The sequence below is a fragment of the Herpailurus yagouaroundi genome, unplaced genomic scaffold (genome assembly GCF_014898765.1).
Source record: "Herpailurus yagouaroundi ecotype Mexico unplaced genomic scaffold, PumYag 217, whole genome shotgun sequence".
In the NCBI taxonomy this organism is placed as follows: Eukaryota; Metazoa; Chordata; class Mammalia; order Carnivora; family Felidae; genus Herpailurus; species Herpailurus yagouaroundi.
The window spans coordinates 1,273,415-1,376,008 of record NW_024412448.1 but is presented as its reverse complement, the minus strand read 5'-3'; the positions used below and the strand labels follow the sequence as shown (position 1 = coordinate 1,376,008).

Here is a 102,594-nt window from a genome sequence, read left to right as displayed (position 1 = left end):
GGTAGCCGCGGTGGCCGGCCGGCCCGCCGCCCGAGGACGCGAGCGGCCTGCAGGCCGTCTGCCCGGTGACAGAGACGCGAGCGGCGGGGACTGCGGCTCCGGAGGGGCGGGGTGCCCGCGGGGCTCTTCTTGGCGCCCGGTGCGCCTTTTCCGCCGGGGGGGTGCTGAGGGCTAGGAGAGGCGGGCCTGGCGTCCGAAACGGGGGCCGAGGGCCGGGGGCCGCGCATCCAGGCCTCTGGAGAGGGAGGCGCGGACGCCAAGGTTTGAAGTAGGTTTCTCGGGGAGGGGTGGAGTGGCCGAGGGGGCGGGGGGGGGGGGGGGGGGGGGCGGAAAGCTTCCAGTGCCTGCGGGAGGATGGAGGCCCAGAATGCGTTTGCAGGCTGGCGCTTTTCAGGAAGCTGTCAGAAGCAGAAAGAAGTGTTTCACAGAAACGTTTGGGCATCTGAGTATCAGAGTCACCCGGGTTGTCCCTTTGCCAGAGTGGCGGCAGGCCTGGCTTTTGGAATGGGGAGAGCTAGGGGACGGGGCACAGGCATTTAGAATGTCTAGAAGTTACTATGTGTGTGGTCAGAATCATTGAAAAGAGCGATGTCTGCAGCCCCTGGGTTGTGGCCTAAGCGTTGGAGGTGGAGGAGGGTTTTGCCAGGGAGGGGGAGAGGATCCCAAGTGGATTGAGCACCGGCCAGTTCTGAACTGCTTGCTGCATGACCTCTTTGCTCGCGATTTTTCATTGCTTTTTCCCAAGACTTCTGGGGGACGGATGGCTACCATCTTCTCTTTGGCCTGGGACCTAATGAGGATTTGGGCGATCTTGGAGAGGTGTCAGGATGGGAGCCTCAGGGTAAAGACATGCTAATGAGATGAGCTGGTTTCTCAGCAGTGTGTCCAGTGTGTGCCAGGTGGAAGCAGGGACCAGACAATGAACCTGCGCCCTGCAGACTGTCTGCCAGCGCTGTTTCTTGCTGCTGCTGTGCCAAAGAATGAGTCCTTGCTGAATATGATTAAGAGCTGTTTTAGAACAGTCTAAGATAAAGCTGCGGGATCTCTAGCGTTTTAATAAAACCCTAGCTAATTAGGACTGTATGAAAAAATGCTCATAGAAGCGTGCACTTTGCTTTTTAATGGACAGAAATATGCACAAGTATTTGTGGGGGATTTTTTCCCCCCTGAAATCACTTAGCTTTTATTGATCAGAGTATGGAACATGTTTTGCTGAGCTTGGAGTTTTCAGTAGAGTTTGCAGTCTCAGAAGAGGATTCACCCTCCCTTCACGTGTGGGAATTAGCATGGGTAAATCTCTAGAAGGCGGTTCCCCAAAGGATATTAATACAAGTATGAGCCTTGGGTGATGATCATAAAAGGAAAATGGACCAAACTAAAACTTTTTAAAAAGATTTGTTTATTAAGTCTATTTATTTATTTAGAGAGAGAGGCTGGGGGAGGAGCAGAGAGAGAATCCCAAGCAGGCTCCACATTGTCAGTGAAGAGCCCGTCTCGGGACTCGATCTCATGAACTGGGAGATCATGGCCTGAGCCGAAGTCAGGCCCTCAGCCAGTTGAGCCACCTAGGTATCCCCAAACTAAAACTTTCCTTATGCAACACACTTTGTGCTGACAGTCTGACGTAATCCTCTCCACTCCACCAGTCTTTTAAAAGTGCTAAGTAGTCGTAGCTCATTTCTAATTGGAAGTTCTATATGTGAGAAATCTTTACAGCAAAAGGGCCAAATTATTTGTGTTGAAGATAAAACACAGAAGATAAGAACCAGAACATTCATGTCCCAGCCAGCACATCTTTGTGTACTTGAGAATTTCCATGAACTTGCATATATGCTCTAGTCTGGAGACCTTTCCCACCCTTCATCTGATCTTTATTTTATTTTTTTATTTTTTAACGTTTATTTATTCTTGAGACAGAGAGAGACAGAGCATGAAAGGGGGAGGGTCAGAGAGAGGGAGACACAGAATCCGAAACAGGCTCCAGGCTCCGAGCTGTCAGCACAGAGCCCGACCCAGGGCTCGAACCCACGAACCGTGAGATCATGACCTGAGCCGAAGTCGGCCGCTTAACCGACTGAGCCACCCAGGCGCCCCTTCCTTCATCTGATCTTTAAACCGACTTGGCTTTTTATGGGGATGATAGTATTGTAGACCTGAAAGGGACCTTTGAGAGAATTTGGCCCAAGACCCACTCATGTGGGTGGTAAGAAAGTGGAAGTCCAGAGATGTAAATTAGTCTGGCCAGGTCACCCATCAAGTTAGGGCACTTCTTTCTAAGCCATCAGCCTCTGCCTTTTGCAAAGGAATTGACTTGTGGAAAGGAGGCTGCTCTGCATCAGGACTGAAACAGAACTCAAAGGCCTGTCCTTGTTGAGGAATCAGACTGGGTTGATTTTAAGCCTTCTTATCTTCAGTACTGATAGTAGGACAAAGCAGATAACAGAGTCAGCTTTCTCCAGGTGACCAGCTAAACTGAGACCGTGCCCTGACTCCCTGGAAAGTCTCAGACTCTGCTGCCCGTGGAAGAGTTTCAGAAAGCAACTCTGTCATCTGGCCCTGTGATGATAGTTACAGTGCCTGGCAGAAATTGCTTTCTTTTGTTTGTGTCTTTAGAGGAACCCCTTAGTTTTGTATGCTCATTGAAATGGAAACCTTTAGAAATTACTGGGAACAGGGGCGCTTGGGCGGCTCAGTCGGTTAAGCATCCGACTTCAACGCAGGTCATGATTGTGGGTTCGAGCCCCGTGTTGGGCTCTGTGCTGACAGCTGAGACCCTGGAGCTGCTTCTGATTCTGTGTCTCCCTCTCTCTGCACGCCCCCCCTCCCCTTGTGCTCTGTGTCTCTCGCTCTCTGTCTCAAAAGTAAATATTAAAATAATTAAAAAAAATTTTTTTTAGCGTTTATTATTGAGAGACAGAGAGACACAGAGCATGAGCAGGGGAAGGAAGGGTAGAGAGAGGGGGAAACACAGAATCTGAAGTAGGCTCCAGGCTCTGAGCTGTCAGCACAGAGCCCGACGCGGGGCTGGAACTCACAAATTGCGAGATCATGACCTGAGCCGAAGTCGACTGAGGCACCCAGGCGCCCCTAAAAAATTTTTTTAGAAATTACTGAAAACAGCTGATTTCATGTTGAAACTGAAGTTTCTTTAAAAAATTAGGTTTCTTTTTTTAGAGAGAGATAGCCTAAATTGTTTTATAATTATTTATTTTTTGAATAAGTAATCTAAGTTACATGATTCAAAGTTTAAAAGAATGAAAAGCCATAAAGTGAAAGTCTTGTCCTCACTGCTCTGTTCATCACCCAGTTTCTCCCCATACACCTCCTCCCATCCCTGTGTAACCACTTTTGGTTTCTTTGGAATTCTTCCAGTTTCTTGTGCGAATACAAGCATAACATGCTATTTAGGTTGTTCTGCACCTTTTTTTGAAACCTTTTTTTGTAGAGATTTTATTTATCATTTATTTTGTATACACTTTTTTTTTTAATTTTTTTTTTCAACGTTTATTTATTTTTGGAACAGAGAGACAGAGCATGAACGGGGGAGGGGCAGAGAGAGAGGGAGACACAGAATCGGAAACAGGCTCCAGTCTCCGAGCCATCAGCCCAGAGCCTGACGCGGGGCTCGAACTCACGGACCGCAAGATCGTGACCTGGCTGAAGTCGGACGCTTAACTGACTGCGCCACCCAGGCGCCCCTGTATACACTTTTAATATTTGTTTATTTATTTATTTTGGAAAGAAAGAGCACAAGAGGGGGAGGAGCAGAGAGAGAGAGGAAGACACAGAATCTGAAGCAGGCTCCAGACTGCTTGCTGTCAGTGCAGGGCTGGATGTGGGGCTTGAACCCATAAACCGTGAAATCATGACCCGAGCCAAAGTCAGATGCTTAACCAACCGAGCCACCCAGACACCCCAAAGGTTTTATTTTTTAAATGTTTATTTATTTTGAGCTAGAGAGAGAGCATGCAAGTGTGGGCAGGGGAGAGGCAGAGAGAGAGAGAGAGAGAGAGAGAGAGAGAGAGAGAGAATCCCAAGCAGGCTCCACACTGAGTGTGGAACCAGAAGCAACGCTCTGTCCCACAACCCTGTGATCCCGACCTCAGCCAAAATCAAGTCAGATGCTCAACCGACTGAGCCACGCAGGTGCCCCAAGAGCAGTTTTTTAAGCAGGGATAACGTCTCTTGTCTGTGAAATAGTTATAACAATTTCTCTTAGTTTTTAGGAACATCAATTTAATATTAGTTTCGAAGCCAAGGAGTTTAAAATCTGTAACTCACTACAAAATAAAGAATTGTTCAGTTCTGGGACACTTTGATAACTTTAAAATTAAGTAAGTTCCTTGGGGTGCCTGGTGGCTCAGTCGGTTAAGCAACTGACTTCAGCTCAGGTCATGAACTCTGTCAGCATAGAGGCCACTTCTGATAGGCTCTCTCTCTCTTTGCCCCTCCCCCGCAATAAACATTAAAAAAAGAAAGTAATCTGAAATTCATAGTAAATACACTGAATACCATAAAAAACCTAAACGTTCCTCCATTTAATGATGGTCATCAAGGTCAAGAGTTCAAATGCCAGCATTATTTTTCAAACACTTAAAATGTAGTGATTTTCCTCTTGAAACCTCCAGTATTTATTGTTAATTTTTTTAATTTTCTATTTTTTATTTGAGAGATAGAAAGAGTATGAGAGAGGGGCAGAGGGAAAGATGGAGAGAATCCCCCGACTGTAGGATCATGACCCGAGCTGAAATCAAGAGTCAGACAGACACTCAACTGAGCCACCCAGGTGCCCCTGAAACCTCCAGTGTTTTTGTTTTATTTATACTTCATTAGGGGCGCCTGGGTGGCGCAGTCGGTTAAGCGTCCGACTTCAGCCAGGTCACGATCTCGCGGTCCGGGAGTTCGAGCCCCGCTTCGGGCTCTGGGCTGATGGCTCAGAGCCTGGAGCCTGTTTCCGATTCTGTGTCTCCCTCTCTCTCTGCCCCTCCCCCGTTCATGCTCTGTCTCTCTCTGTCCCAAAAATAAATAAACGTTGAAAAAAAAAATTTATACTTCATTAAAAGCAGACCGATTTCTTTTACTACTTGATTTTGTTCTAAGATTTAGGGCCTTTGATTTCCTTATATGATGGTTGTTGTGTCCTTTTATTCTTTAGCATGTTTTCTCTTTCTGTTTATTACCATTTATGTACCTTTACTGAGCACCTGCTATGTATCATGCATTGTACTGTGCACCAGTATATAGATTCTGATCCTTGTGCTCAGTGATTTTGATTCCTTTGGCAAGCAGCAGGATAGCTCTCAAATCAACTTTGTAATTCATGATATGGGTCACAGAAGGGAATATTAACAACACAAGCTATTTGGTGGCAGTATCAGTCAGGATTCTCCAAAGAAACGGAACCAATAGGAGATATATGTATATTTAAAAAATATATGTATGTTCCTTAAAATAAAAAGATTTACTTTTATGTTTACTTTTTATTTTAAGGAATTGTCTTCTGTGATTGTGGGAGCTGGCAAGTCTAAAATTTATAAGGCCCGCCAGGGAGCTGGAAACAGACAGGAATTGATGTAGTCATGAGTCTGAAATCTGTAGAGCAAGTTAGCAGACTGGAAACTCAGGCAGGATTTCTCTTTCAGTCTTTTTTTTTTTTTTTTTTCAACGTTTATTTATTTTTGGGACAGAGAGAGACAGCATGAACGGGGGAGGGTCAGAGAGAGGGAGACACAGAATTGGAAACAGGCTCCAGGCTCTGAGCCATCAGCCCAGAGCCCGACGCGGGGCTCGAACTCACGGACTGTGAGATCGTGACCTGGCTGAAGTCGGACGCTTAACCGACTGCGCCACCCAGGCGCCCCTCTCTTTCAGTCTTAGACAGAATTCCTTCTTCTCTGGGGAACCTCGGTTTTTGCTCTTACAGTCCTCCACTGATTGGATGAGGCGCATCCACATTATCAAGGTAATTTCTTTTCTTTAAAGTCAACTAATTGTAAATGTTAATTACATCTACAAAATACCATCACAGCAACATCTAGATTAACGTTTGGATAAACAGCTGGGCATGACAGCCCAGCCAAGACACATAAAATTTACAACTATAGTGTCTTCCTATTTTAACTAATCTTGTGAAGTAGGTGCTAAGCTCGAGGTTTTAATTGATGAAAGAGTACTTGTGCTGTGAAAACCTCTTTTTTTTAAAAAAATTTTTCTTTAAGTTTATTTATTTATTTTGAGAGAGAGAGCGAGAGTGAGCATGAGCAGGGAAGGGTCAGAGAGAAGGAGAGAGAGAGAATCCCAAGCAGGCTCTGTGCTGACAGTGCAGATGTGGCTCGAACTCACAGACTGCAAGATCATGACCTGACCCGAAACCAAGCCTCTGAAAACTAAGAGTTGGAGGCTTAACTGACTGAGCCACCCAGGTGCCCCAAAACCTATTAAAAAAAAAAAAAATCTAAAAGTTATAACCTTTAGAAATCATTATTTAAAAATTACACTTCTTCCAGAATTTCAGTGCTTATAATCTAGTGTCAGAAGTGGAATGCAGGCATACAGAGGTAAGTAAGAATACAGACTACCGTCACCAAGTGGGGTATATCCCAGGAATGCAGGGTTAGTTTAATATCTGAAAATCAGTTAATGTTAATATATCATATTAGTAGAATAAAAAATAAAAACTACATGATTATTTCAATAAATGGAGATAAAACGTGACAAATCCAACCTTTTCAAGATGAGGAACGCTCAGCCAACTGGGAATAGAAGGGAACTTCCTCAATTTGATAAAGGGCATCTCTGAAAAGCCCGCAGCTCATATCATACTTAATGATGAAATACAGAATGCTTTCCTGCTAAGATCAGGAATAAGGCAAGGATGTCTGCTTTTGTCATTTAGGGTTGGTTGGAAATTCGGACTAGTACGGCAAAATAAACACAGGTACATAGTAAAAAAAAAAAATTTTTTAAGGCACCCAGAATGTAAAGGAAGAAGTAAAACTCTGTTCACAGGTGACATGATCCTGTATGAGAAAGTACCAAGGAATCCACACACACACACACACACAAAACTACTACAATCAATAAATGAGTTAGGGAGATTGCACATACAAGATCAATATATAAAAATCAATTGCATTTTTATACACAAAGAATAATCTGAAAATGAAATTAAGAAAGCTGGGGCACCTGGCTGGCTCAGTTGGTTGAGTGTCGGATTTTGGCTCAGGTCATGATCTTGTGGTTCGTGGGTTTGAGCCCAGCATCAGGCTCTGTGCTGACAGCTTAGAGCCTGGAGCCTGCTTTAGATTCTGTGCCTCTCTCTCTGCCTCTGCCCATCTTGCACTCTGTCTCTCTCTCAAAAATAAATAAACATTAAAAATAATTTTTTTTTTTTTTTTTAAAGAAAGAAAGAAAGCAATTCATCCTCGAGTTTCTGAGTGGCTCATTCAGTTAAGTGTCTGACTCTTGGTTTTGGTTCAGGTTATAATCTCAGGGTTTCGTGAGTTTGAGCCCTGGTTCAGGCTCTGTGCTGGCAGCGCAGAGCTTACTTGGAATTCTCTCTCCCTCTCTGCCCCTCCCCTGCTCACTCTTGCATGCTTTTGCACACACTGTGGCTCAAAATAAATAAATAAACTTAAAAAGTATAAAAGTTGTACACTGAAAATTCTACAATGTTACCGAGATTGATGCTTTAACTAAAGAAGTTTTAAAAGATCTAGATAATTAAACACTTCATGTTGGAAAACTCAGTAATGTCAAGATGCCAATATTCTCCAAATTGATCTAAAAATTTAGTCAAAATCCCAACAAACTTTTTCTAAAGAAATTGACCAACTGATTCTTTTTCTCTTTTTAATTTTTTTTTGTTTAACATTTCTTTTTGAGAGAGAGAGAGAGAGGGAGGCCGAGCACGAGTGGAGTAGGGGCAGAGACAGAGGGAGACATAGAGTCTTAAGTAGACTCTACACTCAGCACAGAGCCTGATGCAGGGCTCGATCCCATGACTCTGGGATCATGACCTGAGCCAAAATCAAGAGTTGGATGCTCAACCAACTGAGCCACCCAGGTGCCCTGAAAAATCTTAAAAAAAGGAAGGGAGGAAGAGAGGATGGAAGGGAGGGAGGGAGAGAGAGAGAGAAAGAGAAAGAGACTAACAAAGTTAAAGGACTTGCACTACCCAATTTAAAAAATTACTATAAAACCACAGTGTGGTATTGGCACAACAAAAGTCATATAGATCAATGGAACAGAATTTTAAGGCAGAAATAAAATCTTATGTTCATGGTCAGTTGATTTTGACAAAACTACCAAGACCTATCAACAGGAAAAGAATAGTTTTTTTCAACAAATGGTGCTGGGACATTTGGATAATGACAAGCAAAAAATAATAGTAACAATAAACTTAAACTCTTTCTTACCTCACCAAAAATTAACTCAGAATGGATCATAGAATGAAGACACAAGTCACAGAATGGGAGAAAATATTTGCAATTCATATATATGTTAAGGGATTTGTATCAAGAATATATAAAGAACTTGTACAATTCAATAAGAAAAAGAACCTGGGGCGCCTGGGTGGCTCAGTTGGTTAAGCATTCTGACTTTGGCTCAGGTCATGATCTCGCGGTTTGTGAGTTCAAGCCCCATGTCAGGCTCTGTGCTGACAGCTCAGAGCCTGGAGCCTGCTTTGTGGATTCTGTCTCCCTCTCCCCTGCCCCTCCCCTGCTCATGCTCTGTCTCTCTCTCAAAAATAAATAAAACATTTTAAAAAATTAAGAAAAAAAGAAAAAGACAAACCTTAAAAAAGGAACAAAGGTCTTGATAGACATTCCTCCAAAAAAAAGATACATAAATGGAAAATAAGCACATGAAAACAGCATCATTAGCCATTAGGGAAATGCAAATCAAAGCTACAGTTAGATACCACTTCACAACCACTAGGGTGGCCATAATCAATATAAGAAATAATAAGTGTTGGTGAGGATGTAGAGAAATTAAAATTCTGGTACCCTCCTGGTAGAAAAGTAAAAGAGCACAGTTGCTTTGGAAAACGGTTTGACAGTTCCTTAAATGACTCAGCAATTCCATTCATAGGGTATATATATGCCCAAGAAAAATGGGGAAAATCCACACCAAAATATGTACATGAATGTTCGTGACAGCATTTTTCGTAATAGCTAAAAGGTGGAAATAACCCAAATGTCCGTCAACTGGCAAATGGAACAACTGATAACGTGTGACAAGTCCACACAATGGGACTTTATGTGGCAATAACAGGGTATTTGCTACACCATGATGAACCTTGAAAACATTAATGTTAAGTGAAAAGCCAGATGCAAAATGGTATACATCGAATAATCCCATTTATTCGTAATGTCTTTGAGACAGAAAGTAGATTAGTGAGTGTCAGTGACGGGGGGAGGGGAAAATGGGGAGTGACTGCTAATGGGTTTCTTTTTGGGATCATGAAAATGTCCACTAATACGATTATGGTGAATAGTTGCATGACTCTGTGAATATACTAAAAAGCCACTGGACAGTGTACTTTAAATAGGTGAATTGTAAGGTGTATGAATTATATGTCAATAAAGCTGTTTAAAAAAATGGACCTAAATGTAAGAACTAAAGCTCTAAAACCCCTGAAAGAAGATATAGATACAGGAGAAATTATTTATTTGACTCAGATTAGGGAAAGAGTTCTTTGATACAGCACCAAAAACACTATCCAGAAGAGAAAAAACTGATAAATTGGATTTCTCCAAAATTTAACATGTTTCTGTTTCAGAAAACATTAACATGGATGAAAAGACAAGCCATCTTCTGAATGAAAATATTTGCAAAACACATGGATAAAGGGTTTGCATCTAGAATATACCAAGAACTTTAACAACTCAGTATTTATTTATTTATTTATTTATTTATTTATTTATTTATTTATAATGTTTATTTTTGAGAGAGACAGAGACAGAGCGTGGGTGAGGGAGGGATGGAGAGAGAGGGAGACACAGAACCTGAAGCAGGCTCCAGGCTCCAAGCCGTCAGCACAGAGACCGATGCGGGTCTCCAACTCACAAACGGTGAGATCATGACCTGAGCTGGAGTCATACACTGAACCAACCGAGCCACCCAGGCATCCCTAACAACAGTGTTAAGACAACCCAATTTAAAAATGGACAAATGAGTTGAATAGGTATGTCCCCAAAGAAGATATAGGAATGGCTAATAAACCCATAGAATGATGCTCACTACCAGTAGTCGTTAGGAAAATACAGTCAAAACCACAATGAGGGGCACCTGGGTGGCTCAACCGATTAAGCCTCTGACTCTTGCTTTCCGCTTAAGTCATGATCTCAAGGTTTGTGAGTTCAAGCCTCACATTGGGCTCTGTGCTGACAGTGCGGAGCCTGCTTGGGATTCTCTCTTTCCCTCTCTCTCTGCCCCTCCTCCACTCATTTTCTCTGTCTCTTTCTCAAAAATAAATAAATAAACAAAAAATTTAAAAAAAAACACCACAAGGAGATAGCAGTTCACAACCACTAGGAGAGCTACAATAAGAAAGACGATGTCAAAAAAAAGAAAAAGATCTCAAGTGCTAGTGGGAATGCATGGAAATGGAATCCTAGTATGTCTCTGAAAGGAATGTAAAATGGTAGCAGCCACTTTGGAAGAGTTTTGGAGTGTCTTAAAAAATTAAACATAAAGTTACCTTATGATCTAGAATTCCGCTCTCAACGAATGTGTCCAGAAGATTCACACACAGACATGTATGTGCATGTCCATAGCAGCATTGTATCTATGAATAGGCAAGAAATGGGAAGTAATCCAAATGTTCATCAGCTGGTGAATGGATTAATAAAATGAGATAAATTCATACAATGAAATGCTATTCAGCAATTTAAAGGAATGAACTAGTGATATATGCTGCACTACACGGATTAACCTCGAAAACATTGTGCTAAGTGCTAGAAACCAGATTTAAGACTGTATATTGTGTGAGTACATTTATACGAAATGGCTAGAAAAGGCAAATTTATAGAGCTAGAAAACAGCAGTGTTTGCCTAAGCCTGGGGAAGGGAGTGGGAATTCGTTGTAAACGGGCACGAGGGAACACTTTGGGGGTGGTGGAAATGTTTTCAAGTGGATGGTGGTGATAGTTACCAAAGTCATTAAAATGTACGATGGGTGAATTAAAAAAAAAATTATTTTTTACATTTATTTAATTTTGATAGAGACAGGGCACAAGTTGGGGAGGGGCAGAGAGAGAAGGAGACACAGAATCCGAAGGAGGCTCCAGGCTCCGAGCCGTCAGCACAGAGCCCGACCCGGGGCTCGAACCCACGAACCGTGAGATCATGACCTGAGCCGAAGTCGGACGCTTAACCGACTGAGCCACCCGGGTGCCCCATGATGGGTGAATTTTATGTGATGTATAGTATACCTCAGTAAAGCTGTTAAAAGTAACTACACAGGGGCGCCTGGGTGGCGCAGTCGGTTAAGCGTCCGACTTCAGCCAGGTCACGATCTCGCGGTCCGTGAGTTCGAGCCCCGCGTCAGGCTCTGGGCTGATGGCTCGGAGACTGGAGCCTGTTTCCGATTCTGTGTCTCCCTCTCTCTCTGCTCCTCCCCCATTCATGCTCTGTCTCTCTCTGTCCCAAAAATAAATAAACGTTGAAAAAAAATTTTTTTTTCAAAAAAAAAAAAAAAAAGTAACTACACAGGGGTTTCTGCCAAGTGAGTAAAATACAGAAAAGAGCTTGATCAGTAAGGGTAGAGTTCTAGAAAGCAATGGTTCTGAACACATCGAAGGCAGGGTAGAATGCTCAAATAGCCCAAGAGGGAGAATAGTATTAGTAATGGCCTGGAAGTTTGCTGGTGTGCTTTGTTTTTGTTTTGTTTTGTTTTGTTTTGGCCTTTATGCGTTTTTGTTTTAATGTCAGTTAACATCTAGTGTTGTATTAGTTTCAGGTGTACTTGCCAGTATTCTTGATGGATTTAGAGAATACCGAATAGATTAGTTGGTTGAGGCAGGGAATTCTAGTAGAAAGATAGCGTGAAATAAAATTTGGGAGGTGGGTAGGAGCCAAAAGAGAGAGGAACCAGGTGGTGTTCTTAGGAAGATTTATCTCTTAGAGGTATAGGTTGTAGGGAGAAAAAGACCTAGAAGCATGGAGATTTGCTAGGGAAGTATAACCTGATAATCCACTGTAACCGAACTTGGAAAGGGCTGAGGTCTTGACAAGGATGCTTGGCACAAAGCACACGTTGAGTGTTTTTGTGGTTTTGATGACTATGACATTTTTAGGCTGGGTGACCAGAGAAGTGAGCACCATTGACAGAAATTGAGAATCTGGGGAAGAAACTGCTTTTCAAGTGAGTCCCAAACGGGCCGCCTGGGTGGCTCAGTCGGTTAGATGTCCAACTTCAGCTCACGTCATGATATGAGTTTGAGCCCCTGGCGCCTGCTTTGGATTCTGTGTCTCCCTTTCTCTCTGCCTCTCTCTCAAAAATAAAAAATAAAAAAAGAATTTTAAAGTGAGTTCCAAATGTCATCCAGGGCTTTACTGCTCCTTAGAATCTAGAAGAATTAGACAGAACCCCCCCAACCCCCCCAAATCATAGAGTGTAGACTTCTAATGCCACTTCCAAGATTTCTGCGAATTCCTGCATGTCCCGTGGTACAGTCATGTTGGCTCCGGAGCTCCAGCTTGCTGTCTTTGCCCCACAGTAAATGTGACTTCGGTCCATTCTTCAGTTTCTCCAAAAAATTCCATTCACAGAAAGCCCTGAAAGCGTAGATTCTGGGGCGCCTGGGTGGCTCGGTCGGTTAAGCATCGGACTCTTTGTCTCTGCTCAGGTCATGATCTCCCGGGTCTTGGGGGATCGATCCCTCCCGAGTCCGGCTCTGCGCTGGCAACTTGGAGCTGCTTGGGATTTTCCCTCCTCTCTGCCCCTCCCCTGCTCACATGCATGTTTGTGCTCACGAGCACTCGCTCTCTCTCTCCCTCAAAGATAAATTAATAAACATAAAAAACCCCCAACAAAGTATAGATTCTGCTAAAGATCTGTGGAGGGCAATGAAGTTGGGGTTTACGTCGCAGAAATACAAAGGAGTAGCAAGCAGCATCGCCCTAAACTGAACTTCAGCTACCGAGTTTTACTGGCCCTTAGGTTCCCCAGCCCCAGCCTTTCTCATCCTGTCATTTCTCTGCCTTTTTGACTCTTCTTCTCACCCTTTCTCCTGAGAAGAAAAGTTACAAAACAGTTTGAGTTGCAACCAGTAACAAAAGGACACGGACCCTTGGTGTGTTGTTCTTCATTCTCAGAAGCTCATTAAGGTATATTCCAAAAAAAAGATTGTGCCTTCACCCAGAGGAGTTGTGCTGACAGCTCTTGAGATAAAATGCTTTTTATTCCCCCTCCTCCCGGCAATAAAGGTGATTCATTGAACTTGAAGCAAAGAGGGGTTACCCAGATGAAAAGATACAGCAGCTGGTTAAAGATTTGGTCTGAAACTCCAAAGAAGGATCAGAGGAAAATGTTTGGGAGTTGCGTTATGGGAAAGGAGGAGCCCGTGTGTATTGATTGCTCCCTGGGCCTGACAACAGTCCTTTGAAAGAGGTGTTACTATCCGTTTTACAAATAAAGAAACCAAAGCTCAAAAAAGTTAAATAAGTTGTCCTAGGTCATACAGTGGTAGAAGGTGGCACCAGGAGCAAATTCATGTGTGCCTTAAGTCAGAGCCTCTGCTTTGATTCTATGAGGAAGAGAGAGGGAGAAAGAATGAAAGGAAAGGAGAGACCTGAGCTCTTAGAGACACTTCCGCGTTTGTGGGCTGCACAAAAGCGTGGAACAAGTGGTAGGTAAGAAGAGATTCAGGACCGGGAGGGTTTGGGGAGCCAAGGGACAAGGAGCCTCAGGAATGAGTGTGGAAGTCTTCTGAGCGTTCATAAGGGTGAAGGAAGTGTGAGAACAGACTTGGCCCGCTGGTGTTGCAGGGAAGAATTTAGAGCGGCGGAAACCACTGGAAGAGCTGCGGAGTTACTGGACGTGGGTGGGAGCAGGCAGGAATGACGGATGCGGGCCCAGGGGGCGGATTTTAAGGCATGGCAGATGAAACTCTTTTTGTATTTGCTTTTTAAGTTGGGGAGACCAGAATATGCTTTCAGCGCAAGGCAAGTAAAAAGATGGTGGACAGAGGAACAGCAATATTGAGAAAGAGGGAGGTTGCTGCTGAGGTCTCCAGGAGGGAGAGGCAGTTGGGAATGGGAACTCAAGCGGAAAAGTTAACCTTGGAATGGGGAAAGCACTACCTTCTTGAGATCAGAAGAATGTATGGATGGAAATATAGGGAAGTTGGAAGGTGTTGAAACTTTGGTTTTTTGTTTTTGTTTTTTTCTTTAAGGATTTTTTTATTGATTGAATTTGAGAGAGAGGGAGAGAGAGAGAGAGAATCCCAAGTAGGCTCTGCACTGTCAGCACAGAGCCAGACGTGGGGCTCAGACTCAAGAACTGTGAGATCATGATCTGACTCAAAGTTAAGAGTTACATGATTAACCCACTGAGCCACCCCGGCACCCCGAGGTGGTGAAGCTTTTGTGACGTTGAAGGATTTTGAGGGGATGTCGCAAAGTGGAAGAGGCAGGTTTGGTACCTTGAAAATGGGGGGAAGGCTTGGCTCTGTCGATGTGCGCCTTGCTCTAAATATTGGAAAGCTACAGTTGTTAAAACTATATTGTACTCAGGGGCACCTGGCCTGTTCCGTCAGTAGAGTACGCGACTCTGAATCTCAGGGTTGTGAGTTTGGGCCCCACGTTGGGCATGGAGCCTACTAAAAAACAAAACAAAACTATATTGTACTCAAACAAAAACACTTCATTGTGCTCATTCAGAATAGAATAGAGTCTGGAGCTAGGTATGTATATATAGCATGATAAAAATAGATTTTCAGTTTAGTGGGGGTAATGGAATATTCAATAAATGGTGTTAGTAAAGTTTCCCGTTTGGAAAAAAAAAAGACTAACCCCTTATCCCACACAGTCTATAAGGACAAATTTCAGATCAACTAGCAACAACAATACCCAGGAGGGGGGAAAAAAGCATGCAAGCAATGTAAACTAGAAAGTAGGGAATGTTTATCAGTAGGGAACCAGTTCATTAAATCTGGGCATTCAATGGGAATATAGTACAATGGTTAAGAGTACACATAGGAACTCTGTAACAAAAATAGCTGGGTTTGGGACCTGACACTGCCTCTTACTAGCTGTGTGATCCTGGACAAATTACTTACCCTTTCTGTGCATTTACCGTCTCTTCTGCAAAATAAAAAAAATTGTACCGCCTACCTTATATGGTTGTTGTGAGGAATAACCTATGTGGTACTTGTTAGTACAGTGCTGGTATAGAGTGAGTCCTCGATATGGGGTTATTACATTGAGGTTATTATTATGAGGTATTATAATGTGGTCATAATAATAATGAGTTTGATTAAAAAAATTTTTTTTAACGTTTATTTATTATTGAGAGACACAGAGAGACAGAGCATGATCATGGGAGGGGCAGAGAGAGAGAGAGACAGAATCCGAAGCAGGCTCCAGGCTCCGAGCCATCAGCACAGAGCCCGATGTGGGGCTCGAACTCACAAACCGCAAGATCATGGCCTAAGCTGAAGTCGGACACTTAACCGACTGAGCCACCCAGGTGCCCCATGAGTTTGATTTATAAGGGCAGACATGGAAAGATGCATAGAGTGCGATAGGCAAAAAAACCCCAAAAACAAAAAAAACCTTGCAGATCGATATGTGTATATTCCAATTAAATTAAAAGACAAAGTAAAACAGAAAATCCGAGTGTGTTTACATCTGTGTAGGAAAATCTGGAAGGCCACAAACCAATTCTTAATAGCAGAGTTACATCTCACAGAACGGATAACCGGGTTGGATTATCACTTTTTAAATTACGCGCTTCTGTGTATTTTTGTTTTTTATTTTTTGCAAAGGATATGTTTTACTTGTGTAATTTTTAAAAAGGCTTTATTTTAAGTAATCTCCACACCAAACATGGAGCTCGAACTCCTAACCCCAAGATCCAGAGTCGCTGCGTTCCACCTACTAAGCCAGCCAGGTGCCCTTTGTAATTTTTTAAGTGAATAAAAGCATAAATAACAAAAGTAGTGCTGTGGCATTAGAATTGAGTGAACAGCATTAGTCGGCTCAGGTCATGATCTCACGGCTCGCAGTGCATCAGGCTCTGTGCTGACAGTTCCGACCCCTGAGCATGCTTCGGGTTCCGTGTCTCCCTCTCTCTCTGCCCCTCCCCTGCTCACAATCTGTCTCTCTCTCTCTCTCAAAAATAAACATTAAAAAAAAAATTTTTTTTAAAGAATTGAGTCGAATAGTTAGAGATGTTTGAAAAAATTTTGTTACTATTTTTTCATTTTTGTGACCAAAAGCTTAAAGTATATTATTTAAATATTGTGTAGATGAAGCTTTTTCAAATACATGGAAACCTAATAGGATTCCTATAGCCAATTTTCTCATATTTAAATTTTGTATAACGTTATTATTTTATTTTTAAAGTTATTTTAATTTATTTTATTTACTTTTTTATTTTTATTTTTATTTTATTTATTTTTTTAAATGTTTATTTATTTTTGAGAGAGAGAGACAGACAGGGAGCGAGCAGGGGAGGGGCAGAGAGAGACACAGAATCCGAAGCAGGCTCCAGGCTCTGAGCTGTCAGCACAGAGCCAGATGTGGGGCTCGAACTCACAAACCTGAGATCATGACCTGAGCCGAAGTCAGGCACTTAACTGACTGAGCCACCCAGGCGCCCCTTTATTTACTTTTTTAAATGTTTATTCATTTTTGAAAGAGAGAGAGAGAGAGAGAGAGAGAGAGAGAGAGAGAGAATGGGGGAGGGGCAGAGAGAGGAGGACAGAGGCTCTGAAGCCAGCTTTGCACTGACAGTAGAGAGCCGGATGAGGAGTTTGTACTCATGAACTGGGAGATCCTGACCTGAGTCGAAATCTGATGCTTAACCTTGAGCCACCCAGGCACCCGTAAAGTTATTTTTAAATATAATTCCATTTTTTTGCAATAATCAAGCATACACCTCCATTAAGTTGAAGATTAATATTTTTCACTTATAGGCAGAATAGTTGTTTTATGTGACATCATTCAAAATGCAAAAGGAAGGGAAGATTGTTTATAAATCTTGCAATAAAAACTCCCACTTAGCCTAAGATAGGGGCTAAAATCCCAAATACGTTTTACTTTATCATTTACTCCACATAAATTATCAAAATTTTTTGCTTGCTCATTTTTGAGTTTTGTTTGTTTTGTAAAATATAAAGTTTCCATGACTTGAGTTTAAAATCTTTGATTTGCAATGTGCCATTACTTAGAGGCCTAAACAGTTGGGGTTTTTTTCCTACGCCTGGTTTCTGTAGGCAGACATTTCAGTAATTTCATGGATTTGGAAAGAAAAGTTCTTATTTATTTTTTGAAGTCTTTTTTATTAATGTTTATTTTTTTATTTTTGAGAGAGAGACAGAGACAGAGACATTGTGCACAAGTGGGGGAGGAGCAGAGAGAAAGGGAGAATCCTAAACAGGCTCCAGGCTCTGAGCTGTCAGCACAGAGCCTGATGCGGGGCTCGAATTGCCAAACTGTGAGATCATGACCTGAGCCGAAGTCCGACGCTTAACAGACTGAGCCACCCGGGCTCAGTTTTTATTTTTTTACATTTTAGTTTTCATTAATCTCTACCCCCAACGTGGGCTCAAATTTACAACCCTGACTCAAGAGTCACATACTCTAGGGACTGAGCCAGCCAGCTCCCCCCTTTTTTTTTAAATTAGAGTTTTTGTTAATATATAGGGTACCCATAATGATTAAGGTGAACAATGTGATGATTTGATATATGTATATCTTATAAAAGGCATACAGAGTTGCAGGAAAATGGGAAGTGGGTCTAATTGTTCTTTATTGTGTGATGTTATAGTTCATAGCAGTTTGGGGGCATATATCAGAATGTCTCATTGGATCAGATGTAAATTATGGCATCAATTGAGCAATATTTAGTTTCACTGTGATGTTCGGAATATGGCCCAATAGCTTAAATTCATTGGGCAAATTGTTTAAGGTAGTGAATTGTAACTGAGGTTTTTCTCTTTGGTTTTTCTGAAAACCAGAAAACCAGTTTTCTCAGAAAAACTGAGGTTTTTCTCTTCTTCACATAAGGAACAAATAGTTGTATTTTTCTTTGTGGACAGTTGAAGTCAAATTACTCATTTGAGCTCTTGGTTCAAAAGTTGTCTTTGATAGGGTAGGATTCCTTCGGTACTATACAAGTTCCTTTGGAATTACTCTGAAGTTTTTGTAGAGCCAGAAAGTGTTGATAGTGACAAAGATTAAATCAGAGGATGAGGAATAGTGTCTGGAGCTGTGCTCTCTACTGTGGCGGCCACTGGCTTCATGTAGCCGTAGAACACTTGAAATGTGGCAAGTTCAAGGGCGCCTGAGTGACTCGGTTGGTTGAGCGTCTGACTCTTGGTTTCAGCTCCGGTCATGATCTCACGACCCCATGTCAGCTCTGTGCTGATGGTGTGGAGCCTGCTTGGAATTCTCTCTCTCTCTCTCTCTCTGCACCTCCCCTGCTTGTTCGTTCACTCTCTCAAAATGCATAAATAAACATTAAAAAAACCCAAACCTGGCCAGTCCAAAATGAGATGCACTGTAAACAGTAGGAAATATGTGCCAGATTTTGAAGACTCCATACTTAAAAAAAAAAAGAATGTAAATAGCTTGTTAATAATTTTTACACTGATTTGCATGTTGATAACACATTTTGGATCTATTGGGATATTGGGCTATCCAATATTGGGATAGATAAAATATATTAAAATTAATTTTGCTTTTTAAAAAATGCGGCTATTAGATAATTTAAAAATTACGTAGGGGGCTTGCACTTTTGGCTTGTGTTATATTTTTATTGGACAGCCCTGATCTGGAGGAACAGTGCTAGTGTAATTTTCTTCCCTTAGAAATAGTTTTACTTTTTTGCCTGGATGCCTTTTTTTCTTTAATATTTTTTTCCTTTAATCCTGAACTTGAATTAGTGTTGGCCATTCTGGACCAAACCTTATTATTATTTTTGTCTTTACTGTAGTGAAAATTATGTAGCATTAAATTTATTATCTCCACCACTTTCAAGTGTACAATTCAGTAGTGTTAAGATCTCTAGAACTTTTTCTTCTTACAAAACAGAAGCTCTATACCCATTAAACACCATTTCCCCCTTCTCCCTCCCACTCGTGCTGTGTTTTAAATATAATGTTGGAGATCCGTGTATGATGTGTCTTCTTTTTCCCCCTTTACTGAGATATAATTGACGTTGTATAAGTTTAAGGTGTACAAAGCGATGAGATGACACACGTCTGTCTCGTAAAATGATTACCACAAGATATACCTTCTTCAAGCCCACAAAGAATTTGAATACGAATTCTGATTAAGAAATTCTAGCTAACTCATAATGAAAAGGTTGCAGTTTATCCATTAGTCACATGTGTTCCTGTTAGCAAACAGGCAAAGTATTTGAGTACAGTTCTTTCCCCCCTACCATTTCTGATTTTAGAGTGTAGTTCATGCTGAAAAGTGAAACTGTGCACAAATATGCCAAAAGGCATCGTTTTCAGAGACCGTTAGTGTGTTCGGCGTTACCGTCTGCTGATGTGGTAGCGGCACATGACTGTGCGCTGATCTGTCCCTTTAGACAGCTGGGCAGACAGACAGAAAGCTTTATCCAGGCCGCAGACGGCAGATTTGCTCTTTCTTGCCAGTCTAATTAGGGCAAGTTATTACAGGGGTCCGTTTCAAAGAAAGGAACGAGCAAATTTTTGGTTGCTTTAAGCTTATTATTTTTTAACAGAGAAGGTATTTGTATTTTAAGTGCACCAAGGGAGATCATCTTTTTTTTTTTTTAAGTTTATTTATTTTTGAGAGAGAGAGAGAAAGCGCGCGTGCGTGTGTATGCACACGGGTTGGGGGGAGGAGCAGAGAGAGAGAGGGAGAGAGTACTGTCAGCACAGAGTCCAGTGCGGGGCTCAGTCCCACAAACTGTGAGATCGTGACCTGAGCCAAAACCGAGAGTCGGACACTCAATTCACTGAGCCACCCAGGCACCCCCGGAGATCATCTTTTTAAAGGAATTTTACATCGACTCTTCTACTGAAATGCAGAAGTCCTTTTTTCACCTGTGATATATTGACCCTAATTTTAAATCTGTGTATATTTGTGCTCTTGATTTTTAATGTAAGGCAAAGGTACAGCTAGCTGTACCCTACTTTCTTGGTAATTTCTTCTCTTTTAATATTATGGCAAAAAAAAAAAAAAAAAGGCATTTCCAAAAGAACCCTGTCACCATCTTTAGCCCTTTACCCCTCAAGACATCAGTGCTCTTCTCTTGCTAGGATAATCACTACCATCGGTAAGTTGATTATCTGGATTTCTTTGTCCCTACATCCCTCACCTGACTGTTCACAGGTACTGGAAACTCAGCGTGTCCCATACTGAACTCAACAGTACAGTTCAGACACCAAACCTTCCTCTCTCCATTCTTTATTCATGACTTGGGCAAGCCATCCCTCAGCGTGAAACCTTTAACTTTTTATTTATCTTATGGTATTTATTTATTTAAGTCATTTCTTTCCCCAACGTGGGGTTCGAACTCCTGACCAGAGATCAAGACTCGCACACTCCACCGATCGAGCCAGCCAGGCGCCCCAAAATCTTTAACTTTTAAAATTTCAGCGAATGGATGCTAAATATATAGTCTCTAACGTATAAAAAATATATTTTGCTAAGGTTCAACAGCAAATGACTTCCACTGTTTGAGATGGCAGCTTCTACTTAGGGCAACTCGGCACCTCCCCCCTCTATAAATTATGCACTTGGAAAATAGGGCTTGCAAGTGCGAGACATAAATAATTGATAATTAAGCTTTCCCAAATGATGAATTGCACTGTCACCGCAGATACATACACTTTGTATTTTTCGGTTTTGGTGGGTCACTCTCGCGAGTTCCTCAGTGATGCTTTGATTTTGGCCACTTTTTTTCTCAAATAATGTTTTCCTACTTGTTGTTCAATTAAAGAATCGCCTCACTTTGTGGTGAGTGATTTTTATCCACATTGCCTCGTGTAATAAGTGTTTGTAAAGCTGCATGGGAAGAACACCCGCGAATGAACATGTGGTTCAGTTTTTCCGTTGGAATTTGCTTCTCTGTCTTCCTTCCTATGGCTTTTTCACAGCTGAAAGCACTGAATCTCACTGTGTTTAGTTTGCTATAAACCTTCGACAAAAATTGAAACTGGTTTAGAAAGTGTATCTATACTCTTGCTGTGTGACAGATAACGACGAAGCCTCTCACCATTTCATACGTTTTTTGAATTCATCCAGGAATTGGGGTATGTGAGGAGAGCTGTGAGAAGGCGTGTTGGGGGATAAATCCTTTCCTTCGGATGGCTTATCTTCATGCGATAATTCGATTATGGAAATTTGGTTTGGGGTGCCTGCCTGGCTCAATCGGTTAAGCGTCCAACTCTTGATTTTAGCTCAGGGTGTGATCTCACGGTTTGTGAGTTCAAGCCCCACATCGGGCTCCTCGCTGACAGTGCGCGGAGCCTGCTTAGGATTCTCCCGCCCTGCTCCTCCCTCCCACTTTCCCTCTCTCTCAAAATAAATAAACTTAAAAAAAAAAAAAAAGAGGGGCGCCTGGGTGGCGCAGTCGGTTAAGCGTCCGACTTCAGCCAGGCCATGATCTCTCGGTCCGTGAGTTCGAGCCCCGCGTCGGGCGCTGGGCTGATGGCTCAGAGCCTGGAGCCTGTTTCCGATTCTGTGCCTCCCTCTCTCTCTCCCCCTCCCCCGTTCATGCTCTGTCTCTCTCTGTCCCAAAAATAAATAAACGTTGAAAAAAAAAAATTAAAAAAAAAAAAAAAAAAGAAATTTATGTTAAGAGGCATTCATTTAAGTCTAGGTTGGAAAGTATTCCCAGGTGGAATTTGCAGTGTTACCTAAGCCTCCCTTGGTGACTTACAGTGCCCTCACGTCCTGGTACAGTTCCTCAGTTTGTCTGGATGAGGCAGATGGGGATTCTGACCCCTGAGTACCGATTGCCTCTAGTTACTGTAGTGTTAAAAATATCCCTGCTTCCTCGTGAGTCAAGGTGGGGCCAAGACCTGACTGATGTCTCTGAAACCCTGGCCATTCACACTGTTAGTGAATTTGGGACTGAGGGTGTGTGTTTTGTGTGTGTGTGTGTGTGTGCACATGTGTCTTTTCATAGTTCTAAACTATTGTCCTGTCGAACTCCATAATCTGTGTGGTAATTGGTAGGTAAAGTCAATGATAGCTATATATATATCTTGTTTTTCATTTTTTTTGTAATGTTTTTATTTATTTTTGAGACAGAGAGACAGAGCATGAGAAGGGGAGGGGCAGAGAGAGGGGGAGACACAGAATCTGAAGTGGGCTCCAGGCTCTTGAGCTGTCAGCACAGAGCCCTGTGTGGGGCTCGAACTCATGGAGTGTGAGATCATGACCTGAGCTGAAGTCGGACGCTCAACCCACTGAGCCACCCAGGAGCCCCAAGGACAGCTATGTTTTAAAAAAACATTTATTTATTTATTTTGAGATATTTATTTTGAGAGAGAGTAAGAGTGTGAGTGCAAGAGCAGGGGAGGGGCAGGGAGGGTGGGTGAGAGAGAATCCCCAGCAGGCTCTGTGTTGTCAGCTTAGAGCCTGACGCAATCCCATGAACTGCAAGATCGTGTTCCGAACCGAAATCGAGAGTCGGACACTTACCCGCCTGAGCCACGCAGGTGCCCCCAAGGACAGTTGTATTATATAAATTCATTTTAATAATCATCTTGGGGCACTTGGGTGGCTCAGTCGGTTACGCATGTGACTTTGGCTCAGGTCATGATCTCACAGTGAGTGAGTTCGAATCCCACATGGGATGAGCACGAGCCCTGCTTTGGGTGAGCCCTGCTTCTCCCTCTCTCTCTCTCTCTTCCTCTCTGTCTCCGCCTTTATGTGTCCTCTCTCTCTCAATAAAAACAACAACAATCATTTTGAAGCAAATGTGAAAAGGAAAGAGCCTTCATTGTAAAGGGTTATGGAATTATGTATGTAGTAGTAGGCAGGTACTGAGACGTGTGTTTAGGTATGAACTGGCTTAGGAAGATCCAGGCAGAGAAATGTATGTGTGTGTGTACATGCTGGTGCCTATAGTTAAGATCCCTGAATATACAGGGGATAGAAAATAACCACTTCAAGTTTAAGGGAAAAAAACAGGGACAAAATACGCACATGTGTTCATTAATGTGCATTGTGGGGCCTTCTGGTCTTTTGCTGATGGTATTACAGACAGGTCATAATAAGGATTCGATTAACAACGTTAAAAGGGAAATTCATCTATTTATGGTTGGTAGCTTGGGTTTTCGCTGCTATGGTTTGGCGTACTTTGTGCCATTGTCCCAAATCAAGAGAAAATCCCTAACAGTTATTAACTGTTGCACTGATTATTTGTTGGAAGGATTAACGTTTTTTCGAGTCAGTTTTTTTTACCTGGTTTAGTTTGACTGGTTTCTGTTTGATGTCTCTGTGTCTCCCTATCTAGGAAGCTATTTTGCCAGCCACTTCATTATGGGAGGAGAGAAGTTTGACTCCACGCACCCCGAAGGTTACCTATTTGGAGAGAACAGTGATCTGAATTTTCTGGGGAACAGACCAGTAGCGGTATGGTTATGACCTGTTTATTTCCACGTGGGACTTCAGTGGCCAATACAAACAGTCTTATAAAAATAAGTTTGTAATCATTGGTTCAGAGGTGTCTGTAGCTCGGTGTGAGTTGAGAGGGTCCCTGGGAGCCAGGCCACAGCCCCTTGGCTGGCGTCGGGTCTCTAGTCACTAGAGGCTGACCCCTGGAAAGACTGCGGGAGTCTGCCTAAGGGGGAGGACATCTCACAGGTTCCCGATGTCTGCATGTCCGAGAGATTCCCGTCTCTGCTAAATGCCACCTCTTTTTCTCTTCTTCATAGCACTTAATGCCATAGAAGCTTGTATTTCTCTGTCTCGCCCTCTGTTTTCTATCTGCCCTTCCTTGTAGGACGTAAATTTCACCGTGTCTCCCTCTCTCTGCCCCTAACCCACTCGCACCCTGTCTCTGTCTCTCTCAAAAATAAATAAACATTAAAAAAAAAAAATTAAAATAAAAGGGGGGGTGGCACCTGGGTGGCTCAGTCGGTTGAGCGTCCGACTTGGGCTCAGGTCATGATCTCACAGCTTGTGAGTTCAAGCCCCGCGTCGGGCTCTGGGCTGACGGCTCGGAGCCTGGAGCCGCTTCGGACTCTGTCTCCCTCTTTCTCTCTGCCCCTAACCCACTTGCGTTCTGTCTCTGTCTCTCTCAAAAATAAATAAACATTAAAAAAAAAAAATTTAGAATGTATATTTCACAGGTCAGGACTATTTTTACTGTTGCGTCCTAGCACCTAGAACAAAGCCTGATACATACTGACAAGCCCTTAAAGAGCTGTTGAATGAATGACTGAAAAGGTTTCCCTTCATATCTGAATTGATACTAGGCTATGTCTCTGTTCATTCAGCTCATTCCATAAACGTATGTAGCATCCTCTCCACACCCAGCCCGAGGCTTTGGAAGAATAGCCTGCCATATGGCTAGTGAGTGGCTAAGGAAGGTCCTAGAGACTTTTCAGACATTATTCCTAATCTTCGTAAGACCCGCCTGACAGAAGAGTTATTGTTATTAATTTTTAAGTAAGCTCTATACCTAGTATGTGAGGCTTGAACTCATGATCTCAAGATCAAGAGTTGATGCTCTGCGACTGATCCAGCCAGGTGCACCAGAAGATTTATTATTAATCCTATTAAAAAAATTTTTTTAATGTTTATTTATTTTTGAGAGAGACCAAGAGAGACAGCGTGAGTTGGGGAGGGCAGAGAGAGAGGGAGACACAGACTTCGAAGCAGGCTCCAGGCTCAGAGCTGTCGGCACAGAGCCCGAAGCGGGGGCTCAAGCTCCTGGACCATGAGATCGTGACCTGAGAAGTCGGACGCTTTACCGACTGAGCCACCCAGGTGCCCCAATTATTAATCCCGTTTCATAAGCAAGAGAACTGAGGTTCTAAGAAATGACCAATGATAAGTGCATGCTCTGTTCCAGGCACTGTTCTAAGTGTTTATTTACATAAAGTTTTCCCAAACTCCAATAGCTAGGTCTGCCTGGCCACAGGTCGATGACCTTTCCACTGCTTCTCATTGCTTCAAAAAGCCCTGCCTTCCTCCAGAAACTCCTGGGTCAGTGGGGCAGATGAAACACAGGAACAGGAGATGCGTAAATAGCTGGAGAGGCCCGAAGTGATTGGATGCTGTGGGGCTTGCGAGCAGGAGAGGAGAACGGCAGGCCTGACCCCCTCATGCTCGTGTTGAGAAGAGGCGGACGGTGTTGAGCGAGCCTTTGGAGAGGCCTAGGCTTTTTTTTTACCAGACGGGTGGGGAAGGGGCTTTCCAGGAGCGGGTGCAGAGCACAGGCCCGAATGTTTTCCCGTTGTTGTCAAATCAGCAAACCTTTACCCAGCGACTGCTGTGTGCCAGGTACTGTGATGGGCGCTGGGGACACCAAGCTGAAATGAGCATGGTCTGTTTCTCCTGGGAACAAATAAGGAAGCCAGGCTGGCAGGAGTAGACATTTCCTGATGGTGAGACACGATTGGAAAGGTAGGTGGGGGCTGCATTACCCCTAAGGCTTTTGACTCTTACCTGTGGGCTGTGGGGAATATTGAAGACTTTTAGGTGGATAAGTGACCTGGAGAATTTTTTTTTTCCCCTTTAGGGAGATTCATCCAGTGACTGTCTCCCATCTTGAGCTTTAATTAAAAAACATATTTTAATGATGGGTTTTCACTGGTTTCTCCCTTTCTATCTGGAGTGACCCCCTCCCCTAATTCACAGACCAGGAGTGCTTTCAAAATACCACATCCCTTCTTGCTTCGTATTCGGTCATGCCAGCTCATGCTCACCAAATGTCCGCTCTCTGATTTTGTTACTGGTGCCTTAGCAATTAGAGTAGAAGAATCTTTGGTGTTTTGTTTTATTTTGTTTTGTTTTGTTTTGTTTTGTTTTGACAGAGACAGGTAAGAATTGTGCCTCCCTCCCTGGGGGTCAATTCGTGCTTGAAAAATGGCCCTTTCTTTTTACGTCAATTACTTCCTTTCTTTTCCTCTTTCTTCTTGTGTGAGAATAGTGTATTGTTTTTTTTTAATTTTGACCTTTTCAGACCATAAAGATTTTTTTTTTTAATTTTTTTTTTTCAACGTTTATTTATTTTTGGGACAGAGAGAGACAGAGCATGAACGGGGGAGGGGCAGAGAGAGGGAGACACAGAATCGGAAACAGGTTCCAGGCTCTGAGCCATCAGCCCAGAGCCCGACGCGGGGCTCGAACTCCCGGACCGCGAGATCGTGACCTGGCTGAAGTCGGACGCTTAACCGACTGCGCCACCCAGGCGCCCCTTAAATTTTTTTAAATGTTTATTTATTTTTGAGACAGACTATGGGTGGGGGAGGGGCAGAGACAGAGGGAGACAGAATCTGAAACAAGATCCAGGCTCTGAGCTGTCAGCACAGAGCCCGACATGGGGCTCAAACCCATGAACCGTGAGATCATGACCTGAGCCAAAGTTGGAGGCTCAACTGACTGAGCCACCCAGGAGCCCCTGCAGTTTTACTCTTTTAAAAAAATATTTCGGGGCGCCTGGGTGGCTCAGTCGGTTGAGCGTCCGACTTCAGCTCAGGTCACGATCTCGCGGTCCGTGAGTTCGAGCCCCGCGTCAGGCTCTGGGCTGATGGCTCAGGGCCTGGAGCCTGCTTCCGATTCTGTGTCTCCCTCTCTCTCTGCCCCTCCCCCGTTCATGCTCTGTCTCTCTCTGTCCCAAAAATAAATAAACATTAAAAAAATTTCTTTATTTTGTTGGGGCGGTGGGGGGAGCCCACGTAAGTGGGAGAAGGGCAGAGAGAGAGTCCCAAGCAGGTTCATGCTCAGTGCAGAGCCCCACTTGGGGCTTGATCTTAAAACTGCAAGATCGTGACCTGAGCCGGAATCAAGAGTCAGACTGACTGAGCCACCCAGGCGCCCCCTATCTGCCGTTTCGTTTGTGCCCTGGCCCCAGTGTAATCAGACAGGTGGGTCACAATACAGGTACCCTGGCATGCGTTGCCTTAGAGCCTGGATTGGTCAACCCAGGCTACTAAAACAAAATACCATAAATTAGGGGGCTAAACAACAGGTATCCATCACTCAAGGTTCTGGAGGCAAGAAGGCCGAGATCAAGGTGCTGGCAGATTTCATTCTGGTGAGGGTTTCTTGCAAGTGACTGTCTTCTTGCTCTGTCCCCACATGGCAGAAAGAAAGTGCTCTCTCTCTTCCCTCCTTATAAGGGCACTAATCCCATCTTGAGAGGCCCACCGTTATGACCTCACCTAACCCTAATCACCTCCCAAAAGCCTCCCCTCCAAATATAGTCACATTGAGGGTTAGGGCTTTAACATAAGAATTTTGATATGAGAGTCCATGACAGGAATGTGCCTCTTTTCTGTGTGTATGTGGGTGTGTGTTGTAGATTGAGTTACTTGCCTTTTGCATGCTCTTGTCTTTCCTTCCTCCTTCCCTTATAAATTGTACTACAGCTGTCTTTGGCATTTAGTTTGGCCATATTTATTACATTTCTAGTTATGCATACCCTTTAGCCAACCTGTTTCATTTCTCTGAATCTCTGAGTAAAGGAGAAACTTACTCCTCTTCTCTCAATATTCTGCCACAATGCTAACTCGTTTTTGACACCAGACATATGGGCTTTGCACACATCAGGCAGGAGTTGTTAAAGAAATTATAGTGTGTCTACACTAAGAACTGGTATTCAACCAAAAATAAAGTAGATTTGTACCCCACTGAGATAAAAATACATCTGTGACCACATGGTGTGCTGAAAAAAGCAAGTTGTTATGTATCCTATAGAATCCAGTTTCATTTCTGATAAAAATTACAGTGCATAACAATATATGTGTATTTGTATGCTTTTTTGTGTATTTATATTTGTAGGTGCATAAAATACATAAGAGAATAATGCATTTTACCCGTTAACAGTGGTAACTCTCGGGCTACATCAGTGAGGGGAGGTACATACTCCTGACTTTGTATTTTTCTATGTGAATATATATTTGAATTTGAAATTTTTTTTAAAATAGAAGCATTTAAATTTTTTTTTGTAAAAATAGCAAAAGGGCTCCCTCTCTCTCTGCTTCTCCCCTGCTCACTCTCTCTCAAAAATAAATAAACATTAAAAAAAAACGGGGGGTGGCTCCTGGGTGGCTTAGTCGGTTAAGCATCCGACTTAGGCTCAGGTCGTGATCCCACGGTTTGTGGGGTTCGAGCCCCGCGTCAGGCTCTGTGCTGACAGCTCAGAGCCTAGAGCCTGCTTCGGAGTCTGTGTCTCCCTCTCTGCTTCTCCCTTGCTCACTCTCTGTCTCTCAAAAATAAATAAACATTTAAAAAAAAAATAGGAAAAGGGCCCACTGCTGAGCAGGAAAGGAGACAGTTCTAGGAAAATACATAGAGTGGGAAAATTAAGGAAATTAATAAAATAATGGTTTAATTGTTTAGTGAACTACAGAAAGGGTGTGGCTTGCCGAGTGGGGTTGGGGGCTTGTGGAGAACAGTAACAAGATCAGAATAAGCATGAAGAGGAATATGGAATCAGGTGGCTTCATCCTCTTGGTGCCAGTGTGCAATGATTCACTGTTAGAACCATTTGATTCATGATGGATACAGCCTAGTTTTTAATAATCTGAGAGTAAAAGAAAATCCAGACTATGAAACGCCTAAACTGGAGAATGAATAATCCCGTTTTTTAAATACGGTTTAGGGCTTTATAGACAGTATTACTTAAGCATTTTATTTATTTATTTATTTATTTATTTATTTATTTACTTATTTGCTTATTTATTTGTTTATTTTTATTTATTTTTAAAAAAAAATTTTTTTTTCAACGTTTTTATTTATTTTTGGGACAGAGAGAGACAGAGCATGAACAGGGGAGGGGCAGAGAGAGAGGGAGACACAGAATCGGAAACAGGCTCCAGGCTCTGAGCCGTCAGCCCAGAGCCTGACGCGGGGCTCGAACTCACGGACCGCGAGATCGTGACCTGGCTGAAGTCGGACGCTTAACCGACTGCGCCACCCAGGCGCCCCTATTTGTTTATTTTTAATGTTTATTTATTTCTGCAACAGAGAGAGACAAAGCATGAGTGGGGGTGGGACAGAGAGAGGGAGACACAGAATCCGAAGCAGGCTCCAGGCTCTGAGCTGTCAGCACAGAGCCCGACGTGGGGCTCGAACCCACAGACCGCAAGATCATGACCTGAGCCGAAGTCGGTCTCTCAACTGACTGAGCCACCCAGGCACCCCTTACTTAAGTATTTAAAAAAATAGCTTCCTTATTAATATTCCTGCTTCCTTATTATTCCCTGTTCCTAGTTTCCTCCCAGAGGTGACCATACTGCTCAGTTCAATAAGTGAGCTTTAATAGTTTTTTAAAAAATTGTGACAAAATACACATAACATAAAGCATACCATGTTAATTATTTGAAGCCTACGGTTCAGCGGTAAACTTGTTGTGCAAGATCTCCAGAACACTTTCCATCTTGTAAAACTGAAACTTTGTACCCACTGAACGCTAACACCCCATTCTCCCCAACCCCCAGCCTCTGGCGTCCACTCTTCACTTTCTGTCTCTGAATCTGACTAGCTACCTCATATAAGTAGAATCTTACAGTATTTGTCCTTTTGTGTCTGGCTTTAGCATGATGTCTGCAAGGTTCATCCATGTTGTAGCAGGTGTCAGAATTTCCTTCTTTTTAAAAATTTTTTAATGTTTATTTTTTGAGAGAGAGAGGAGAGAGAGAGAGAGAAAGAGAGAGATTGTGAGCAGGGGAGGGGCAGAGAGGGAGGGAGACACAGAATCTGAAGCCCCCAGCAAGCTCCATGCTGACAGCAACGAGCCCGATGCAGGGCTCATACTCATGAACTGCGAGACCACGAACTGAGCTGAAGTCAGACACTCAACCCACTGAGCCACCCAGGTACCCCTTACTTTCTTTTTCTTTTTTTAAAAAAACAACTCCTTTTAATTTATTTCCTATGAGTTTTCTTCTCGCTTTTTTATTATGACTTGTGAAATATTCATAACTATGTAAACCATATGCCTACAGTTTAAAGAAACCGTAAACAGACGCCCTTTTACCCACCACCCAGATCAAAAAGTGGAATGTTGCCAGCACCACCTCCCCATGCCTAACCCTGATTGCATCTGTATTACTTTGTTAAATAACAGCTTTGTGCAGATAAATGATAAGTATCTTGGGGAAGATAGTTTGCAACTACTGCCTGGATTTTTTTTTTTTTTTAATGCAAAAAAACATCAACTATGTTTGCTCCTTCCTTTAGCTACATTTTCTGCATTGGCCAAGGTTAGTGAAACAGGATGTTCCATGTTAGACGTACTGCCTTGCTTTGAGATGGAAGACAGGGATCGTGGTTTTATCTGTCTGGTGTGCGGACTTCAGGGTATAGTAATATGAAGAGAAGCTATAGAAGGCAGTTGTAGCGTAACCTGAGATTATGAGAGAAAGGAGAGAAATTCTCTGGAGAAGAAACTTTGCTGGAGATGAATGAGGAACAGTAGTTTTTAGTAGCTGTTGACTGCTAGTGGGTTGCCTTCTCTATATTCAAGGGACTCCTGGGTGGCTCAGTCAGTTAAACATCCTACTCTTGATTTTGGCTCAGATGAATGATCTCATGGTTCGTGAGTTCGAGCTCCAAGAGAACTGTTAGGAGTTCTCTCTCTCTGCCCCTTCCCTGCTGTCTCTCACGTGCTTTCTCTCTCTCTCTTTCTCAAAATAAATAAATAAAGCTTAAAAAAAAAAGGTATTTCAAAATCAGGTTGGATTATAAATGGAAGAGAATTATAAAAGGGAGAAGTAGAGAAGGAAGAGGAAGAAAGAGTTTCTTTTCTGTTCTTGCCTTAATTTGGTGTCTGTACTGGTTGAGAATACAGTTTTCTTTACTAATCATTACACCATGCCGTCGATCTTTTTCTCCCCTCCCCGTGACACAAATCGTTGATTGACTGACTCAATCATTCCTTCCTTCGTGTAACATTTTATTGAACACTTGTGACATTCCAGACTAATGTTGAACACGAGAGACACAAAGGCAGAGCAAATGCAGTCCCTGCCCTAAGGAACTTATCCACGAGCCAGGAAACCTGAACGTGTTGGAGGAGGGGCTGATGAGCAAAGGCAGAAAGGCATCTAAAGAAGGGAAGGTGGTTTGTGTGTTCCAGACGATTCCATCTAACTGAAGTGTAGCATCCAGAGGGCTGTGGAGCCAGGCCTAGACGGAGGGACCTTGTATGCTTTTCTGCAGGCTTCGGACTTTTCTCCGGTAGCCATGGGGAACCTCTAATGGGTTTTATGGGTTTAAAAAAAATTTTTTTTTTTTTTTGAGAGAGAGTATGAGTGGGAGAAAGGGGCAGAAGGAGAGAGAGAGAAACCTTCAGCAGCCTCCACATTCAGCATGAGCCCAATTTGGGGCTCAATCCCACAACCCCTGGGGTCATGACCTGAACCGAACTCAAGAGTGGGGATGCTCAACCAACTGACCACCCAGGTGTCCCAACTAGTGGGTTTTAAACTGGGTGTCATATAATACACATTTTGAAAGATCACTCAGATGACAGTGTAGAAGATGATTTAGGGGGTTGTGGGGACAGGTGAAGGAGAGCCAGTTGTCCAAATGAGATTTGATGGAGGTCTCGTCTCGGGTTGCAGGGCCAAGGAAGAGGAAGGCCCTGATACGTGAGGCAGGATTCACGTTGGCAACCAGTGTGAGCGGCAGCGTCTAGGCTTTGGTAACTGGACTCTTCTAGGCTCCCCCACAGGACATGGCCAGCTGGTGGGTTTTCCTGTGTGGCCGACCCATCCCAGTGTACCTGCTCCTGCAAGCCTTTGATCTTTTCTTCCGGCGACTGCTGCACCAGTTCTGCTATCATTTAGTATGGTCCGTTGCTTTTCTAAGCTCCCAAGAGGCCACCTTCCCCAGCACGTTAGACCCAGGGAGCTTGCCAAGGTGCCAATTCTGTGTCACGAGAGAATGTCCCCGTAACCAGTGGGCTGTCCCTCATCCAGCTTTATATTCCACACTCCTTGCCCCAGTGCCCTCGGACCACTCCCACGTATGCTTCTAGTCCTATCTGTGTCCGTGTTAGCCTGGGCCTGCACATCTTTGGCATAAAAATCCGCGTGCCCCCCCCCCCCCCCCCCCCCCCCCCCCTTAGCAGGCCTAGCGGGCCCCAAGCAAATAATGCTGAGATTTGACCCTAATTATGGTCTATGGCCATGGGGGAAAACGGAAGATGGGCAGGTCCTTTGCAGGGCAAGCATTGTCTTGTAAGGAGCTTGTCTTGTGTGAGAGCACCGTGCCGCCTGTCTTCCAAGGAGAGGGAGTCGAGGGACTCTGGGGTTCATGGTTCTCCAGTGAGTGTACATAGATAGCCCCTTCTCAAGCCTCAGAGGCCACTGTTGCCCCATCAGAGCCCCGACTTTGCCTTCATAGACTTACCTGGGCTAAGAGCACAGCCTTCTTTTTGTCCTCCACTCCTTAAAGTTAGGTCCCTGTGGCTGCAGGAAATGGCGGTCTTTAAAATTTGCCAAAGGAGGCTGACTGCCTGTCCTACTTGGCTTTAAATTGTTGACTGCTGTGTCCGAGACTTTCTCCCGTTTTGGTGAATGGATGGGTCTTAATAATAGCCACCCACTTCTACAGTTTTAAGGAAACAATTTCACTTGCATTTCCCGTAAGCCAGCCGGTGGTACACTTACCATAACACGCCAGGGACCGTGTCGGGGGATGGGTCCTCCTTGCCATCTGGCTGGTAGGTAACCTACCCCCAACTTGCACCCGCAGAGTCCGCTTCCTTAGGCAGCTGCTGATACCAGGTTCTCTGGAAACAAACGTGAGATGGAGACCTTTGTGAAATCTGTTTATTGAAGGAAGGCTGTCCTGACAACGGGGACAGCAGAAGCCAGATGGGGCAGGGGAGCAAAACTGAACAACGGTGGGGTCTTGGTAGACACTCGCTCCGGCCTGGTTCCTTGGGAAGCTTTGGAAGACAACTTGGGCCACAGCGTCGCCCGACCTTCAGGCAAGGGGCCTGGCCTTTCGTATGCCCTGCCCAGGTCTCGCTGGTTGCTGACTGCCCTGTGGCGCTCTGATGAAGGGGAAGTCCAGGGCACTTTCTTGGACCAGGAGGCTCTGGTTCCTGATTCCTGGCGAAGGAGCCGCAGTGGGCTGTCAGTGGCCAACATTCTCAGCAGCTGGAGAGTGGAATGCCGGGAGGGAGTGGAGGCGGGTGTTAGAGCGTCACTGCACACCCCATTCCCACTTCAGCCCTTGGTTGTTGTTTTTTTTTCTTGCTTCTTAATCGAATAGCACATCTTGGAGATCATTCCGGATCTATTTACATGGGGCCGGCTTGTCCTTTTAAAATTATGCTTCTGGGGGGCGTCTGGGTGGCTCAGTCGGTTGAGCGTCCGACTTCCGCTCAGGTCATCATCTCACGGTTTGTGAGTTCGAGCCCCGCGTCGGGCTCTGTGCTGACAGCTCGGGGCCTGGAGCCTGTTTCAGTTTCTGTGTCTCCCTCTCTCTCTGCTCCTCCCCTGCTCACACACTGTCTCTCTCTCAAAAATAAAGATTAAAAAAAATTTTTTTAATAAAAGTAAAAATTACGCTTCCTGAAGTATAACGGATACACTGAAAGGTAACATCGTATGTACACCTGATTTTCACAAGCCCACACACCTCTATGACCAGCATCCAGATCAAGAACTAGAACAGGGCCAGCCTCCCAGAAGCTGCCCTGATACCCCTTCCTATCACTACCTGTAACTCAGCCTGTCCTCTATCCTCTCTTCTTTCCTGATTTGATCTTTATGTCAGTGGAACCGTGAATATGGCCCTTTTTATGTCTGCTTCCTTACACTCAGTGTTTGTGAGATTTGCTCACCTCATCGCATGTAGCGATTATGCTTGTTGCATGTGTGTTTCCTGTGGGAGTACACCACAGTTTATCCACCCTACGGTTTACAGCATTCGGCCGTCTGTTCCGGGCTGTCGCGAATAGTGCCATTGTGACCATCCCATTGTGTGTATTTTGTTGCACACGTGGACCCACGTCTGTTCCGAGTATACCTGGGATGGGCATTGCCAGGGCACGGGAGGACGCTGTTGTGGATAACTGCTGAACCGTTCCCCAAAGCTGTTTTGACACCAATTTTACTCCAACCAGCATGGTTTAGAAATCTCCAGCACCTCGTATTTTCTCTTTCTCATTCTGGTGGGTGTGTAGAATTAATTTTGTTTTTCTTTTTTCTTTTAAATGTTTATTTATTTATTTTGAGAGAGAGAGAGAAAGCACAAAGCGGTAGACAGTGGGGGGGGGGAGGGGCTCAGAGAGAGAGAGAGGGAGAGAGAGGGAGAGAGAGAGAGAGGGAGAGAATCCCAAGCAGCCTCCACGCTGTCAGCACGGAGCCCAGAGTGGGGCTTCATCTCATGAACTGAGAGATCATGTCTTGAGCTGAAATCAAGAGTTGGACACTTAACCAACTGAGCCACCCACGTGCCCCAAGAATTAATTTTCATTTTCCTGATGACTCATGAGGACGGGCACCTTTATGTTTGTTTATTGGCCATTTGGATTCCTCCTTTGTGAAGTGTCCGTTCAAATCTTTTCCATTAGCTTATCTGATTTTTCTACGAGGTCATCTGCTTTTTCTTTCTTGGTAAGGAAATACTAAGAAAATAGGAGTCCTTTCTCAGATAGGTATATGTAAATATATGTTTATATTTACAAAGTCTCTGCTTGCCTTTCATTCTCCCTTTCTTTTAATTTATGTATTTTAACTGAGATATAATTGACGTATGACATTGTGTAAGTTTAAGGTATGCAGTGTGTTGATCTGATATATTTTTATATTGCAGTATGATTGTAGCTTTAGCTAATATCTCTATCAGGTCACATAATTATTTCCTTTGTGTGCATAGAACCCTAACCTCAACCCTAACCCAAGACCAGCCTAGGTCTTGAGCGCTTCCTGCAGAATTCAGTAAAACTTCAGTCTTTTGCAAGGCCCAAATAACTCAGTGTGAGGTCAAGCCAGATCTGACAGGAAGACTATTCTACTGAAACTCAAGCTTCTTAGCCTAGCAGAATTTTCTTACTCATCTATATCCAGTTCCAGCCACAGTAATTCACGTTTTCCTTTAACCCAGAAATTCATCTAAACCGGAAGGAAACCTAGTTGTGTCTAATGCTGTGCAGTCAGGGAAGAGGAAGCTGGGAGGTTTACACGGGGACAGTTTAAAATGAGGCCTTTGTTTTTGGACTTTAAAGAGCGGCTCCCCCTCCCACCAGGATGTGTCCTGCTCTCAGGAGACCATGCGTAGGCTTCTCAGGCTGCAGTGAATTTTCTTGCCCTTTGTAAGCCTCAGACTCTGGGTTCTCCCTCCTAGCATACGCAAGAGGGTCATAAGGCAACTGAACACACAGCGTTGTGTGCGAGTTGGAAGAGGCCTTTGGCTATTTTATGTAAGTGTTGTAAAGAATATGTCTTGTCATTCTGGAAAGGGCAAAACTATAGGGATAGAAAACAGATCAGTGGTTGCCAGGGCCTGGGGGTGCAGGGAGGGGGGTGCCCACAGAAGGGCATGAAGAAACCTTTAGGGGTGGTGGAAACGTTCTGTATCTTGATTATGATGGTGGTTACACAACTGTATGTGTTTGTCAAAATTCATAGAACTGCATACTGAAAAGGGTGAATTTTACTTTTGATGTAAATCATATCTCAATAAGCCTGACTTTTTTTTTTTTTTAACATTTATTTATTATTGAGAGACAGAGACAGAGCATGAGCGTGGGAGGGGTAGAGAGAGGGGGAGACACAGAATCCGAAGCAGGCTCCAGGCTCCCAGTTGTCAGCACGGAGCCCGATGAGGGGCTTGAACTCACAGACCGCGAGATCATGACCTGAGCTTAACTGACTCAGCCACCCTGGCGCCCCAATAAGCCTGACTTTAAAAAAGAATATATCTTGGAAGGGAGCGGGGGTTCATAGATATGCCAGCGTTCTCTCTCAGGCCTGGTCTCCACGTAGCTCAGGGAGCCCCTGTTTGTGGACAGGCGCAGATCCCAGTGTGGTGGTAGGAGGGGTGGGAGGTCAGCCTGGCTTTTGCACGGGCAGCCCTCAGTCACGGGCGGCCCTCGGTCACAGCCATTAATCCCAGCTCCCCAGCAACGGGTGCATGTGTCTCGCTGCAGGACAGAAGCTGTTCGTCCCAGACCTGTGCTTTGTTTTCTTCATTGGTTCATGACTGTTTGGGGTCATGCTGCAGAAGTCCTGTGTGTTCGGCCGCCAGGGCCACAGCAAGAGGAGAGCTTGCCTAACTCTCCTTTTACTTTAGCCAGTGTCTTCTTCCATTTCCGTCTAATCACAAGCTGAGAACCTCAAAGAGCCTACCAGTCACTGTGGTAGGAACTTCCGTACCTCCCTGGGAGTTTGCTCTTCCCAGGAGTTAGAATTCCAATAGAGTAAGTGGCACATTTAGAATAATTCTCCTGGGTCACAACAAGGTGAGATGCATCCTAACTGTATTTACTCCGAGTGCTTCGGGATTCACAGTTAAGAGAGGGAGATCGAGTTGCCGACGTTTCATTTGTACGTTCTTTTTTCTAAGCACAAGCGTACCTCGTTTTATTGTGCTTCTTTATTGCACTTGGCACATGTTGAGTTTTTTATAAATAAATTGAAGGTTTGTGGCAACCCTGCGTCGAGCACATTCCAACAGCATTTGTTCACTTCATGTCTCTGTCACATTTTGGTAATTCTTACAATATTCCAAACTTTTCCATTATTATATTTGCTGTGGTGATCTGGAATAAGTGATTATGACTTACCGAAAGCTCAGAAGATGGTTAGCATTCTTTAGCAATAAAATGCTTTTAAATTAAGGTATGTACATCATTTGTTTTTGTTTTTTTTACACAGAATGCTATTCCATGTTTAAGAGACTACAGCATAGTGTGAACATCTTTTTTATATGCACTGGGAAACCAAAATATTCGTTTGACTTGCTTTATTGCAGTATTCTGGACCCGAACCCACAATCTCTCCAAAGTATGCCTGTGTCCACGATTGCATTACAGGTAGAATTCTTTAAAGAAGAGACAGTATTATCACTAACAGTGATCGCTAATGATCACCAGTATTTTCATAGCACTGTATGATTTTTTTTTTAATTTTTTTTTTCAACGTTTATTTATTTTTGGGACAGAGAGAGACAGAGCATGAACGGGGGAGGGGAAGGGAGAGAGGGAGACACAGAATCGGAAACAGGCTCCAGGCTCTGAGCCATCAGCCCAGAGCCTGACGCGGGGCTCGAACTCACGGACCGCGAGATCGTGACCTGGCTGAAGTCGGACGCTTAACCGACTGCACCACCCAGGCGCCCCAGCACTGTATGATTTTTAAAACATTTCTTACTTGTTTTAATCGCCCTAGGAGATGGACAGGGCTGTAAATCCCATTTTACAAGACGAGGAAACTGAGGCTGAGATGATAAATTACTCACCCGAGGTCTCACTTATCAGTAAGTGCGAGAACCGAGGCACAAAACCGGGTCTTCCAGCTCCTGGTGTTGCCATCAGTTCGTTAAATAATTTCATTTTCCTTCTCCAGTCTTGCACACAGTTCACTGGCAGGACCGGAGGGTCTTAACGCCTCATTAAACTTAATAAATGTTGCCCCACAAACCTTTATTAAAAAACACGTGGCAGTGCGCGTTGTCCAGTTATTTTGTGAACAGTTTGTGCCAGCCTGCCATGTAGCCTGAGGGGCAAATGTTCAGAATCCTGAGAGCCACTGTGGACACATGCTTTTCTGAAGATCTTACTCTTGTATTCGTTCTACAGATCCCTCCTCCTGTCTTGTCCGTGTTCTGGTCTAATCACTCTGGGCCATACAAAGACAACTCTAACATGGATTTCTCCCTGCAGTTTATAATCTCGCAGGAAGAGCAGACACAGACCACACAGAGAGGACGTGATCGTGAATTGTACAGTTTCACAGAAGCCCTGAGAAAGGCGCTTTATGACATCAGTGTTGCGGACTTGGAAAGTGCCACTAAAGCGCTTGAACTTGTGGTTTGTTGTTTAATGCTGTTTCTTGACAAACCAGAGTGCTAAGAACTGCTGTGGTATTTGGCAGTGAAACTAAAGCCTCTGTGTTGGAGGAATTTCCTCGAAATTTCTTTGAAACCTACTGAAGCCAAGCGTACACACTCTCACCTCTGTTTCCTGTTGTCATCGTCCACCCCACCTTACGGGAAACTATGCTTCTTGTTGTTGCATTTCAAAGAAAATTTTGGTTAATTTTTTCAGCTTTTAAAGGGATGCATAGTGGCCTTATTTTGTCATGAAGCTGTTCCACAAATTCTATAAAAGTCAAAGGCTTCTGAGTCGAACAACAGTTGGTTACACGTACATACCAGCATCCCTAAGGAGCACGCTCTCTGCATTCTCTCAAGTGGCCTTACCAGGTCAATCACATAAAATAGCCCTGATTATTACAGAAGTCAATCAGACATAGGCTTTATCTATAGAAGGAACAGTGATAAGCAAGCTTTGCAGTAAAGGTTGCTCTAAGAATAGAATAGAATGTAGTTCCTAGCCATATATTCTACTCACTAAAATGTTAAATGCAAAAAAAAAAAAAAAGGGGGGGGGCGCCTAGGTGGCTCAGTCGGTTAAGCGTCCGACTTCAGCTCAGGTCACGATCTCATGATCCGTGAGTTCGAGCCCCGCGTCGGGCTCTGGGCTGATGGCTCAGAGCCTGGAGCCTGCTTCCGATTCTGTGTCTCTCTCTCTCTCTCTCTCTGCCCCTCCCCCGTTCATGCTCTGTCTCTCTCTGTCCCAAAAATAAATAAACGTTGAAAAAATAAATAAATAAAAATAAAAAAAATAAAATGTTAAATGCTATAAACACTAGAAGTGTATATTGTCAGCCTTAAAAATAAAAAATAATATTTATTTAATGTTTATTAATGTTTTTTTAGTGTTTATTTATTTTGGAGAGAGAAAAAGAGAGCACCAGCAGGGGAGGGGCAGAGAGAGAGGGAGACACAGAATCCGAAGCAGGCTCCAGGCTCCGAGCCGTCAGCACAGAACCTGGTGCGGGGCTTGAACTCATGAACCACAAGACCATGACCTGAGCCGAAGTCGGACACTCAACCAACTGAGCCACCCAGGCGCCCCCCAAAATAAATAATATTTTTTAAAAGAAAGAGAACACTCAGTGAGCCTAAGCACTTCATAGAAGTAATGATAATAATAAATACCTGTGGGCAGAGTTTACTGTCTACAAAACTATCTCACAGTTAATAACTAAGCTATTGTCTCCTGGCCCCTAACCACCCCAGAGGCTGGAACTGGCGTCCAGGGGTCATGTTTCTCCGTTACCCGCTGCTCCCTGCCAGGCTCTACCAACAGGGAGCGCTGGAAGGGCTGGAGGAAGAGAAGGGCCCACCTCAAAAGTCTAGTAGGGATTGCGTTGAATCTGCAGATTGCTTTGGGTAACGTGGACTTTTTGACGATAATTAATTCTTCCAATCCATGAGCATGGAATATTTGCCTTTCGGTCTGTGTCATCTTCAATTTCTTTCTGTCAGCTATATCCAAAAAGAAGAAGCAGTCTGAGCCCAGCTTCACAGGGCCTCTGGGATCTGATAACCCCCACTCTCTCCTCTGTTCTCCCAGCCCTTAGGGGAGGTAGCTGCTTCCTGAGATCACCCTCTGTCAGCTCAGGGTCCCCTTCTCGTGTTTTAGTTCTCCAGTGCCTGTTTAACCCGTGCCTTAGAATAGATTCTCTCTGTTAAAGTAACCAGTGTGGTTTCTGTTTTCCTAATCTGCCCTTGATGAATACAGCCTTTAATGTCACAAATTGTGAGGCATATTTTACTGGTGAGGGATGGAGACTTACTTAAGTGAAGTACAGTGATTTATCTGAAAGTACACAACCAGTAGTACACGAGCCAGGACCTGCACCTTCCACTTTGAGATCCTCTACTTTCCATTTGTGTGTTTGTTTGTTTGTTTGTTTGTTTATTTATTTATTTTTGAGAGAGAGAGAGAGCGCGCACATGCACACATGAGCGGAGGAGGGACTGAGAAAGAAGGGGACAGAGGATCCAAAGCAGGCTCTACACTGACAGTAGAGACCCTGATGTGGGGCTCAAACTCAAACCGTGAGATCATGACCTGAGCTGAAGGCAGATGCTTAACTGACTGAGCCACCCAGGTGCCACCCGAACTTATTAAAAAAAAATAATTTTATCCTGGGGCGTCTGGGTGGCTTAGTCGGTTACGTGTCCGACTTTGGCTCAGGTCATAATCATACGGTTCGTGAGTTCAAGCCCCGCACTGGGCTTGGTGCCATCAGTGTGGAGCCTGCTTGGGATCCTCTGTCTCTTCCTCTCTCTGCCTGTCTCTCCCCCACTCGCTCTCTCAAAAATAAACATTTGTTTAAGAAATAATTTTATGTTTACAGAAGAATTGTAAAGATAGTGGAGAATTCCCATAATACCCTTCCTCCAGCTTCTGCTACTGTTAACCTCTTACACACCACGGTACATTTATCCCAACTAAAAATTAGCATAGGTACATTACTATTTTAAACTACAGACTTTACCCAGCTTTCTTTTCACACACATAAAAAAAAACACAAAACAAAAAACCCTACAGACTTTATTAGGACCACCCCAGTTTTTCCATGTCTCTTTTCCGTTCCCAAATCTAATCCGGGATCCCACATCACCTTTGGTTGTCACCTCTCATCTGTGACAGCATCTTAGTGTTTCCTTATTTCTCATGGCCGTGACAATTTTGAGATGTACCGTTAGATATTCTCTAGAACTTTCCTTGGTTTGGGTTTTCTGGTAATTAGACCAAGGCTGCAGATTTGGGGGAAGAGTACCACAGAGGGAAGTGCTCCTCTGATCGCATCACCTCAGAGGTACCTGATAGCTCATGACTTACTACTGGCGATGGTGGCCTTGATCACTTGGTCCAAGTGGGATCTGTCAGGTTTACCCACTATACGCCTTTCCTTTTGCATAATTTATTTGTTAGAAGCCAGCCACCAAATCCTCGTGCTGTACGTTTGACTGCCCACTTAATTATGGGGCTGTGCTTTCCGAACAGATTATTATCCGGCACTTAAAGGATCTCTGTGTTCATGGCCACGAATTACAAACCTAGGAGTCAGATTCGTGGTGTTGGGAGATGCGATGGCGTAGTGCTTCTTGGGGAATTATTATCCGTTGTGTCCATCGTTCTGTCCCACCATGGTTCAACTTGGAACTTGGCCGTCTTTAGTCTCAGGAAGCTTTTGGTTAACACTGGGACACCTATTTGTTCTTGATGAACTGGAATCACCTCTGACAAGCCCTGAAATACAATCGGAAGCTCAGGGTCTTCACAGCATGCAGGAAATCGGTGAAAAGAGGAAGAGCCATAGAGACACGGTTGCTGGGAATAGGAAAATTGGAGATGTTAAAGCGTGTGGCTGACGAAGTGGAGATTTGCAATAACAGGCTGAGAGATGACAGACACGGACAGGTGCAGAGATCTCAGGTAGGAGGCCAAGGAAGGGATGGGGACGGATCCCACGAAAAGAGGGAAGCCAGTGACAAAAATCGAACTTTAGGCCGGACTCTGAACATGGTTTATTGTAATACGTGCATTTTGTCTCTGAGACTCACCATCCAGGACAATAGTTAACGGTTCTAGCTGCTGGATTTCACTATACACAGTACTTGAATGAGCTTAGACTTTCATATGAGCCAAATAAAGTAGTTCAGTTGGGTTATGGAACCTTGGATATTCACTGCTACTAAGGAGTGACTGGAGAATAATCAGAGCTCTCACAACTTTTGGAACTTTAGCAGGGCAACATGGAGCTCATCACCTTGTTAAATTAGCTGCAGACTACAGATCGTAATGTTAATAACTCACAAATTAAAACCATCAGACATGAGCTACAGATTTTTATTGTATGCTATTTAGTTCGAATTATATGGGGTTTCCATATCTTGTGGTTAGCTAAAGAAAATAAAATCTCATTAGGGTCACCGATTCAGAGTAATGGCCTTCTTCCTAGGGCTATATCTGTGAATAGATAGCCTCGCCAAAGTCTCCAGACCGCACCAGGGATGAGAATCCTGTAACTGATTGGCTTATAAACTTAACTATTTCCGTATTTCATACTGTTGTTTTTTCAAGCAAGAGCATATTTTCTTTCCAGGAATGTGAGAAGAGACTTGACAACTCTTGTGATTAACCTTGGACCTCATTTATATAGTTTTAGAGTCCGTATATTTCAGTGGGGGCACAGAAAGACAGCAGAGCAGTTTACAGTTTTTTGGTTTTGCTTTTTTTTATGTTTATATTTTATTCATTCATTCATTCATTTGTTTATTTGAGAGAGAGCACGGGGGAGGGGCAGAGAGAGAGGGGGACAGAGGATCCGAAGCAGGCTCCACACTGACAGCAGAGAGTCTGATGCAGGGCTCGAACTCAAGAAACCTGAGATCATGACCTGAGCCCGAAGTCAGACACTTAACTAACTGAGCCACCCAGGCGCCCCAGTTTTTTGTTTTTTGAAATATGGAATGAAGAAGGCTTTGTTCCTCTTGCCCTTCTTAGGGATTGGCCTCTTGAAAATGCCTGTTTCAAAATGACTGGAAAACGAAGAGCCTGGGTGGCTCAGTCCGTTAAGCGTCCCAAGTTCGGCTCAGGTCATGATCTCACAATTGGGGAGTTTAAGCCCCGCATCAGGCTCTGTGCTGACAGTGAGGAGCCTGCTTGGGATTCTGTCTCCCTCTCTCTCTGCCTCTTACCCACGTGCACATGCTGTCTCTAAAAATACGGAAGTAAACATTTTTTAAAAATGACCAGAAAACTAGCATTTGGTGGCACTAGAACATTCATATGCTTCATTGGGGGAGAAATAGGTGTTGTATATTAAAATACCTATTTCAGCTAATACTGCTGCTTGTCTCTTTGGACACATTCTTCCCATACAGTGTCAGGCATCTCAAAATCTCTTGCTTAAAAGTGGACTCTTATTTGTGAGCTGGGTTATGAGTCTTCTGACCAGATGCAGTCCGGAAGTCAGGCGTCTGGAATGGAGTGCTTGTCTGAAAGTAGTTTCTCTGGCCATTAGTCATTATTTACCAACTTGCCTGGAGGGAAAAGATGACTGTGTCTGCTTTAATAAAAGCACTACTACTTCCCTTTTAACCCCCCTTAAAATGAGCTGGTGTTAGGCAAAACCCTGTATATCTAAAAACAGCTCATCCTCAGGAAGGTACTTTTATTTTAGGAGCACAGTAGGATTGGGTTGTGCTTTATCCTGATCCTTCCCGGGAGGGGCCCGGTTTTGGCGAGGGCTTTCTGTCAGTGGGGAACTGAAAGTCGAGTAGGTTTCATTTGTCACCAAAGCAGTACATAGCAATGGTCACTGACCTGGATCCGTGTGGTTTCATGGTGGATGCTTTACTCTGCAGTGGATTTTCCATGTTTTTCTTATCACCGGTTAGAGGGATTGGAGAGACTCGGTTAATTGGGCACACTCATACTAGGGTTTAAATATTTTGGGAAAGGTCAACATAAGATGTGATGTCACATGGCCATGCCATTGGTCCTGTGTGCTTCCTGCCAGGGGACCTTGCAAAAGAGTTAACGGACTATAAATAGGCTGCCTTCTTGGACTGATTCCTTTGGTAACCAACCCTGAACACAGAGCATCTTTGTGTTAAGGTCATCGTGTGACACCCTCTTGGTGTGTCGCTCACATTTCTGATATAAGCGAAAAGAGTGTCTTGTATGTTGTCAGCTTTGTGATCGCCAGTCTTTCTACACTGGTGATTGACTCCCCACAAGGATTGGATGGGAGATTCGTGAAAAGGGGTTTTTAACAGCTGTGAATATAGCTTATTTGATGCTCTGGTCTATAGCAGGGACAATACAGTCTGTCTCAGCGCTGCAGCTGGTAAATAGGCAAATTCATTTCAGAGCACTCAAGCCGAGACTAAACTGTTCTCCCCTGACACCGATCTAAGAAAATGTTCTAAAGCATCGCAATTCTAAAAATACCCACTGGTGAGTCTAGGACACATTACACATCTGAGAAGAGGGGAAATAGCGAAAGCTGAGAACATAAGCAGACATCAGATAAAAAGGAGGTGACATTTACATATAAAAATCCAAAAAAATCTATAAAAGACAGGGTTTCTGTAGTGCTGTAAATGAGTTATCGTCTGACCCCAGATGTCGGTTTCCATAGTAACTATTACTTGATCCTTTAGTACAAATATTACAAGACTGCTAATATATTAAATGAGTTCTTTTCTATTTTAATCATAGAAGATTGGCTAAAATAATATCCTCTCTCTTTGGAAGCAGGTTTTTGGCATTTGGGGCCTTTGCTTTCCTAAATAAAAACTGCATTAGTGCATTTTAATTTGCTTTTCTCCCCCACTTTTTTTCTTCCCTATTTTTTTCTTTTTTCTATTAAGATTCCTTCCAAGGAATGTTCATGGCATCACTGTTTGTAATAGTGAAAACTAGAAACAGACCAAGTGTTCATTAGTGAACGATTAGTGACTAAGTCATGGCATGAGGTAGACTTCTCTCAAAGAACCCCAGGGCCCCTTGGAACAATTCCGGGGATCAGAGAAAAACACAAGATTAACCTGGAATATCTTGTGGTACCAGAAAGTAAGGAAATGCTCAGAAAACAATGGGGGCATGTCAAAGCACACAGTGACCACCTTGAAGGAGCCCCCCACAGCCAAATCTGGGAGGCTGTATGCATCTGATCAGGCCTAAATCTAATAGTAAACGTTAGCAAATTATGTACTTAAAAACTTTTTTATTGAAGTTAATTACTTATTTTTATGAATGGCTATTGCCCTTTTTATAGACTACTGGGAATTGCCTAATAATTTACAACTAAAATAAGATATGCTATTACCTTATATGCCTTGTGACCATATTTTCTACGACAAAATGTGTGCATCCGTTGGGGTGGTTTAACAAAATACTTGAAAATTAGAATGGTTTAGAAGTCTAGGATATATGGTTGATACACACACACATATATACGTGTGTATACTTTGTACGTGTATACACACACACACACACACACACACACACACACACACCCAGCAACGCATGCTTCTGTTGAGTCTAAACTGGCAGTTCCACATTTGGTCACTAGGTGGCACTTGGCCAGCGTAAGGCTAACGTAAAAGGAAACTGATGAACACCAGGATAAAAGGCCAAAGAGGAACTTGCTCAGTAGTCACAGGGAACCCTGATTGGCAGTCCCCTGGGGCTCATTGAAAGGTTCATTTGGCTGAGACTGTACCATACTCCTATCCTGGACATGAGGTGTTTGGGATTTAAATTATTCTGAGATTTGGTCTTATTTCAGTGCAGAAGCAGCAGGCCAGTGAGCGCAGTGGCCCAACAAAAGCTGTCACAGCTCTGGGCCCCTTACAAGCAGGACCAGGAAAGGTGTGCCGGGTCCCTCATTGAATCCCAGGCCTAGCACGGAGTACTCGGGATGAAGCGAGAGTGTTGAATGGATGGGTACCCATCTTTGTGCCTTGAAAATGGTTTAGAGGAACCCACTGTGCTCTAGAAATATCTCTCAGTGCCATGCGTCTGAGCACCTTGGGCAGGAGAGGAGCAGTGACTGCCTCTGCTGTGGCCGCCATACCCTGAATGTACATTTGTGTCTCCTGCAAGTGCTGTTAGATCTTACAAACAAAAGGAGTTTGTCTTGCTGTGCTCCAAGAAAGCTTTTCTCTGAGAAGACCTTAGATACTCCTGTTAGAATTTAAAAGGAGTGTGGCATTAGGTATGCTTTTTTTTTTTTTTTTTTAATTTTTTTTTTCAACGTTTTTATTTTATTTTTGGGACAGAGAGAGACAGAGCATGAACGGGGGAGGGGCAGAGAGAGAGGGAGACACAGAATCGGAAACAGGCTCCAGGCTCCGAGCCACCAGCCCAGAGCCTGACGCGGGGCTCGAACTCACGGACCGCGAGATCGTGACCTGGCTGAAGTCGGACGCTTAACCGACTGCGCCACCCAGGCGCCCCGGTATGCTTTTGTATGTACTGCTGGCTAAGTAAGCGTAAGGATGTGATCCAGGGTTTCGACTCTAACTTGCAGAACCTGAACAGGATGCGGTACCTTCTGCAATGAGTGTTTAACTGTCAGGCTCTCTACACTCTGCTCAGGTTCCTAGAATACTCCTGGGATCAGAACAACCCATAGACTTGCCCTGCACTAGCTGAGACAGCTACAAGAGAAAGAACCAGAACTCTTGGTTCTGGGTTCAAATCCTGATTCTGCTATTAGGCCTGGATCTTCAGTGATCAGACAATCTTTTGAATCTCAGTTTCTTTATCTGCAAAGTGAGGATGTTAATACTGACTTTCTTCATTTATCCCATCAACCAGCATAATTTTTGAGTTCCTCCGGGACTTTACAATCTGGTGTGCGTGGCAAACACGTCTCCCAGTGTTGAGCCTATTGAATAAAAATGTATTTAAACTGGGGACGGATGGTGGCGATGGAAGCACGGCATGTGAATGTACTGGAGGCCACCAAACCGTGTACTTAGAAAGGTGAAGGTGAAAATTTTCATGTTATGTGTATTTTACCACAATTAAGTAAAGTAAAATGAAAAACAAAATATCCAAAGAACCCAGCATGATCCTGGCACATAGTAGACTCAGGATCCACTCGGTGACCATCCATTGAGTTCGGGAGTGAGTGGCGACAAGGAAGACCACTAGATACAAGTACCCTGGCACAATTAGCCCAGTCAGTGGGAAGAAGTGGCCTTTTCTGTCTTGGACAAAGCATGCCACCAGGCCCACTGATGGAGGAAGACTGTCGAGCCTCTGCAGGGCATATCCTGACTTCTCGCCTCAAGCTCCAGCTGGGCGCATGGAATGCCTTCCTGTCCCTCAGGCATCATCCTGGAGTACATCAACTGAACAGCCTCACGAGGGACGCCTAAGTGCAGTTTCTGGGATTCTGCTTCACTTTTCATAACGAAGACAGGGTTTAGGTAAAGACTAGTGGACAAAGAATTAAGTTTGGTCTGGTCAGGGACTGACGGACAAAAAAATCTCTGAGGTCAGTACCTTTATGACCGAGAATTGAGGCTCAGGGATTATTCGAGGTGGAGGACGAAGAGCACTAGTTTTTCTTTTTCACTTTCCTTTTGTTTTTCTTTTGGGGGGGGTATAGAGGGTAAAAGGTGAAGAAAGAAGGAAGAATCGCCTTTTTTTTTTCTTTTTTTTAAACTCAGGAGTTATGGATAACTCCCAAGTACCTGTGCAAATGAATATGATTAACTTTGCTACTCCAGAAAAAAATTTTAATCCCAAAGTCATTTATTTTGGCTTTAGAATAGACTAGCACTTGTGTCGGATTTTCTCGCCTAATTACTTTTTGCTTAAGCTTGTTTTAAAATTGTTTTAAATTCCTTTAGTGTGACAGCCTAGGGAAGTTGAGGGGGGAGGGGAACAGGCCACAGAGAGGATCTGAACCAGAATTGAAGCTTTCCTATAGAAAAGCCCCCTCGTACGCTGCCAGTGGGAGAGCAAAATTGGAATCAGCTTTCTGGAAAACAATTTGGCAAAATATTTTTTAAAGTCTTCAAAATATGCTTACTCTTTGATCCAGTAATTCCACTTCTAGGAATTTGTCCTAAAGAAGTAATCAAACAAGCACGCAGCAATGTAGGGACAAGGCACTCACCACAACATTTGTATCGGCAAAAACAAAAAATAAAAGAAAAAGAAGAAAAAGTAAAGCCAATGGAAAGCACTGAATAATATGGAATTGGTCAAAGAAAGTGCGGTGCTGTCTCTGATGTGTGTAGCCACATTGGTAGATTGATTATAGACTTTAAAAGTCTATAGGGTTAGGGTTAGGGTTAGGGTTACCACATCTTTCTAAATGAAAAACGGAAAAAATTAGTGGGCACGGCTGCATAGATATCTCTGCACAGAAACAGTGCAGAGATACAGAGATGGGTGGGTAAGTAGACAGAGAGCTGGACCGATGGATGAGTGAGGGGATAGATGCCTGTCTGGAGACACATATTCTGCGGTGTTAACTTTGGTGTTGCTGAGTGCTGAAATTATGGCTGGTTTTGTAGTTTTTGCGTGTTTTTCAGATTTTCTGCTTGAACGCGTATTGCTTTATAATTAGAAAAGCCAACCACCCTGTATTTTGAAAGAATACATGTTTAATGTATCCATGAAAAAGTAAAATGTTGCTATCTAACACCCACAAGGTGGGTAATCTGAAGGCGCGTGATTGTAGACTGAATGTGTTTTCTTAAGGGGTCCATTTCATACAAGTGAATTATCAGCAGTCATACTGAATACATAAAATCACACGTACCGCGGGTTAAATTATGTTTCCCAAGAAAAAGAGCACCTTCAGCAAAAATCTGTGAAGGCACGATTAGAGTATAATGTGGGTATCCTGTTTTCTGATCCCAGCACTAGGAGGTAGTAGACTCTTAGAGCCTAGGAGTACCACAGTTTGGCCAAGCTACAGAGACTGGTAGGTTTTCTGTGAATTATATGTAAAAAACGTAGATTGTCCAGGTAACACTAGAACAGTCATTCTTAACTGTCTGAAAGCAAGTCTCGCGTAACGTTTCTACTGTTTTCCCTTTCTTATCACGTTATCATCATACAGAACTCCAAATCCAGCCCTCTAAATGGGGCAAGAGTGAAAGCATAAGGTAAATGACGGGCAAGCACAGACCTCTTAGGACCCCAAAATAGCTCTTGGCTCACATTTTAAAGGAGTCTGCTTTATATAACCAGCTGCAGGGAAAATTTGTTCTTCACTGTTTGCAGCCTCAGCTCTGTACACAGGATGGGCTTCTCTTTTATTTACGGTCCCTAAATCCCGAAGACACCATGTGGCTTCACTGAAGGAAAAAGCTTGCAGGTCTGGCTCCCTGTCGTCTCAGGTCAGATGGAAAAGCCTTTTGTGATTAACTCGGCCACAGTATGTCCTTTGGTATTTGGAACTTCAGTGAGAGTTGTTATTAGTTACTCACATTTTGAATCCTGACTCAAATGAACTGCATCTAATGGAAAAAGCAGAGAAATCTCGCCCTTTTGACGCCAAATCGAATCCCCGTTCTACCACTAGCTGTGACCTTGGGCAAGTTCGCTTAACATGTCAGGTCTGGGTGTCCTCACTTAGTTGGGAGAGTGGCGCCTTCCCATCTCACCTCCCAAAGCTGTTGTTTGACAGCCTTGAAGCTGTGTACCAGGCGGGGACAGTGACTGGTCTCTATAAACATGCTGCCTTCTCACTTTGCTTCCGACAGTTTCCTTATGCCGCCCCACCTCCCCAAGAACCTGTGAAGACTCTGAGAAGCCTGATCAACATCCGAAAGGACACACTAAGACTTGTAAAGTAAGTTCCCCTGGGGTTGGGGCTCAGGCCCGGTTCTAGGTGCGGAGCAGCTCCCCTCCCCCACCCCTCAAGAGCCTAGCAGAGCAGTTTGCGGCCAGACCCAGAGTCTCATTCCCCTGGCCTCAAGGATGTGAACTGCCCTGGCGGTGATCGAGCAGCCCCTGTCCACGTAGATTAGGTCTTCCCGCATCCAGATTGTCCAGAACTTTATGTGAGAGTCTGTGTTTATGAAAGACTTTCCCTTTTCCCAGAAGCAGTCTTTATTCTTGTTTTATGATAAAAAAATATATATATATATATTGGAGCGCCTGGGTGGCTCAGTCGGTGAAGTGTCGGAGCCTCTTATCTCGGCCCAGATCATGATCTCGTGGTTCATGAGTTTGAGCTCCTGACAGCAAAGAGCCTGTCTGGAATTCTCTCTCCCTCTCTCTCTTCCTCTACCCCACTCGTGCTCGCTGTCTCTTAGTTTTTTTTTTTTTTTTTTTTAATGCGTATTTATTTTTGAGAGAGAGGAAGAGACAGAGCACAAGCGGGGTAGGGGCAGAGAGAGAGGGAAACCCAGAATCTGAAGCAGGCTCCAGGCTCTGAACTGCGAGCACAGAAGCCGACGTGGGGCTCGAACCCATGAACCGTGAGATCATGACCTGAGCCGGTCGGACGCTTAACCGACTGAGCCACCCAGGCGCCCCTATCTCTCTCAAAATAAATAAATAAATAAAATTATTGAGGGGAAAAAGTGAATCTTGCAGCTACCTCAGCAAGCTTGCGGAAAAATGGGATATTTGCAGTTGGAATATAAAAGCATTATTTTATTGCTTATATTTACTTTTCAATTTATTCTTCATCTCATGTGTCCTTCCTCAGAGGAACTCCTTGTGTCCTTGTCTGGTTGGTTAATCATCATCATCATTATTAAGTATCTTCAACATTTACCTTCTCTGTACAGTCCGTAAGATAGTGTAATTTTTACACTGATGCTGCCCTCCAGGTAGCATGCTAATCTGATGCCCACTGGTCCCCTGGGAAGACAGCTTTGGCTAGGGCAAATCGCAGATCTCAGGTTTTTCTGAACGGACAAGGAAGATGACTCATGAGTCCGTTTTATGCCCATATAGGTCAGTCCTGTTAGCAGTAGGAAGTTTTATTTCTGATCATTGTTTTTAAGATGTAACTCATATGCTGTACAATTTGCCCATTTAAAGTGTGCAATTCAGTGGTTTTTAGTATATTCAGGGTTGTGCAGTCATCACCACCATCTAATTTTAGCACATTTTCATCATCTCCAAAAGAGACCCTGAACTCACTGGTGGTAACTCCACATTTCTCCTGAAACCCCTCTTTCAGGCCTAAGCAACCACTAATTTACTTCTGTGTTTCTCTCCTGATTTATATACAGTATTTCATTTGTCCCTGAAGTTCTGACTGCTTCCCCAACGATTTCCCCAGCCCTGGAGTCAACTCTGGGGACCAGGCAGCCAAGGAGGTGCTTGCTCTGTGCACGGAGCAGCCTGCAGGCGGGTGCTCCCCCTCCGTGGGGCAGCTCCCGCCGCAGCAGAGTGGATTGCGGCCCGTGAGCCCTCGGGAGCCAGCGGCTGTCGGCCGCTCTCTCTTTCTCTCACTCTACAAGTCCTTTCCCGTCCGTCCGTAACGTAGAGAGTGACACCACACTTTACCTTTAATGGCTCTTGTCAGAATTCAGCAAGATAACAGGAAGAAAACACCTGCTGTTCAATAAATATTAAGGTGAAGGGTGTTTTGGGTCTGTTTTTCTGAGATTATGAGAATAGGGTAAATACTGATTCACAGATTTCCAGGTAAAAATGGAGGATTGAACATCTTTCGCTTGCTGCCAAAACCCACTAATAAGAGTATTTTCAAAAGCATAAATCCAGTGGTGCCTGGGTGGCTCAGTCCATTAAGCTTCCGACTCTTGGTTTCAGCTCAAGTCATGATCTCACAGTTTGTGGGATGGAGCCCCGCATGGGCTCTGTGCTGACAGTGAAGAGCCTGCTTGGGATTCCTTCTCTTTGACTCTCTCTCTGCCCCACCCCTGCTCATGCTCTCTCTTTCCCTCTCAGAATAAATAAATAAACAAACTTTTTTTTCAAAAGCATAAATCCTGGGGTGCCTGGGTGGTTCAGTCGGTCAAGCGTCAGACTTCTGCTCAGGTCATGATCTTGCGGTGTGTGAGTTCGAGCCCCGCATCGGGCTCTGTGCTGACAGCTCGGAGCCTGGAGCCTGCTTCAGATTCTGTGTCTCCCTCTCCCCCTGCCCCTCCCCCGCTTGCACTCAGTCTCTCAAAAATAAACGTTAAATTTTTTTAAATAAAAAAAGCAATTTTAAAAAGCATAAATCCAGAAGAAGTGGGGGAATGGGAGAGGAGTAACTGCAAAAACTAAACCTCTGAGTTTAGAGGCTGGGACAAATGGTAAGAGTTAAATAATGCAGCAGGCCTGTGAAATCAGGATCCCAAGTGAGCCGAAGGAAAAGCTGAGAATCACCCAGTGGAACTGTGAGCCCCCCCCCCCCAAAGGCTCAGGAAATGGCAGTAGCAGGACCTCTGGATATCGAGGTGCAAGGCCAACATGAAGAGCATTGGTGGGAAGCCTGCTCGAGAGGCGGTCGGATCCTCTCTTTGCCACACGGCCAGAGCTGCCCTCTGCACACCCTGGCAGAAGGCCGGCAGGCGATTCTCAGTGCAAAGTTAAAACAGAGACTCTGTGGACTTGGGAGACCCAGGGACGGCTAAAGTTAGACTCAGTACTAAAGATGGGGGATAAGGGAGTTTGGGCACACTGGATACTGAGCCCTCCAGCCTGCCCACCACCCAACACTGTCTGCCCCCAGAATGCTGGCAGCCAGGCCCTTGTCCAAAGAGAGGAACACTGTCTCTGAGGAGCAGGACCCTCCCAGATGGGAAGACCAAAGAGACTGGCCTTGGAGATTCCTCCAAAGACCCGGATTGGTCCCTGGGGAAGCCCAGGGTCCCCAAACCCCACCATGCATTCAGACTTCCAACTGGAGATTTAATTTCTTAAATATGAGCAGACAACCAAAGATTCCTAGATGCATAGGGAGTGCCTATAATATGAAAGACGGTGGCAAGGGGCGCCTGGGGGGCTCAGTCGGTTAAGTGTGCGACTCTCGAACTCAGCTCCAATCTTGATCTCAGGGTCCTAAGTTCAAGCCCCAAGTTAGGCTCCACACCCAGCGTGGAGCCTACTTAAAGACAAAAGAGGGGTGCCTGGGTGGCTCAGTCAGTTAGGCATCCGACTTCGGCTCAGGTCATGATCTCACTGTTGGTGGGTTCAAGCCCCGCCTCGGGCTCTGTGCTGACAGCTTGGAGCCTGGAACCTGCCTCAGATTCTGTGTCTCTCTCTCGCTCTGCTCCTACCCCACTCATGCTCTGTTTCTGTTTCAAAAATAAATAAACATTAAAAAAATACAAAATATAGGGGCCAAACAAACCAACAGGAAAAAATATAACTAAGTGGAAATAAAAACTGCAGGAAGAGAAAAAGCTCATTTGTAGCCTCAGAGACAGTAGATGCTGTCTTATTTCATGGACACAATGACACAGGCCATTTAGGAAATAAACAAGACTCAAAAACAGCAGAAATGAAAATGTCAATAGAATGGAGGAAGAAAAGTTGAAATTTTCTAGAAGGTGGGCCAAAAAGGTTGAGATACAGCAAATAGAAGAAGAAAGATCCAAAGCATAGAGTGCCAGTTTACAAGGTGTCATATCCAATAATGGTTCTAAGAAGAGAACAGAGACTATAGAAGGAAGGAAATCATCATTAATGGTATAACTAATTTAAGAAAATTTCCCAGAACCAGAGGGCATGAGTTTCTAAATTGAACGGACCACTGGAGGGGCGCCTGGGTGGCTCAATCGATTAAGGGTCTGACTTCAGCTCAGGTCTTGATCTCACCATTCACAGGTTCAAGCCCCGTGTCAGGCTCTGTGTTGACAGCTCAGAACCTGGATCCGGCTTCCGATTTTGTGTTTCCCCATCTCTGCCCTTCCCCCACTCATGTTCTGTCTCTCTCTCTCTCTCAAAAATAAACATTTGAAAAAATTAAAAAAAAAAAAAAAAAGGACTACTGGAGTGTTGAGTTCAATGGATGATAAGGCAGAGATTATATATCAGAGGGAAAAGGGCCAGCAGTTGGAATGGCTTCTGGAGGCGGTGCTAGATGCCGGAGGATGATGCAGCAATGTTTTCAAATGGCTTTTTAGAAGTATTTATGACCCAGCACTCTTTATTCAACCAAATAATCTTTTCATTTTTAAGTGTATTTATTTATTTTGAGAGAGAGAGAGCGAAAGAGAGAGAAGAGAGCACACAAGCAGGGAAGGGGCAGAGAGAAGGAGAGGCAGAATCCCAAGCCGCAGGCTCCGCGCCATCAGTGCAGAGCCTGATGCGGGTCTCAAATTCACAAACTGTGTGATCATGACCTGAGCCGAGATCAAGAGTCGGACGCTTAACCGACTGCCCCACCCAGGCGCCCCTCAACCAAGCTTTTAGTGTGGTGTGACTAGACTAAAATCTCTCAAAAAGTTGATCCCTCCAACACGTCCTTTTTCAGGAGGCTAGTGGAAGAGGTGCTCTGCCACAGTGAAAGCGTGCCCCAAGGAAGAAGAAGCCAGGAGATGCAGGAAAGAGGTGGAGGGGACTTCCCAGGGTAACGGGGGGAGGGTGGCTCCGGGTGGTTGCACCCAGGCACAGAGGGCCTGGGGTCCAGGTAGGACCCCCCTCAAGAAGACAAAATGCATGGAACACCCGGCACTTCTGGGCATGGAGAGATTTAGACGGATGGCCAGCAGAGGGCTAGGGTCTGAATTAGTGAGAAAGTACCTAGGAAACCGAGCGACTGAAAGAGAAATGAGCACAAACTCTTAAGAGAAAGGGAAAGAAAAATACTCAGAGATTACTCTGTGGCTAAGCCGGGAACCACGTCCGTATAACCACAGTAAGACAGACGCGGATGTGCTGAACTAGCAGAATCGAGATAGAGCGTACTGGGGGGTGGGGGGTGGGTACTGCATATGGGGCAGCGCGAGGAAAGAGAAAGAAATCCTGGTTCCCATAGTACGAAGTCAGCGGCTAGCACCTGGAACTGAAGAGTCTGGAATGATCCACGTGGGGTGCCTGGGTGGCTCAGTCGGTTAAGTGTCCGACTTCGGCTCGAGTCACCATCTCACCGTTCATGGGTTCGAGCCCCTCGTCAGGCTCTGTGCTGACAGCTTAAGCCTAGAGTCTGCTTTGGATTCTGTGTCTCCCTCTCTGTCCCTCCCCTGTTTGTGCTCTGTGTCTGTGTCTGTCTCTGTCTCAAAAGTAAAAATAAAAACGTTTAAAAAAATAAAAAGGATAATCTAAGCATGTTGTATAGAAAATAGGTAAATGTGACAATGATCAGCTAAACGAGGTAAAGATTGTCTCTGAAGAGGGGGAAAGGAGGGGGGAGGGCCTGCTATGATAGTAACAAGCCCCGCGGAAACGAAGCTATGTGATTAGTAACTTCGATTACGACAAAACTAAAGAAAAAAGAAAAACAGGTCTGGCAAATGCACAAATGTTCATTATAGCACCGCAAAACATCAGAAGTCACCTAAATGCCCAACAGCAATGCTCACGGGGTGTTCAGCCATCACTCGAAATGAAGGGGCAGGCCTAAGTTTCCCACCCTGGAGAGAAGCTCGCGATGTATGAAGTGTAAAAATTTGTAAAAGATAAATTGAAAACTGGTTTGCGAGCTCCCAAATGCCACGTCTTTCTGGTTTTCTAGGTGTGCCGAGGAAGTGAAGACCCTGGGAGAAGAGGCAGGCAGAGCTAAAGTCCACTACAATGTGGAGTTCACCTTTGACACTGACGCTCGGGTGGCCATCACCATCTACTATCAGGCCACGGAAGAGTTCCAGAACGGGATTGCCAGGTAAGAACGAGAGGCCAGGTGAGCCACATCCCTCCCAGACAGGCGAGCCTTCCGCGCTCACCTGTGGGAAAAAAACCTACGGACCGGGTGAGATCTGGTTCCTGAGCTCAGACTTTCTTCTGCAGAGCCCCACCTCTTTGCCTTTTCCCTTCAATCTGGGCCAGCTTGTGCAGCGGCAGATGGCGGCACAACCTTGCATTTCATCAAGATGCTGCTAAAAATCTGTTAAGCCACCTTTGTGCGGATGTGTGGGTTGGACATACAATCTTAACGGCGTTCCCAAGCAAGAGCAAAGGACACATTAGAAGGAAATATTTCCTTTCCTTTTCTGTACCTAGAGCCCGTTGATACTGAGACCAGGCGTGGGACGGAGGAAGCGGTCAGATCCTTCCGGGCTAGATACTGACTTTTGCTTTGTCTCCCTCTCTGATGGACAGCTACATCCCCAAGGACAACAGCCTCCAGTCGGAGACGGTACACTACAAGCGAGGGGTCGGCCAGCAGTTCTGCCTGCCCTCCCACACCGTGGACCCCTCAGAGTGGGCAGAAGAGGAGGTGAGCTGCCTCCGGGGGCGGTGACAGGCTGCTGGGAGAAAGCGTGGGGGCAGGTCCCTCACGTGGACCCAGACGGGCCTAGGACCTAGTCGGGACTCCAGCCGGCAGTGCCCGGACCGCCCAGATGCTTGGAGGCCATGTTCTTCAGCACTGTAACTTCTCCTTGCCCTTAAAACACACCTCATGTCGATAGCTTTTCTGTTCCAAAGTAGCGCGTTCACCCCAGGTGTTTTGAGAAAGTCACGTTCAAAGAGAAGAACCTGCCAGTTAGAGGGCTTCACAGCCATGAGACTTTAGAAAGCAACGGTGGCCTCCAGTTAAACAGACTTAGGTGGTCACGAAGTTGACGAATGAGAGCAGAGATGAAGTTAATGCTTCTTGACGATGTCTCCCTTTCTGATGGACTACTGGGCCATTTAAACGTGTTAAGTCTTTCCTCCCCTCCCCCCCTTTTCTTTCCCTTCAGCTTGGCTTTGATCTGGACCGAGAGGTTTACCCTTTAGTGGTCCACGCCGTGGTGGATGAAGGAGACGGTAACGGGCGTTCTCTGTCTTCTTTTGCTCTACGCGCTGCCCTTTTGTGGTGCACAGGCCGGGCAGTTGCTGTGGCCTCGGGAACAACACGCCCCCTCCGTGGGGATCAGGCAGCCGGTTTCCATGCCCCTTGCACTCCTTAGGCTGATGAGAACAGCCCTGGGTGAGGGGACGGGCCCCTTCTCCTGACGGCCCAGAGCGTCTGGTCTCCCGGGTTGGGGGGAATCGGGGAAGATAGATGGGTGGCAAGGTGTGCCGTTTGGCTTTCTCCTTCATCCGCGTGCCTTTATTTTTTTCAGAGTATTTTGGCCATTGCCATGTACTGCTGGGCACTTTTGAAAAGGTGAGTAGCTTCACAGGGCCTCACTCGGTTCTGTTTAGCTGTCTTTCGTGCGGGGACGCGTGCGGCCTGTTGGCCGGCTCCCTGAGCACGGCAGGACAGGCCCAGCTCCCCACGGAGCGGGAGGAGCACCACACTGGGGGCCGCCCTCGGGCCTCGGTCCCGCTCTGCCGCCCGCGTGCTGTGCGACCTGCAGCTCTCGAGGCCGTAGTCTCCTCTTCCCGAGACGGAAGGGTCAGACTAGATGCTCGTGAGGCCCCGCGGCGTGAGGAGTGTGCCATCACACGCAGGTGTCATTGAGAGGAGTGCCCGAGAACGCCCGGTTCCTGCCCCTGCTTCCTGGTCCTAATGGTCGTGTTTCATTCCAGCACACCGATGGGTCATTCTGTGTCAAGCCCCTCAAACAGAAACAAGTGGTAGGTATCTGAGGGCCGGGGATCGTTGGTCCCCCCAGACTTCTTTCTTTTCATCTCTCTCTTTTTTTCTTTTGCTAAGCATGCTTCTTTCTCTTCCACTCCCCCCCCTTTTTTTTAATCCAAGAAAAGTTAAAATAAAAAAAAAAAAAAAAAGAGTGCTTTTGTGTGTTTGAAACTCCTTGGGTGGCCTGAAAAGAATACTGACTTTGGTGTCTTTCTTGTTCCAGAATTGTTGGTGTGGAGGCAGCCATTATCTGAGCAAAGGTCTTGAGAAAGGAAAGAACAGGATTTGTCTCTTGACATTAGGTTTAGGGAGAACTCTTTTCATTGAAAATGCCAGGGCAAGAAACATTCCGAGCTAAAGGATAAAATGTCGGGGTCCAATTCAGAGCCAGTTAGGGCCCTTGGCTTAATTTATCCCACCAAGTGTTTTTCTAAAATTCCAAGTTTCCTGGCCATCTGCCGTCTTCCAGGATGACCAGCAAGTCACGCATATGTCTGCTCAAAGGCCTAACCCCTGCTGTGTGCCAGCACTTTTTTTCCCACTCTTGCAACGGTGAGCGGACAGTCCTGGAGAGTGGTGCCAGTGGCACTGGCTGGCCTGCCCTGCAGATGGGTGACAGGTGTCTGAAATTCTGAGTTATTCATTAATGAGGCCAATAGTAGTAACACCTTAGTCTAAATCTGTTGATAATATCCTTTCCATTAGAATCAGTAGGTCGAAACAAGTTTTAAGAGACACAGGAGGAAACAGATCCTGGGCCCAGAGTACTGCCTGCCACGGCCAGGCTTTGGTGAGTTGTCCCATGGGGAGGCCTCATTTCCCAGAGCGCCTAGATAGGATGGAAAGGCTACGGTAGCTCAAGGTAAATGCTCTATTTTCCTATTGCTAGCTTGGCACTAGCAACTGACTCTGTCACACCGGAGAGTGAGGTATAAAATCAGTGACAGGCTAGGTCTGAGGGGAGGGGATCAGTGGGACAGAGGTGAAGCCGAGGGAGGAGTGGGCTCGTGTAAAGAAACGAGAAAAGGGCCTGCTTTGGCTCGGACGTGGCTAGGCTAGTGGGAGTGGGCATTGAACTTGGGGTTTTAAGGAACAGGGCCAAGAGGGGTCCTTGGCTCTGTAGGTGACAGTGGCTCATGCAGATGGAGGGGCTCCATTGGCCTCCCCTTCAAGATCTTTCTGTCTCTCTTTGCTTCAGATGTTTTCCTTTGCCCTCTTTCCCTTGCCTTTCTTTCTTGCTTTCTTGCTTTCTTGCTTTCTCTTTTCCATTCCTTTGGTTTTGTAATGTCTACACTTAACTTTGGTTACATAGCTGATGCTTCTGTTTTGATGCACATTCTTCCATTTGCTTAGTCTATCCCTTCTTAACTGTCTGGAATAGTGAGCTGCAGTACACAGATTAGTGTTGTATTAGTGAACTTTCATGTTCCCTGTTGGGTATAATGGTGGGTGGATCAAACATTGGATTTCCTTTTCTCTGTCAAAGAGAAAACATAAGTAAATAAAAGCATCCTTGGGGTGCCTGAGTGGCTCAGTCAGTTGAGCATCCGACTTCGGCTCAGGTCATGATCTCACAGTTCGTGAGTTCCAGCCCCACGTCGGGCTCTGTGCTGACAGCTCAGAGCCTGGAGCCCGCTTCGGATTCTGTTTCTCCCTCTGTCTGCCCCTCCACTGCTTGCACTCTGTCTCTCACGTTGTCTTAAAAGTAAATAAACATTAAAAAAAAATTTTTTTTTTAATTAAAAAAAAAAAAGCATCCTTACTTGTCTAGGCCTTTGCTTTTTTTCATTGTGCATCAGTAGTCCTTGGTTACCAGAGAAGGTTGAGGGGCAAGTTCCTACTTATCTCTGTTGAGTCAGCCTGCCCTTGAACTTCTCTGTTTGCTCTTCAGGTAGATGGGGTCAGCTACCTCCTTCAGGAGATCTATGGAATTGAAAACAAGTACAACACCCAGGATTCTAAGGCAAGTTCCATCCGAAATTCTGAATGTACTTTTTTCCCTGGGGACGGAGTAAGAAATGCTCTGATGAAGGTGGGATCTCAGGGTTTAGCATGACCAACTCTGGAATCAGTTTGGTCCTAGGAGGGTGTTCTCTTGTTCCTTATTTCAGATGCTTATGCTTACATCACTTCCAAAATGAAAAACACAGGCAGGCAGGGATCAGTTGTTCTGCAGAGTTCTGGTCACTCAGTTACCTGGCCGGGTTCTTACATGGCCCCTGCCCTTCCTGGTGTGGTCTCTTAGGGCCCCGCCAGATCTGTCGGAGAGGACAGATCTGAGCCCCAGAGGACGAGCTTGAGATAAATAGTTCCCAGAAGAAGTGATACTGACCAGTATGTGAACGCACTTGCTGAACGGTAAAGTCAAGTCAAAGCAGGGGTGCCTGGGTGTCTCAGTCCATTGAGCATCCAGCTCTTAATTTGGGCTCAGTTCGTGATCTCACAGTTCATGGGATCGAGCCCCCGCACAGAGCGTCAGGCTCTGTGCTGACAGGGCCTGCTTGCGATTCTCTGTCTCTCTGCCTTTCTTTTCCTCAAAAATAAATAAACTTTTTTTTAAGTCCAAAGCAAATGTAAGGTTTTGTTCTTACCACTTGTCTCAGCTCTTCAGGCAAAGCTGCTTGTGAAGAAAATGGAGGACACGAAGGGCTTTGTGTCACCGGCTGAATTTCTGTCTCCTGGGACAGGTGGCTGAGGATGAAGTGAGCGATAACAGCGCTGAGTGCGTGGTATGTCTCTCGGATGTCCGCGACACCTTGATTCTGCCCTGTCGCCACCTCTGCCTGTGTAACACGTGTGCGGACACCCTGCGCTACCAGGCCAACAACTGCCCCATCTGCCGACTGCGTAAGCGCCACAACTGCAGGCCGGGACCCGACAGCGGGGTCTGCGAACTGACCGACACTGGGGTGGGGGTGGGGGGACTGTGGTCTCTGCCCGGGCTTGCGTGTGGCCTGACTCCTGCATCAGGATGGCCCGATGGCCTGTTCCCTTCTTCCAGCCTTCCGGGCACTGCTTCAGATCCGGGCCATGAGGAAAAAACTGGGCCCCTTGTCCCCAACCGGCTTTAACCCCATCATCTCGTCTCAGACGTCTGACTCGGAAGAGCATTCAGTAAGTTGGGCTGGGCACCGTGACCGTTTGTGAGGCAGGTATTCTGCTCTCCTTGCTGGGTTTTTTTTTTTTCACCTCTCCCCCTTCTTTACCTGACTTTGCAACAAGTAATTAAACCCTGGCACGCTGCAGTATTTGGTAAGCTGGCTGAGGTCACATTGTGTTAAAACCGACCGGTATTACCACGGAAAATTGGATACTGATCATTAAATCCCCCTTTTCCTCCCTGGGAACTGGGCGTCCAGTTAATATTTACGACGCCTAGAGCTGTCTGCGTGCAGCCTCCTCCCAGTGGGGTCCAGCTCTGGAACTCCCCCCAAGCAGAAACAAGGGGATGATTGTTTTGGATTTGAATACAGTTCACTGTCTTTATCCGAGTCCTCGAAGAAGGTAACTGTTTTCTTTATCCCATTTCATGGCTTTAGCAACTGCAACCCGAGTGGATGAAATATTTCACCTCGGTTTCACAGCATACGTGATGGCGTTAGAACGCAGCCTCGAAGCTGTGCTGTCGTAGCAGACACCGTCTTCAGATTCATACACCAGTAGAAGAGAGCCATTGTTCAGTACATGGTATTAGGATAATTAGTTAGCTATTTAGGGAGGAGAAGTCAGCCTAGCACTTTACTCCTTACCAGATTAACAACTAAAATTCCAGATAGAGTAACTATATTAAAGCGAACGAAACCAAACCAAATATTAAAGACTGAGAATAAATTGTAGGTGATTCTTTAATTGACTTGGCATGGGAGAGGACTCTCTAAGCTTAAAAGCAGAGGAACACTACAAAAAAAAAAAAAAAAAAAAAACGAAGGGTAGATTTTACCGTATAAAAAATGTGAAAGTTCATATGTGTAAAAAATTAAAATAGGTAAACAACAAATCATTTAAAGAAAAAAATGTATTTATATCAGAGGAAAGACAATGTCTTTGCCATGGCTCATATGATAAAACAGTAGATAAATGGACAAAGGATTTTTTTTTTAATTTTTTTTTAACATTTACTTATTATTAAGAGACAGAGAGAGACAGAGCATGAGCATGGGAGGGGCAGAGAGACAAGGAGACACAGAATCCGAAGCAGGCTCCAGGCTCTGAGCTGTGAGCACAGAGCCCAACGCGGGGCTCGAACTCACATACTGTGAGATCGTGACCTGAGCCAAAGTCGGATGCTTAACCGACTGAGCCACCCAGGCACCCCAGAATATATTTTTTTTAATTCTCAGAAGAGAATGCTTAACTGGTTAACAATCTTTTTTTTTTTTTTTTTTTTTAAGTCAACCACATTAGAGATCCACCATATACCAATCAATTAGAATGAGGTTCCAGGGTGCCTGGGTGGCTCAGTCCATTGAACATCCAACTTAGGCTCACGTCATGATCTCATTGGTTTGTGAGTTCAAGTCCCACATTGGACTTGGCTGCTGTCAGCACAGAGCCCACTTCAGATCCTCTGTCCCTTTCTTTCTCTGCCCCTCTGTCATTCTCTCTCTCTCTCTCTCTCTCTCAAACAAAAAAATAATAATTAAAAAAAAATAAAATGAGGTACCATTTTTCACCTTTCAGATTCGAAAGCTTTTTTTTTGTTTAAGTTTTATATATTTAGTTTGAGAGAAAGAGAGAGAACATGAGCAGGGAAGGGGCAGAGAGAGGGAGAGAGAGAATCCCAAGCAGACTCCACGCTGTCTGCACACAGGGCTCAAACCCACCAATCATGAGATCATGACCTGAGCTGAAACCAAGAGTCAGACACTTAACCGACTAAGCCACCCAGCCGCCCCTAGATTCGAAAGCTTCTTAAAGATACTCCATGCTGTCAGAGAAGCAGTTGAAATGGGTTTTCTGTGCTGCTTATAGGAGTGTGACTAGAAGGCTCTTTGAAGAAACAAAACCGTATAGCTGTATACATCAAGCGCCTTAAAAACATCTGTATCTGGTCATCGAAGATCTAAGAATTTAATACCAAGAAAACAATGTGGAAAAAAAAAAAAAGATTTGTGGTAGCATCTCTCTCCTTGCTAGATGGGATGTTGCCCGCCTCACGAATTGCTTAATGAAGCCAATTAAATCTCCAAAAACAATAAAAGATCTGTACACAAGGATGTTCCTCAAAATGTTGCTTACAGTAGGAAATGGTGGATGCAGCTAAATCCCGGGCAGAGAACAGGTAGGAAACGTGGAATCTGTGACAAGGGGACGTGTATGAAGGAAGATACTTACATTTGCTAAAATAAAGCAGGATCTAAAATTGTGATTTACAGATAGGGGCGCCTGGGGGCTCCGTCAGTTAACGTCTGACTCTTGATTTCTGCTTAGGTTGTGATCTCGCGGTAATGAGCACGTATTCCCTGTAACGAACCTGTATTCCCATTACAATCAGAAAAATAAACATTGCTGAGAAGATGTTCGCCTGTAAGCGGAATGTAGGAATATGCAGGTTCCCTGACATTGTGTCTTTCTTTGGCCTCCTTTGCAGAAGCTTTTCTTGCCAGACCAGCTGTAAAAGAAAACATTTTTTTTTCAGTGTAGAGTGAGAAACATGATCATGTCATAAAACAAAGAGTACTTAATTAATTTTTCAACCTGTCTCTGATTCCCCTAGTCCTCAGAGAACATTCCACCAGGTTATGAAGTTGTGTCTCTTCTGGAGGCCCTCAATGGGCCCCTCACCCCATCCCCAGCGGCCCCTGCCCTTCACGTGCTTGGAGACGGCCACCTCTCGGGAATGCTCCCCTCGTACGGCAGTGATGGCCACCTGCCTCCTGTCAGGACGCTCTCTCCACTCGACCGCCTGTCCGACTGTAGCAGCCAAGGAATCGAGCTCAAAAAGAGTCTCTCCAAGTGAGTGGTTGGGGCTCGACAATGTTGCCCCTCAAGGCCCTGATGATAGGCTCTCACTCCTTCTGTCACCTCCTCAGTGCTGGCTCACGTCCTGGGTCCCCAGGGCAGCGTAGACCTTCTGGGTTGTTCCCGGAGCTTTTTTGTCCCACTTAAGACCTGGGGTGAACACTCTGGCAGAAGGTTACCCCATTCCGTAGGTGAGGAAGATACTTACGGTACCTGTGGGTACTTAGGAGAATCCAGACAGGCAAATCTCATGTGTTTTGGGGGGGGAAAGGACATCCCTAGGGTCATTGACGCCTGTGGGGAGCGTCGCTCAGTGTAAAGACTGAAGGAACCTTGTAATCTGTACCTGTACCTGATAAGCATTTAAATCCAACTAGGCACAAGTCATGATAAGCTTTCTGTGGCAGAGTTAAGGAGCGTATTTTATAGATGAAAATGTTGAGACCCTAAAAATGTCAGTGACTTTTCCCCAGGTACAGACACAAGTTACTAAAGGAGTTAAAGGTAAAGCCCAGATTTTCTGACACCCCGAAAAGCACTCAGGCTACCCCTAGGGCTCTTTCCCACCTCCGTCCTCCTCCTTAAGACCTGGGCTTCCTTTCCGTCCCCTCTCGGGCCTCTTCTTCCCATGGAGTCCGGCTCGTGAGAGTACAAGCCAGTCCCCCTCTTGGTGTGGATTCTGGCGCCAGATGCTTTCCCCTCCGGACTGTCACAGGTCTGTTTCCCAGAACTCTTCTGTGTTGCGTGAAGAGGAAGACGAGCGCTCTTGCAGCGAGTCAGAGACACCGCTCTCTCAGAGACCCTCAGCTCAGCACCTTGAAGAGGTAATTTAATTCCCCTCCGTTTCTCGGACGTTGGACCACAGGTTCTTAAGTCCCACAGGCCTCTCCAGGTCCGTCTGCCTTCGTTCGTTCCTCGGGCACCTTGGAACACCCTTTGAGACAGCAGCAAAGATTTCATTACGTCCATCTTTTCCACAATATATTGAGCCTGTGTTCTCTACCAGGCACTGTTCTGTATGCTGAGAACAGTAGCAGTAAGGAAACTACAAAAGTCCTTGCCCTGGTGGCGCTGATATTCTTGCCATCGGGGCTAGGATGGACGCAAAGTCGGGAGAAAAGGGGTGTGTCAGACCGTGCTGTGGATTGGCTCGTCAGACAAGGGAGTTCAAGGCCAGAGGTGGGGGCTGCTGTCTGTAAAAAGTAGTCTGTGAACCAAGACGGAAGGAGGTGAGAGAGTGAACGATGCAGATGTCTGAGGAGAGCAGGTTGCGGGCGTGGGAACAGGCAGCAGGAAGGCCCAGCAGAGGTGCGTTGGGAGGCCGGTGGAAGAGGGCGGGGCTTGCCACCCGTGCCCCTCACAGGCTTCATTGAACAGGTTCATTACCCCCGCTCTCTGTACGGCGGTGAGCTAGGGAGAGTGAACAGGCAAACCTGATGAAGTGGTTCCTGACCCTGGGAGCTCAGTGTCTGGTTGGGGACAGGACGCGCACACAAGTATCAGTGCTGTGCCTAGCACTGTTTGCTGAATGGATGAATAGATGAATCTTTTTTAATGTTTTATTTATTGGGGGGGGGGGGGGCAGATAGAGGGGCAGAGGATCCAGAACAGGCTCTGCGCTGCCAGCAGCAAACCTGACATAGGGCTCAGGCTCCTGAACGGAGAGACTGTGACGTGAGCTGAAGTCGGACGCTCAACCAACTGAGCCACGCAGGTGCCCTGTTGAGTGAATTTTAACGATAGAGAAGAAGGGACAGTAAAGTGCTGTGGCAGAGACAGGAGCAGTTATAAACCAGGGGAGCAGAGTGGAGGAGTAGCATTTGAGCTGACTCTCAGCGTGTTTTAAACTCCTAGAGAAAGGCGACAGAAGCATCTGAGATGGCCAGGGCAGGGCACACAGAGGTGTAGGGCGGAGGCCGGGGCTCTGAGCAGGCCCGCTGTCTGGGAGAGCTTTGCTGTAGGAAGGCCTGCCTGACGGAGGCACACAGTGGCCGCCCAGATTCCAGCAGGCCGTCAGGATGACTCCACTGGCCCAGGCGGGAGGGAATCCTTGAGCTACAATAAACACAGAGCTCCTTGGGCACCCACTGGCTCAGTCAGTAGAGCACGTGACTCCTGATCTCAGGGTCGTGAGCTCAAGCCCCACGTTGGGTGTGGAGACTACTTAAAACCAGACAAAACTCCTGGAGAAAAGGCTATAGGGGCAGAATCCCCATCTGCCTGGGATGGGGTGAGGGTACTGGCCCAGGTGACCGATAGCTGGGGTGTCGGGAGTGGGTGGGGAGGCAAAGGTAGTGTTTGTGTTAGGTCGATTGAGCTGGAACTAACCCGATATCCAAGCGGAGGTGCCTGGCAGGCAGTGAGGCCTCTGCTGGTTTTGTGTTCTCCTTCAGAAGGAAAGCGGTTTATAATCCTGGGGAAACCTGGGGTGTTCCCGTGTCACAGCTGCTGGGTGACCTGTGTCACCTGAGCTGCAGTCTTTGTATGGCCCTAGCAGATGCTGTGCCTCAGGCAGGATGTGCTGACTGAAGTTTGCACCTCCCCTGGGAGACAGCCATTCCAGGCCAGGGTGGCAGAGAAGTGAGGACAAGAGAAACCGCCCCTCCTCTGCACGTAGCCCCCTGATGGAGGGGCCCTCAGCGCCCCCGATGCCCCCCTCACCCTCCGTAGCCAGCCCCCTGCCCTTACACCCTTCCCTTTGCACTTAACTGTTTCCCTCCAGGAATGTGGCCTAACTCCAGAAAGTGAGAATCTTACCATGTCGTCGTCGGGAGCTATTGACCAGTCATCTTGCACAGGGACGCCTCTCTCTTCCACAATCTCCTCCCCAGAAGGTACATGAGGGAGGGGGACTGCACGCTCGGCCCCTCGGCCCAGCGCTCAGCACCCCTGACAGTTCCTCCAGGACGGACTTGGGCCAGCAGGTTGATACCTAAGTTGCGTGACTAACGAGGCCAAAGTCAGAGGCAAGGGGTCCTGCTGACAGCCAGGCAGGGGGGCAGGAGTCCTCGTCTGTTTCCCGGCCTGCTGTCAGTGGTTCCTGTAACATGAAGTCAGAGACGAGCAAACCCTGGCTCCCGAGGTAGAGTCCTGAGCTCTAAAATGCAAAGGGGCAGAACCTCGGAAAACCTTGAACCCGAAGCTTTTTAGGTAAGGGTGCGGTGTGGCCGCTGTGGTCCTCGCTGCCTGAGCACAGGGAGGTGGGTCTGCTCCTCAGTCCGCTCGCGAAGCCTGACCTCCCGTCTCCTTCCTTCCGCTCCGGCCTCCCCAGACCCTGCCAGCAGCAGTCTGGCCCAGTCCGTCATGTCCATGGTGTCCTCCCAGAGCCGCCACTCCCAGATCAGCACCGACACGGTCTCCTCCATGTCCGGCTCTTACATCGCCCCCGGCACTGAAGAAGAGGGAGAGGCGCTCCCTTCGCCCCGGGCCGCCAGCAGGGCCCCCTCAGAAGAAGGAGAGGTGAGGGAGGAGCCCGGGGTTGGGGACGGTCCTTGCTGCCGTGACTCGGCACACGCGGCCAGGGCAGCTCGCCCCACGGTCTGCCGGGGGGACAGCTGCCGAGTGCCCACCGGGCTCGGAAGGAGGGCCTGGCAGACGAGGTGGGGTCGTTGAATCAAACACCCCTCACCTCTGACCCTTCTCCTTGGTGCCACTTCCGTGCCGAGGGCTCGGGTCGGTTTTGCGGCCCTGCGAGCTGGGTCTGTCTGTGCCTTGATCTCTGTTGCTCTGTGGCAGGTGATGCCGGCAGCATCTCCGGACAGCAACTTCGTCGGCCTCGCCGCCGAGGAGCAGGACGCAGAGGTAACGCCGATGGTGGGGCGTTGGCGCTGGCGGAGGTGGGGGGGCGCGGTAGGATGGGTGCTGTTCTGGAAGAGGCCTCCTAAGGTGGCAGGCTTGGCTCAGTTGGGGGTGGGGTGTGGTATGCAGGGGAGAGTGGCCACGCACTCCGGTCAGTGGACTGTCCCACGGCACCGTGCGCCAGTCCAGCGTAGCAGGTGTGGAATGGGTCCTAGAGGGAACTGTTCTGGGTCGGACCCTCCACCTGAGCGTGTGTGTCCTTCGTTCGCTCAGTATTTACACAGAATGACTGTCTCAGGCACCTCCTGGCACGGGATGACACAAAGACCCCAGTGACCTGGTGTTGGCCTCCCCCCCGACCCTGACTGTATAGACAGACTCATGCAGAGGCGCCCGGCTGGCTCAGTCACAAGAGCTTGCAACTCTTGATCTCAGGGTCGTAAGTTCGAGCCCCATGTTGTGTGTAGAGTCACTAAGTGTCCTGTTCGTCTAGAAGCCCCATGGCAGATGGTGCGGACAGGATTACAATTCAGTATGAGAATGCCCTGATGAAGGTATTCGGGAAGTGCGTGACAGGCCCAGGTCACAGTGAGGGCACTAGCACTCTTTCTTGAGCCAGATGCTCTCACAGGAGTAGAGCCCGTTGGGGTTTGGGATCCCAAAGGAATTTCTGAAAGTTCCATGATCTTACTATTTACCTTTTCATTTGACAACTTTTATTTCCACCTTCAAGAGACAGAGACAGTATGAGCTAAACTGTTACCAAGGCTATTCTTGACATTCCCCGGGCACATCTGTGACGGGCCTCAGACACGGTCCCTGCGGGCAGACCATGCCTCACCAAGGAAAATCTGTCTCTGCTCAGCCTCCCGGGCCCCTCAGACACGACGGGAGATGTATGCCATTGACGTAGGCCCCGGAGTGAGATACCATTAGGCCAATTACTTCTGTCTTCAGCTGATCAACAGATTCATTTTACTGCTTTTACAGACTCATAGGGCCTTCCTTCTGTCCTAGGGAAATGATGTTATGGAGGAAGAGGACGGACCCCCCCCCCCAGGAGGTGGGTAAAGGGCCGGGTCTTTCGCTCCCTCTTATTAGATTTCCCCTCTTGGGATTCTTCAAAGGGTACAGAAAGGGACACCGGGATGACTCGGTGGCACCAGTGCGCCTGGTGGGGAAAGGCGGCCTTCTTGATGGAGCATCAAGGCAAGCAGGGGGTCTGAGGGCCGCAGCGATCTTCCTGGCTTTTTGGAGGCCTCAGGGCCGAGGACATCAGGACGGAGCTGCTTCACAAAGCGCACAGGGAGCTCTAAATTCGCGTGGACTAAGTTCTGAAGCTTCTTGGGCAACCCTCGTCACCTTCCTTCCTTCCCGCTTCCGCTTTGCAGCTGAGCCCTCCCCCCGCCCCCCCAGAGCTGCTCTGGCAGCCCCAATGATTAGGAACAGCAGCAGAACAGTTTCCTCCACGTGGGAGAAAGGACCGTCAGGCAGTTGGTCTGGTTTTGCTTTGGTGAAGAAGGTGGCTGACGTTTCGCTAGTGGAGGGACCTTCGGAGCCCGTAGGCGCAGAGCAGGGGTGAGAAGGCGACAGACGCCAGCTGCTCCATGTAGACGAGCGTTTGTAGGCTATCATCACAATTTTCTTTACTGTAACTCACGCCCCCATTATATCTTCAGATGGAAGAGTTTTGTTTCTAGCAAGGCTGGGAGAGAAGGAATGATCTTCAGATCAGGGAAGTGAGAAGAGTCGGGGGGTGGGGGGTACTGGGAGAAGCCCCCTGGGAATGGACTACCACGTGCTCCAGGGGCCAGCGTCTCTTTCCTCCCTCAGAAGGGCACCTCCAGAGCAGACCCGGGCCGCAGCCCGGACGCAGATGTCATCCTACCTGCTTCTGCTTTAGCGCTGGCCATTGCTTGGGGAGTTCAGGGGTGTGCATGCTGGCCTGACCACTCTCCCCTGACCAGGAAGCCCTGAAGGAGGAGGGGACGGCCGCCAAGGCTGTGCCCCTGCCACGCTTGCACGCCAGCCCAAGACAGGGCCCAGCGCGTCGTCTGCTCGGTGGATGCCTTCAGCGCTCAAGGTCCCTGAGTTGCCCTTTGTGATTGCTTCCCGCCCATAGAATACTCGCTTCTGAAAACTGCAGGGTGGCGAGCGGTTTCTGCCTGACATCCCACGGCCCGCACGGTGGTTTTACGTTTTTTCCTCTCCCTTTCACCAAGAGAAAAACAGCGGCACAGGGGGAGCTAGAAAAAATAACTTCTGAAACTTTCCCCTTCCCCTCACATGTCTGTAGGTTTCTGGTCAGACCCTTAAGGCAGCCTCAAAATAACAAGTTTCATAGGAAAACAAAACATAGTTTTGTGAATGTGGTGATTCTGATTTTATATGCAAAATTATGGAAACTGAGACTTTTAGTGTCTGTTGTATGTATTTATCATCTTACAGAGCCTTGTGGTCATAAACACGCACGTGCGTGCACACACACACACACACACACACACACACACCCCAGACCCAGGCAGGAGCAGGGGTAGCTTCAGCAGATGCTCTCCCTAGCTTTCCCCGCCGCAGTCCACACCAGTGCGGTTCTGCATGAGCCGGTGCCCCGCGGCCTCCAGCAGGCTGAGCACCTGCTGGGAAGCAGCCAGTTAGGGAGACAGGGCAGGACAGGGCAGGCACACAGGCAGCCTCACACAATTTGATTCCTTTATTGTCCACTCTTTACCCACTTAATTACTGTCTTTTTTTTAAACATATGATTTGATTTTTTTTGTCTCCATCCTTAAGATTTTTTTTTTTTTTTTTTAAGGACAGCAAAGCAGAGAAAAAATACCGCCAGCCCCTCTCTAACTGCGTTAACTCCCTTACAGGCCAGAGGACACGCGCATTTCTAGGTATGGAGTGTGACAATAACAATGACTTTGGCATCGCAAGCGTGAAAGCACTGGACAATAAGCTGTGCCCTGAGGTCTGCTTACCCGGTGAGTGGCAGTCTGCTGAACATGAACTTGGTGGGAGATGCTCCCCTGCTCGCACTCCTGCTCTCACCCTGGGACACCTGTCTCCTGCCCCGGCCTTCCTGCAAGAAGGCATGGGCTGTGCTAGGCTGCCGGAAGCCAGATGCTGAAAGGAAGTGAGGAGGCCTCGGGAGAGTCCTTGAACTTGTGCAGAGAGCACACCCTGCCCTGAGCAAGAATATGAGGACAGGACGACAGGAGTAAAAAACCCCCCCTTCTTCCAAATTGGCCTGACCAAGCAGCCTTCCACCCCCATCCTGCAGGCCCCGTGGCAGGTAGCCTGGTCTTGTTTTTATCAACAGGAAGTTTGAGGCAGACCCCGCCTCTCTAAGAAGGTCTTGGAAAGATAGCCTGAGCCTTTGGAAAGGGGATCCGTAGCTCTTCAGAGGAACAGGGAGGAATTTGAAAGCCGACATTTTTTAGACTAGCAAATGGCTCTGTGATCCAGTGAGCTTTGGGTTACATTTGCATTGTACTTACTAGACTTGGATCCCAGAGGAGAAGTCAGGGGTCGAGGGTGACTATGCTCCCCGGAGCCCTGACTTTGAGTTGAGTCAGGACTATCGATAGGCCCCCTTTTTCCCTCTCATGATACTAAGCCGAACCTGGGATAACTTCCTATACGGGAACCGCGTTAATCCCGCTAAGCACCCACCCCCTTCTATTCCATGTGCTCGTTCAAGGGCTCCACAAACCTCTCCTCTGAAGCCGAGTCACGGCCGGGTAGACTAGGTCAAAACCGCCCTCCTGGTTTCACAGCAGAGATGGTCATCCACGTTGTGGTGTCTGTAAATCTCTTCAACATCCCCTGAAATGGAGACTTATTTGAACTTCAGAACAGCCACGTCACATCATGGGTCCAGTGCTTTACTCGCTCAGCGAAGCAGCTAGAGGCGTCGGAACAGCACAGCCTCCTGTGGTGGCCGCTCTCCGTCAGCCTGGGAGAGACACGGGGACTCGCACGCCCTGCCCCACACAGGCTTGTGGCGGGGAAGCCGTAATCCCCAGAAGGCGCTTTCTCCAGCCTTTCAAAGGCCTCTCCGGTTGTTTTCTATTTAGTTTGTCCTGAAGATCCTGCCCAGGACTCTTCACGTTCAGTGAGGACAAAAGATGCCGTGTCAGGCCTGGACTGGAGCTGTGGGGCCCAGGCACACTTCACTTCCTGCCTTCCCACTCCGTATCTTGCTTCCGTCTGTCCGTTTGTTTTTCACGTCTTTTTGCCAAATGTAAATCTGTCTGTCTGGTTTGTTTCTTTTGAAACTCATTTATGTTATGTAGACCTCGTATGGAAGTTCATGTTCACTCTGCGCCAGCACTGTCCCCGCGCCCCCCTCCCCCCCCCGCCAGCCATGCTGTGCCCGACACCAAGCTTGCTGGGCGTGTGCACATGCCAGAGGCTTCTGCCTAGGTCTCCGGTCCTAACTGGCGAGGGCCTGCACTCAATAGGAGATTTTCTGAGAAAAAAATATTTGTCAAAATAGATGAGTCCCTGTTCCACAAAAAATGGGGATGCTTCTGTGGCAAGCATTATGAGGACGAGTCGTTTTGAATTGGCATCCTGGGGCACGAGTCGGGAATGATGACATCTCTGTCCTCTCTGCCCTGTGTCTGTGGCAGCTCACTAGCAGCCGTCCTTCTGCTAGGCTCCTGTCTCCCTCGAGGGGCTCCCCCTCACCCCCGTTTTCTGGCAGAGGGGGCTGCCAGGAACTGTTTTAGCCAACCACGCTGGTGGAAACTGACTTTGTTCCTTCCGCTCCCTCCGCCTCCTGACTCTCTCTGGCCAACCTGCTTGTTGATATTTATTCCACTTGCGGGACTGCGGGAAGACGAAAGGACCCCCGGGGTTCCTTATGGTGCTCTCAAGAGCCAGCGCGCTGGGATTAAGCTAGGTTCACAGTCCAAGCCAGACGTGCAGCCAAATGCCTGTGACGCCTGTCGGGAGAGCGACTCGGGTAGAAGCACTTGAGGTGGCCCCTTGTGCCCTCTCACCACAGGTCTCAAGGGCTCTTACAGGAGAGGGAAGGCACATCTGCTTTCTCGGCCAAATGTTCCTCTGGTTCTACCGTTAGCATCACACTGGTAGCAGCCTGCTGGGGAACTCTCTGGAAGCATCTGTTGGATTAATAACAGGAGTATCCGCTTTGGTAGGTCCAGTGGAATAAATAGGCCTCTTCACACTCAGCTGTTAAGTCCAAACCATCCTCTGGGATACCCACAGGCTGGCTCAGCTCCGTGTTCTGCGGCCACCAGGACAGCTTCTCAGGCACTTGGTCTCTGCTCGAGTCGGTTTCCCTCTCCGGGTGGCGCCACTCCCGTCGCGGAGGGCTGATGAGAAGCGGAGCCTAGGGGAGCATCCCGCGCTCTCCCCGCCCCACATGCCACGCTCCCCATGCTCATGTGTGCTCTGCCAGAAGACCCGGCCCGTGACGAAGACCACGCAGGTCCCCGTCCTCACCACTCCTATCCCACTTGTGGGAGTGTCACTGAGAGGGCACCCGTGGCCTTCCAGCCCTTCTTCCCCTAAGAAGCTTCTGGGCCTTCGGGCTCCAAGACCAAGGGGGTGGTGTGTTCTGAGAGTGTTCTAAAAGGTCTCAAGGGGAGGGAGCCTAAGTCGACTGGTGCAGGTGGTGAGCAGGTTGGGACCGTGAAGCCATGCTGAGTGGATGTGGCTCCAAGGAATTGGATGACATACCACGCAGGTGGCGACATAGTGGCCAGAGGACCAGTGACAAGTCTGGGTAGAGTAAGTGATAAGGTTCTGGGTAGTGTAGGTGATAGGGGGGAAAAAAAAAGCCAACATAATTTGGGTGTGTTAGTGGAAATAGAGATACATTGTTAAATGACCGCAGTGTGCAGGAGGGGACATATCCAGCGAAGCACAGCAATACCGGCAAAAACTTGAAATCCAGTTTCCTCCAGTCTTCAAGTCTCATAACCCGAGGCTGAGGTGCACCTAGGAGAGTTCATATTTCCTAGACGTGAAGGAGAAATCTGAATTAGGTTTCTCTTTCCCCTGGAAACTCCACGAGACAATCAAACTGTCAGAGCGCCTACATTTATTTAATCAGGGGCTTGGTGGAGCTGGGAAAGGGGTGTGCAGAATTCCCCTAAATGTGCTCCCCAAACCTACCTCTAGAGGTCTCTCTGCCCTCCTGCCTCCCATCCTCTAAATGGAAAGGCACCTTGATCGGTCGCCGCGACAGATTTTCAGTCAACAAGCTCCAGTTTGTGGCTGAAGGGCCGGACCCAGTGGGAGCATGTGTTCGGGAAGCCCCGTCTGCGAGCCGGTTGCCCTCTGCGGCCAGGCTCCCCCTTTGCACACGTGACCCAGGAGCAGCAGCAGGGTTCTGCTGAGGGCCCCTCGGAGTCCTTTGGGGGGGGGAGGAGGGGGGAGCAGGAAGGGCACCACGTGATTGCTGCTAACCCTCCCCTCGCCACGGAGTGAATTAAGAAGCCACGAGAACAGATCCTTCAGGTCTGAGTGTTGAGTCTATTCCGGCAGGATCGGTTCCAGGCCCTGGCTCAGGGTTCTAGAGCGGTGGAGTCTGTAGCAGGCACTCGTGTGAGTTCAGAGTGAGGGCGGCCTGTCGGTCCGGTGTTTCGTGGCGTGCTGGTTGGCGGCGGCGGTGGCGTGGATTTTATTTTGTGCATGCATGTGTGTCTTCTCTCTCGTTCACCGTTTGCTTTTGGTCTTTCCTACCGAACAGCCGCAGTTCCGGAGTCCTGCCCCATAAACATTGAGGAATAGGTATGAGATCTACCAAATTATATAAGTGAACAAACAACTCATTGTATTTGGGGGTTCCTGACTTAAAGGGCAATCTTGCCTTCTGTCCATCCTGTCACACTGAAGAGAGCCTCCCTTAGAGAGGAATGCACTTTGGCCCATGTCCTAGACTCCAGGGAATCGAAATCTCCAGCTTCCATCTAGATTCGAGAGACACCGCGAATTTTCTGTTCCACTCACTTCTCTGCCCCAGGGTTCCCCCCCCCCCCCTGCCCCGCACACTGCCGCCAGAGCCTTTAGATGGATGATCACACCAGGGCACTTCCGGGAGATACGCAGTTTATAGCTACTCAGTCCTAGTGTGCGGGCCGTGAAAGGGTCTTGGGCGGGCCCTGGCGTGAGGCTGAGCCTCTCAAACACGAGCACAGTGAGCCTTGGGCCCTCCCTGTGCACCGGCTCAGCCCGGCCTGTCCCCTGCATGAGTCCTCTGAGGGCCAGGCCTGCCCAGAAGAGCTTGCAGTCTGACGGAGGAGGCCAAGGGCCTGGCGGTTCCCTCGCCGTCTGAGGTGCACACTGTGGCCGCAGTCGGGCTGGGGGCACCACCTGGGGGGCGCAGCCTGGAGGTCCGGTGGGCCCCGTGGAGTCAGGTCTTCCCCGGGAACCTCTGTGTCACAGGGAGCTTCGCACTGCGCTGGAGGGCGCCACTGGGAAAAGGCAGTCGGGGCCAGCACGAGAGTTGAGGGGAGACCCCGGGGAGAGGAGAGGGCAGCCTGGACAAGGCACGCCCTGCTCAGCACACTCCCATGCCACCTTGTTTTGTCGTCCCAGCAGCCCTGTGAGGAGAGCACTCTGCTCCCATTCGATGGGTGGGTGAATCGAGGCTTCTGCCAGGAGCACGCGGTCAGTCCGTCAGTCATGAGCCAGGAGGGAAGCCCGGGTTTTCTGATGACAGACAGGAGGTAGTGACGGATGAAATACAGAGCACGAAGGACGGAGGAGCCAAGAATAGGCTTCTAGACCAGGCAGCCAGTGCTCCTTGTGCAGGAGCCGTGGCGGGTTTGGGGGAGGACAAGAGTTTTGTGGGTGCTGCCTGGGCGACCCCAAGGCTCTCAGGCTGGTGTCTCCCGGGGTTGATGGTGACCCCAGAGGGCTGCTCGGGTGGACAGAGATGAAGAGCAGCAGGTGGGCCCATCACACCTGCGCCACCCCCCCCCCCACCTTTCTGTCCCTGGCACCCTGCTGAGCAACCAGCCCCGTCCTGCCCCTCCCGGCTCCCATGGCAAACACTGACACTGAGCCCAAATTAACAGGCTCTTCTCACTCCCCTCCACTGCTTCCTGCCCTGGGGAAAACCTCAGCCTGACCCCCCATAACATCTAGGCAAACTTCAAAACAAAGACACAGAAGTGGATTGCAGGGCAGGTGCACAGAACGAGAAATACCCTGTATGTTCTTCTCTGCAGTCCGTGGTGGCCGTGACTGTCCCTAGCCCATTAGGACAGGGACAGCCCCCTGCCCCCTGGGTGCCCACCTCGCCCGATTCTCTCTCCTCCGCTGTGGCCTGCACACACATGGGGGTCTCAGGTAACACGCGTCCTGCTAGCTTCCGTGCCGAACTCCTGGGCTGTCCTGCTGGAGATGCCATCCGGACCTGGCCGGGGGTCTGGCTCCTATCCCCTTCTTTTCTCTTCTCCAGGCACCTGGCAGGCCGATGACAACGTTGTCAGTCGTCGGCACACACAGCGCCCGCGCTTACCATCCGGCAGCCTGGAGGACCCCCAGGACAGGCCTTGCGTGTGGGGTCCTTTGGCCGTGTGAGAGCCCCAGCCCATCCCTGGGCTCCCTGCCACCCTCCCGTTCCATCCCGGCCTCACTGGACTGCTGGCCTCCTCGGCATCCTCAGCGAAACCTCGAAGACTCTCTACACCCAGATGCAAGCTAGACGTGGAGGTCAGCCTGCCCCCGCTCCCGGCCCGGTGTCCTCCGTAATCCCCACCCTTACCCACCCAGAAGGAACTGGCAGCCTCCTCTCTCCTCGTGGGCCGAAGCCTCTCAGTGAACTGCAGCTCATGAGACCTCTTGCAGAGACTCTCTGGAAGGTACCCACCTTGACCTTCAGGTCCACGGGCTGGTTGCTCCTCGTGCATCTTTTTCTCCTTAAGGGGAACAACCAAGAAGACCTGGAGTCTTGGCAGCTTCATTACAAACACCCCTCTGGCATTTTCTGGTCTCTGGAACATCTGGTCTGGTCACAGAGCTGGTCCCCTGTGCCTCGTGCATCTGTGTGCTTAGGAAGGAGGCCTCGAATCTGAGAATCCCCCAGTTACGTGATGACCCTCGGGAGGGTTATTTAGGAGCAGGTGCGTTCATGAAGGCCTGGGACTCCATCCTAAGGTGACCTTTCACAAAACACATCTTTGACCACCTCTGTGTGCCAGGCACCTGTGTTAGGAGCTGTCGGATGTTCTCACATTCCCTCACCACAGCCCGGTCCGGTGGCGGTCTTCTATCTGTTGTCCCTGTCCCCACCCCTTTTTGTCAATAGTTGAAGAAATAGGCTGAGAGAGGGGTGGAACAGTGATTCTCAAGTCGGTGCCCAGGAGTCCCACAGGAAGTGGCACACGTGGAGCCGGGGCCTCCCCACCCCAAGTGTTACCCTTCCCTGCCTTCCAGACCTGCCGAGCCTGAGCAGGGGAGGGGGAGGCACTCCTCCCACAGGCTCTTTAGAGGTTCAGAGATTCTGTGGTTCAGATCATATGCACCATCCCCACCCCCACCCCCGCCACCTCTCCTCAGCCCCGTGCGAGGCATGTCAACAAAAGTCTAAAACAGCGAGGCCAGGCTGTAAGCTGCTGGGAGTTCCTCCTCTCTGGACAGTTGTTGTCATCGGTGGCTCCACACAGTTCTTGCACAGATGTGTCTGTTGGCTTTGGGAAAAGGTGGTCTTTTAGTGGAGCATGAGATAGGGTAGCAGAGTTAGATACAGCAATTTATGAGGCCCAGAGACCACAGAGCCTTTAGGCTCTGACCATCATGATGGCCTGTCTTTGTATTTGGAACTGTTAGCCTGGAAGAGCCTTTCAGGGTCGTCTCCAACACCCCATAGTGAGCCCCGTGCCCAGGGAATCCTTCACCCCTTCCGTGTGGCTTCTTTGCACTGCCAGGCGGTGGTGACCCTTGCCCGGCCTAGTGGTTACGGCTCAGGTCCTGCCCTGGTGGGGGGAAGGCCTGCTGTCCCAACAGACATGATATGTGAGTCATGCCTGAATCTAAGCTTCTGTCTTGAGTCCCCATGTCCCCCTCTCTGAGGCCCTGCCGGGGCTTCTGGACCCTGCTGCTTCAGGCCCGACTCCTGTCCTTTCCCCCAACATCCTTACGGCCCCTTCTGCGGTTGAGGTCAGAGCAATAACCCCACTGCCTGATTTCCTTGAAGTTTAAGCCCCAGGGAATGGGGATCTTCCCTCAGCCGGGGGTGGCGGCCCACAGCCTCCCTCCCCTCTCGGCAGGTAGTATTCACCGTGTGGTGTTACCCAAGATGAAGGAGATGTAGGTAAACAGTTGCCACAGTGGCCAGGAGCCCTGAGAGAAAACCATTATCATCACCCCTCCTGGAGGGTCTGTGTCCTTCCTTACAGCACAGGCTGGGTCCTCTCCCAGCAAGAGGCTCAGATTCTTTAAGGTCTTGGTTCCATAATCAAGACATGCCCAGGTCAGAAATGGCCCTTTCGCTCCTGTTTCTCAGACTGATCCCTCTGTGTCTCTGTCACTCTGTCTCTCCTACCTCTTTGTTCTCATTTGGCTCTGAGGCAAGCAGAAACATCCCATCCAAAGGAGCTGGTCTTTAGTCAGCTTGGTCAGGGAACAGGGCAGCTCCTGACCCTGCCGCACCCAGTCCGTCATCCGGAGACAGTTGTGTTATGAGCAGTTGGCCCAGTGAGGATGGGATGGGGCCTGGCCTCTCGCACAAGGGCACAGACTTCTGGAGGCCTGTGGCTTCTCCTGCCAACTCTGGCCCGAGGTTCCTGTGGCCCCCAGGTGGTGTGCTGATCCCGGCCGCATGGAGCCTTCCTTCCTTCCGCACCCAGCTCCACCCATTGGAGTTTATGCCCGCACTGGGGCATCTCCTGGGCATAGAGCCGCACACTTTGAGCTGTCTCGCCTGGGGAGAGTTGGTGTCCTGTCCACCTGATCTTGGCATGCTGGTTGATCACTTTGCTTTAGGACCTGCACACCTGGTGTGTGCAAGTGTGTGTGTGTGTGTGTGTGTACTGTTTGTGCCATCTGTGTACCCCTCACTCCCTGGAGTACACTCGTGGGCACACTACAGTGGGGACATCAAGGATGCAATATTTATGGACTGCTGCATGATTCTTTAAAACGAATAAAACTGTTTACAAGGGAAGGAGAGCTATTAACTGTGTCCTTGGCTCATTTGTGAAAGTTTCTGTCCGACTTTCTCCAGCACTCAAACATTTTTCCTCAAGAGAATCTCCAGATGGCGGAGTGGGGGAGGCAGAAGGTAGGGAAAGACCTGCTCCGCGTGGGAGGTGGGAGTTGAGGGGCCACCCTGAGGACACGGGCTTCCCACTCCCTGCCCTCCAGCTTCTGGGCAGAGGCCTGAGTAAGGAGCCCTCACCCCACCCTCACCCTTAAACCGGAGAACTTCCGTCACTGCAGCTCCTCAATAATTGAAGAGCAGGAAAGCTGGTGACCGGCCAGAGACCAGGAGGAGGGGAGGAAGCAGCCCCTGGTGTCCCCCTACGTTTAGTCCATGCCGCTAGAAAGTTGGTGAAACGAACGGGGCGAATGACCCTGCTTGCGAGAATTCCGCAAGCCTGTGACCTCTGTGAGTTTCACTCACCGGCTTTGTTCCCTCAGCTATCTGAAAAGGAGGGAGAGCGCTTCCGCAGAAGCCTCTGGAAAGTCAGCTTCCGGGAACCCTGCCGAATGCAGGGGTGGGGAGGGAGCCGCTTACCGGGAAACCCTGCTCGCCTTGGTGTGCCTGGGATCGGTGCAGCCATTGCTGCGGGCCTGAGCGGCAGGTGGCATCGGAGAGTCAGACCTGCCCGCGGGCACCCAGACGACACTCGGGGTCGGGAGGGTGGGAAAGGGCACAGAAACGTGAGCCCAGAGGAGAGGAAAGGAAACCCCAAGCACACGATTCCCGAGCCTGAGCCGGCTCCCAGCCTTCCCAGCCTTGGCCCCCGCGCCCCTGGCTCCGTCCGCGGAGCCGTGGACGCCCGGGGCAGCCGGGACAGGAAGGGAGCGAGGGCGGGAGTGCGGCTGCCCCGGCGGACGGCTCGCGGGCGTGCCGGGGGCCTCGGGCGAGAGCCGCGCGCTTCTCCGAGTCCTGCGCGGGGCCCTCGAGCGGGAATGCGCGGAGCCGGGACGCGGTGGCGGGTAGGGGGGCTGGGTGGCGCGGGAGAGGGCGGCAGAAGGAGGGAGTTCGATGAGAGTTACCGCCAGAGAGAGTGGCTAGAGCCCGCGATCTCCTTAGAAACGCACTGGCCAATAGCAGCAGCGGAAGCTGTTTATGGGGGCGGAGCGTCGCCATGGCAGCAGAAGAAGCCTTTGCAGCGGCTACTTAATGCCGGTCCGGGGGCCACTAGCGCTCAGAGAGGCGCCGTCGGGCGGGGGGGCGACAAGGGGCGCTGGCGGGGCACTCGAGCTGGGTACAGAGAGCCGCGGGGGGTGGGAGGAACTTCTTCCAGAACCTTCCTTTGGCCCGGGCTGCGCTCTGAGCCAGGTAAGGGACTGAGACGGCTGCTGGCCGCGGGAAGGGAGGGTGTCTGTACCAGCCCGCTCTCCCATCCGTCCTCGAGTGAATTGGTGGACCCGGGAATGACATCTGAGTTTGGGGGACACTAACTTCTCGCCCCCTGTAATTCCTATCCTGTTTCCTTCCTTCCCCGTTACCCCCCATCCTAATATCTCTTTTCAAAAATCAGACGACTTCCGCGTCTCTGGCCTCTGCCCTCCTGGGCTCCCTCGCCCCGTTTCCATTTGTTGTGAGAGGGTTGATCTCCCGCTCTGGGGGAGAAGGTGATAGCCTCGGACACCCAGTAAAGAAAGTCTCCTCTAAAACCTCGGAGAGGAAAAGAGTGCGAGGGACACAGCGGGGGTCGGACCCCAGGGCACTGGTTCTGTTTCCCAGACCTCGGCCAGCAAAGATCCTCCCCAGCAGCGGGGACGATTTTAGAGGAGCCTCCCCCTCCTCGCACACACTCTCCCATCGAGGGTGGGGAAAGTGCTCAGCTCCCGCCGTGGTCCTTCGCAGGAACCACACCGGTCTTCCGAGGAGGCGACCCCCTGGTCGCGGGATGGAAGCGCGCGTCCGGGAGGCCCTGTAACTGGAGCCGCGGGAGTCAGCGGGCCGGAGAGCGCGGCGGGCTACCCCCGGCTCAGCCGTGGATGTTGACCGCCCCCTCGGAGGGTCCCCGCAGACATGGCGGAGAGCTGGCTACGCCTCTCGGGTGCAGGGGCGGCGGAGGAGGCGGGGCCGGAGGGCGGCCTGGAGGAGCCCGACGCCCTGGACGACAGCCTGACCAGCCTGCAGTGGCTGCAGGAATTCTCCATTCTCAACGCCAAGGCCCCCGCCCTGCCGCCGGGGGGCACCGACCCCCACGGCTATCACCAGGTGCCAGGCTCGGTCGCGCCGGGGTCGCCCCTGGCGGCCGATCCCGCCTGCCTGGGGCAGCCGCACACTCCGGGTAAGCCCACGTCGTCATGCACGTCGCGGAGCGCTCCCCCGGGGCTGCAGGCCCCGCCCCCCGACGACGTGGACTACGCCACCAACCCGAGTGTGAAGCCGCCCTACTCTTACGCCACGCTCATCTGCATGGCCATGCAGGCCAGCAAGGCCACCAAGATCACCCTGTCGGCCATCTACAAGTGGATCACGGACAACTTCTGCTACTTCCGCCACGCTGATCCCACCTGGCAGGTAGGGGAGGTGCAGGTGGCGGCCACTCCCTCCCCACTCACCTCCTTTCTCCCCACGCGGGGCGGACTGACTGGACTTAGGTCCCAGGTCCGCACGCCGAGTAGGCTCACTGTGCAGGCAGGGCCCCAAGGGAGGAAGGCCATCGAGGAAGGACCTCAAGGGAGCCCAGTGCTTGGAACTGCCCCTCCCTTTGACTTCAGAGAGAGAGGAGGGAGGAGGTTGAAAGGGCTTTAGAAAGGATGCAGACCCCAAAATTCATGGGGAAAACACCTGTCGCTCATCCAGTAGACCCAGCCCGAAGACCAGGGCCGGATTATGCGCGGACATGGCCCTCTAAGAGAGGATGATGGACTAAGGGACACATTTTTGTCCCAGGTCCTAGAATTCCTAGACACCGCCCTGCCCAAGGACAGTCTGTCAAGGCCCAACTCAGAATGGGATGCTGGAGCATGGCCCCTGCCAGGCTCTGCATTCTGTCTTGTTGCAGTTGGCCAGTGGAGGTGGGCTGGGGGTGGGGGGACATGGCATGTGGAGGCCAGCGGTGTCCCCCTGGAGGCACTGTGGGGCCTTCCTAAAGTAATGTTGCTGCCCCAGCCCCTCACCCAACTCCTCCTCAGTTTCCTGCCTCCTGTCCTCCCCCTCTTCTCAGTCAACCTCCCCGGGGGGACAATTACCTGGGCCAGGTGCTTTCCACAGGGGCTCTCCCTGCCGCACTCACTGGCTTCATGTTCCAAGTCTCCGGAACCTGGCACAGAGCAGCCAAGGGGCCCGAGCCTCCATGTAAACATCCCAGCCTTACTGGGGGGCCACTACCCACCCACCTGCTCTGCCTTCTGGGCCCTAAACCCCTGTCCCCTGGCGTGGTTTGGACAAGACTGTGCACCTAGGAATGAACAAGGCAGAGTGGTGATTTGAGGCCAAGCAGATATGAGCCTTCCACTTTAGATCAGGGTCTAGTTGGAGAGAGAGGCCCCAGAACGCCCAGACTCTTCCCTGGGGCACCCACCGGGAGCAGGCTGCAGAATCCCAGTCCCAGGCCATTCCACACTTGCTGGGGCCCTGACTGGGGCAAGTGTCATTTGTACCCTCGATGAGAAAGCAGAGACACCCCCCCCCCCTTCTCTCCTCCCCCAAGTCCGTGAAGCTTAGGCCTCGGGACTTAGGTGTTAGGAATGAGTGCTGTGCTCCAGGCTGGGTAATAATCAACTGAGGCCTCATAGCCTTCCGGGTGGGGGGGGGGGGGAGTGGGGAGGGCAGGCCAGCAGGGGCTCAACAAACAGGGCAAGGCATCAGATCCCCCCCCACTTCATCCCTACACACGCTCAGAGCACACACCCTCACACCCTCCACAGCCCAGCACTCCCCACCCCCACCTTTCAACCCACCCACTCTTCACAAACAGGGCCCGCCAAGCCCAGGCCCAGGCCCAGGCCCAGGCGGAGTGAGATGGCCGTCCAGGCCCTGGGGGAGCTGAAGCCTTTGGCCAGAGACCACAAGCGGTGGGGTAAGGGAGGGAGGGCAGGCCGGGGTGGCCCTGAGAGCCACCCTGCGGCTCAGGGCTCGGATGACTGAGCAGGCGGATATCCCGGCAACAGGGAACAAAAGCCCCCCGGCCGCACTCCTGGCCGCCGGTGCCCTGTGTGGCCTGTGTCCCAGAGCCACCGGTCAGAGCGCTGTGTCCGTCCCTCCTCCCCTGCGGGCAGGAGCACGAGTCGCGCCCCCCCCCCCCCATCGCCGGCCCTTCCGGCTCACCCAGCCGACCTCTTTCTCTCCTCTCCCCCTCCCTTCCCCGTGCCCAGAATTCCATCCGCCACAACCTGTCCCTGAACAAGTGCTTCATCAAAGTGCCTCGGGAGAAGGACGAGCCCGGCAAGGGGGGCTTCTGGCGCATCGACCCCCAGTACGCCGAGCGGCTGCTGAGCGGGGCCTTCAAGAAGCGGCGGCTGCCCCCGGTCCACATCCACCCGGCCTTCGCCCGCCAGGCCTCGCAGGAGCCCGGCGCCGCCCCGTGGGCCGGGCCGCTGACCGTGAACACCGAGGCCCAGCAGCTGCTGCGGGAGTTTGAGGAGGCCACCGGGGAGGCGGGCGAGGGCAGGCTGGGGCACAAGCGCAAGCAGCCGCTGCCCAAGCGGGTGGCCAAGGTCCCGCGGGCCCCCAGCACCCTGCTGCTGACCCAGGAGGAGCAGGGCGAGCTGGAGCCCCTCAAAGGCAACTTTGACTGGGAGGCCATCTTCGAGGCCGGCGCTCTGGGCGGCGAGCTGGGCACCCTGGAGGCCCTGGAGCTGAGCCCGCCGCTGAGCCCCGCCTCGCACGGGGACGTGGACCTCACCGTCCACGGCCGCCACATCGACTGCCCCGCGACCTGGGGGCCTCCGGTGGAGCAGGCGGCCGACAGCCTGGATTTCGACGAGACTTTCCTGGCCACGTCCTTCCTGCAGCACCCCTGGGACGAGAGCGGCAGTGGCTGCCTGCCCCCGGAGCCCCTCTTCGAGGCCGGGGACGCCACCCTGGCCGCCGACCTGCAAGACTGGGCCAGCGTGGGCGCCTTCTTGTAAGAGGCCAGGCCCCGCCCCCGGCTCCGGACAGTGCCCGCGTCAGGGCCCAGAATGCACCCCCCCACCCACCCACCCGGCACAGGCCCACGGACACCCTACCGCCCCGGGCAGGAGCTGGGCCAGGTCTCCCGAGGCTGGCCCCACGAGGCCCTGCGGCCCCCAGCCCGGGCTGCCTTCAGATTCCAGCCCAGGAGGCTGAGAGCCGAGGCCCAGGACCAGAACTGCTGCCTCCCCGGCCCCCGGCCGCACACACAGTGTTTCATTGATCCTCCTCTTTCCTGCCCCAGGGACGGGCTCCGGCCCCGCACAGTGGGGGCTGCACGTGGAGGGGCGCTGGCCTGAGCTGGGGAGTAACAGTACAGGGCCCGCCCCTGGGTGCCTCAGCTACGACACCTCTCCCTCCTCTCCCGCTGTCCTCCCCAGGTCTCTATCCAGAGAAAGATCCCAGGTACAACAAATGCTAATTAGGTGACAGCAAATTAACCCCCTGGAGGCCCCTCCGGGCAAAGCCTTCCCCCTGGGCCTGGGGAAGGAGGGGGGAGGGGACAGAAGGCAGGGACAGAAGGCGGAGACAGAATGAGGTCGGGGAGCCTGGTGGGCGAGGAGGTTTTCTAAGGCCTCTGGGGTCTTTGCCTGGCCCCATCCCTAGAGGTGGGGGCAAAGAGTGTAAATCCCTAATCTTTGAGGCAGAGAGCAGTGGGGGAGTTGGGGTTCTCGGGGTTGGGGGCAGGGGCAGCTGAGCTGCAGTGGGGAGGGGACAGACAGACTAATGTAGTGAGTGTAGCTGTAGCTGAGGCTTAACTGGGAGGGATGGAGCTTGCTAGAACCTCTGGGACCAGGAATGGTGGGGGGGGGGACGGATCGCCCGCATCCCTGCCCGAGCTTGCTGAGGGGGGAGTGTCCCGCTCTCCCCTGAGCCCCTCAGTCTGCTTCCCACATCCACCCTCCTGCCCTGTGGGGCAACCTAACCTTTTTCATGGAAAGTTATTTACAATAAAACATTTTTAAAAATAAAATTTTAAAAAATCTGAAAACGGACCTGCTTGCAACTTTAGGAGAAGGCAAGGGCCAGTTTGGGAGGAGGGGATTGGCTGGGAGGAAGATGTGGGGGCGCTGAGGCCTCCAGAGTGCCCCTTGATGAACTCTCCGTGACCTCTGTGTCCCCTGGGAGGAAGGGGCTGAGGAGCAGTCCTCAGGGGTCCCCTCCAGCCTGGGCCTCAGCACCTCCGTCTGCACAATGGGGAGAATTGCACCCATAGTCCCCGGGGGAAGGGCGACAAAGGAGACGCAGCCCCCTCCCTGGCCCTGGGGACTCACAAGGGCCAAGCATGCCCAGGGACACGCTCACATGTCCCTGACCGCGAGGGCCTGCCTGGGCTCGCCGGCCTGAGTCTGCGGTCCTGGCCTGGGCCTGTCTCCAGCATCACCCTCCCTGGGTCCTCTCCTGGAGGGACAGGGTGTGAGGCCAGAGGGCCCCAGCGCGGCCTGTGCTCACCCAGCCAGGCGCCTTCCCTCCCGGGCCCAACGCAGGCCGGAGGAGGAAAAGGCCACCAGGGGGGTCCCCCACGAGGGACCAGCCTACCGGAGTCCTAATGGGGAAACTGAGGCACGGGAAATGTGTGTTTGGGTGACGCACAGCGGCACCTTTCAGTCCCTCCCCCCAGCTTTGTCTGGAGCCCACCTCTCCACCCAGCCCCCTCCCACACCCAGGGCACAAACGGGCACTGTCTCGCACAACCCTGCCCAGCCTCCACAGACCCCTTTCTCCCGAAACCCCTTTCTTTCCCTTCTCTCCAGTCTGGCTCTAGGCCAACCTGGCATTCCCTGTGCTAACTTGCGGCTTTCACTTGCTAATTATTCCAAATATTTCGGGAGGGCGCACACACTGTTGGGCCAGGGGGTTGGGGCCTTCCTGAGCCCAGAAGCCAGCCCACCCCGGCCCCACAGCAGGCTGAGGCGGCTGCCTCCACTGAGACTCCCTTCACCCCTCCCTCTCTCTCCCCACCACCCCCACCAGCCTTCCTAGCCACGGTCCCCAGTAGAGGGGAACAAGGGGGCCCCAGCCTTCCCATTGACCCCCAGGATCAGCCTCCAGTCCTGGCCGAAAGGGAGTACACTCTGGATTGACAGGTGGGGTCGGACCAAGGCATCAGCGATTTTAAGGGTCTCCAGATGTTTCCAATAGAGGGGCTGGGCCGCTGAGCTTCACAAACTCTCCCCCGGGGCAACAGGCTGTGGGGAGAGCCCGATCTATCCCTGCTCTGGCCCTTGGCTGGGTGGGTTTTTAACCATGTTCATTTACCTCCTATTTATATATAAATTCAATGCAATTCCAATCTAAATAGATTTCGCGCCATGTGCCAGTAAGTTACAGACATGATGCCCTGTCAGCACTGAATACTTCAGCGTGTATTTCCTTAGAACAAGGACGCTCCCATGGAGGCCTAGCGCCGTGCCCACGGCCAGAAAACCAGCGCTCACGGGTGGTCCCTCGAACCACAGACTCTATTCAGATTTGCAGATTGCCCCCCTGCCAGGCTCACACGTTGCACTGCGTGGTTCTCTCTCTTTCGGGCTGTGTGGCTTGGCGCCCTTGACTCAAGCTCTCCCAGCAGGCTCCTTATCTCCTCTGATCCCCACCTTTGAGGTGAGAAGCCCCTGAACCACTTCGTGCCCGACTGTGGGGACAGCGCCTTCCCGAAGCAGGGAGCCAGCGTTCGGTCTCCAGAGGCACCACCTTCCCCTGCTCTCCTTCCCCCATGGGTCCCCCAGCCAGGAATGTGATGGGGAGGGGGCAGGCAGGAGCTCAGACCTTGGGGGCCCTCCCGTCCCGGCTCCAGCACATCCTGTTCCACAGGACAGCCCCCACCCCCACCCCCTCCAGTGACTCTCTAGTGTCTGGAAGGTCCCGGGGATTCCGGAGCACCTTGCAGTCCTGGAGCAAATGGGCCAGGCCCCCTGCAGAGCTGAGGGCAGGACTGTCTACGCCACCCCCATCCGCGCTCTGGGGACCCACACCTGCGGAAGGAAGACAGCCGGAGGGCTGGAAGGTAGGGAGGGGAGAGAGGGCTGGGGGAGAGGCGGTCATGAGTCAGGCGCACTTCCATCCCGGGCTGAGGCCCAAAGGTAAACAGGTGTATTTGGACTCCTGGCAGGGGGCAGTGGGCTGGCCCGCGGGGCAGGCCCGGGCCTGTCGGGGGTGGGGATGTGGCGGGGAGGCCTGCATTAACAATGGGGTGGCAGAGTGGCCCCCAGGTCCTGCTGACCCGGTCTTGTGTGATGAGGAGGAAAATACAGGTGACAAGGAAGGGGAGGACCCTGGGGAAGGGCCCGGGGCTGTGTGAGGCCACACATGCTGGGGGTGCCCTGAACAGTGAGAGCCAGAGACATGCGAGGAGCCCCTGGGGGTGAGGGGGTCACCTTCCTCTGGAGGCACACGTGTCTGTCCCCATCTGTGGCTCCCAGGTGGGACAGGTCAGAGCCGCTCCGATGGGAGTGCTGGGGCCTGGACTTTCCCTGAGTGTCCAGAGCAGGCAGGGCCCAGCTGGAGGGCACTGTCCCCCAGAAGCCAACCAGCCTGAGTGGCAGGGCAGGGAGAGGAAGGTGCACAGTAACCAGGGGGAGTGACGGGGCCCAAGGTCTCACTGCTGCCCCCACCCCCAGCCCAGCCCCGTCACCCTAAGGCTGTCATGAAGCCAGGGCGGCAGCTTGGGGCTGAGCCCCAGACCCTCTTTCCCTTCGAAGGAAGGAGGCGGAGCTCTGGGGAAAGTCAGAGCTCCAGGAGGTGGGGAGGGCAGGCAGTGTGCCTACCCACCCGCCCAGCCTCCCCCCCATAGGCTCCCCCAGGTATGGGGGGGGAAGGGCAGGGGGAGGGGAGCTCCCACCTACTGTTTGCGCAGGGGGCAGAGCTGAGGCCCGGAGGCTGCCCAGTCTCCTTTGCCCGCGGCCAAGCCACCGCCGCTCTGTCCGTGGGCCTATTCCCACCCCCAGTCCCCCTGCCCCCCTTCATGCCTCACTGGGGCACTAAGCCCCTCCTCACCCCACAAGGCATCCCTCGTCCCTCTAACTTGCTTACCGTGAACCGTGGCCCTGTGTTGGCAGGGCAGGCAAGGGGTGGGGGGGCGGAGTGGGACCCAGGCCCTGCCTCCGCTTTCAGCCTCAGAACCCACACGTCTGGACCCCTCTGGGCAGATAACCTGTCTTGCTCATTCCTACATTTGCAGGATCAAGGACAGTGCCCAACTTCTCAAGTACTGAGTGAATGTACTGGCAAGGCAGATGGATAAAAGGTAGAAAAACACGCCAGGAGCCTGGGCGAAAATATTCACTGCAGACAACGCCCACCTAGGGGTTCTCCGGGCGGCTGGGGGTGAAGAGGCTCCTGAGGCCCCCAGGGTACAGAGGTAGCAGGGGGAGAGCCCTCAGGCCAGGGGGATCTTTGAGAAAAGCCCCATGCCACCCTCTTCTGGACACAAGGAAGAGGCTCCTTTGTTGAGCCTGTGGGTAGGGATGGGGTAGGAAAAGAGGTGGGGCCCTGAAGGCCGGCTGCAGCTGAGTGGGGTGTGTGGCAGCTGTGAGCCAGGTGAGGGAGAGGGGACCCTGGTAGGAGGAGGGAGCAGGAGGCAGAAGAGGCCTTGGCTTCCTCCTTCTCTTCCGCTCAGCCCCTCCCCCACCCGGGGCCCAGGTCCCGGGAATGAGAATCACAGGAAGCCCAGAGACCGGGCTGGTGTGGACATCCTGGCATTCAGGGCTCCCCCACACCTGTTATTACCCCATCTAAACCCGCGTGGCGGGCAAACGGGCCTCTTGCCTGATCGCGCCCCAGCTACAAGGTCACCAGGACAGAGCAGTGCCCAGCTCAGCTGTCTCAGCTGTCCCGGTGCACCAGGACGGGGTCCTGGGGCCGCTGAGCCAGACACCCCTGGATCCCGGGAGCCCCCAGAGCCTGGTGTTTGGTTAAAGATTAACCTTGGCCTGGCGGGAACTGCCTGGGCAGCTGGGCAGGGGCGGGCACTGTCCCACAAGGCCAGGCAAAGTCAGGACCACCGGTTCAAGCTCAGTTTTGGAGAGAAGGGGTGGGGTGTCGGGGGTGTGAGAGGGTGGACCTCACAGAGGGCCAGGACTCAACCCCCATCCACGTTCCCTGGGTCTCTCTAGACTCCCTACTTCCCGTGTGTGGGTTTTATGGAGAGCGAGGGACCTTGAGGGTCTCCCAGCCCAGGAAGGAATCCGAATCAACTAGGTCTGACCCCCTCCACACAGAAAGAAGTGGGTCATTAAGGGAGGTCAGTCCCCACCCCTCAAAGGCTCCTCAAAGACTCCGCCCCTCTGGCCTAGGGAGCTCTTGTCTGAAGGCAGAGTTCGGGAGAAAATCAGATGGGGGAGGAGAGGGAAGGGAGGGGGAAATGTTCCATGTGGCACGGACATTGAGCGGGCTCAGGGCCCTCTTTTTGCAGAGGAGAAAACCGACTTCTGCGTTCTCATCCCTGACTCTGGAGTTGACTGGCCCTGTGACCTTGGGGAGCCAAGCGAGGGGTGGGGGGGAGTGGGGGGGTGTTTAGAACCAGGCTGATACTGCAGGTGTCAGTGGCCATTGTGTCCCTTCCCCCACGCTTCCTCCCCAAACTGATTGTCTCCCTAACTCTTTCTGACCCACTGATTTGGGGAGCAGGGTGGCCTTGTTGCGGTGACCTCTGATTTCACTCCGAGAGGCAGGCAGAGTCGTTTTCTCAGCACCCCAGTCATCTGTTTCAGGATGGGAATTTTATTCTCAGAGCTTTGCTCACAGGGTATGGTTCCTTTTCTGAGAGGGCGCTCCTGAAACCCTCCTTCCTTACCCAGAAGTCTCTCAAGCACCCCTCACCTGTGCCATGGGCACCTCAAAGTCTCCATACCCCCCAGCCTGAGTCCCCACCTTCCCTGAAAGGCTTCCTTCCTGCCACATTCCCCACTCTGGGAACGATCGCACCAAGCCCACCTCCCCTCTCACTGGAACTCCTGGTGTGGCCATTTCATTCCAGCATGTTCTCCAACTAATAGTGGATCTTTCTTTTTTTTCTTTTTATATAAGTTTTAATTTTTTACCATAACGATACATGTGCTTCTATTAAAAAATCAGTTTTATACATTTTTTTAAAGATTTTATTTTTAAGTCATTTCCACACCCAACACGGAGCTTGAACTCACACCCCCAAGATCAAAAGCCACATGCTCTATGGACTGAGCCAGTCAGGCACCCCTTAAAAAAATCAGTTTTAAAAAGAGTTACTTACAGAGTGGGGCCCCTGGGTGGCTCAGTCGGTCGGGCGTCTGACTTCGGCAGGTTGTGATCTCACAGCTCATGAGTTCAAGCCCTGCACTGGGCTCTGAGGTGACGGCGTGGAACCTGCTTGGGATTCTCTCTCTAACCCTCTCTCTGTCCCTCCTCGTTTGCACTCTGTCTCGCTCTCTCTCAAAAATAAACATTAAAAAATATTTTCAAAAAGAGAAGAGTTATAGAGCATGCAACTCCTGATCTCAGGGTTGTGAGTTCAAGCTTCACATTGGGCATGGAGCCAATACTTAAAAAAAATTTTTTTTAATTAAAAAAAAAGATTTGGGGGGCACTTGGGTGGCTCAGTCGGTTAGTATCTAACTCTTGATTTTGACTCAGGTTAAGAACGCAGGGTTGTAGGATCAAGCCCCGTGTCAGGCTCTGCACTGAGTGTGGAGTCTGCTTAAGATTCTCTGTCTTGGGGTGCCTGGGTGGTTCAGCCGGTTAAGCGTCTGACATCAGCTCAGGTCATGATCTCACAGTTCATGAGTTCAAGCCCCGCACCGGGCCCGGAGCTGGCTTCAGCTCTTCTGTCTCCCTCTCTCTCTGCCCCTCCCTACACTCTCTCTCTCTCTTTCTCTCACACACACACAAATACATTTAAAAAATAAAATAAGGTATTTTTAAAAAAGGATTCTCTCTTTGTTAAAAAAAGATTTGGATATGTCAATTATATCACAATAAAATTGAAAAAAAAAACCCGACTTATTATGTAAAAACAACAGGGGCTCCCGGATGGCTCAGTCTGTGAAGCATCTGACTCTTGATCTCAGCTCAGGTCTTGATCTCAGGGTGGTGAGTTCAAGCCCCACGCAGGGCTCCGCACAGAGCATTCAAGCCTATAGACGTACATACATACGTACGTACAAAGAAATCTCCTGCCCTTCAAGCAAATCCCCAGAAGTAACCGTGACCGCTTTTAATCCTTCCAGTTGTTCAGAATACGCCTTGCCATCTTTCTAATTAATACTTCCAGCACTGGATTTTCAGCTTATCTAGACATTATGTACTGGCTTCTTATGTAGCTCATCTCCATTCGCCCACGTGGTCAGGTGTGGGGTTAAGCAGCCAGAGATCACGTGATGTTACAAGGTCCCTCACCCTGCTCCCTGCTGAGCCAAGAGTGTCCTTTTCATGTAGGATGTAGGTGGTCCTAAGTGCCTCATTTCTCATCAGTTACTTAGTTTTCTGTTCCCTTATGGCTAAATCTTCAACAAACGTTCCAGAAGGTCTTACAAATCCTTATCAATACTATTCTCTTCTCTGTTAACACCTTTTTTTTTTTTTTAATTTTTTTTTTCAACGTTTATTTATTTTTGGGACAGAGAGAGACAGAGCATGAACAGGGAAGGGGCAGAGACAGAGGGAGACACAGAATCGGAAGCAAGCTCCAGGCTCCGAGCCATCAGCCCAGAGCCTGATGCGGGGCTCGAACTCACAGACCGCGAGATCGTGACCTGGCTGAAGTCGGACGCTTAACCGACTGCGCCACCCAGGCGCCCCTGTTAACACCTTTTTAAAAATGGATTCATTTACTTTAAGTACACTCCACAGCCAGTGGGGGGGGGGGGGACTTGAACTCACGATCCTGAGATTAGGAGTCGGATGGCCAACCAAATGAGCCAGTCAGGTACCCTTTTGTTCCATTTTTTAAAAAGATTTTATCTTTAAGTAATCTCCACACCCAACATGGGGCTCAAACTCACAACCCCGAGATCAAAAGTCACACACTCTTTCGACTGAGCCTCTTTCAACTGAGCCTGCCAGGCGCTCCTGTGAATATTTTATTTATTTATTTATTTATTTATTTAATTTATTATTTAAATCTAAGTTAACAGCTAGTGTAATAATGGTTCTGTGCATACCTTTTTTTAATTTTTAATTTTTATACTTATTTATTTATTTATTTTACATTTTATTTATTTTTGATAGAAACAAAGCACAAGTGGGGGAGGGGCAGAGAGAGACGGAGACAGAGAATCTGAAGCAGGCTCCAGGCTCGAAGTTGTCAGCACAGAGCCTGACACAGGGCTCAAACTCACAAACTTCGAGATCAAGCCAAAGTCGGATGCTTAACCAACTAAGCCACCCAGGTATCCCTAATTTTTATTTTTATTATTTCTTATAATGTTTATTTTTGGTGGGGGGGGAGAGAGAGAGTGTGAGTGGGGGAAAGGCAGAGAGAGACGGGGACAGAGGATCCGAAGCAGGTTCTGTGCTGACAGCCAGGAGCCTGAGGCAGGGCTTGAACTCACAAACAATGATATCATGACCTGAACTGAAGTCAGATGCCTTAACCAACTGACTGAGCCATCCAGGCACCTCCTGTGAATACCTTTTCAAATAATCTGTAAATACCCATGCTATAAAAGTGTAGAAAGATACAAAAAGGAGCTTCAGTGACAAGTGAAAAGCAAATGTCCCTTCTGTCCTAACCCCAAGCCACCCAGCTCTCCTCTGAGGCAATCACAGTTACTAGTTCCTCCTGCAGACTTCCAGGCATATTTTACACCTATACAAGCATATAAGTATCAATATGAAATTTTAGCTGCAACAGAGAATCTCAGTTTTACTTTTCTTTCTTTTTTGCAGGCATCCCTCCCAGACACCGTCTTCCCACTCAGCTGCAATCAAACTTATCCTATGGCTTCTCTTTGCTTCTCTCCTGTACTGGATTCCCTGTTTCTACTTCTACCCTTTGTTTGATTTATTTCCAGAAACTTCTGGAAAGGGTGCACAGGAAGTGCAAGATCTCAAAAAGAGATCTTGAATATGTATGCATATCTTTAGCCAATTCTCATATCTGATTGCCTGTTGGGCTGGGTATAAAATCGCTCTCAGAAACTTGAAGCCATGGTCATGGCTGTGGCTATGAGATCTGCAACCCCTTGAATCTTAAACCTTGGCATTTGATTTGTTTCTCTCTCTTAGAAAGTGCTTAGGGTCTGTGCTTTATACCTGGTGTGCTGAAAGTCCATGATGGTGGCCCTCATTGTGGGCCTTTTCTTCATTCACCTGCAGTGCACCATTGAAGCCTTTTAATCTGCGACAATGTCTCAAAGTCTTTCTGTGATCATTTCTTTCCCTTTGATTTCTTTTTCTTTTTCTTTTTTTTTTTTAAGTTTTTATATATTTATTTTGAAAGAGAGAGAGAGTACAAGCAGGGGAGAGGCAGAGAGAAAGGGAGAAAGAGAGAATTCCAGGCAGGCTCCCCACTGACAGCATGAAGCCGGATGTGAGGCTTGAACTCATGAACCATGAGATCACCACCTGAGCGAAACCAAGAGTCCAACACTTAACTGACTGAGCCACCCAGGTGTCCTGATTTCTTTTTCTGAGACAACTATTTTCAGACATTAAACATTAAATTGCACCGTCCTTTTTCTCTTACCTTCTATCGCTTTATCTTTTTGCCTCACGCCCCTTTTTTTAGTCAACCCTTACTGGCCCCTCCACTCCTCCCCTCCCAAACAACAATCACTAATTTTCATCTTTCCTTCTTTCGTTTCTTTTTCTTTCTTTCTTTCTTTCTTTCTTTCTTTCTTTCTTTCTCTCTTTCTTTCTTTTTCTTTCTTTTTCTCCTCCCTCCCTCCCTCCCTTCCTTCCATTTATTAAGTAGGCTTCACACCCAGTACAAAGCCCAGTGCAGAGCTTGAACTCATGACCCTGAGATCAAGACCTGAGTTGAGATCAAGGGGCACCTGGGTGGCTCAGTCACTTAAGTGTCCAACTCTTGCTTTTAGCTCAGGTCATGATCTTATGGTTTGTGAGACTGAGCCCCATGTCGGGCTGACAGTGAGGAACCTGTTTGGGATTCTCTCTCTCTGTCCCTTCTCCACTCACGTAAGTGTGTACATGCCCTCTCTCTCTGAAAATAAATAAGTAAACATTAAAAAAAAAAAAAAAAAAAGACCTGACCTGAGACCAAGAGTAGGATGCTTAACCAACTGAGCCACCCAGGCGCCCAACCACTAATTTGATCTCTGTCAGCTTAGGTAAGTTTTGCCTATTCTAGAATTTCATATAAATGACCTCAAACAGTTTATACTTTGTGTTTGGCTTCTTTGACTCAGCGTGTAATTTTTGAAATTTATATTGTTGCAGGCGTCAACAGTTTGTTCCTTTTTACAGGGGAGTAGTATTCCATTGGATGCCCCTAGCAGCTTTTTTTATCCAGTCTCCTCCTGATGACTGTCTGGGCTGTTTCCAGGGCCGGGCTATTGTGATTACAGCTGCTATGGACATTCTTGGACAGGGCTTTTGTAGTATAGCTTTTTCTTTTTTTAATCTCCTTTCATTTGGATAGGGCTCAGGAAGAAAGAGAAACACACGTGGTCCACTTGTCATGCTCGACTGGTCTGTCCTGAGTTAATTCTTTTTTTTTTTTTAAGAGAGAGAGAGAGAGAGAGCAAGCAGAGGAGGGACAGAAGGAGAGAGAAGGAGAGAAACCCAAGCAGGCTCCATGCTCAGCCCAGAGCCTGACAGGGGGCTCGCTATCACGACGGTGAGATCATGGCCTGAGCCGAAATCAAGACTCGACGCTTAACTGCCTGAGCCACCGAGGCGCGCCTTAAGGGTAGTCCCGGGGATTCTGCAGGAATCAGAGAGGAAAGGAGTTACATGCAGAATGGGAGGAGGAGGGAACCAGCCTGGCTTGCTCAGTACAGGGGAAGGTGAGCGGCCAGGGTTCTTCTGCTCTTCTCAGGAGCACTTCTGGCCATGTCACTTCTCCTTGAGGACACTGCAGTGACTCCCCTCACCTGCAGGCCCTCTAAGTATGACCAAGATCGGCCCCTCCTCCCACTCATCTTCCCATCTGTCCCTCCTTCTGGGACCAGTCACACTGTTACTCACAGTCACTATCCCCACCCTACCTCCTACCCCCGCCCTGAATGAACCCCTTCTCTCTCTCCCCCTTCACCTGGGTAACTCCCTACATGACTTAGTTTCAGGCTCCCATGGTTTGAGTCCCCAACGGTGCCGCCCCCCGCCCCAGCTGGTAGAACAACTCCCTGGGAGAACTCACACCAATCCTTTCCACACCTCTGCTTGAAAAGGCAGTTGGCTGCACATGTCAGGGTCCCCAGGCTGGTACCCAAACCAATGACAGCACGAGCACTGCCACATCCTTAAGGGAGGGGCGGCTGGAACAGCATCAGGACCGAGCGTCCCTGGAACTTACTGTGACTCCAGCTGGCCAGCGTTCTGGAGGCCACCCTTGACCTGGAGCCCTTTTAACTGGTGGGTCTAGAACTCTGTTTGGGGGATGGCCTCCAACACGATCCCTTTCTCTGCTTCACTTCTGTAGGTTGTTGCGTGACTCAAAGTCAGGACAAGTATCAGGGGATCTGTCCACTTCCTGCCTCATACTCCCGCCTTTTCCCCGCTCTCAGCATAGACTGCCCACCTCGGTGCTCCTGGCTGCCGTCCGGAGTTCAGATTTGTTGGGGAAGGTCTTGGACTGAAGGTTGGGGAAGGTGGCCCACATCAACTGGCTGGGCCTCTGGCAGACTCAAGGTTCTGAGCCTGGTCTGAGGGATCTGCAGGCCCCGACTCTTGGGCGAGTCTGGTCTGTTTGCCCTCTCTGTGGAGGCTGGGGGGGGCAGCTGGAATGGTCCTCAGTCATAGACGCACGTACCTTTAGTCCCCCGGAGACCTTAGGAGCCTTCTGGTGCCACCTACAGGTAAGGAAACTGAGGCACAGAGAGAGGAGCAGTTCTGAGGATGTCTGCACAGCTAAGGCTGGCTTCTCTCTTGGGCTCTGTTAGCTAGGGGACATTTGCCACCTCTCCATTCGCAGCAGCGCTGGAGTGCCCCCTTTATTTCACCATGTTGACAGCATGTGTGCCTCTCCTGCTGCAAGAGGCGGGGGGGAGGGGGGCTCCAGGGAGCGCAGGGGCAGTGCCCGGTTCTCCACGGCACCCGCCAAGAGTCAGGAGTGGCATATGGCGTGTGCTCAGCAGAGTGTAGCGGCATGGATGGAGGGAGCGGATGGGCGGTGCCCCAGTTCTCCAATTCTGCCAGATCCAGCAGTCAGAGTGCTGAGCTGTGGAGACAGTGGGGAGCCAGGGGACAGACAGCTCGGGTCTGTCCTGCCTGCCCTCGGGAACCCTGGGCCTTGTCTCCCACCCTAGCCCCCCTCCTTGACCTTGTTAAAAAGCCCCCGCTGAGGACGTGGTTGTGTGTGGTGTCTGGCAGGTAATGCGCACCGAGAAGCAGGTGCATCTGTCACTGGCTTCTCTCTGCTCATTCATTCATTCATTCATTCAGTGGATCTCAGACAGATGGGAAGACCCTTCCCCGGGTGTGAAGGACACGTACAAACAGAAGACCAAATGCTTAGAGCAAGAGCAAGTGGGTCCCAAGAGTGCACCGGGGACCCCCAAGGCAGGGTCACCTCATTCAATCCCCTGCCTCAAGGCAGCATAGGGTTAGGGAGGAAGACCTCCTGGTTTCCCACCACAGAGGCAGGGTCCATCAGTCAGTCCTCAGCCTCAGGGAAAGATCTGGCCCTTAGCCAGCTCCAGGCAGGCATCCTCTGTGTCCCCTGTGCCCTGGCTAACAGCTGTAGAGTCCCCTCTGTGTTCCACCACCCGAACCAGGCCACTTTCTCTCATTGCCTTCTCCCGCGTGCACTCTAGTTATCCCCCAGATGGGTCCGGTGGCCTGCTCCCTCGTGTCCCTGCCTCAGGCCACCCCGCAGAAGCTTGTCACCAAATCCAGTCCACCCTTAGCTGATTGATGGTCCCCAAGGCCACTCCCCGCCAAACTCAAACTCAACTGTCCTCTCTGGACACCCCTTCCCTACTTCCCAGCTTCTATACGGCTAGTTAGACCCTCTTTCTGGGGTCCTTCTTCTCAACTTCAAATTCCAGGCCATACCAATGTGCCTCCCAAGGCCTCCCTGATCTACCCGGGTGGCTGTGATGCTGCTTCCCCTGCCGGGACAGCCCAGGCCCAGAGCCCTCGGTCCTTCCTGTGGCCTGTTTCCCACAGGCTTGCCCTGTACCCTAAGTGCCCATAGGCGTCCAAGAGGACTATCTTTTTATCTACAGATTTAGCCAGCAAGAGGGACTGGATGCACCCTGGGCAGGCTGTCAGCGCCTTGAGGCAGGCTGTCCTTTCCGGTCTGCTGCCTCCGGTAGGTTCTCGGTCAGCGCCCTTGAGTTAACTCACAAATGATTGAAGCTGTCCTCCAACCGGAATGACCCACCCTGCCTGCAGGGAAAGATCCACCCTGCCTGCGGGGAGGGCTCGGCTGGGGGCGCTTCCGGGGCCCTCGCTCCAGATGGCAAGAGGCCTGGTCCCACCACTCGACTGGGGTCTCTGCTCCGCCCAGCTCGCGGGCGGGCGGCCGGGGAGGCGCCGGAAAGCGCTGAGTCACGTTCAGGGCACGTGGCCCCGGGGGAGCCCGGCCTTCCGGGCGCGTGGCTGCGGGAGCGCGCGGGCCGCCCGGGGATTGGGGCTGCGGGGGCGCGCCCGAGGGGGCGGGGGATCACGGGCCGTCGGGGAGGGGCCGCCCGGCGCCCCCGCCCAGAGCAGCCCCGCCACCGGCGTCCTCGGTTGCCAGGAGCCGCGGGACCGAAATGCGGCGGGTGCCGGTGGCTGACGTTACCGTGCCCGCTGGCCCCGACCCCGCTCCGCGGACCGGTCTGGGGGATAGGGGGAGGGGAGGCCCCGAACCCCTGCCCCGGCCGCCCCGTTTCTGCCCCTACCGCCCCCGCCCCCCGTGCCTTCCCGAGCCTTCCTCATTTGTTGGCGTTCTCCCGGACTCCACGTTGCTGTCCTCAGTGGCCCCTCTCGCCGCCTCTTCTCCATTTCCACCCATCCACCTGCCCCATTTCCACCCATCCACCTGCCCTTGGCCTCTCTCCTCCCTTTCTGTGCCTTCCCTGGACATTCTCGCAGGTTCCAGGCATACCCGCCCCCCTCCCCGGAGCCGCGGAGATGTCCATGGGTGTCGGGCGCCCCCTGGCGACCCCCTGCGCCCGGCCTCGGGGGTGGGAGGAGACCTGGCACTCGCCCCCCAGGTCCCCTCTCGGAGGGAGGCGGAGGTGCAACTCCTGGGTTGGCGAGGGTCGCGCGCCCCCCAGCGGCCCCCGCGCACAGGGTTCCGGAAAGCTGAAGGCGGCGTCCCCAGAAAGGGACCTTGAGACAGAAGATGCCCCAGGGAGAACAGGCTGGGGAAGGGGCAGGTGTTGCTACAAGCAGAGAGAGAGGGAAGGAATGCCTCTTGAATTTCCTCACGCGTTTTTCCGTAGAGCCTGCGCGGGGACGTGCTGGGAAGTCTGGTCTGAAATGAAGCGGAGGGTAAAGGGGTGAGAGTTGTGCCAGGGACAGGAATGGGGAATTGAGTCAGGAGTAAAGGGATGCGGAGTGGCCCCCTGACCTTGGAGGCCCTGGAGCCATGAAGAATCATCTGGCCTTTAGGGACTGGCCTCCTCAGCTGGCTCCCTGCTAGGCCTTGACCCTGGGATCAGAAGCAAATCCCTGCCGGTCCTCTAAGCCGAGCTGACCCGGAGCTTGAGTTTGAAAAGCGAACAGGTGAATTTCCCTCAAGGGCTGGTCATCCTCCAGATCCACACAGTGGAGAGCCTCTTGTCTGGTGGCCAGTGTCATGCCGGTGGCCAGGACTCTCCCGTGTCCGGGAGGCAAAAGTTCTCCAGGCCCGGGAACAGCACAGGGGCTGTGGCATGGGCGGCCTGGAGTAGGGTGATAGCCGGGTGCCTCTTTGACCCACTATCCCACTTTGGGACCTGAAAGGCTCCTGGCCAAGCTGACTTCCGGATCTCCCCAGTCACCCTGACTTATCACCTCCAGGTGCACTATCTTGCCGGGATGTGGGCCTCCGGTCGTGGCCCCGGAGCGTCCGGCTAGTCCCAGGAAGGTCATTTACGGGTCTGTGTGTGAGCCAGCCCGCAAAATCTTGAGCGGAAAGTGCAGCATCTGCTTTCCGGGTCTGGGTCTGTCACCTTCTAGAAGCTTGGTTTCCTCTTCTGCAGGGGCACTAATTACCACCCCTTCTCCCCCCCCCAGTTTGTTGTGAGGACTCCAGGCGTAGCCATTACAAGGGCTCAGCATGGTGCTAGACACGTGGTGGTCCTCTCATATCACAGGCCTCCTCCCTGGCCTGGAAATGCGGGAAATGTCACTCCCATGTCCCCTTAGCCAGCACCTGGTGGCTTCTGCTCTTTAAACAACCCGTCCAATGTTTGGCACTCACGGCCTGGTTGATTTCGCCTCCTTGATCTTCAAGAATGACTTCACCGGATGGCACCAGCCAGACTGTTCCGGGTGCTGGCGGTGATTCAGGACGGGTTTGGGGCAGACAGAAGGAGGTAGGGCGTTCTAAAGGTTCTGGATAAGCCAACAATTTGGAACTCAGAACATATTCCTGCCCCCCCACCCCCAACCCAGCTGTATGGAGATTTAGAACACATGTCTAAGCAGTGGTAGCTGTAGAAACCTATTTAATTCCTAATATGCTCCGTTTATAGCCAGAAAGGCCAGCGAAGAGCCCGGTGGACACTGCTGAACATTTCTTGAGCACCTGTTGTATGCCAGGCGCTGTATATATGCCGTGTCACTTAATTCGAGCGGCGTGTTATTCAGAGGGGACCTTAGCTTTAAGCAGCACAGCTAGTGGCTGGTGGGGCCGGGAGCAGGCTAGGCCTGTCTGCCCCCAATGCAGGGCTCTCACTTCCCACTCTGCGGCATCGTAGGTCCGGCGGTGATGTCAACAGGAGTCAACCACCGCATGGAACATACTCCTTTGATGCGTCCAAAGCCAGACTCCCACCTTCTGCATGGACCTCTCCCAAGACCTGCTCTGGGTAAGGTGACAAGGGGGAGTGGGAAGGCAGTGTGGGTCCAGAAAAGGGCAGGAGGGGGTAGGGATTCGTCTCAGCCACGTCTCTGCCAATGTTTCTGCTCCTCGTAGGTGGCTGTGATTCCCAGGGCACAGAGGTTCACTGTTGCCTCACTAGGCACACCTGACTCTTCCCCCCCCACCCCGATTCTCCACTCCCAGACACTCATCCACGAGCTTATCTCCCCCCTTTGTTGCTCCCTCCATGACCTGCTCCGTCCTTGTCCTCTTGGATTTAGCCATGGTCCACTTGTTTATTTGTGTAGCATAGATATGTCCCCGTGTCTGACCAAGGCTGGGTGGGTGCTGGGTCCATTAGAAGACCAGCCCAGGCCTTCCTGTCACATGCCTGACACCAGCCCCGGAGGCCGAGCTTCCCTCTGGCTTTTGTCACTCAACTGTGAGGACCAGTTGATTCTTGCCTGCCTTTGAGCTGCCCTCCCCGGGACTCCCTGGGGCCTGGCCACTCCTCAGCCCTCGCTCTTGCCTGTGGGGCTCTTCCTGGTGGTGGGTCTCGCTTCTGCTGGCCGCTTCACGGGCTCCACCAGGAATTCTCTGGTCCCAGCTCTGGTCCAGACCCCCTTTCCAAGGTCACACTTTGCCTGCAGCCCTCAAGTGGGCATAGGTCCCCTTGTGACCTCCCAGCCTCTTTGAAGACCTCCATTCAACCAGTTTACTCAGGGGACATTCGATGGGCAATTGTGAAAATGATTTTAAAGTTCATTTTAAAATAAATGAACTGGGGCGCCTGGGTGGCGCAGTCGGTTAAGCGTCCGACTTCAGCCAGGTCACGATCTCGCGGTCCGTGAGTTCGAGCCCCGCGTCAGGCTCTGAGCTGATGGCCCAGAGCCTGGAGCCTGTTTCCGATTCTGTGTCTCCCTCTCTCTCTGCCCCTCCCCCGTTCATGCTCTGTCTCTCTCTGTCCCAAAAATAAATAAACGTTGAAAAAAAAATTTTTTAAAAATAAAATAAGTGAACTAAAAATAAAATGGAGACTACCTAGGAAGTTTTTCTGAGAAGACCAAAAAAGACCCAAAGGAAATATGAAACATTACATGTATTGAATGTATTGAACAATAGAGTTGTGTTGCTTTAAAAAAAATTTTTTTTAATGTTTGTTTATTTTTGAGAGAGAGAGACAGGCTCAGAGTATGAGCGGGGGAGGAACAGAGAGAGAGGGAGACACAGAATCCAAAACAGGCTCCAGGCTCTGAGCTGTCAGCACAGAGCCCGACGCGGGACTCGAACTCACGAACTGCGAGATCATGACCCGAGCTGAAGTCGGTGGATTAACTGACTGAGCCCCTGGTTTTGTTTTATTTTTTTTTTAATGCTTATTTATTTTTGAGTGAAAAATAGCAGGCAAGCGAGCAAGCGTCAGAGAGAGATGGAGACAGTGTCCCAAGGCAGGCCCCGTGCTGTCAGCGTGGAGCCCCAAATGGGGCTCGAACCCGCGAACCGCAAGATCACGACATTACCAAAATCAAGAGCTGGACACTTAACCAACTGAGCCGCCCAGATGCCCCTGCAACTTTTCTTTCTTGTAATGCCTTTAGCTGGTTTTAGTTTTGGGGTAATGCTGACCTCCCAGAATGGGTTTGGAAGTATTTCTTCTGCTTCCATTTTCTGAAAGAGAGTGTAGAGATTTGGTATCATTTCTTCCTTAAATCTTTGGTAGACTTCATCAGTGAACCCATCTGGCCTTGGTGCTTTCTGTTTTGGAAGTTTCTTAATTATTCATTAAACATCTTTAACAGATATAGCCCTATTCAGATTATTTCTTTCTCTTTGCGTGAGTTCTGGTAGACTGTGTCTTTCGGTAAACTGGTCTGTTTCCACTAAGTTAAATTTCAGAGCATAGAGTTGTTCATCATATTGCTTATTATCCTCTTAATGTCCATGGGCTCAGTAACGATGACCCCTGTTTCATTTCTGATGTTAGTAATTTGTGTCCTCCCTTTTTTTTCCTTGATTAATCTGAGTAGAGGTTATCAATTTTATTGATTTTCTTTTGAAAGAACCAACTTTTGACTTCCTTGATTTTCTCTATTACTTTTCTGTCTTCAATTTCACTGACTTCTAATTTTTTTTAATGTTTATTTGGTTTTAAAAAAAAATTTTTTAACGTTTATTTATTTTTGAGACAGAGAGAGACAGAGCATGAACGGGGGAGGGGCAGAGAGAGAGGGAGACACAGAATCTGAAGCAGGCTTCAGGCTCTGAGCCATCAGCCCAGAGCCTGACGTGGGGCTCGAACTCACGGACCGTGAGATCGTGACCTGAGTTGAAGTCAGACGCTTAACCGACTGAGCCACCCCGGCGCCCCTATTTGTTTTTGAGAGAGAGAAAGAGAGAGAGAGAGACACGGAGTGTGAGCAGGGGAGGGGCAGAGAGAGAGGGAGACACAGAATCGGAAGCAGACTCGAGGCTCCGAGCTGTCAGCACAGAGCCCGACGCAGGGCTCGAACCCACGAGCTGTGAGATCATGACCTGAGCCGAAGTCGGACACCCAACCAATTGAGCCACCCAGGTGCCCCCAATTTCACTGATTTCTAATGTCCATTATTTCTGATATTCTGCTTATTTCGGATTTAATGTTTTTTTCTTTTTCTAGTTCCCTAAAGTGGAAGCTTAGATTTACTGATTTTATTCTTTTTCATTTTTTTAAAGAATTTTTTTACCTCTCTTTTTTTTAATATTTATTTCTGAGAGAGAGAGAGAGAGAGAGAGAGAGAGAGAGAGAGAGAGAGAGAACATGTGCTCACAATCGGAGGAGGGGCACAGAGAGAGGGAGACACAGAATCTGAAGCAGGCTCCAGGCTCTGAGCTGTCAGCACAGAGCCCGACAC

The 102,594-nt window shown here is 49.3% G+C and overlaps 2 protein-coding genes and 1 long non-coding RNA gene across 3 annotated transcripts; 2 read left to right on the top strand and 1 right to left on the bottom strand.

Moving 5' to 3' along the window:
• Nucleotides 1–23,677: 23,677 nt before the first annotated feature.
• Nucleotides 23,678–78,477, top strand: RNF157 (ring finger protein 157). The gene is made up of 18 exons (XM_040456483.1): nucleotides 23,678–23,796; nucleotides 49,684–49,772; nucleotides 55,566–55,712; nucleotides 56,150–56,267; nucleotides 56,734–56,800; nucleotides 57,100–57,143; nucleotides 57,509–57,556; nucleotides 59,452–59,523; nucleotides 60,248–60,407; nucleotides 60,562–60,674; nucleotides 63,277–63,515; nucleotides 64,237–64,345; nucleotides 66,244–66,355; nucleotides 66,793–66,980; nucleotides 67,257–67,322; nucleotides 68,337–68,386; nucleotides 70,194–70,303; nucleotides 75,763–78,477. The coding sequence occupies exons 1-18, from the start codon at nucleotides 23,704–23,706 to the stop codon at nucleotides 75,882–75,884; spliced, it is 1,947 nt and encodes a 648-aa protein (XP_040312417.1). The 5' UTR covers nucleotides 23,678–23,703; the 3' UTR covers nucleotides 75,885–78,477.
• On the bottom strand, nucleotides 23,880–36,039 carry LOC121017949 (uncharacterized). Its single transcript, XR_005784950.1, has 3 exons — nucleotides 35,329–36,039; nucleotides 25,133–25,142; nucleotides 23,880–23,891 (listed from the first exon to the last, which is right to left on the bottom strand). It is a non-coding gene; the product is annotated as an uncharacterized LOC121017949 (long non-coding RNA).
• An 842-nt stretch (nucleotides 78,478–79,319) lies between the features above and the next one.
• FOXJ1 (forkhead box J1) lies at nucleotides 79,320–84,263 on the top strand. Its single transcript, XM_040456484.1, has 3 exons — nucleotides 79,320–79,812; nucleotides 80,344–81,009; nucleotides 82,809–84,263. The coding sequence occupies exons 2-3, from the start codon at nucleotides 80,512–80,514 to the stop codon at nucleotides 83,562–83,564; spliced, it is 1,254 nt and encodes a 417-aa protein (XP_040312418.1). The 5' UTR covers nucleotides 79,320–79,812; nucleotides 80,344–80,511; the 3' UTR covers nucleotides 83,565–84,263.
• The last annotated feature ends 18,331 nt before the right edge of the window (nucleotides 84,264–102,594 follow it).

Excerpts from the sequence above, each read along its gene's own strand:
- RNF157 (XM_040456483.1), top strand. The coding sequence starts at position 23,704 with ATGGGAGGAGAGAAGTTTGACTCCACGCACCCCGAAGGTTACCTATTT. Across the intron at positions 64,346-66,243 it reads CAGCTCAGCACCTTGAAGAG|GAATGTGGCCTAACTCCAGA; the intron begins GTAATTTAATTC and ends GTTTCCCTCCAG. Across the intron at positions 66,356-66,792 it reads CACAATCTCCTCCCCAGAAG|ACCCTGCCAGCAGCAGTCTG; the intron begins GTACATGAGGGA and ends CGGCCTCCCCAG.
- FOXJ1 (XM_040456484.1), top strand. The coding sequence starts at position 80,512 with ATGGCGGAGAGCTGGCTACGCCTCTCGGGTGCAGGGGCGGCGGAGGAG. Across the intron at positions 81,010-82,808 it reads ACGCTGATCCCACCTGGCAG|AATTCCATCCGCCACAACCT; the intron begins GTAGGGGAGGTG and ends CCCCGTGCCCAG.